Raw genomic sequence first — 130,705 nt, 5'->3', positions numbered from 1 at the left:
TTAAAATAATGAAGATGTTTTATTTTTACCAAACACCTTAAACTGGTTAACTTTAAAGTAAAGTATATTTTTGAACAAAAAAGCATTATCAAATGGGGCCTAAATTTTGGGGGGGAAAAGAGTAGTCATTGCCGTACAATAATGACGATGTGGATGTTGAGCTATGAAGCCTAATTAATAGATCTACTTCATCCTCTGTAAAGTCCCCTGAATATTTCGCTTCAAGTAGTTCAAACACCTTAGTCTACAGCTCTTCCGGCACCTTTTTAATCCTGCACACATGCATAATGCAAAATTGTATAACATCTTTCTACAACATGCACATCCACATAATTAAATATCATGCAGGGGCTTCACTACTTAATTAAGCTGTAGCTATACACATATATTATATATACAGTTTTTCTCCTATGTGGACGTCCGTAAGTTATTACAGTGCGGACGCCATTGTAAACATGCAAAAAATCAAAGAGAAGTAGTAGAAAATACATGGCGTTCACACAATATTAATGTTCGGCCATCCGCATAGAAGTGCGTTTTGACAAGAGTTTATAGTCATTGGTGCGTGTTATATATAGAACAATTCTATTGCGCATTGCAACTGCAAAATGAAAAACTTCACAATGTTCTGCTTAATTTGGGTATATCAATGACAAATGTGTTTAAAACAAAAATGACATGTACGTTTAGTTGTTCACAACTCCTGGAAGCCCAAAAAAAAAAAAATTATATAAATTAATTTAATTGGAATTAATGGGAAGGAATTCTAACGAGATTCATACTTAGTGTAACAAGTGGACTACAATTTCATACTCAAAAAAATCTTGTTTATCAAGATTGATTGCCTATGATATTTTGTTTGGTTTTTGTTTATATTTTTTTGAATATAAACGATAGTATAAATTATAAGAGGGAAGAGGTTTCACATATTCACATTATCAAAGTGTTATGGGAGTTCGAACATGAGACCACTGATTACCTAATGTTGTTATGCATAATAAATCGCAAAAGTATAGTTTGGAGACCTCAACATACATGTGACTTTTATTCAGCTCATCACTATGCTCTATTTCTCATAGCATCTATCTCATGTGACAGATAAAAGAATATTAAATTAACATCAACAAAAGGAAAACAGTAATACAAAAGCTAGATGTTTTCAAGAACAAAAAAAAGTACACAAGCTATATGATATATACAATGCAAAGTCGCCATCAAACATTTTTTTTTTTTTAAAAAAAAAGGAAAAGGAAAAAGCTATGCCCAACATTACAAAGACTTAGGCCCGTTTGAGATTTCTTTTTTTGGTCAAAAATCTGCTTAACTTTAAAGTAAGTAGTTTAAGGTGTTTGGTAAAAATAAAATATTCTGCTTATTTTAAAAGCAATGATCTTTTGACAACAGCTTTAAAAAGCAACCTCCTCTGAGTTGCTTTTTAAAGCTACTTTCAATTGAAGCAGCGCGTTCCCTTTAATGATTCTAAAAATCCACGTTAAAAGAGAAATCACCTCTACCTAGCTTCTTCTGAAACATTCGTACACTGTCTTTTCGATTGTGGCATATCATCAACCCAAAAACTTGTGAACTCTTCTTCCTCTGACGCTAGAGCATAGCATGTAGCTCTTTCAAAGCATCGTCATCTAAAAAGGTTTCCCACCAATCATTTCCATTCTTTGTTGATGGTGATGTTCGTGACGGCGTACTAAAATTCTCGACTTTTTGAATATTGTCCAAAATTGGTTCTTTACTGCTCAAACAATTTGAACTCTTGATGAAGCTTCGGGGTTGAGGTCTTATTACGATGGTCTTTATTGTTTCTTGGGGTTTATCTTTCACCTTTTTCAGGCAAGAATCCGTCCGCAGTCGAGTGTTCCAATAATTTTTCACATCATTCGCTGTCCTTCCTGGAAGCCTTCCAGCAATCAATGACCACCTTCGACAGATAGCATGAGAAAATAAATCAATATATTTGTGCTATGATACACACACAAAAAAAGTAGAAAATAAATCAACCTTGCCGTCAACTTCCGTCAAATTTTCTGTTAAAAAGATAATATGACATATATGTGGGCCACACATCCAATAATATATAGCGACGTGGTTTTAAATAAAATGTTAATATATTCAAAAAAGATAAGATTAAAACTAAAAAAAAAAAAACACTCTCACCCTCTTTCTTCAAACCTGTCGCCCCACCGTGGCAACCCACCTCCCTTCACCCTCTCTCTCTCTCTCTCTCTCTCTCTCTCTCTCATCATATTTGAGGGTGATGGTCAAGCAAGCAAAGAACCGGGTCGGGATTTAAATATTTTACTAAAGCTATGTGGCACTATATTATTACATGTGTGGCCCCACCCCGCATATATGCCAATCACTTTGTTTTACGATTCACAGAGACTAAGATACATCATGCATGGCTACATGGCCCTTCTAGTGCTTTTTGTGGTTGTGCATGCGTACTGAGATAAACAACAGAAGATATAATATAGAAAACAAAGCACGGGATGCATGTCGGCGATTGTGGATTTTAGTTTTTTTTTAATGGTATGTGATGAAAGAACCATGTGGGATAAGGAATGAGACATTTATTGGTACCTGTTTCCTAAAAGCTTGTGAAGCCTAACTATTAGATCTACTTCATCCTCTGCAAACTCTCCTCTCTTGATATTTGGCTTCAAATAGTTCAACCACCTTAGTCTACAGCTCTTCCTGCACCTGTTCAACCCTGCATCCATGCATAATCCAAAAAATTCCCGATGTGGTATAAGTCTCTTAGCACCCCTCGCCTCACGAGTGATATCGTTTGAGCTAAACACGTAGACAACATAAATAGTGAGTAATATGGGAGCACTAGTGACTATTAGGCCTAGCCGGTGAAAGACAAAATTAAAAGCAACTAATTGGCAATAAGTGGAGAAGTTTAAGGCCTTGTAAACACACTAATTTAAGGCTTCACTGCCTATTAATTAAGCTCTAGCTATTTATTAACCATCTATATCATATATCTCTCTGAGTTATATTTACGTTAATACCTGCTTTGTAAGGAACTTGGTGCCACTTTCCTTCTCCATGATTCTCAATGCACTGCTTCAAAAGTTCATCTTCCTCTCTAGTCCAAGCTCCTTTTTTCACATCCAAGTTATAGCCCTCCATCTTCTTGTTGTCCAGCTTTGTATGCTAGCAGCTAGTTTATCTTGTGCCTGCTAGTTACTTCAAAGCCTCCAGAAGCCACCTAGCATTATAAATAAAAGGTCTCTGACGGTATGAAGATGATCAGATTATGGCTACAAGGCCAGTGACGTGCAATGTCTCGTGTCCACAGAAGTAAAAAAGTTTAAGAGGTTGCTACGTACGGTTCTCCATCAGAAATTAGCTATACCAGTCACTATTGAAATATGTTTTCGTGTAGGACCTGATAACAGTAACAGTTAGCTAAGAGTTTGTTAGTGTTGGCACGTGCGGTTCACATGTCACAGCTGTAATTAGTTAGTTTGTTAGGGGATTCTCCGTTACGGAGTACGAATATACGGATTAGTTACAAAGTTTTGGTTTTCACAGTTTAATTGTTTCTATGGTCCAGATTTAAAACAAATTTTAATTACAACTCTTGCTCATCGTTTCTCTCTTACCGACTCTCTCTCTCGACCCAAAACCCCTTCTCTGAACTACATCCTCTCACACTCCCTCCCTCAGCCACACCCCCAGAGCCCTCCTCCACAAACACCATATTTAAATTTGTTCAATATCTATAGCTGTTATGTTACAAAGAGGTCCATAATCAACATCCAAAATACCAAATGTTAATCCAACAATGATGGTAAAAAACCACCTTCACCTGGCTTTTTTTTTTTTTTTTTTTTTTTTTTTCTTTTCAAGAATCTGACTGTAAAAAACAAACATGATTTCAAACTCAGCGAATCTCCGATTTTTGTCTGGGTTCGAAGCTCCTCACTATCCTCACCGCCATCTCTCTGTTCCTCTCTGTCCTCACCAGCACCTCTTTGGGTTTGAAACCTTCTCTATGGGAGGATAAGAGCATCTACAATAGGCTCCTTAAATCACCTTTTTAGCTAAAATTTAGGGAGGAATTGAAAAATTCCACCTCCAATCACCGCCATCTCTCTGTGTCCTTATTTATGCTCGTCGTCTCTGACCAGTTTTTTAGTAGCGTATAGCTGCAATTTCTAGGGCATAAAATTCTCTAATTGTCGAAGCACATATTCTACGAATATGAATGCAGCATCGTGTAACCTTTTACTACACTTATCTCTTGAATCCTGCTTTAGAGTGTTCGACTGGCTCCTCCCAACACGCTTCCCTCAATGTCAGTTTGTAATTAGAAAAAAACTCAAAATTGGGGCGACAAAAAATTAGTCAGAAGTACACCTAGCATTATTTGCTCAATTATTGGCCTGCGTACGTAGTTGACCTATCTCAACAGTAAAGAACGAGACAAAAATTGATTGATAACAATATTTATGGTGGTGATGAGAGAAAGAACAAAGATAATCAGAGCCAAGAAAATGAGAGAAACCATCAATTAATTGTCTCTCATCAAAGCTTAACACTTAACCAGATGCTTAGTTAAAAGCCTTACTACTTAAATAAACTAACTAAAGACACGTGGCTTTCTTCAGATATCACAGATAGGCACACGAGCCTAACATATCTCTCCTAAATTCCTTCAAGGTAAACTTACTTCTACATAGTACCAAGCCAAGCTTTCTTTACGGAACAATAACTAAAAAAGCTTCCACCAACTAAATGCTTATTTTGTAAGGGAGTTGTAGTTTAATTGGTTCTAGGTTCGATCCCCCTCTACTCCAATATCGCTTGTATAAATTGTTTTTTTTTCTTCTTTCAATTAATGTGTATTTTTAAAATAATCATGTCAGCTAATATGTAATATGTAATATGATTAGACTGTCAATTCTTATCATATATTCAAATAAAGGTCAATTTGATCAATGGTACACATAGGGCACATTTTAGTAATTAACATGGAAATCTAAAAGGAGGAATTTTTGTTTACTACTGAGTGAAAGAAAAGGGAGGAAGGAAAAGATAAGAGAAATGAAGAGAGAAAAGATAGGAAAAATATGTAGAAAATCAAAGCAATAAGACAAGGGGAATGCTAGTAACTTTTTTTCTCTCGCCTCTTCCTTCTAACTTGTCGCCCCACCATGGCACCCCACCTCCCTGCACCCTCTCTCTCTCTCTCTCTCTCTCTCTCTCTCTCTCTCATCAGATACGGGGGTGATGGTCAAGCAAGCAAAGAACCGGGTTGGTATTTGATGCAAGAACGTAATCAGTTTCAATGGTTGGGGAAGGCATAGGGGTCCAAATCTGGAATGGTAGTTATGACTCTTTGTTATGAACTTGAAATGGTTTGTAGTTGCTGTGATGGTAGAAGTTGAATTGGTGTTTACCTATAGCTGCACATGAGTTGGGCATGTGATTCATTAACCTAGGTGCAGGTACTCAACATGAACTGTAGATACTAACTATGAAATCTTGTATGTTGGGCTCAACTATGCAGCCGCAGTAATAAGAAATGGTAACAAAGGTACAATTAATTTCTTCACGGCATTTAAGATAGGGTCGCCGGTGCTGTTGTAGAAGGAGAGATAGAATAGAGGGAGAGGGAGAGGGGAAGAGAGAACAGAGGGAAAAGACGGCAGAGAAGAAGACAGAAGGGGAGGGCTGGCGACATGTTTTTTTATATTTAAATTTAAATTCAAGTTTTAGTTTTCTTTTTCTTTTTCTAGAAAAAATTAATTTAATTTTTAATATATTAAATCTTTTATTAAAGCTAAGTGGCACTATATTATTAGATGTGTGGCCCCATATATATGCCACATCAACATTTTAACAGAAAAGTTGACGAAAACTGACGACAGAGACCATTTTGATGTGTGAAGGATAACCTTAGGGACCATTAGTATCACAAAAAAAAAAAAAACTTTAAGGATGAAAGACGATAATTTCACAAACCTTAAGACCATTTGTGATTAAAAAAAAAATAATTGTTCTAACATATATGATCACTATGTTTTACGATTCACTGAGACTAAGATACATAGCCCCTCCTTTGAAAACACTTGTAGCGTCGCTTTGGGGGAGGAGGCCTTTGTTCCTCCTCCCCTCTTCTCTCCTCCTTCCCACTTCTTCCTTCTCCTATTTTCTCTCTCTCTCTCTCTCTCTCTCTCTCTCTCTCTCTCTCTGTGAGAGTCTTCTCTCTCATCTGTGAGAGTTTATGTTACTTTTCTGTTTGCTTGTTTTTGCTCCTTATCTCTCTGAATCTCTTATCCAACTCATTCTCATCCCTCTGATCTCCCTCATCTCTGACTCTTTGTGTCTCCAAACACCCCATCTATCTATTACATCTCCCCCAAGTTCTCATCTTCCCATTTCCCTATGTTTGCCTTTCTCTACTTTTTTCTCTTCACCCTCACCTTAAATTTCCCTAAATTATGCCCAAATTTGGAAAACCCATATATGCACTTTCACTCTCCTCTTTCTTCCCCACCCGTAAATGTTGTTCTTCAATCTACACTTCTCACCTCTACATCCCTTGCTCCTTCTCTGTTATGGTCTCCTCCACACATTCCCTCCGGCTGTGTCCCGACCCGAGATCTCAACCCCCAGCCACTGTTCCTCGGCTCCATGGATGAGGATGCTTCAAAAGTTCTATTTGCACTAGCTTCTAGGATTATGGTAGCGCTCTTTGCGTGGGTGGTTTGTCCACCACCATTCTCCATTCTAAGCAATGGTTTGTCTTATTATTGGTTACCCATCTCTGGGGTTATGGATATGCAACAGCGGCGCGGCAAGGGAAAGTAACTTCCCATATTTAGGGTTCTTCCTTTGTGTTTGTATTGGGCTAGATGTTTGTTTTAGAGTTTTCTTTTATATGGTGTTGAGGCCCAAAATATCCAGGGTTGGGCCCAAATAAATTTTCGGCCCAACGCAATGCCTTATTAAGAAAAGATCCGATTTAGAGCACACGAAAGTTCGTCATTCACTCTTGCACGAGTCATGATCCACGTGCCATGCCAAATATATATATGCAATCTATCATGCTAAGAGTTGAAATAACCACGTGGCTTTACGAGCCCAAGCTAATTATCTCGTCAAGCGTCATATTCCTCTTCAAAGCGACAAAATTGAAGTACGCCAAGCAACATGCAATGCCAAGCGAAAAATCATTATTATTACACCTAGCCACGCTACAAGCTTAAGTGGGCCCAAGCCACGCAAAATGCCTGGGGCTTGCTGAGTGGGTTGTGGTATGGATGGTAACAAGCTTTCTTGAGGCCCATTGATGAGCTGAGAAATGGAAGTTTTGGGCTGCTTGGGAGCCCCAAAACTCAAGCCCATTTCTTGAGCCCAAATATGTGGGTAAACATAAAGGTGAGAAATAGCCCAATACTTTAGGAAAAATTAGCCCATCATCTCAATAAAATAGCCTATCACTTTAGGAAATTAGCCCATTCCCTTAATGGGAACCCATCACTTTAGGAAGGCCCAAGCAACCAATGTTTATCTGCCATCTCCATCACTTAGCTGGAAACATGAACCACAATGAAAAGCCAAAATGTTTATGTCTGTAAGCTGCTAAGAAGCTCCAGCACATGGACATAGAAAACTTCCAAGAAGAACATTCAAAGATCCAAAGTATAATAGCGCGCATAGGTTGCTAGGAGGAGGGGCACCCTTCAAACCAACGTACATACCCATTTCTTTCCGCCCACAAGATCTAGCCATGGAAGAGGGAAGGAAAGAAGGAAAGGAGATAATCGAAAATGGGAGTCCCCCAAAACAGTGGGGAAAAGCCTAGAGCTCCCAAAAACCCTGTCTTCGTGTGATTGGGCAGAGAGGATTTCACCAAAAAGGATGAGTCAAAGGAAGAGAAGAGAAAGGAAAAGAAACACTTGGCCAAATTGGATAGAAACCATTAGGGTTTCTTGGAAAGGAGGAGCTTCCAGCGGCTATAAATGAGGCACCTCTTACCCAACATCAGACAACCACATTTAGAGAGCAAGCTTCATCTCTCACCCCTGAAACCTCTGCAATTTCAAGCCCCATTCCTCTATACCCTACCATTTTCTCTTCTGGTAAATCGTTCCACACTTGACAAAATTTTCGTCTAAACTACTCAACACACCCATTATACCCCCATCTCCCTCTCTCTTCAACAAACCTTCTTAGAATCCCTTCCCCTCTTTCCTTAGAACCCTTGGTTCTCATAGGAACTCACAACTCTCTCTCTCTTTAATGTTAAACTCATGATTGTTTTACTTCCATGCCACAAGCTTCTCATGCCAAGCTAAGAAATTATCTGTAAGCGACTGTTAGTTTTACTGGTGAAGGTAACTAAGGTGCTTCCTAAGGCTCGGCTACCTTTTCAAGCATTCTTGGCGCCTAATTCTTGAACTCAGACCCAGGGGCAATTTTCACACATTTGACTCTTTACAGGGCCCACAGCGAAAAAGCCCATCTGGCTTTTTAATTTATGTTGGGCTGAAGCTTTGTACCTATCAGTGTTGGGCTGGTTTTTTATTTTTGCATTTTCTAATTGTGTAATCCCTTTCATCTTTATCGAATGAATTACCTTGAAAAAAAAAAAAAAACAAACAGAGATTAAGATACATCATGCATGGCTACATGGCCCTTCTAGTGCTTTTTGTGGTTGTGCATGCGTACTGAGATAAACAACAGAATATATAATATAGAAAACAAAGCACGGGATGCATGTCGGCGATTGTGGATTTTAGGTTTTTTTTAATGGTATGTGATGAAAGAACCATGTGGGATAAGGAAAGAGACATTTATTGGTACCTATTTCCTAAAAGCTTGTGAAGCCTAATTATTAGATCTACTTCATCCTCTGCAAACTCTCCTCTCTTGATATTTGGCTTCAAATAGTTCAACCACCTTAGTCTACAGCTCTTCCTGCACCTGTTCAACCCTGCATCCATGCATAATGCAAAAAATTCCCAATGTGGGATAAGTCTCTTAGCACCCCTCGCCTCACGAGTGATATCATTTGAGCTAAACACGTAGACAATATAAATAGTATGTAATATGGGAGCACTAGTGACTATTGGGCCTAGCCGGTGAAAGACAAAATTAAAAGCATCCAATTGGCAATAAGTGGAGAAAGTATGTAATATGGGAGCACTAGTGACTATTGGGCCTAGCCGGTGAAAGACAAAATTAAAAGCATCCAATTGGCAATAAGTGGAGAAGTTTAAGGCCTTATAGGCATCACTAATTTAAGGCTTCACTGCCTATTAATTAAGCTCTAGCTATTTATTAACCATCTATATCATATATCTCTCTGAGTTATATTTACATTAATACCTGCTTTGTAAGGAACTTGGTGCCACTTTCCTTCTCCATGATTCTCAATGCACTGCCTCAAAAGATCATCTTCCTCTCTAGTCCAAGCTCCTTTTTCTCACACCCAAGTCATAACCCTCCATGTTGTCTTTTAGCCAGCGTTGTATGCTTGCAACCAGCTTATTTTGTGACTGCTAGTTACTTCAAGCGTCCAGAAGCCATAAATAAGGGGTCTCCCACGGCATTTAGACCATCAAATTAAACCTTACCAGGCCAGTGACATGCATGCCTCATATCCACAGAAGCAAAAAGTGACGAAGTTTAAAAGATCAACAGTTAATAATTCTCAATCATAAGTTAGCTACCAGTCAAACTATTAAATATATTTCTATTTACACTAACACCCCCTGAGCTTTCTTGTGTTTTCACAAAACTCACCTCAGGTCTCAAACATTACACAAACACCCCCTGAGATTTAAGTTTGTTTTCACAAATCCCTTTTTCGTTGATTGTTTGTCCAAAAATTGATATTTCATTGAAAAAAAACTTATGCAAATGAGAAAATTAACCTCAATGAAGTATCTGCAATCCAATCTCAAAGGTCAACTTTGTCATTTGGAGAATTTTTTTGTATAAAATCCATCAATCTTTGGTTGAAAAATTAATGAAAATGAATTTTGTGAAAACAATTTAAAACCTCATGGGGTGCTCGTGTAATTTCTTAAATCTCAAGGAATTTTGTGAAAATGCCAAAAACTTTAGGGAATGTTAGTGTAAATAACTCACACACACACACACACACACACACACACACACACACACACACACACTATATATATATATAGAGAGCTTTCATTGAGGGACACCTCTTGTAGGGTACACTTCGTTTTCACTAATCCACACTGTCTACTTTGTAGATATTCATTCAAAGATCATCTCTACAAAAAAATCACTTGAATCCGATATGATTTGACCACTCAATTGAATTATTGAAATTTTAGTACTTTCTTGAAGCACCGTGTTCATTGATTTTGTATGACACAATTGGACATCGAAACGGTTTCTGATTTGTCTAATTTTTTGCAAGGATGATCTATGAATATAGACTTAAAAAATAGATGGTTTCGATCGTTGAAAAAATATTTTTTGAGGACCCTAAAAGGCAGTGGCAGACCTACAAAGTCTAGGTTTTCATAGCAATAACACATAATCTATTTCAAGAATTTTTTAATAAATGATTTTGGGCCAAAATCTAAAGCTATAATAAGGGAGATACATATATGTATTACGAACAAAAATAAAAGTTATATGTAGAAAGCTGCAATTTCCACATGAGCAGAAAAGTCAGTTTTCCACGGCATAAATTGTCTACTAGTCAAAACACATTGTAAGAATATGAATGCAGCATCGTGTAACTTGTTACTACACACACATCTTTACCCACCTGGAATCCTGCTTTTGATTTTTTGTCTGCATGCTCCCAACAGGCTGCCTTACTTTTGAAGTGTTAGTTTGTAATTCTCTGTGTCTGGTTTATGAAAATGAAAACAAAGATTCGCGTGACAATTGAAGTACCAAACCACTAAACTCAAACACCTAACATTGTTTCCTCAAATTATTGTAATACTTACTTGAGCTAAAGTTGGTGGAGTGTTAACCAGAGTCATAAATATTGGGAGAGGGGGATTCGAAGTAAGGACTTGTGTATGAGTAAATATTCTTAACCACTTAGCAAACATAATATTGGACGATATATGATTAAGTTGAAAGAGGAAAATAATAATTTGCAGGAAGTGAAAAGATAATATTCAAAAAGCTCAAACAAGATATGTCCTTATTCAAAAAGCTCAAACACGACCGATTGATTTGTAGTTTAGATGGGACATTGGTGGAAACTACACTAGCAAACATAGAATTTAAGCCCATGAAGAACAAGAGGAAGCTACATAATTTAATTGGAGGGATAGAGGGATAGCGTTTGGATCGATGTGCAATTAGGTGGAAATCTGATTATTAATGTTAATTTCTTTTGTTTTGCATGGTAATTATATTGTTTAAACTTGAGGTTAAAGGTTCAGAAAAGCTACTCTTTCGTTTGTTTGTTTGTTTTTTTTTTTTTTTGGATCAAATAGAAAAATTTCATTCATCACTAGCACTAAACAAATGATAAAAGTTTACAGACAAACGGAGGGCGTTAATGTGGCCTCATAAATTGCCTTTTCGATGTTGATAAAACACTCCAGCCACCTCTCGTTCAACCATTAACACACGAACATTCTCCACCACATTTCCAATATTACTCCACCAATCTAAACCATCTTTGAGAATAGAAACAACTTCTTGAGAATAAAGACCAATGGTAAACAGAGTAAAACCCATGTACCCATCATCAATAAACCTTCTCGGACAACCGCCAACTCAGTGCCCAAAACATCTAGACCAGGTGGACTGCCAAAAGCAAACCCATAGATAAAGTTTCCGTCATGATCATGACAGCAGCCCCCCAGACCCCAACCACTTTTCTCACGGCCCATAGCCCCATCACAGTTAAGAATAAAAGTATTTACCTGTGGTTTCAACCAATGGACCCGTTGAGGTACGAAGGGGAGCTTGGACCGCTCGTCACAAGATTTGAACACCGCCAACATCTCCATCGTGTTTTCCACCATATTATCCAACCGTGTAATCTGTTTCCCATGCAAAGAGTCGTTATGTAGTTTCCACACATTCCACACACAACAGGCAAAGCGCTCTATGTCAGCTTTCAACAACATTGAAGCCACAGCCTCAAAAATATCAGCAAAAGTGCCAATTGATTCCAAAATTTTAGAATCCTAAGTGCTTCTTTTAAAGATTCATTTCTGTTGTAACGAAACAAACACAAGTTTGTATGTCACAGATCCTTTTCTTTGATGTCAAATAGATATTTGTTTTATTTGAGGTTTTGGGTCGCAAAACCTCTGGAGGATTCAAAATTTACACTCACACTCTCTAAAGGTTTCAAATTGATTTCACCAAACTCCATATGTTAATTTTTTATCTAACAATTGGTGTTGTCATAAAAACAAAATTCTTCAAATGACAAAGTTAATTAAGAGAATAGATTGTACATATTCATGAGGTCTAATTGTTTAGAAGTATTCTTTATGAAATGATAAAATTTTCAACATAAAATTAAAGGAAAGGGTTAGTGAAAAGAATTTGTAACCTGGCTAGTGATGTCATTGTAAATAACTCTAGCAAAAAAAAAAAAAAAGTTATTTACACTAACACCCCCTTAGGTTTTTGGGGTCTTCACAAATCTACCCTATGTCTCAAAAATTACACAAACACCCCTTGAGGTTTCAGTGTGTTTTCACAAAACCCCTTTTCGTTGATTGTTCGTCCAAAACTTGATAATTTCAATGAAAAAAAACTTGTACAAATAAAAAATTAACCTCAATTAATGTATATGCAATCTTATCTCAAAGACCAACTTTGTCATTTGAAGAATTTTTTTTGTATAAAATCATCAATCTTAATTGGATGAAAAATCAATGAAAATGAGTTATGTGAAAACAAACTGGGGTGTTCGTGTAATTTGAAAAATTTCAGGGAATTTTGTGAGAAACCCAAAAATCTCAGGAGATGTTAGTGTAAATAACTATTTTTTAAAAAAAATTTAAAAAAAGAAGCTTTTTACAACAGCCAACCCTCCCACATCCATTACAAAGCGCTATCAATGAGTGAGACAGATGCCTTACTGGAAGAAACCAAACAACTTGACGTTACAGTGTATCTTATATGAGAAAATGTATCTTATATGAGAAAACGAATCAAGCACAAATCGATCTTGTAACTGTCTAGGTGATGTACAAATATCATTGTCTGGAAAAGTGGAATTCAGCAGTAATACTAATAATTATCTTTATTCAATCGTTTTCAAAATCGATCCTGTATACCAAAAAAGCAAGGGGCCAAGATTTCATATTCAAAAAGAATGGGACCACTATTTGAGTTCATTTAAGTCCTAGAATTAAGTTTTGAGTACTATTTGCAAATTTTGGGACCACGATTTGCTGGATTAGTACGGTTATCATCAAATGAAGATATGAAATTGAGGGATTGGATTTCCATGATCCGAATAGGGTAATTTTTTATTTATTTATAGGTATTCTTTTAATGATCATTCGTACAAAATATCACTTTTAAATCTGAAATTATTTGATCACTTAATTAAACAATTGTCATTTTATGTTTTCTTCAAATACCGTATGCATCTATTTTATTGGTGACAACTAGATGTCTTCATGGTTTTCAATTTGTCTAATTATTTTGCAGGAATAATCTATAAATGAAAACTTGATATCACGATCCAAGTAGGGTAATTTCCACGATCCGAATATTAAATTAGTATCTGTCTCATGTGACTTTTCATTTGATGATAACCGTATGCATCTACTTGGATTTCCACGATCCGAGTAGGGTATTTTCTTAGGTATTTCTTTAATGATTATTCATACAAAATATCACTTTTAAATTCGAAATTATTTGACCATTCAATTAAACAATTGTCATTTTATGGTTTTTTTCAAGCACCGTATGCATTTATTTTACTGTGCTGCTAAACGAACCCTAAAGTTAACTGAGTACACCCTATTACCAAACTATTTATTGAATTACTAATTTATCCTAATATAAAATGACCAAAAATGATATTTTGAATTGTGAAACACCGTCGTCATCTCCTCCACCGGACATAGCAACGTCTCATTCATAAAATTATCTCCTCCATCGTCACACTAACACCGTCATCATACCATCCGCTTCTCCACTGTTACAGCAACCTCGTCGTTGTACTATTATACTAGTGTCGTGGTCGTCTAGTATTGGTAAATCTCATTTTGATTTTGTTATCAAATGCGTTATACTATCTTGTTTTGTTCTTCATGGGCCAAAATGTTTTGTAACCTTCCTCTGGAAATTGGTTTTAATTTGTGTTTCAAAGGGAGCAGTTTCTGGGTTGTTTAACATTGATGATTTTAAGAGATCCATGACCATGTGGGTATGCTACAGACTTGCCACAAACATCTGAAATGCCTTCATAGCTTTTCGGGTTTAGATCCAAATAATATGTTGAGGCCCATGAAAATTCCTTCATATAACTTATGAAACCAAACACTAAGTTCAATGTTTGTGTTTGTAGTTCAATTTAATAAAAGATGGCATGAATTCATGTAAAAGAAGAGCCTAGTTTGGATTGGTATTAGGGTGTATCAAGGGTATTTTTGGTAGTAAAATAGGGTGTATTTAGTTAGCTTTATATTTTAATTAAAATATTAAGGTGTACTTAGATTATAAGGTCTATTCAGTTAATTTTAGGGTTCGTTTAGCAACACTCTTATTTTATTGGTGACAACTAGATGTCTTAATGGTTTTCAATTTGTCTAATTATTTTGCAGGAATATTCTATGAATGAAGACTTGAAAAATAGACGACTCGGATTATTGAAATAATATTCGTGACAGACCCCAATGGTGCCCTCAAATAAAATTATTTAAACACGATGGTGGTGGAAATAAAATTTGTGCTGGTCTGTTTTATCGATACTATTAGCAAACTCTCTTTCAATGTGGAGGATCATGCAATCAACAAGGACTTCATCAGCTATGGTGCTTCAATTCTTAATAATTCTCATTTATGAAAAAGGTAGTTTTGTACCAAAGTTGTTTCCTCTAGTCAACACCAACTCTATCAACCTGTCAAACAAAAGGTAGAGTCAACACCAACTCTATCAACCTGTCAAACAAATAGTAGTTTTGTACCAAAGTTGTTTCCTCTAGTTGTTGACATAACTGAGAAAAAGTGGTGATTTCCTTAAAGCATGGAAAGCGATGTATATCATTTTGAAAATACCTCAACTTGATCTATAGAGCTTTCAACTTACTTGGAAGGAAATGAGTAGGATAGAATTTCTCCGCAAGTTTACATAGATACTCAATATTGAAACTTGAAGAAATCACGAGGATCCAATGCTGAGCTAAGAATAAGAAGTTCAACTGTTTGCTGTGGAAATCTACCATTTAACTCCCTCAATGGGAGACTCGGGAAGATTTTTCTCATCACAAATGGTAGACATTGTACTAGATGATGACTCATCATTCTTTTTAAAGTGCTATTAGCATAAAAAGTAGCATCAAAACCGTTTGGTAAATTTTAATATAAAACTGTTGAAACTGTGGATAATGACTAAAATGGACATGATGTTGAATGTATTATGTGCTAACTATGTGGTGGTGGTGAAGGTGGTGGTGATGATAGCGGTGGTGGTAGAGGTGATGGTGGTAGTAGTGGAGGCAAAGGTGGTGGTGGTAGTAGTGGAGGTGAAGGTTGTGGTGGTGGTGGGTGGTGGGTGTTGGTGGAGGTGGTGGTGATGAAGGTGGAGGTGATAGCAAAACAAAAAACAAAAACAAAAAAACAAAAAAAAAACATTAAAGGCTCTTATCTGCTTCTTATGAAAGCACCTAAAGGCTGCTGTTAGGAGGTTATTGCTTTTAAAATAATGAGGATATTTTATTTTTACCAAACACCTTAAACTGGTTAACTTTATTGAAGCTTATTTTTGACAAAAAAAGCATTACTAAATGGGGTCTAAATTTTGGGGTAAAAAGCATTACTAAATGGGGCCTGTAGTCATTGGTGTACAATAATGACGATGTGGATGTTGAGCTATGAAGCCTAATTAATTGATACTTCATCCTCTGTAAAGTCTCCTCTCTGAATATTTGGCTTCAAGTAGTTCAAACATCTTTAGTCTACAGCTCTTCTTGCATCTTTTTAATCCTGCACATGCATACTGCAAAATTGTATAACATCTTTCTACAGCATGCACATCCACATAAGAGCCTTTCCAGCGGTAAAGCCTAGCCCGAGGCTTGGGAAAAGGTGTTCCAGCAGCCCGGGAGGTGTGGACCCACTAAACCGGGCCGGCGTAAGGCAACTTCGCCGAGGTCCAAAACGAGGGGTTCAGCTACAAGATTCATCGCTACGATCTCTCGATTTGATTTTTTTCCTGTTGCCGTGGCGTCGTCTCTCCGATCGATTTTTCCTCCAATCCAACGGTAGCCAATTTTTTTGCAATAAAATACTGGAAAAAATTCGGAAATTTTTTTAAAAAATACCCAAAATTAATGAATTTTTTTCTATAAATACCAGCCTTTTTTAAAAAAAAATTTATCTAAAATTTGAAATTAAAAATTTTATCCGATTATGAGATATGAATAGTATTGACACGTAGAAACCCGAAAATCTTATCCAAATTAATTATTGAGGTAAAAAAAGTTGTGAATAAAACAAAAAAATGAATAGTAACTGCCCTTAGCAAGGGCAACGGGTGGAAACACAAAATTTGGATTTTGCAAGGGCAACTACTATTCACATGAATAGTGGCTGCCCTAGCTCCCCCCTTGCCATGGCTAAGGGCAAATGGGTGGAGTTGCTATAATTAAACCTAATGCAGGGTCTTCACCAGGGGCTTCACTATTTAATTAAACTGTAGCTACATATATACACATATATTATATATACACTTTTTCTCCTATGTGGACGTCCGTAAGTTATTACCGTGTAGACACCATTGTAAACATGCGAAAAATTAAAGAGAAGTAGTAGAAAATACATGGCGTTCACACAACAATAACATTCGGGCATCCGCAGAGGAGAATGTGTTTTGATAAGAGTTTATAGTTATTGTTGCGTGTTATATATAGAATAATTCTATTGCATTGCAACTGTAAAATGAAAAACGTCACAATGTTCTGTTTAATTTGGGTATATCAATGACATATGTGTTTAAAACAAAAAATGACATGTACGTTTAGTTGTTCATAACTCCTGGAAGCCGAAAAAAATTAATTTATATAAATTAATTTAACTGGAATTAATGGGAAGGAGTTCTAATGAGATTCATACTTAGTGTAACAAGTGGACAAATTTCATACTCAAGAAAATCCCGTTTATCAAGATTGATTGCCTATGATATTTTGCTTGGTTTTTATTTATGTTTTTTTTTAATATAAACAATAGTCTAAACTATAAGAGGGAGGGGGTTTCACATATTCACATTATCAAAGTGTCATGAGAGTTCGAACCTGAGACTACTGATTGCCTAATGTTGTTATGCATAATAAATCGCAAAAGTTAGTTTGGAGACCTAAACATACATGTGACTTTTATTCAGCTCATCACTATGCTTTATTTCTCATAGTATCTGTCTCATGTGACTTTTCTACGCATGCCCACAGTAATGTTGATATCCTCACTATATAGTCATATAAAAGAATATTAAATTAACATCAACAAAAGGAAAACAGTAGTACACAAGCTAGATGTTTTCAACAACAAAAAAAAGTACACAAGCTAGATGATATATACAATGCAAAATCGCCATCAAACATGTAAAAAAAAAAAATAGGAAAAAGGAAAAAGCTATGCCCAACATTACAAAGACTTAGGCTCTGTTTGGGATTTCTTATTTTCGCCAAAAACCTGCTTAACTTTAAAGCTAGGCAGTTTAAGGTATTTGGTAAAAATAAAATATCATACTTATTTTAAAAGCAATGGTCTTTTGACAGCAGCTTTTAAAAACAACCTCGAGGTTCCTTTTTAAAGTGTTTTCAATTGAAGCAGCGCGCTCCCTTTAATGATTCCAAAGGTCCATTAAAAGAGAAATTACCTCTACCTAGTCCTTCTTCTGAAATATTGGTACATTGTCTTTTCGATTGTGGCATATCATGAACCCAAAAACTTGTGAACCATTCTTCCTCTAACGCGAGATCATAACATGTAGCTCTTTCAAAAGCATCCTCGTCATCTAAAAAGGTTTCCCACCAATCATTTCCATTCTTTGTTGATGGTGATGTTTGTGACGGCGTACTAAAATTCTCGACCGTTTGAATATGGTCCAAAATTGGTTCTTTACTGCTCAAACAATTTGAACTCTTGATGAAGCTTCGGGGTTGAGGTCTTATTACGATGGTCTTTATTGTTTCTTGGGGTTTATCTTTCACCTTTTTCAGGCAAGAATCCGTCCGCAGTCGAGTGTTCCAATAATTTTTCACGTCATTCGCTGTCCTTCCTGGAAGCCTTCCAGCAATCAATGACCACCTTTGACAGATAGCTTGAGAAAATAAATCAATACATTTGTGCTATGATACACACACACAAAAAGTAGAAAATAAATCAAACCTTGCCATCAACTTCCATCAAATTTTCTGTTAAAATCTCTCACATCAGATTTGAGGGTGATGGTCAGGCAAGCAAAGAACCAGGTCGGGATTTAAATTTTTTATTAAAGCTACGTGGCACTATATTATTAGATGTGTGGCCCCACATATATGCCACATCAGCATTTTAACAGAAAATTTGACGAAAATTGACGACAGAGACCATTTTGATGTGTGGAGGATAACCTCAAGGATCATTAGTATCACAAAAAAAACATTAAAGACGAAATACTATAATTTCGCAAACCTCATGACTATTTGTGATAAAAAGCCTTCTGTAAATGTTCTCACATATATGATCACTATGTTTTACGATTCACAGAGACTAAGATACATCATGCATGGCTACATGGCCCTTCTAGTGCCTTTTGTGGTTGTGCATGCTTACTGAGATAAACAACAGAAGATATAATATAGAAAACAACACGGTATGCATGTCAGCGATTGTGGATTTTAGTTTTTTTTTAATGGTATGTGATGAAAGAACCATGTGGGATAAAGAAAGAGACATTTATTCGTACCTGTTTCCTAAAAGCTTGTGAAGCCTAATTATTAGATCTACTTCATCCTCTGCAAACTCTCCTCTCTTGATATTTGGCTTCAAATAGTTCAACCACCGTAGTCTACAGCTCTTCCTGCACCTGTACAACCCTGCATCCATGCATAATGCAAAAAATTCCCGATGTGGAATAAGTCTTTTAGCACCCCTCGACTCATGAGTGAGATCATTTGAACTAAACACGTAGACAACATAAATAGTGAGTAATATGGGAGCACCAGAAAGACAAAATTAAAAGGAACCAATTGGCAATAAGTGGAGAAGTTTAAGGCCTTGCAAACATCACTAATTTAAGGCTTCACTGTCTATTAATTAAGCTCTAGCTATTTATTAACCATCTATATCATATATCTCTTTGAGTTATATTTACGTTAATACCTGCTTTGTAAGGAACTTGGTGCCACTTTCCTTCTCCATGATTCTCAATGCACTGCTTCAAAAGTTCATCTTCCTCTCTAGTCCAAGCTCCTTTTCTCACATCCAAGTTATAGCGCTCCATCTTCTTGTTGTCCAGCTTTGTATGCTCGCAGCTAGTTTATCTTGTGCCTGCTAGTTACTTCAAAGCCTCCAGAAGCCACCTAGCATTATAAATAAAAGATCTCTGACGGTATGAAGACGATCAGATTAAGGCTACAAGGCCAGTGACGTGCAACGTCTCGTGTCCACAGAAGTTAAAAAGTTTAAGAGGTTGCTAGTGCGGTTCTCCATCAGAAAATAGCTACCAGTCACTATTAAAATATGTTTTCATGTAGGGCTTGATAACAGTAATAGTTAGCTAAGAGTTTGTTAGTGTCGGCACGTGTGGTTCACATGTCACAACTGTAATTAGTCAGTTTGTTAAGCATTAGTTATAGGCTAAACATCTGATATAAAACACTATCTCTCTGTAATTGTTCTTCCTTCAGCCTCAATTCTTCTTCCTTGTACTGTTAACAGGGCTTACTAAAAGAAAATGTTATATATATAGGGGGATTCTCCATTACAGAGTACAAATATACGGGTTAGTTACGAAGTTCTGGTTTTCACCACTTAATTGTTTCTATGGTCCAGATTTAAAACAAATTTTAATTACAATTCTTGCACATCGTCTCTCTCTCTCTTACCGACCCACTGGACCATCCTCCTCTCTCTCTCTCTCTCTCTCTCTCTATATATATATATATATATGGGCGACCCAGAAACCCCTTCTCTGAACTACATCCTCTCACACTCCCTCCCTTACCCACACCCCTAGAGCCCTCCTCCACAAACACCATATTTAAAGTTGTTCAATATCTATAGCTGTTATGTTACAAAGAAGTCCATAATCAACATCCAAAATACCAAATGTGAATCCAACAATGACGGTAAAAAACCACCTTCACCTGGCTTCTTTTTTTCTTTTTTTTAATACAAGAATCTGACTGTTAAAAACAAACATGATTTCAAACTCAGCGAATCTCCGATTTTTGTCTGGGTTCGAAGCTCCTCACTATCCTCACCACCATCTCTCTGTTCCTCTCTGTCCTCACCAGCACCTCTTTGTGTTTGAAATCTTCTCTGTGGGAGGATAAGAGCATTCATAATGGGCTCCCTAAACCACTTTTTTAGCTAAAATTTAGGGAGGAATTGAAAAAACCCACCTCCAATCATACTCCCTACCCCACTTCTAAAATATGGAGACATCTAGGAGCTCCTAAATCTGAGGAGAAAGAAAGGGCTCCTAGTGACTCCCTATAATTAAATGATACTATATTTTAAACATTTATTTAATTATGTCTTTAATTTTATCATTTTTTCCTGCATTTTATATTTTAATCACCTTTCCACGTTGCAAAACACAAGCATATATTTTTAACAATTTTATCATTTCTGTTCGCTGTAGTATTTTGCAACACACTTTTTATCTTTTTGCTTTAGGTGTTTTGCAACACACAAGCAAAAAAAAAAAAAAAAAAAAATCAATTCTTTTCACTGTAGACATTTTGTAGCACGGAAACACCCCTTTTTATATATATATATATATATATATATATATATAGTTCTTTTCCCTATAGGTATTTTGCAAAACACCAACACTTTTAAAAACCATAGAATATCAAAATTGAATTGCACAACCAAAGACCAACAACTCTTGAATTGAATACATTTTATCGTTGGCATTATTTGCTACAAAAGCAAAATGAAAATTGAATTGGAGTTCATAAAAAAATAGAATTTTAATTGAAAGCTTTGGCACAACGAAAGACCAACAACTCTTGGAATTCTTTTTACTGTTAGAATTTAGCTATTTATATTGGATGTTCATTCGCTTGCTAGAGTGTTTTTTGTTGGGTCTCTTTTCTACGGTTAGATGAATTCTCAAAGTGGTGATGTCTTCAATCTTTTGGGTGGAGATTTGAATCGTAACAATCAGTATTCGAATGATGGCAATGATAATCAACATTCACTGGCTGGCATGACCAATCAATCTATAAAAGAAAAGTTGCAAACTCAATCCGCCAACAAAAAAAGAATTAAATTTTTAAAAAATAAAGTATTTATGACAAAAAGAAGTAAAGCATTTATGGCTCTCCAAATTAGGGAGAATGGTTAGAGTTGAAATTTTTTAAAGAGCTCCTAAAATAGTTTTTTTGTGTTTTTATCTAAATTTTAGCTAAGAAATAAAGAGAATGATTGTGGATGCTCTTAAGGTTAATAAAGCAAGATGACAAAAAAAAAATTTGAAATTCAACCTCTGGGTCTATACTTTGGCGTGGGGCACTTTTTTTTTATTGGTCAAGAAGATAATTCATTGGAAAGCAAGCAGGAAGCAAATACAAACAATTGGGAACAACACCTCATCTTGTTGGAGAATTAAACCAAATATGCGTCATTATTACATTCAAGAAATTTCAATATGCTATTATGTTGAGTCTTTTCTTATTCTCTAATTTAATAAGTTCATGTATTAATGAATTGAATAAACTGTTAGCTTCATGAATTAGTGGGTTAATGAAGAGTCTAAGATATGCGAGTGGGTTAATCGGTTATGATAAGAGAAGTCTTTAAATAGGTCTTTTATCATTGTTATTTTGTAGTGCTGAATTGTAATGAAAGAGCCTATTCTTCTAAAAAACTAAAGTCCATTTGTTTTATTTTATTTCTCTTCCTCCTGCACATCTACGCAAAGAAACATGGCTATCACAGCCAAGAGAACAATAACTAACATAAGCTAAAAACTAAAAAGCAAATTACAATCAGAGGCCAAAGCTAAGACGCCACCAAGGGAAGATGGGGGGGCTTGTCCAACCAGACTGCCTCGCACATCCTCTGCTTAGCATCCGCCACAATAGCATCGATTACACCATTATTTTTCCGAGTGATTCATCGCCAGTTACAAGCAATTGAAGAAGAGCAGCGGTTTCTAAGAGCAATTCCAGCGATGCGCCCAAGGGGGCCCAAGCCCCAAAACGCGCTTCGAGGGCGATTTTGCTCGGGCAGCCTGTGGGTCCCATGAAATCTGGCTGGCCCGAAGCGAACGAGTCCGTGCTCCACCTGAAGGTAGAACGACTCCGTGCTCTAGCCCAAGGGCGAGTTGATGTCATGGCGACGCCACCGACGTCAGATTTAAATTTTACCATTAACGCGTGCATTTCACACTCCAACGATAAAAAAATAATTTAAATTCCATGCGTTGAAGCCAAGCCCTTCGCTTAACGGCTAGAAGCCACTTGCCGCTTCGGGAGCTCCGATCAGTTTTTCTCCTCCAATCTAATGGTTGCCCTTTTTTTTTCTTTTTTTCTTTTTTTGCAATAAAATTATGAAAAAAATTATAAAAAAAAAATTTAAAACATACCCAAATATTCATGAATTTTTTTCTATAAATACCTACCAATACTCTTCGCTTTCAACACCAAATCCTCATACATTTTCTTCTCCTTATACTATTATTCACTTTCTACTCAACATTTTATTCACTTTCAAATTTCATTTTTATTCATCATCTTATGGCATCTTCCATCGAAACCCGAGGGGCTTGGAGCACTATGGAAGATGTTCTATTGTGTAAGTATTGGGTCTAGATTAGTCATTGTCCGATCACGGGCAGTGAGATGAAATTCTCTCATATGTGGAGAAAGTTTCATGGCGAATTTTGTGAAAGATCGGGTTAGGCTCGTATGGAAATGACCTTGTCTAGTAGGTGGAAAATTTTGAATAAAGAGTTGGGGAAATGGAGAGATGCATTGGCAAAAGCGAGAAACAACCATAGAAGCGGGGAAAATCTTAGCAATGAGGTAAATTATTTGTAATTTCTGTTTGCGTTGGCAAAAGTGAGAAACAACCATAGAAGCGGGGAAAATCTTAGCAATGAGGTAAATTATTTGTAATTTCTGTTTTATCAATTCGAATGTCCTAATTTTTTATTTATTGTTTCTTGTATTTTCAATATTTTGTTAATGTTTCTTGCATTTCCATTTTTTTAAATGTTTCTTGCATTTCCAATATTTTGTTAATGTTTCTTACATTTCCAATATTTTTTTAAATGTTTCTTGCGTTTTCATATATATATATATATATTTTGTAATAGATTATGGAAGCACAAATGTGGTTCGATGCCATTGGGCAAGGCAAAAAATCTTTCAACCATGATCAATGTTGGGAGGTGGTGAAGAATTGTTCGAGATTCAAAACTATTCCAATGGGTCCGACCATTGTGTTGAACGAGACGTCACTCTATGATTCAACGGCATCGGATTCGCCTTTGAATTCCCCGATGAGTCAAGACTCACCAATCCAAACGGAGCCGAAGCCTATTGGGAGAAAGGTGGCGAAGGCCAAGAGATGGAGTACATCCAGCAATGATACTGCAAAATATTTGGAGCAAATTGCAAGGAACGGCACCATGAGAATTGAATTAGACATGAAAAAATATGCGGACGAGAAGGCAATGAATGAAGAATATGCAAGAGAATTTTTATTGTTATTTTGGTGGAAAATTTGAAGTTTGAAATTTGAAATTTGGCCGAAATTTGGCATTTATAATAAATATTAAAACGTGGTAACCGAAAATCTTATCCGAAAAATTCATTCGAATTATGAGATATGAATTTTATAATAAATATTGACATGTAGGAACCCAAAATCTTATCCGAAAATATTTCTCCAAATTAATTGTTTAGGTTAAAAAAAAAAGTGAATAGTATTTACCCTTTGTCATTGCAATGGGTTGAAACACACCCCACTTTTTGCAAAGGAAGATACTATTCACGTAAATAGTATATGCCCTTGCCTCCCCTTGCCCTTTGTTATGACAAATGGGTGAAAGTGCTTTAATGGTAGAGAGAATTGGGTAGATAGACCAATTACACCTGCCAATATGCCTTTTAACTGATTGGACCAATTCCTGAGAGTCAGATTTAACAATGACTCTAGTAGCATCCAAGTCTGCAATTAACTCAATCCCTTTGAGTGCCGCGTGGGCCTCAGCTTCGGATGCCAAGAAATGAAGGTGTGGTTTTGGGTCGAGGGAGAGAGAGAGAGAGAGAGAGAGGAGGAGGAGGAGGAGGGTGTAGTGGGTGAGAGAGAGAGAGAGGCGATGTGCGAGAGTTGTAATTAAAGTTTTTTTTTTAAATCCAGACCATAGAAACAATCGAACGGTGAAAAACAAAACTTCTTAACTAATTCGCATATTCGTACTCCGTAATGGAGAATCCCCTTATATATATATATAGTTACAATCAAGCACTAACTAGTTAGTAAATTAATATGACACCACATTTTGACATACTCTATAATCCATCTCGTGATCTAAATTGTTTACTTTTTCAAATCTTCATCAATTGAAAGATCATCCTTGCAAAAGTTCACTCAAACAGAAAAACGTCTAATATCTAACAAGGAAATGTTCAAAATAACAATTAAGAGCCACCAATTAAAATAAGAGCCTAAAAATTGAAAGGTCCTGATTTCACACATTGTGGAGTAAACAAAATCCATGTGGCACTATATTAACTTGCTAACTTTCCGTGCTCGACAATTGTATATCATCTATCTATATATATAAAGCAAAAGGTAGAGAATGGTGAAACATTTAAAATACCAAAAAATGCTCTTGGTTAATTCAAACATTAAGAATTAAAAAATAAAAATGCTCTTGGATAAAATATATAGAAGCAAAAGAATAAAAAATCATCAAAATCGAATTCAATATGAAAAAATAAATAAATTCTAGTTTAGATGAACAAAAGAAAAACAAAAGAGTGGTCTCCATCCATATTATACAAACGGCTATAATATGTTGCTCTACTCTATTTTTATTATTTTTTAATAGTCATGAAGATAAACATTTATAACAACCCAAGGCAAAAGGCTTAGATGAGAGCCAAAACCTGTAAAAACAAGAAGCAAAGACCAAAAAAATAACTGACATTAAAATTTAAAAATAAAATAAAATTATTAAGATGGTAACAAAGTTGTCAAAAAAATAATTTAGATCAATTGAGTAGGTTAAACTTGGAAAGCAAAAGTTAGCTTGTATAATGCATTAATGACATTGTCTTAAGTGTAATAAGAATGACACATATCATGAGGAAAAAGGAGAAGGTCCAAAGAAAAAAGTTAGAGATAAGGTTATTACCATTCCCAAAAAATAATTGTTCATTAAGCACAAATTTACTTTTTCGTGTACTTTGTTCAATACTTTTGAGCACGAAGTTGCTGTTCTGGCACATCGACTCCTGCATCCAATTTCACTTTTATACATGTGCACTAATTATTCATTCGTACTAAAAGTATTTATTTATGAAAAAAAAATTGATTGCAAAAACATCTAAACATCTAAACATCTAAATTTTTATAAATTGTTGGTCATAAGATGGTTTTTTATTTGGTATATCACATCGAATTCTGAACCTTTGCATTTAGCATCAGTGTATTTATACACATTTTAAGGAATCTTAACCATTTAATTAATTTTATGATTAAAATTCTACCATGTCAGCGTAATTATATTAAAACCTTATGCATTGGATCAATTGCCGGCATATGTATCCTCAATTGTGTCTTCATCACCTGGAAAACTCAAATTTCCGCTGCCCCACCCTAGCCCACCCTATCCTCACCTCCCTCGTCACCTAGTTCCCCTCATCATCTTCCATTATTTCCAGGGCATAAAATTCTCTAATTGTCAAAGCACATATTCTACGAATATGAATGCAGCATCGTGTAACCTTTTACTACACTCATCCCTTGAATCCAGCTTTAGAGTGTTCGACTGGCTCCTCCCAACACGCTTCCCTCAATGTTAGTTGTAATTAGAAAAAAAACCCAAAATTCGGGCAACAAAAAATTAGTCAGAAGTACACCCAGCATTATTTGCTCAATTATTGGCCTGCGTACGTACTTGACCTATCTCAACAGTAAAGAACGAGACTAAAGTGGATTGATAACAATACTTGTGGTGGTGATCAGACAAAGAACAAAGATAATCAAAGCCAAGAAAATGAGAGAAACCATCAATTAATTGAGACTTTACACTTACATATGGATTTTAGCTGAGCTCGGCATTGAGGTATTTTACCTCAGCAACATAATGAAAAATACCTTACATATAGTTGAATAAACGTTGTAATAATAAATATCCTGAAAAAGAAAAAGTGTTATCAAAAGTAAAGTTGTTAACAATTTAATGCTGAAAGAGAATGAGTGAGTGATGGATGTTCCAAAGAAACAAATAGTGGTCCAGCCTTAGGGTAAAAGTGTTGGTATAGGTAGCTCGATACAAGCTATAATGTGTAAGTCCCACATCGGAGAATAAACAATAATCTACAGTTTAAATATAGTTGGTCCACTCTTAATTGCACTGAGGCCTTTTGTGATAAAATCCCCACCCCTAGAGGTCCATTGGGCATTTTCTCTTCTAGTTGGTTAGGATGGGGACAATATCAATGCATGGTTTGTACAAATAGTGGACTCCTATTAGGCCCTTTGGTAAAACAATTGGTATCAGAACTTGGTTCGGCTAAGACACACTTGGTTCAAGGTGGAGCCAGGTGTTGTGGGGGCTCACTCTCGAAAAGTGCTGGTGTTGTGAATGGCGGGTTACCTTAGCTTGGATCTCGTCAAGGTGGAGATTGTTGGTGTAGGTGGCTCGATACAAGCCATGATGTGCAAGTCCCACATCGGAGAATACAACAATAATCTACAGTTTAAATATAGGTGGTCCACTCCTAATTGCATGGAGGCCTTTTGTGATAAAACCCTACACTTAGAGGTCTATTGGGCCTTCTCTCTTCTTAGGTAGTTAAGATGGGGACAATATCAATAAATGGTTTGACATCTGGTGTCCACTCGAAGGTGTTGTTTATAAGTGTAACGTCGTTCCCGTAGGGAGTGTGTGAAAAAGATGGAAAACTAATCCAACCTAAGTTAATTCAATTGCTAACCTAGTTGATTCAAAATTGATTTGTTGGTTGAAAAGAAAATTAAATAAAGCATAAATATTGAAAATGCAAATAAAGTAGAGTAAGATGAATTAGAAAAATAATTGTTGAGGCCCAAAAAAGTCCACGGTTGGGCCCAAATAAGTTTTCGGTCCAATACGCTACTGTATTAAGAGAAGTCACATATCTTGAGTACACAAAGGCTCATCATATACGAGTCATGCCACACGCGCCATGCCAAATAAAAAATTCTTCATGTTAGGAATCGAGATTAAGATTATAAAATGCATTATCTTTGCAAATCCATGTTAATTATCCCGTCAAGCATAATAATTGAAAGCATGCCAAGCGACATGCCATGCCAAGTAGGAAATCATTATTACACACCTAACCATGCTACAAGCCTAAGTGGGCCCAAACCACTCGAATGCACGGGGCTTGCTTGAGTGGGTTGTGGTATAGATGGTAATAAATCAACATGAGGCCCATTGATGGGATGAGAAATGGAAAGTTTCGGGTTGCTTGGGAGCCTCGAGACTCAAGCCCATTTCTTAGGCCCAAACATGTGGGTGAGCACAAGAGAGAAAAGTAGCCCAATAGCCCAAGCAAAATAACCTAACCAAAAATAACCCAACCAAAAATAAGCCCAAATCAAAATAGCCTATTGACTCAACTAAAAGGCCCAAACGTTTTAAATAGCCCACTTGCTTGATAAACCATCTTGGCCCATACAACTACCATAATAAGCTACAAAGGCACCAGCACCTAGTTGGAGGAACAAAAGCCACGAAGGGGAGGTCTGGAGGTTCATTAAACAATGCTTGCTGGAGGTTCCAGCATATGGAAGGAGTAGGTTCCAAGTAAGAAACATTCAAAGTACCAAAGAATATTAGCCTACGAGTTGCCAGAAGCACCCTTTGAACCAGCATGTATATTCAATTCCTTCCCTCATCAAACCTAGCCTTGGAAGAGGAGAGAAAAGAAGGAAGAAAGATGGCTGAAAATAGGAGTCTGAAACAGCCGCGGGAAAGAGGACCTTGAGCTCCCAAAAATCCCTGATTTTGTGCAAATGGGCAGAGAAGATTTCACCAAAAAAGGATGATTGAAGGGATGAAGGGAGAAAGGAAGGGAAAGACTTGACAAAATGGGATGGAAGCCATTAGGGTTTCTTGGGAAGTGATGGTTTCCAGTTGCTATAAATTGAGGCCTCTTCAACCCAACAAAATCAACCCACATCTAGAGAGCAAGCTTCATCTCTCACTATGGAATCTCTGCAATTTCGTGCCCTATTCCTCCATCTCCTCCCACTTCCCATTCCACCATGCCATTCCAGAGTCTGACATAGCTTTTGTCAGGCTGCTGGAAACTTACCCAAACCACCAAATACTTCACAATTAGCCACAACTCAGACCCAGAGAGCAAGCTTTCTCTCTAACTTACAAAAACCCAACAATCTCGTGCACTGTTCATCTTCTTCTCCGTTTTGCTATTCTGGCAGCTGCCGGAAGAACTTTGCTCTTCATTTTCCCTTTCCTACCCAAATCTTTAACAAAACTTCTCATTCCTTACCCTAACACTTCTTTTCCCTCAAAGCAAGCCTAAATTTTCTCTTAGTGCTAAACTCATGTTGATTTTGCTATCATGCCACATGCCACTCACTCTGAGCTTGAGAGTTTATCTATAAGCATGAAGAAATTACCTGTAAGCTCGATCTAGTTAACATTCTGCCTCAAGGCGACCGGTCGCTAGGAATGATGCGCGTGTGATCGACTTTTCGACGTGTTTTGACTAGGTTTCCTATTATTTTAGGGTTTTCTACCCTAATTTAATAGAATTTTAGTTTCCTATTCCTAGTTAACTTGTAGCTAAAGTCCTATGAATTATAAATAATAGGACTTTTAGGGCTAGGTTAATTTTAAGAGAGACACACAAGAGAATACAAGGGCATCATGGGTTTGAGCAAGGGTGAGAGAAAATAGAGTTAGGGTTCTTGTGAGAGCTAAGGGGATTCAAAATTGTAACAAAAGTTGTTAGTGAATTTCTCGAGTGAATCACCAAAAGGATGTACGGACGAGGCCTATAAATCTTTGTGTTCTGTGTGTTTGCTTTACAAGTGGTATCAAAGCGGCGGTTGTGGCGGGTATTAGTTTATGCCCAAGTGCTCTTATGATTTTAAGAGTGATGGTGTGTTGACGATGCTGGGCGACAAGAAGGCGGTGCGAGAAAGCTCCCAAACAAAGAAACCCCAAGCGGCTAGCATGAAGCTCGAGGTGAAGATATTCACAAGAAAGGAGAACTTCAAGCTATTGCAAAGGAGCATGAATCATGCTATAGCCCAGCAAGGTCTAACCATTATCTTGGTAGGCGAGGCAAAAAGGCCAGAAATCATGACAATGGAGGGGGACATGCCCGAGGAGTTGGCTATGGGGTCCATCAAGGTGATGGATGACACCGTAAAGCAAACATTGGAAAAGCTCAAACGGATGCTTGTGGTGAGATCGCTATCTAACAAATGCTTCATGAAGGAAGAGCTCCTAAATCTTCGGATGGAGGAGGGTGGAAATCTTATAGAGAATCTTAGCATTTTTAATAGGTGTATTGTGGACTTGCAGAAAGTGGATGTGGTTTATAGCACAAAGGATGCGGCTGATGTTGTTGGCATCTTTACCTTCATCCTATTAACACTTTCGGACGATTCTGATGATCGACACGAGTACTCTAAATTTGGAGGAGGTGGTACAAGACTTAACGCATTATAGATTGGCTCAAAGTTCTAAGGATAGCTCTCAAGGTGAGGGTGTAGTAACAAGGAACGGAGAGCGGGGTCGTTCAAGCAAGCATAAAGGCAAGAAAGGCAATAGAAGGAATCCTAAATTCAATGGTATTCGTACAAGGCCAAAAAGAGAAACTCTTAGTCACAGAAGGTTCGGTTGTGGTTATGAGGGGAAGATTCAACCTAACAAAGTTTATCAACTTTTGGGGGTTACAATTCTAAGTGAGCAGAAAATTCTACTAAGAGGTGCTCTGTACCAAGGAAAAGCAGGCAAGCAATCTCATTGTTAAGGCCGGCGCAAGATAATGAAGCTACAAATTTGCTTAAGTCTAGTTGGGCAATAGAGGTTAGTCATGTTGTATGATTCACAATTTATCATCAAGAGTGCTTGATTTCAAAGGTGTAGAAGTGGTGGTGTCGGAGGACAAGATCTGCAAGAGTGAAGTCAGGACAAGGGATGATGGGGAGAGTGTTATTGAGTCAGTGGCAACAAAAGAGATACTTCTTACCAAGATGGTTGTAGAATGGACTCCAAGATGGGTGGAGCTTGACACAAGGGTTGAAGAATATGAGGATCAAGAACAAACTCATAAAGGGGTTCTACTTGATCTAAAGCCTTCATCACAAGCAAGGTTCGGGCCTAAGGAATCCATCTAACCATCCCAAGGGTTTGGATGGAAGGAGTTCGGCATGGGGGATCTCTTTTCTATACAACAGGTTCGGGTTGCCTAAGTTTAGCTTGGGGAAAGCACCTTCTCACTTGAGGTGCATTGAGGCAAGGTTTCTTGCCATGGTGGAGCTTTTGGGAATTACTAGAATGGTTTCCAAGAGGTTCTAGGGGTCAAAAATTGTTCACGGGTGATTGATAGTTTGCTAAGGTGAAGATTGTTGAAGTTAGCTCACCATTAGACACAAAATGAGGAAGAGGAAAGTAGGCATTGCAAGAAAAGAGCAGTGAGAGGAGAAGACAAAGTCGCGATGAAGCTACAGTAGTCGACGACTAGTCAGTTTTAGCTGAGAGCACGAGTTGACCTTTTGCATGCAGGCGACCAGTCGGTTCCTAAACAATGTTGCAAGTGTGATCGACGTTACGGCGCGTTTTGACGAGGTTTCCTATTTTTAAACCTAATGTAATAGGGTTTTAGTTTCCTATTCCTAGTTAACTTGTAGCTAAAGGCTTATGCATTATAAATAGGACTTTTAAGGTTAGGTTAATTTTAAGAGAGAGACATAAGAGAATTCAAGATGAAATTCTAGAGTATTTACAAGAGCATAAAGGGTTTGAGCAAGGGTGAGAGAAAATAGAACTAGAGTTCTTAGGAGAGCTAAGGGGTTCAAGATTGTTACCAAAGTTGTTCTTACATACTAGTGAATTTCTCGAGTGAATCACAAAAAGACGTAGGCACGAGTCCGAACCTCTATAAATCTTCGTGTTCTTGTATGTTTGCTTTATTCTCTTCGTGTGTGTGCGTTTTATTCTCAAAGGTGTTTGTGTATGTGTCGTCACGTGGTCTATAAATGACAAGGTCTTGAAGTGTTTGCACACAACAAAAAGAAAGGACTAAGTTTTTTATCTATGAAAAGATATTCCATTTAAAACCATGAAACATTACAAAGGGACATCAAACATGTTAATAGCGGCCTCGTTAAAACCTTGTTGGAGGAAACCACGCAAGACAAAACTAAGGGAAGGAAATATTACCAACCATACTTTCGACTAACAAAAGAGTCAAACTTACACAAACAAATCCATCACACCATCAATAACAAATTTAAAATAACCATCCTATAGCAGGTACCATTGCCAACGCCATTCATGAACTGACAAAGATGGCTTCCTATGATGAAGCAAATGGGAGTGTTGAAATTCAACATTATATAGTTCTTTGCACATATATGACTTCTCTTGGCAAGGCATTGGTTCAAAACCGAAAAGTACTTCATTCCTCGCATTCCATCATAGCCACAAACTAACATTGAGCACACACAACCGCAACCCGTCAACAACCACCAATGGAGCTTATAGATTATGCATGGCATTAGATCTGTCAAAACACCAGTCATTTTCAGCAAACTCCAAGGAGAGACGAACCACATAGATCCAAAGTAGATCTAAAAACTCCTATATGCAAATCAAAAACACAAAACCAAACCAACAAAGCAAAGAGGGAGGGGAGGGGAGGGGAGGGGCAAGTAGAAGAAGAGGAGGAGGAAGGGGAAAAGGATGGGAGGGAGAAGAAGGATACATAACAGGTTTTTTTTTCTTCTCTTTTTGCTCTCTTTTCAAGAGGACCCCTAATTTAAAAAAAAGGAATAAGTTGGAAGATGAAAACAATACATTTACAAAAATAAAAAGATAATATCCAAAAATCTAAAACAAGATATCTGTCAATTGAGGGGGCATTGATGGAAAGTTTACTAGTAATGGTCTCAGATTTGAACATTTATGGCACCTTGGCAGTATGTGTGAGAGTTTCTATGTTATTGAAGCTTTCTTTTATGCCAAACAGCAACTCGATACATATTGTTACCAAAAAAAAAAAACCAAACAAAACTTATTACAAGTGCAAACGCTCCCGCATCCATTTCAAATATCCTCAATTTCATGTATCATGTTTGTCCACTAGGAGGTGTTGTTTAAATTTATAAAACTCCCAAGCACATGAATGAACTATAGAATAGGCGTGTGTAAGTGAGAGGTCATTCCCATAGGGAGTGTGTGTGAAAAAGAAGGAAAACTCATCAACCCAAGTTAATTTAATTGCTAACCTAATAGATTCAAAGTTGATTTGATTGTTGAAAAAGAAAATGAAATAAAGCATAAAATTGAAATTGCAAATAAACTAAAATAGGGAAAATAACTAAGGTTTTAGATTGCACTCCACTATTCCATAAAACTCTAATTAATTATCTAACAATTCTCATGGAGTAGCAATCTAGAAATCAATCTACTGCTTTCTCAAGATATATCAATTAAGCGTGCATTTTAATGAATCTTATGTAAATCCCCTTCCCTTCCTAAGTACAAATTCTAAGCATGCTATGTGAAAAAGATTATTTAACTATAAGAGGGATCAAAGGAATTTTTATATTAGTAATACAAAACAAAGGATGCATTAATAACTTAACTTAAATTCTTAACAACCACAAATACATGATAGAAGCGGTGAAAAGAAAATTAACCTATTAATCATGTGAAACCGAAATTATAAACATTGAAGAATCACTACTACAAAAAGTCAAAAAGACGACTAGAAAAAAATGACGGTTTAACGAAAAACCATCGTTGTGTTTGAAAAGACTACGGTTTTATAAAACCGCCGTGTAAGAATAACTTAAACACCTAAAAATGGGAAATTCAATGGTTGTTTTTAAAACACGACACACCTATTTTAAAAAGCGACGTCTTATTGAAAAATGTTTTCCCCAGAGTAAACTTGGAGCCCATAAACAACGGTAGAAGGTATGAATCAATAGATGTAGAAAGTAAAGACGACAGTTTAAATAAACAGCCGCCGTTTTTTCTCTGCAATAACCACGACCAAGTTTTCGTATCCGGCGTAGCATAATTTCAAAAGAATCCACAGCGGTATATTACAAAATACCGCCGTCTTAAATAGATGTACAACGACGTAAAATATAAATTTATCGACTTATTTCATGTTCCATACTACGACGGTATCTTTAACTCTAACCACGTTGGTTTGTTCAATTAACGACGTGTAATAAAATTTACCACGTCGTGAAGTTAAAAGTACCGTCGTATTTATTTACTTTATACGTCTACTCTTATACCTAAACGGTCGTCTTAATTACATTATTTTTTACTATTTATTTCTTGGATTTTGGTATCCTACGATGGTAGACCAACTTAATGATAAGAATTGAGAATAACCACGATGGTTTATATAGAAAACCGCATACATAATAGATTTTTTTGAGATCCAAGATATACGTCGTGAAGTTAAAATTACCATCATATTTATTCACTTTATAAGTCCGACCTTATATTTAAACCATTGTCTTAATTGTAATTTTTTTTGAAATTTTTATTTCTTCAATTTTGTTATCCTACGTCTGTAGATCAACTTAATGCCAAGAATTGAGAATAACCACGACAGTTTATATAGAAAATAGCCGACATAATCAGATTTGAGATCCCAAGAGTTACGAAATCTTACCAGATGGAACTCTGTTCCTCATCATAATCGGATCACAGAAAGACACATATTTGCCTCTAAAATTTGACGACGGCAGCCACAGATTTGCATTTAGAAAGGCAATTTTTTGGAAGTTGATGATGTGTGTGTGTTTGTGTCTTTCAGATACACAAACGCACACACACATCAACATCTAAGCAATTGCCTCTAAAATTTGACGATGGCAGCCACAAATTTGCATTCAGAGAGACAATATTTTAGAGATTGATGATGTATGTGTATTTGTGTCTCATTGAGACACAAATACACATACACATCAACATCCAAAACAATTGCCTCCTAAGAGGTGAGACAGAGGGCAAGAAGAAGTTAGAACCCTAATAGAAAACTGAAACTGAAAGAAATCATGGAAAAGAACTCAATTTATAATAAAAAATTCATATCCACGTCGGTTACATTAACACTAACGCCGTTTAATAAAGGACTCAACGTCGATTCTTGAAAAAAGAAGGACGTATTAAACACTAAAACAACGTCGGTTATTAAATTCAAGCTAACGAGGTTTTTGAAAACCACATCGGTTTATATATAAAAAACGACGTGGTAACTTCTAATATTACTTATTTAAAAGTGAACTTTTGACATGTAGCGCCCAACTAACCACATCGTTTTCCGAATACAAAAAGTCAAAAGACTTTTTACTAACTACGTCGGTTAATATTATTTTAATATCGTCGTAACTACATACTAGGGTGGTTTCTATGACCACCGTTGTTGTCTTTATCTTGGGACACTATATAAACTTTTTGGTCACCTGACCTAAACTTTTACGTTCTCTCTAAAATTTGCAGTTTTCTCTTAGTTTCCCCCTCATTTCTGAAAAGATGCATTTCTGATTCTTAGTTTCCCTCTCAACTTCTACGTTCTTCCTCGTCTTCGTCTCCAAAATTTGATTCCGAAGGAAACTTTCTTAGCAAGCCAAAGGTTTGAAAACTTTCTCACTCCGTTTTTTTCTTCATTTCAAGTTTTTATTTATTTAAAGAACTAGTCTCACTGATGTTTGAAACAAGATTCAGGTTTGAAAATGCCAAATCTTTCAATGTTCGCACTCACAGGTCATGTGAGGACGAAGGGTTTTATTTAAACCGTTGTCTGGTTTGTGGGAAGAACGTGGAAGAGAGAAAACTGGGTGGGTTTTTTATAATTTAAAATACAACGACGGTCTTATTTAATGACCGTTGTGTTAAGTTAATGTCTCGTCGTATACGTTTACATTGATTTGCACGACGGTTCTGTTTTTCATCCGAACTTTCATTTTACGTCTGTATTTTACCTAACCGTCGTTGTTTTTCTTGCAGTTTGTATTTCTCTGTAAGCATGGTTTCGAAATTTCGAAGTAAGGATTCTCAGGCATCCAAAGGTCAAGGCAAACACATTGCAGTTTCAAAGGCACAATCTCTTCCAAACAATCCCCCAAAGAAGATGAGATTTACTTCATCTTCCGAGAAAGACCCAAGCTTTGCGACATTTGATGAAGTGATGAAAACTACTCGCAGTATCAACACAATAAGCCGTGTTGTGAAGAGGAAAATCCAGAAGATTTAGCATGTGGTTGAGTACAATAAAAGTGGCAGACCATATGGCAAGGCTGCTATTGAGATGTAGAGTTACATTGGCGTTTTGGCACGAGAGTCCCTCTTGTGGATAAGAAATGGACTCAATTGCCCAAGGACCTGAAGGAGCAGATTTGAGAAGCTGTTCAAATGGCTTATGTTGTTGGGGAAGGGGGCAAGAAGATGGTGTTGTTGTTTGCCGCCAAAAAATGGAAGGATTTTAAGTCTACCTTAACTAGGCAATTTATCCTTCCATTCGCAAATGAGAATGAGAGGTTAAAAGAGCCCCCTCAGCTTTATAACTTCATAGAGAAATCTGAATAGGATGCCTTTATAGCTTCAAGGTTATCCCTAGTTTTGCATTCTGAGTAGTCACAAAGAAGGGAAAAATGCGAGTACAACCATAGGTTGTCTCGAAAAAGAGGATACGTTGGTTTGGAGGATCAATTGGAAGAAACCATGCCCGGTGAAGAAATCGATCGATCTCTGCTTTGATATCATGGTTCATCTAGTAGTACATCTTGTCAGAAAAGTTCATTTATGTGGCCCAGTATATTTTAGATGGATATATCCGCTTGAAAGGTAAATATGAAAGTGTTAAAAGGGTATGTTCAAAACCGTACTCGTCCGAAAGGTTGCATTGTTGAGCGGTATATAGTTGAAGAAGTTGTAGAGTTTTGCACCGAGCATTTATCTGAAGTTAATACAGTTGGAGTGCCTTCAAGCTAGAAGATGGAAGTTTCTAAGCCATTATCAGGTTGCAGAGTAAGCTTAGTTGATCGGGACTTGTTAAACCAGGCACATTTATATGTCTTGGAGAATACGGAGGAAGTCCTACCTTATATCGAGTACATATGACTTTTATTTTTCATATGGAGTCATTTTAAACATTATTATTCCTTATGTTTATCTTATATACAAGGAATCATAATGCTTGATTTTTTGTGTCAATGTAGGGAACATATGATCCACATCAAGACCACTTATCCAAAATTTAGAAAGAGAACAAAGTGGCTGCAAGATAAGCACAATAGCACTTTCATTCAATAGCTCCACTTTAAGGTATATATATGTTATTGAATGACATGCATATTCAACTTTTAATTTTCTTCCATTCTATATGTTAGATTGAATTAAGGTATATATGATTAATTTGCAGGTTCAAAGTAAACTCAATGGGGAAAACATAATGGCGTATCATAAAATTTAAGGTGGCTAGCAGCTGGTACCAAGCATGGCAGTGCCATCATACAGGAGTTATCTTATTAATGGTGTTAAATTTAACACCAAGCCACAAGATGATGTGCGAACTGTCCAAAATAGTGGAGTTTATTTACTTGCACATACTATGCAAGTTGCTAGTGCCAAGGATAAAAACCCTATTGTCTCCAATATGGGTTTTTATAGTGTTATTCAAGAAATTTGGGACCTTGACTACCAAAAGTTTAGAATCTCAGTCTTGAGGTGTGATTGGATAGATAACACTTTGGGCTTTGTAGTCGACAAACTTGGATTTACCCTTGTAGATCTAAGTAAAATTGGACATAGGAATGACCAATTTGTTATGGCTTCTCAAGTCAAACAAGTATTTTATGTTGACGACCAAATACATCGTGGTTGGTCGGTAGTGTTATCAATGCCTAATAGATAATATAATGAAGTTATTGGTGATGATGTGCTAAGTGATACTAGAATTGAGTGTGAGCCATTTACTAGAGGGATACCAAATGTTGACACATTTGATGACCTAGTGGGTGAGTTTGGGAATGAAAATATTAGAGATGGGTGTGAAGATATATGGATTGATTGATTGTTGTAATGTATGACCTTAGTTATTCAGTTAATTGTATGACATTAATTAATAATTATGTACAACATTTTAATTCTTATCACATTTTCATTATGCAGGCTTTGAGTAAGCAAAAATCAAAAATTAAAAAAGCTGGGTTAAAGCTGTAAAGTACTACGGTCATGGGTAAAAATTAGAAACACATACGTCTAAGATAAAAACAACGTCGGGTTTCAAAAGGCAACAGACCGTAAAACAAAAAAACAGACATTAAAAAAAAAAAAGACGGTTTGCTTAAAATAAATCGTCGTCTAAACCTCAAAATAAAGGTCCTTTCAGTTTCCATTAACTGTCATGACAGATGTTCTACACATTTGCTAGTCTATAACAACTGACGTCTCCACACATACATACGTCACGGCAAGTCAACCAAGCGACTTTTAAAAGGACAACCACGTCATTATGTAATAAGAACAGACGTGGTAAGTCATTCCAACATCAAGCAGGTAGATCTCTAGACGTAGTGAAGTAATTAACCACGTCCTTTGTTTTAAATCAACAGACGTTGAATCTATAATCCACGTCGGTTATGTTTCTATCCACGCCTTAAATACTATTTATAACGTCAGCCCTTGACATAAACCGACGTGGGGGAGAGTTTTGTACGTCGATATTTAGTAATATTCTATCATGTTAAATATTTTAGACGTCGGTTATTTAGGAAAAGTGACGTCTACTTCTGTTAAAGGACTTTTTTATTCTATTTAAATGACGATTCTCGAAAAAACAACGTGTCAACGAGTTAACACGACGGTTTGTATTATAGTTCGCGACGTGGATAAAGACAAAAGCGTCGGTGATGCCTGGTGCAGGACGTAGTTATTTTATTTTATGGCGATTATTGTAAGACAAATGACATGTAATACTCTTTAAACGTCTGTTGATTTGTGTGTATGTCGTTGTTTATGGTTCACACGTCAGGTTTTTTTTTTAAAGTAGTAAATATTAACCACAACGGTTTCTAGCTTATTTGAGTCTTTCTCCCTTCATTTAGAGACATGGATAATTATCTGTACGTCGGTTCTTCTTTGGATCATGACATGTAACAGTCTTTAAACATCTGGTTTTTCATAAAACCGTCGTCTAATGTTGTCGGAGATTTCATTTTAGGCTAATTATATAGAAATTACACGTCGGTTAATAATAAATATTGGACGTTGAATTCCTTAATAAAGCCGGTTATTAACTGTCGTTGTTGATAGTACAAAAGATGGCGGTCGATTTCACGACGGTTAGAAAACCTTCTACACGACGGTGGTTTCCTGTCGGTCTATTTCGATTTTTGTAGTAGTGACAAAAAAAAAGGAAGCACGTATTTATGTATAGGTTGACATGTTGTCTTGTCATTGGAAGTGAAAATAATAAGAAACGGGTAACAATAAACTAGCCTTTTAAAAAAAAAAAATTATAAAGAACAATTAGTTATTAATGATAAAAATGTTTACTAATAATAATATAACTAGCCTCCTTGTACGCGCTTCCATACAAAGCGTATAAATATTTTTTCGCAATTATATTTATATAAATATTTGTTTCAACAGTTTCAAAAGATATTAGAGCACGTGTGGCCTTGGAACTCAACTTCCTTCAAGTATGTTTTTGAATAAAACTTAGCAGAACTTATTTACAAAAGAGATGAAAGACTTTCAAAAGAGGAGAGGTAGACTCTCATAGTGGAGAGAGAAGTTGTAGTTGAATTTTGTGTCAACATTTTAATTGGTAATGATTTTACTTATGTACAGTTCATATTTATCTTTAATTTCTTTTTTGGACGAATTTATAATTATTTTTTATAATCAAACAGTAATATTAAATTAACACCCATAAAATAGTCAATGAGATATAGCTCAGTTGGTTTAGCTCTTCCACCACTAATTATGTCATGTGGACAGAGGTTTGAAATCTCTAAATACCCAATGAATATTTCTGTAAACCCCCCTTCTCAATCGTTTGTACTAAAAAAAACACCAACAAATAAAAACTAGTAGTACACAAGCTAGATGTTACAATGCAAAGTAGTCATCAAACAAGAAGACAAGAGGAAAAGGGACGATGGAGCGACATTACAAAGAGTTGAACAGTAATAGACAAGTCAAAAACAGTTGCTAATAATTGCTACTAGGAAGACTTACTTAAGAACTACTTTATTCTTCTTTTGAATGATTCCAAAGGTCCAAGTTAAAAGCGAAATTACTTATACTCAGTTCTTCTTCAGAAAAATTGATGCATGTTCTTGCCGATTGTGGCATATCATCATCGACCCAAAAATTTGCGAGCAGTTCTTCATCGAACCCGAGACCAGAACCTGTAGCTCTTTCAGTAGCATCATCCTTGTCATCTAAAAAGGTCTCCCACCAATCACTTCCAATCCTTGTTGATGTTGATGTTGATGTTGATGTTGATGTTTGTGATGGCGTACTAAAATTCTTTTCTAGTTGAGTATGGTCCAAAATTGGTTCTTTAAAACTCAAACAATTTGAACTTTGGTGAAACTTCGTGGTTGAGGCCTTATTACGATGGGCTTTATTGTTTCTTGGAATTTTTCTTTCGTAGTCCTTTTCACGAGAGAATTCGTCCGTAGTCGGGTGTTCCAATAATTTTTCACACCGTTCGATGTCCTTCCTGGAAGTCTTCCAGCAATCAATGACCACCTTCAACACATAATTAACATGAGAAAATGAATGCATTCGTATGATAAAATTTCTGCTTCTAAATTATTTTCTTTTTTTTTGTCAAAAGCTAAGTTATTTTCATAAATGGTCCATCAAGTTCACCAAGTTTTCCTACAGTCCATGATTGAGAGACGTGAATAAGTACTTTATTACTTTCAGTAAAGAAGAAGAATGTCATGCTTGGTTTTCAAGAATCAAGGAATCATTGACAGAGGTTAAAAAAATAACTAGAAAAAAGGTCATAATTTTACTTTATTTGAGCCATAACTTATTTTGTGCATTGATATATCATTATTAATAAAAGGTGGTGTGTGAAAAGAGCTTGTAGATCAAGTGATTAAGAACATTTATCTCTGCATCCGAGATCTTAGGTTCGATTTTCATCCCTTATAAATTAAAGTACTTTAGAATATTCCTTTTTGAAGAGAGGAATCATTCAATTTCGAGGTTATCCTTCAGCGGTTTGTATGGCAAAAATAAGCTAAATTGGATATTGTAGTCACTGATTATCAACACATTTTCAATTTCATTTTATCTAATTAACTGTGTTTTTTACACATTTTAGATGACTCAACAGATTTCGATCTGAATAACTTTGTGCATGGATGACCTTTGAAGGATAACCAAAACCAAACGGCTCCAGTCATTGAACTACATTGCGAGATAGATCTAGGGAGGATGTGCATTTTTCTTGAAATAAGCACATAATAGGAAAAATGATTGAAATTAAATGTTAACTTAATTACACTAACATCCCCTACAATTTTTAAAAAAGCTCCCAAGTTTTTTGAAATTACACAAACACTTGTTGAGATTTCAATTGTTGATGTCATTAAACTTCTTCAAAAGACAAAATGAACTTTAAAAATTAGACCTCAAGGGTGTATGTACAATCTAATCTTACATTAGCCATTTTTGGACCGAAAATTAAAGGAAGGGGTTTGTGAGAAAACAAATATATGTAAACTGCTTGGTGCCTTCAGTGTAATCTCCAAAACCAAGGTTTTGATTCAAAATGAAAAACTTTAGATGTTTCAGTTAGGGTTGGGCACTGGTTGTGTTGGGTAAATTTTGAGCTCTACTAGAGCACTGAGCCGAAGCTATCATGAGCTTGCCGAAAATAGGAATTGAGCACCGAACCATGAGGTGGGGAAACGACCAATAACCGACGGGTCGGTTCGCCGGGTAATCCCACTTTCCACATGAAAAAAAAAAGTTTGGTCTGAGAAGATGTTGGCATTGAGAAGAAGATGAAGATCGTGGGGTTGAGTAGAAGATGCTGGAGTTGAGAAGAAATGGTTGGCATTGAGAAGAAGAGGAAATTTTTTTGGTTGAAGATGAAGAGTTGGCGGCTGAGAGTGAGACATACTGATAGAGATCGAAAGGTGTTATTTTTATTTATTTTAAATTTAGGTTGAATGTAAAATTATTAAATATTTATGTCATTGAGTTAGAGCACACCAAGCACTGTTATTCAGTGGTTTAGTGTTGGAAATACAGGTTACAGGTTAAGTCATGGGTCGAGTCGGTTTTCATGGGCTACTAAATATTTCACCCACGGCTTGCTCCGATTAGGGGTGGGTTTGGTTTGGGTTGATTAGGTTTTGGATTCAACCTGAACACTGAACCGTAGGCCTCGGTTTGGTTATTTTGGAAATCGAAACCAAACTATAATTGATGAAAACTAACCACTTCAATTAACCAGACTTGTTGGGTTAGTTTGGTTCGTTTTTTTTTTGGCTTTCTTAGAGAGAGAGAGAGAGAGAATAAAAGTGATGATGGAGAGAGAGAGAGAGAAAAAGTGAGATGAGAGAGAGAGGAGAGAAAAAATAAAAGTGGATGATGGAGAGAGGGAGAGATGGACGAGGAAAGAGAGAAAAAAAAATAGAGAGAGAGGAACTGATAGAGACAATACAAACGGAGAGATGGAGAGAGAAGATTGAAACTATGTATGATATATTGCTTATACTAATATTATATATAATATTTTTAATACCATTGGTTTGGTTTGGTTAAACTGTGGTTTTGAATATTGCACCGTACATCATATATTTTAGTTTGGTTTGAGTTCAAACCGATGACCAAAAAAAGATTGAAAAGAAACCAAACCAATCCAAACCATCGATTGATTTAGGCAGTTTGACCAGGTTATCGATTTGAATGCCCAACCCTAACTTCGACCTAATTGTGAAGGAGTTGGAGGCTAGCGTTAGTGTTGGCCATGACAAGGTGATAGTAGTGGAGTAGTAGTGACTATAGTGGTAGGGTAGGTTGTGGCAACAATTGTGGCATACATATAAAACAAAGCACGGGATGTATATGTTGGCATTTGTGTGTATTTTCGTTTTTTTTTAACATGAGTATGAGTTTGTTTAGCCAACTACAAAAGCATAATATATATATATATATATATATGTTATGTGATGAACGGAATAATAAAGCATGTAGTAACAAAATAATAATAATAAGAAACCATATCTTGAGCTCAATTAATGAAGGACAAGAACAGGTACATAATGACGATGCGCATGTGGAGCTTGATGGTTATAGGAAAGAGACTTATTTATTGGTACCTGTTTCCTAAAAGCTTGTGAAGCCTAATTAGTAGATCTACTTCATCCTCTGTAAACTCTCCTCTCTTGATATTTGGCTTCAAATAGTTCAACCACCTTAGCCTACAGCTTTTCCTGCATCTGTTTAAGCCTGCATATATACATAATGCAAAAAGAGATATGCAGTCATATACCTATTCTTAGCATTATAACTATAAATAAACCCTACATCATTTAATCTCTATAAACAAACCTAAAAAAATTCAAAAAATGACAGCTGGTCTTATTGAATTTAATTTTAATTATTAAATTACTTTGATGTCTCATTGAGTGTTTTGAGCTTTTTTTATGAGGTTTTTGGGTTGGGTTTGTTTTAAGAAATCAATAACAGTTTTGTAATTTAAAAGAAGTTAAAAGCTTTTTTGTTATGTTATAAATGGGCTTTGGATGTGTTTCTAAAGTCTCGGCTTTTTTATTAGTGTTGGACCTTTTGAGTGTTGCTGGGGGCTCTCGTGTGATATCATTTGAGCCAAATATGTAGATAGAGAAAAAATATATTCGGTGATATAGGAATATAGGAGCACGAGTGCTTGGCTAAAATATATATATATATATATATATATATATATATATAGGAGCACGAGTGACTGTTGAGCCTAGCATGTGAATGCAGAAGTTCAAGACTTTCTAAACAACGCAAATGCAAGGCTTCACTGCTTAATTAAGCTATATATACCATCTATATATATATATATATATATATATATATATATATCCCTCTTTTGGAGAGTTATATATATTTTACATGAATGAATACCTGCTTTGTAAGGAACCTCGTGCCACTTTCCTTCTCCATGATTCTCCATGCACTTGCTCAGAAGACCATCTTCCTCTTTAGTCCAAGCTCCTTTTCTCACATCCAAGTTATTTCCCTCCATCTGGTTTCTTGGCCAGCGTTATGCTAACAGCTAGCATATCTTGTGCCTGCTAGTTCCTATATAAAGTTCCGGAGAGCACCAAAATTGACTCCACCTTTCAAGGGCAGTGACGTGCATGTCTCATATCCACAGAAGCAAAAAGTAACAAGTTTGAATGATCTCAGAGTCAGTTATTCTCGATCCTAACTCAGCAACCAACCTATACACGGACTGTCAAAAACAAAACAAAAATTTATATATTACATATAAACAGTTGCAAATTGCAATTTTATTTTTTGATGGAGAGGAGGGCTGAAGTCCAACACAAACGCACATACTAACGACAAACTTGGGTGTAGAAACCGTACACAAATTTCAAAATTAAATTTGAATGGAATAAAATTCTCTGTAATATTCAAAGCAAAATCTAAGAATATGAATGCAGCATCGTGTAACTAGTTAGTACACACAAATCCCTACCGACCTTCAGTCCTGCTTTGGAATCTAGAAACAACACCTACCAACCATCTCTCTTGCATGGATTTCCTATGCATGCCCAGGTTATGGGAGCGTTAGCCTCTCTAGCTTTTAGTTCTTGTTGGCTTTTGTGCTTTTGTCTTTTGATTTCTCTGTCTTGTAGCTTGTTTTTCCGCATGATGTTTAAAAAATCTCTCTTCCTCTTTTGTTTAACTTCGGGATTTATGAACATTTTTTGTATTTTTTTTATAGTCTGAATGGTGTAGATGATGAGATTAATCTTCAACCATTTTTAAATTTGAAATTCATAATAATTATATGATTGTAATGAATGGATATATTATTAATCAATACGAAATGATAGTATGAAGTGGGTCAAAATGGGTAGTTAATGTTGTATTAACTAATTAACAACGCTTGAGCCATTGAATAAAATTTTGTGAAAGGGCTCCTCTAATGTGAAATCCTTATTGCACCACTAACCTAAACATTCAATGGAAGTAAAATCTATATAATATACGGGATGTTTTCAAAGATAACAAAACAAACTATACAAATTTTGGCTTAGAAAGAGGATTATTCAGGGTTGATTACCATACGCATTCTTAAATTTTCAAAATGCAAATGGGTTTGTTGTTCTCATTTTTCCAAAAACATTATACTGAAATGATTTTTGAAAACGTTACCAAACGAACCTTAATATTTGCAAGCTTGCCGACACATTCCTAACCCCATCGATTGTAGTGGAAGATACTTACCAATCGGTTCGTTCCACCTTGCCTTTTATTTTGATTGATGTTTTTTCCATTGGCTTTAGTGATGCCACGACATTATGCAGCCCGTAGTTACTGTTGCATGGTCCTGCCCGTTCGAAATTACGCGCGTGCCCTCGTCAGATAAATGTCCTTAAACCCCCGACAAAGTGTACTTTCGTCCTTTCAGAAAGTTATAAATTAAGAAAATAAAAAAAATTAATTTCAAATCCATCGTGTGGTCTTAAAACGCGCCCTCAGTCAACTACCTGCTGAGCATCAGCAGAAAGAAAAATCCAACGACCAAAACCGCTAATTGCCAAAATCAATTTACTCAGATTGCTTCAGTTCAGTCCTCTGTACTGACAATGGCGGAGCCGTACGGAACCAACGGCGCAGTCGACGTCGACATCGCTGACGACGGCGAGATCAACACCAAAGCGACCCACCGGGAGGAGACTCTCATCGGCGTTTTCCACCGTCTGATTGATGCTATTTTCTTCCCCGGCTCCACCAGTGCCGGCGCTGCTGCTCCGCTGTTCCGCCGGATCAAAAACTCTCTTGCCGAGAACTGTCCGCTGCTTCGCGAAGCTTCTAGAAACTCTGGGCGGAACGTTCTCCTCTGGACTCGCAGGGGTAGTCCTCTTCGGGCGCTCCTCGTCATCTCTGTGAGTTGATTTTTCTGCACCTTGCTTTTGAACTAGTTGTACCCTGTGCTTTCACTACGTGGACATTGCAATTTAGCAGTAAAAAAAAAAGCAACAATCTTTTTACCTCTGGAAGTTACATTTGTTTGTTTTATCGGCTTATGATCGGAGTGTGTTTGGTATGGTTTATGGATCTTGATGTTCGCTTTGGTGATTTAATTAAATTTGTTTTATTAGTAAATTTTGATCTTGATGATCGATTTCATGATTAAATTAAATTTGTTTTCCTAGTTTTTTTGTTATGGTTTTGATGATTAAATTGAGTCTGTTAGAAGCACTAGCATTTTAGAATTTTTGTATACATTGATTCAATAATTCTTCTTTTATAAATCCGGCTTTAAGAAAATTACAAAATTTACGAGGATCAGATACTTAGCCACAACGAATGTGCTACTGTTTCGTACCTATAAATGTTTTCATCCTCCAATGCATATTTTGACTATGAATTCGCCAAAATAGAGTAAAGGGGGTGCCTCCACAGCACAGTGGTTACCCCTGATTTGCTCAATTGTATTAGCTGAGTTAATTTTAGTTACAGTTGTATTCTGTTAGCTACACTGGCAGTTAGCTGCCTTAGTACCTCAGCTGTACTTAGTAGCTGCAGAGCAGCTGTGTTTCTGAATGAGAAATCTCTTGCATTCCTGAGCATTTTCTGTCTAATATTGCTTTCCATGGTATCTGAGCTTTGTGCCCTCCATATCAGAAGCAGACTTTTTCTCGCACTTTCTTAAAAGTTGGAGGTTTCTCTCTGATTGTCTTATTGATTTGTAAGATATAGTTCCTTAGGTAGTTGTGTTGGGATGGCATTCTTTTTGGTGGCAGTGTGGATGGAAGGGATAGAAGGGTATTTGAAGGAGCAGGGGATGAGGAGCTGGATCTTGTGTGTGATAGAGTTTGTTTTTGGGCTCCCCTTTGGGTGTCGATATCCTCAGAGTTTAAGGATAGTTAGTTCTAGGATATATTTTATGATGGGAGTGCTGCTGTATTTATTTAGTTCATGCTTTGTCTGTTGTCATGTAATATTATGATGTTTAACTCTGGTTTGTGTTTGTAGTTGAGTAGTATAGTTAGGTGAACAACTTTTCCTGTGTATTTCGTTGTTCTTTTTCATTAGTGAAAGTATGTTTATTATCTAAAGAAAATATCAGGGCAAATGGCAACCTCCTTACTTGGCTGCAATGACTACTTATTCTAGTCAATGTCCTGCTGCAATTACTGGTTGACTGGCACAAATCATCTATAATCTTATCCATCTAATCTGTAGCATTAAATATGATGGTGATGACACAGTTGCAATTGTCAATGGACAGCACCTTCCGTTACTCATATTGGTCAATATCTTTGACAACTTCATGCATGCTCCAGATAAAATGCTTAAAGTTCCTTCCATTGCTTCAAAGCTTTTATCTGTTCGTCATTTTTGCCATGATAGCAATAGCTGCTTTTAATTTTATGCTTATATATTTTATTTTCAAGACAGAATATCAAGGAAAGTCTTATACACAAGCCAGAGTAGGAATGAATTGTATCCAATTCTGGCTTCCCAGCATTCCACTTATAGATCACCTCTCCTACTACTGCTTTTCTTGAGCAAAGAATAGATCGTCAAGTCTGGCATTATAGGCTTGGACATTCTTCGATTCCAGTCTGTATAGCATGTTGTTTGATTGTAGTATTCTCTCTTGTAATAAGGTTTCTAGTCACTGTAGTTCTGGCTGTAAATACTGTTTGTTAGGTAACATGTCTGTTTTCCAGACTTCCTTTTTCAGCTTCAAAGCCCATGTCCGTTATACCGTTCTTTTTGGTGCATAGTGTGATGTATGGCCTCCAGCCCTGATTCATTCTGTTGAAAGCCAATTCCAAGCCTCTTCTCGATATCCTGGTTACAAGGCTAGCCTTGCAGCAAGGAACACTCCCATCTGCATCATACTTAACTCTGTAAACCCTTTTACAAACCGCCACATATCTATTGGGTGGAAGAGGAACCAACCACCAATTCCCTTTTCTGAAGGGATTTAAATTCCTCAGCTGTAGCAGCTAATTTAGGGGAATGGAACATCCGCAGGATAAGTAGGTTCAGTAATTAGCAATCATTGTATAGTTGAAGTTGGTGCTTTAGAAGCTACAAATTTTTTTTATATTTTATTTTATTTTATTTGAGATACTAGATTTCAATCTTACAAAAACCTTTTTCTTGGAGATACTAGATTTCAATCTTGTCTGTACATGATTTTTATTGAAAGGTGCAAATCAATGCAAATCACAGGGACTGAAGTTGCAAAATCAGATCCTAAGGATGAAACGCTGGCTAATCTGCCATAGGAACTGCAGGTAGCATTAGTATGAGCTGAGGAATTAGAAGAATCAGAATAAGCATCAGGTCGAGTAGAGGAAGAATAAAAGCAATTGGAAGAATGTGTTGTAGAAAAAGAAATTGGAACTAAAACAGGTGTCAATACTTAGGGGAAAAGTTACCTGCAAGGATCTCCCGTGTTCAGTATGTGTCCAGTCAAGATCAACTTACTGAGATATTTCCCAAAGCTTTGGCTTCTGTTAGAGTTCCTCTTATGGGAAACGGATGGTAGCTTCCTTGCCATCAATTTGAAGGGCCATGATGGACAAAAGAGTTCACAGTGCAGTTGTAACACTCGATCATGCCTCATTTGTATTAGCTGTGTTAGTTTTAGTTACAGTTGTAAAGAGTGTTTTCTCTATTAGCTGTGCTAGCAGTTAGCTTCCCTCGTACCTCTGTTGTACTGGGAGCCTGCAGAGCAGTTATTTTCATGAATGATAAATCTATTTCTGTCATCAGAAAGCTCTCTGTCTTCTGTTATCTTTTTATCGTTTGGAATATGTTGAGAAACATGTTTGTTTACATGAAGATGTCGACCTTTGGGTGCAATTTTCTGTATTATGGATCTAAGGCATTTCATGTCACGCATATTATCCATCAATTTCGTATTGATGTTGTTATACAGTTTTAATATGCTTCAATGAATAATAATTAATCACAAAAGACCATGCACTGTTCCTCAACTGCTTTGTCCTATTGTTCTTGGATTTTTTCAGTTAGTTTGATTTGAAACCAATCTAGTTTTTCAACCAGACTATTGATATCCTTTGATATTAACACAGATAATTTCATTTAGACACTTGAGTTAATAACAGAGTCTTTTTCTGCAGGTTGGCACCATTACTCTTATTTCCTTGACAGGCCTCCTGGTCTTCATGCTTTTCTTCCTGGCAGCGACTATCAATGCAATAATCATCTCTCTTCTATTGTCTTTGGCAGCTGCTGGAGGATTCTTGGCCCTTTTCTTTGCCTGTGTAACAGCTATATATATTGGAGCATTATCAGTAGCTGTTTTTGTCATTTCCGCCACCACAATTTCTGCGATTGCAGCTGTTCTGATAACTACAGGTAGAACATCGTGACCATATGACCATTACTTGTCCCATTTCTATTGATTTATTTTTCCCAGTTCTTACCACTATAATGATGGTCGGATGCTAAACTTTAAGCCCATTAAAATTAAAATACCTGCTAATTTAAATAAGAAAGCAAGTAATTAGTTTATAAAAACAACCTCCATTAAAAAATTAATGCCGCTTCAACCAAGGTTAATGTGTAAGGCTTCAAGGGTTCAATCAGTCTTCTTTACTTGTGTGGCCGATGGTCGCATGTATGACCTTGCCAATAAGGTATCCTTTCTCTCTCATTATATATATATATATATATATATATATATATATATATATATATACAAAATTGCATCCGCATCTGCATCTGCAGACAAACAATTAGTTTACCTACTCGAGAAAGACTAAGCTACTGACCTTAGTTCCACTTTGGCCACTTGATTCTGTGTATTCTACATTATTTGCATATAGCTGCACTTGGTGCCCGATTTCCCAGGCTTTGCGATCAAATTCATGAGTTGTATAATACCAGCTCATTGATGGGTGTTGCGGGATCTATATTTTTGAGTGGAATCTTATTCGAATTCTTATCAAACCAAGGATCTTATTATATTTCTTTTTTCCTAACTAGGCTGGATTGGATTCTTTTGGATCGTGTGGCTGGCAGCAAAGAAAAGTCTGGGCCTTGCTAAGCAATCATTTAGCGTGACTGGTTCAGCAATTTCAGCTTACACTTATGGTAGGCATGCTCACAAGCAGTCGTCAGATTGAAGGGTAAAGTGGGAGAACAAGCCGTGTACCTATGAGATCTATGAGAAAGTTTTTTTCTAGATGGCGTTTCTTGTCTCTACTTTGATGCATATTTGTTGGGTGCTATTACGCAGGATAGGCCAGGCAGGACTTCCTACGCTTATTGTATAGGTACTCTTTAAGTTTGCCCATTTTCTTGTCCATATAAGATTACTAAATAATACCATATATCGCCCTCCCTTGTATTATATTTGTGTTGCAGATATTAAATAATACATAGAACATAGACATATGTCCTATATATTAAACTCAGTCTAAATGCTGCATCCTTTCTTCTTTTTCTTCTCGTTTTTTCTTTTCGGGTTTATCGGTCTTGGTCAGGAGCATAGGGTTTCAGTTCCAAATGTTATCCATTCTCACTGCTTTTAAATGATGGTTTTTATCCAATTACACCACAGAGGAATGTGCATTGTCAATGCCATGGATTAAGAAAATCTTGGAAAGACAAGAATTTGGGCAACAACAAAAAACGAAGGTCAAACTTTGAGGAAATACATACTCTGTTCATTTTTTTTATGACAACCCCATTGCCAACTTTTACAAGTATGATGTTGTAAACTCTCATTTATCAAACACAAAAATCATGATCTTCCTCTCCAACTTACAATAACATGCTTACACGCAACCGAAGCCGGGTTCACCAGGTTCTCACCCAGAAAATTCCCACTAGTCTTGAGTATGATGTGGATGGTCTGGGATATATGCAATTGAGGAGGTGAACTAACCCACCATTGTTATGTGAATTTTCTTCCCCTCTATACATCTTTCTTTTCTTTCTCTTCTCTTCCCGCTTCTCCCAGTTAAAAGGACTAATGAAACTGCAGCTATATATATATATATATAGCCAACCACTCACAACCCTAAAAAGAATTTCTATCCACTCAAATAAACCAAATACTCTTCTGTTTCCAAGAGAGAAAATAAACAATGAAGAGGTAGAGATTGAATCAGTCATGTGGTTTGCCATTCCAGTCCGGTCTGCCTAACGTGAACTCCAAGCTTGGGTTTCTGGTCTCAAAATTAGATCCCAAATAGCTCTTCAGTTGAGTTGTTGAATCACATTCCTGTAACAAATTAGGTTCGATTTACCAAATTAATGAATGCCATAATTACATTGCAAATTATACCCAAACAAATGCATTAAATTCATTCCACATCACAAATTACTTCTTCTGTTTTCTCATTAAAATTCAATATTTATGATCTCTTCATCAAATGAGTATGAATAAATAATTGAAAAAACATTGAATTTGTACCTGAATTTGATGACCAGATATTTTCTGCAATTGGGAAGATACTGGTGTTAACCCGTCCATGTCATGAGAACTAGTATGCGGAAACGCCTCTCTACTACTGAGATTAATTTCATGGAGAGAACAACTTTAGCACCAAATCCTAATAACTTTTTGAGTTGCAGAAACACAAACGATAAACGTATAGAACAAATTTTCCCAATATATAATAGGGTCTGAAGATTATGCCAACTCTAAAAGTAAACCATCATATGAAGAGGAAAAAAACAATTTGCATTATCTAATACTCTATAGGCCATGATAAACCAATAATAAGCTCCAGAGAGCATATATACATATGGTAGTTCGTTTCGTATAAACCAGATAGAAGAATTTATCAATTCAAAGATATACACTGCAAAGATTTGATGAACCGATTATATATACAAGAAACCTCCACGCATGCTATGCTATGCAATGTAGTGATGGAGGGAAGTTGATTTGCATGAGAGAAGTTAAGAGATAAAAAGTAGAGCGTGGGGGAGAAAAAGTATATGTTAGAAGGAAATAGGAACCAAACGCGGGACTGAAAATCACATCGCAAAGGAAAAAGGGAACTCGAAAGTATAGACGCTTGACCACTCGTCGACATGCATGAACATGTAACAGAACTCTCTTTGCATGTTCGAGCATACTCTTGACATGCGTAGGCTTGACAACATCACTCCATCATCCTCTTTTTCTTCACATTTTCATACGCAAAATCTATAGGAACCTTCTCCGAATAATTCCAAACAACTCCCAAGTTGTTTTCCACTTAGGTTTGAGCTGCAAAGATTCTGGAGCTTCTGTTGATGTTCTATCTATAAGAACATCAATTAAAAACATTATTGGGAGGTTCTGACTTTACGACTATCTATGAAAAGCCTCTAGCAACCTAATAGGGACCAATTGTTGAATTCTTAATAATGTGACCCAAAACCACTCCCTCGGATTTTAGTTTGGATAACTTTTATAGCAGTGAAAATGTGGTCCGTGATTAATTGAGAAAAAGGTTCAAGTCGTGGTTCTGGATATCATCCTTTATTATATGGGATTCAATAAGGTCTAGCTACACATGGACTAACAAGAGGGAGAATAGGAGGATTTGATGACAGAACAGACATGGTTGTTTGAACAAGAGGTGGATTTTGGCTTTCCCAGATGCTTTCTTAGGCACCATGTTAGAACAAAGTCATTGCGCAAGACAAGGCTTTTTGGATGCAAAAACCTAGAATTTTTTGGTTAAAAGGTGCGGATATGAACAAAATGTTCTTCCATTTCTCGATTGTGATTAGGAGGAGATGAATAGAACTGCAGGCCTCAAAAATGATGGCTGGAGACAAGGCTTTTGTAGCATTATCATCAATTACTTTGAGTGCCTATTATTTGCTAGTTCAAGAAATGTAGTTAATGTCCAAATTGCTTATAGCTTAAGCAGTTAATATGTAGTATTCATCTCTAGGTTTTGTGTTCGATTCCCCATCCCGTTGGTATACAATAAATGTAGGTAAGGTTAGGTAAGTCCTGTTCTACTACAAAATTCCCTACCTTGAAGATGACACTGACAAACGATGGCAAACAAAAACAAGACACTGAACTCGCAAGCTCAACCAGATAAACATAAGCTTTACGTGGTTCATCTCAGGTTGAGCTACTCCGATGTGCAATGATGTATCCACTAACCAAAGAAGAAGATTACAAGTTAAATCATTAAACCATTAACTAACCTATTTAGGGTTGACCTAACACAGGGTTATGGCAAGAAACATCACATAAACCTATTGAGAAAACTTCCAAAAGTTAGGTTTCAAACCACAAGAGACACAAGGCTACGACTACAATCTGCATGGAAATCATCCAAATCCTCTACATACGGCTTTTGAACAAGGGGAGTTAGTATGCCAAAACTTGTGCAGGAGAGGCGCGTTAGGGGGTGATTTTTATCCATACTTACCAACGAAAGAGGGTGAATTGACATTTGTGTCCTTTGATAGTAAAGTAATTTAATCTTCCTCCTCCCTCTTAGACCTAATTATTCTCTCTCTACTCTCTTATAGTACGAAATTACCTCACATGCATATATTATAGAGTGTTGGTTTAGTCTAAGCTTAATTCTTAATCAAAAGAGAAAAGCTAAATGACATGACATGAGTGGTGTATATAAACAAGGGTCGTGTACGATAAATTAACATATAGTTATTCGAGCTTTGCAAAAAGGGGAGCAAGAAGAATGACCTTTTTGGTCACATATGTAATGTCCTCGTGGAGAGAATAAGAACTAGAGTTTAATATTAATCCCAAAAACAGTTCAAATTCCAAGTTATAATACTTGTCAATAAAAAGAAAAAGTGTAAGTATACATGGTTGCTTTCTCTTATCCCGGTTAACGATTCTGATTGTGTTTGCTACTTTATTTTTCTTTAAAACGCATCAACTCTCCACAGATGACAGATCTCATCATGTGAGCAGGAATATAAATAAATAAATAAAAACGAAAATTAGTTCCATTATTATTTGTTTTCAGACTCTGAGAAGTGACTTTTCTTAACCAGTAAAGAAAATCTTGAAGAAGAGAAAAGAGGAAAACCAAGCAGAGAAAAGAAAGTAAAAGCTGCTTGGCCTGGGAACCATTTTATTCTTTAAAAAAAGGGTGGACGTGGTTTTGCAGTTCTAAGCTATGAGGTACCATGCAAAAGCAGAAAAAAGGAAGCATTATAATACTTCTATACTCATATAACTTAAGTTCACGGCATCATACTGACTCTAGAGAGAGAGAGAGAGAGAGAGAGAGAGAGAGAGATGACTACTCTACCTTGAAGAGTTACTCCAAAGAGTGGTGCTGGAAGTGTAGTCGAGGTCTGGCTGCACCGAGGACCGATCGGACGGTCCACGTTGCTCTGGAAATTGATGAGGACTGCGCAGGCCATGAAGATCAGTGGCACTGCCAATTGGAGAGAGAATGTCGTCCTCACCAGATCCGTCTGACAAAAAATTCAAAATAAAAAATTCATGCATGTAATAATGAACTACATCACTATGTATATCATCATGACATGACATGACATAACATGATGTATGTATAATGTATGAATGCATGTATAAGGCCTTTATGGTCAAATGTTGACTGCAGCAGATGTACATTATATCTATGATATATCCATATGATAGGGTTTATTTACAATTGAAAACAAACAACCACAGGTAAAGTAAAAGATTTTCCAAATGTATGCGTGCGGTAAAACATTAATGCGAAGGGTAAGTAAGAAAAAGTTAAGGCTGCTAAAAAGAAAAATAAAAAGTTAGCAATACGAATTACCTGAAGAAGCTGCAGGCTTGTCAGTGGTCTTAACAGTTCGATACATCTGCAAACTCATTGGCCATAATTAAAATAATGAAAGCTAAAGGAGAATAAAATATTAATTCAAAGCCTAAAACACACACACACAAATTATATAAATATCTATTCTCATTGTATTAGTTCAGATCTCTCTCTCCCTCTCTCTCTCTCTCTCTCTCTCCTTGGGCTTCTGTGATTTTCTTGGTTTTCATCATTAAATAATAACGATGGATGACGAAACAATAATCACGAGGTTGATGTTGGATAAGGAAGTAATTAAGAAGAAGCTTTATTATTGGGAAATGATGACTACTTTTGTCTGTTATTATGTATTTTAGTTTCAGACTTGGATCTTTTAAATTTGCTTCTTTTGTTTAAAATTTTATCTTTCTCTGAAAGCAGAGAGAAGTCAGTCTAATCCAGAAGTTTCAGACAGACTCAATATTATAGCTCACTACTCTTTAATTCGTTCATTCACACTCCCATTGGTAACTGTGCCCCGTGTAATAGAGCAACACCGCCCCACATGAACATATGTGAGAGAGAGAGAGAGAGAGAGAGAGAGAGAGAGAGAGTACCTACCTGTAAATGGCTTTTGACATGAGCTAGTGTGAGATCCTTGACATCCATGAGCTCAAGAACTGACTTTGGAGTAGCTCCTAAATCAAAAGAATCAAAAAATTAAGAAGCGGAAATGAAATTAAGAACAAAAAAAAGAGGAGAAAGGAGAATTTTGCACAAAATGAAAAAAAAAAAAATTGCAGAATAAAAAGGGTTTTATTAATTTATTACTTTCATGGCCACCAAGAAGCTCAACAGCATGAACAAATCTAGCATGGAGGGTGCTTGTCCACCGCATTCTCGGAGCTCTCATGCTTCGTTTTGTCGGTAGCTTCGGCAAAAACCTCGATCTCATGATACCATGATGGGAAGCCTCAGAAATTGGTCCAACTCCTCCAATTCCATACTGATTGTGATGAAGATGATGAAGATGATGGTGGTGGTGCAACTGGTTGTTGGATTTGAAGGGATCCATTGATGAGAACCCATTAAACCTTGACATAGGATCCAAGCCTCCTCCAAAATAAGGCGTAGACGGCGTATTTGAGGAGCATGAGGCAGAAGGCAAAGAAGGAAGATTATAGGAAGGCGGAGGCCTTTGGTAGAAGCACACCTTGGAATCCTTGGGATGATCTCTTGGAATCATATTTTCCGTCGGCAAAAAAGGGAATGGACGATTTTGATAGACCGGAATCCCTTTAATCGGCCTCAAACCCTCCGATGATGACACATCGAGTAGCGAAACGCCATTGTTTATGTGACTTAGGTGATTGCTAGAACGGTAAAGAGGAAGACTTTGTTGTTGATGATGATGATAAGGCTTTTGTGGTGGTTCTTCATGAGCTCCACCGGTGAAGCGTCTCCCTAGAGAGAGCTCAGTGTGTGCTTGGGAATTAGTGGTGGAGATTTGGGGTTCGCCAGAAGTGGTATTGAAAATTGATAAAGAGGAGGAGGAAGTGTTTGGAGGACTAATGTGAAGGGAAAGATCGGGAAGTGGAGAAGTAGTTGTTGAAGAGGGTTCAATGAAAATCCCTTCCAAGGGCATTTTCTAATTCACTACTTTACCAAAACAAATAGTGGCTCTCTTTTCTTTTCTGCTTTTTGTTTCCCTGCTCAATCCAACTTGTTAATGAAGAAAGTTGAAGAAAACAATTAAAAAGAAAAAAAGTTGGAGGTGATATTGGCAAGTGGGTTTCTTCTTTCTTTCGAGTTTCAAGATATTTGAGGGAGATTTGCTTCTTTTTTTCCAAAGAATATGTAGAAAGCTTTGTTCTGTGTGTATGCTTTGAAGAAGAGCAAATTAAGTGCAGGTAGAACTTAAAAGGGATATTGAGCTAAAGCAAAGAAAGACAGCAATCTTCTGGAACAGACATGCTCACGAGAGAGAGAGAGAGAGAGAGAGAGAGAGAGAGAGAGAGAAAAAGTCATGGAGAGAAAAAGAGGGAGAGAGAAAGAGAGAAAGTCATGAGTTGTAGGATTTGGGTTTGGTTATCCTCGAGAGTATATCTTGGAAAATGACACTAAGAAGAAGAAGAAAAGAAGAGCACAAGGTCTCTCTCTCTCCCCCTGGTCAAAACCCATCAAATGCACCAAAAAATATGGTCACTTTGGATTTCCCTTCTCCGGAGACGACGGGATAAAAAATATTAGAGAGAGAAAGACACCCTCTTCTCTGATTCCTTTTCCCCCACCCTCTTCGCTCCTCTCGCTTTTCTCTCTCTAAATTATTTTTTTATTATATATAAATATGTTTTTTCAGTACAGTCAATAGAATATATAAATAATACCTTAAATTGTCTACGTATTGGACGTACATATAAATTATACTATAGAATTCTGTCCCTGGGTTTTCCAAATTCTCGTGAGATTCTGAAATTGTGTGTGTGATATATACATTTGAAAAGATAGACCCATTGACCTTATGAGTGAGTGAGAGACCCACAAAGGGTTTTTTGTTTGCTTCCATATGTACACATCGCAAACCCTAATCCCATGTTAATTATTTACCTTCTAATTCCCCTTACATCCTCCCAAATATTCCCTTCTAATCTCTCACCAATCTTGTCTGGCACCCATATGGGTTTTATTATGTCTCTCTCTCTCTCTCTCTCTCTCTCTCTCTCTCTCTCGCCCACCACCATCCTCATCATCATTGACTATCTTCACTCTTATGCTAGCTAGGGTTTTCAAAACCCAATGGGATCCTTGAGTATAATATTACTTGGAAACTAATTAATTACCTCTTTCCTTGTCATGTTAAACTATTTATTTAAAATATAATTGATGTAGGGTTTTCAATTTACTGTGCCACCCTCTCCACCCTCTTCTTAGCAATGAAACACTCATCCATAGGTGGTGTTTTGGATGGTGCATTAAATGCTGAATTGAGTAAATGTCGTGGTTTCGCTTTCTAGGAACACGGTTTCTACCACCAAAATAAAATTCCAAAAATTTTCAGTTGTGTGTTGCTACTGGTTCCTTGTTGCAAGGGATGGTTATTTTTCCATCAAGTACACAAAAGAAATAATGTATTCTATTAAATTTTGTTTGGACAAATGCAGGAAATCGTATGCATACTTCATTGTCTCCAGACCTTGGGGTTCGTATCAAACAACCACCCAACATGATGCAATAGCTGGAATGAGTAATTAGAAACGAAAAGAATACACAATACCTAAAATAAAAGTGATATCTAAAACATTTGCGTCTGAGGTGACAATTTTTGACACGAATAATTTTGAGTTATCATGATATGATTATATTTTTCTTTAATTAGAATTACAACCTTTTTTGGTTTTTGGATCACTTGGTTGATACAACTGTCAATTTGGTTGGTATCCATTGAATAGCTTCGGAAAAATCCCTTTGTGCACATCCCATCTAAAAAAATCCATATAGTTTCCTCTAACCTTGATATATAATCCTGCTCGGAACTAATCCATGTAGGCAGACATCTCCTTTTTGAAGTTTGCGATTTCACGATTAACATTGGTGAAACTTATGATAGTAACTCTCCTCTGTTCATTTCCATGAAAAATGTGTTGTGCGAAAATACTCTACAACCTTGTCGTTGATGGATCATGTGACGACACACACACAAACCCCTTAAGAATAAAACACACACACCACGAAGAGAGTAGGCAAACACACAAGAACACAAAGATTTATAAAGGTTTGGCTTCATGCCTACATCCTTTTGGTGATCCATGATAGGAGTATATTTATGCGACTTTGCTATCTTATTTCTTTGCATTTACGTAGTTAATTCCCATTTATTAGAGTGATTTAGCTTATTTTCGTACTATTGTAGGTCTAGATGGCAAGATTGGCAAGAAATGGCATTTTGGAGCATTTTAGAGCAATTTTGGACATGGAATGGATAGCATATGCATGGGCCAAGATGGATGGACGTTTTTGAAGTTCAAAAAGGCTAGGAATGTGCTAAAAAGATGGGGAAATTAATTCAAGAATCAGCTTCTGGAAGTAAAAAACCCTAACTAATTTTATTTTATTTTACCTTATCCTAATCCTATTCTACCTAAATTCCAGCAGGAAAAGGGGGAGATTAATTTCAGATTAGGAAACCTAAAAACCTGGTTCTAGAAGAAAGCATTGGGGCGGCACATCTTTCCTAAAAAGATGGCACGAAATCTGCCAAAAAAAACCCTAATTTCGTGGGTTTCTGATAGGCCTTTTTACCCTAGATCTACCACGTATGTAAAGGAGGGGTTGTCGCAGGAGAAGAGAGTTTTTTTTTTGTGCCGTAGCAAGAAGGAGAAAGAGAGAAGAAGAACTTGGAGCCAGAACCTTCTGCATCTATTGGGGTTTTCAAAGTTCTTCCCTTGATTAGTTTAAATGTTTATTCTAGATTGCTTTTCAATTATTATGAACATGTGTGACTGAATTTCTTCTTAGTTAGAGGTGAATTCGAAGTCATGGACATATGTTTTATATGAATTGATTACTTTCAGTTATGGTTTCATAAAGTATGAATGTGATTTACTTTTCTGTTTTATTGAGGACTTATTCTTGCATGTTTATTAAGGATGCATACTCAGTTTGTATGCAGGGATTTGATGCTAGAATATAAGGGATTTCACCTAATCGTTATGAACTTATATTCACAAGTAGTAAAAGTCATTAGTCATGATTACGTTAAGTAAATTCTTGGCAGGAGTATCATGCTTTTCATAGTTACAATGCCTTGTCAAGGCTTATGATTTTCATAGAACTTAATAATCTTTGATATGTATCTCTATCATGCTATTCATGAAAGGAACTTGATGATAAGGATAATTTGATTGCGTCGCTGAGTTCAATTCAATGATCTTAGGAAAATCTGAGAGTTAATTAGTGCATTCATAATTAATTTAGGGCATTGTCATTCATACTTTATAGAAAGAGTAACTGGAGATCGATTTGTGTGCATATGTTCCATGTGTGGAGAGGAATCCTCTAGCTATCCCTTCATCCATATTTCATTCACAACTTAGTTGCTTGCTGCTGTTAATATTACTTTAGTCTAAATTGTCCAAATTCCCCCCAATCATTGTTCCCTTAACTTAGTTTTCAGTTTAGTAAGTTTATTTGTGTTGATTAGCATCCCTCCTAATCCCCGGAATAGAACGATCCCTACTTACGTGTACTACGATTTAAATTGTGGGTTAGTTATTTCTCATGCCAATCCATCGGAGAAATTCACTATTATGTAGGAACAACTTTGGTTACAATCAAGAACCCTCTTCGCTCTCACAAGAACCCTAGCTCTCTTTTCTCACTCTTTGATTTTCTCCTATTTACACAATAAAACACAATCTAGAACTCACCATAGATATGAGAAAACTCTCAAATTTTATTAGACATATTATCCTAAATATGTAGCGGTGAAAAAAAATAAGTAATTTGTGGGTCCCACCAATAAAATTAATATAATTAAAAGGGGACTACCAACCTATTACTATAAATTAGAAGATAGTTTCTAAAAATCATTCTAGATATCTAGAAATTGAAATTAATGACAATGAAGTTACTGTTGGAAATATGAGTGCTAAATTACTATAAAATAAACAAAATAAATACTGCACATAAAATAGATTTTTACAAAAGGAGAATTGAATTAGAAGAACCTTAATTGAGTCGAGGCAAGTGTTGGACACTCTGACCTTAAGACGAATTACGCCCCACACTGGTGCTTATGGTTCACTAGCGTTCGCCTTCCAGGATATGACTCCTCTCCTTGTGAAAGAAGCACTGCAATTCACAAGGAACTTTGAATCAAATTATGCATGAACCTCTCTTTATGAAAACTCTAATGCTCTATATATCTAAAAGTTTGTATGTAGAAAATTAAACTGAATGAATAAAACTACAAGAGGATTGCTCTATTTATAGATGATGAAATACCCTTTCTAAAAAAGGTATCTTAATCTGAAAAGGCAAACAATGCATCCCTTGATCTGAAGAGTTGTCATCCCAAACAATGCATCCCTTGGTTTGAAAAGTTGTCACCCCCCATGCGAAGATGTCTTTAACCTAAGGGTCATGTCTTTAACCCAATGGATTTTATTAATTTCCATTCAAATAGGAAAATCAATATTAGTTAATATTAAATTTTCCAACAGTTGCTATTAGTTCTTTAGAGCACCACCCATGACTACATTCACAAATATGGAATCATCATGTTAATCAACATAATGAAATTGGATGAGCTTACATTAAGGGAGGTCCATAACAATTTATACTATCCAAGTATATTCGAAATTAGGACCAGTAACTCATCATCGTGGCTTTTAAAGTTCATGGTTCAAACTATTTTCTTTGTGGTTAGAATGTTCTCCTAAGAAAACATGCAAATTTTTGTCTAATGTGTTATCTTGTTAACAAACCATCTAGGCGTTCTGTACAACTTGCTTTCTCTGTTAAGGGATTTCAAAGTTGGCAAAAAAGTTAGAGATGGAAACAATTGTGCTTTTCTAAATTCCGAAAGGAAAGATCCTAACCCACTTCATAAAATTTTGAGATATCATGCTTGAATTTGATGAATCCATGTCATCATATACAAAAAGTTGTTGATAATTATTCTTCCTAATATATTGCAAACTGTTGATACCAAATATTCATTAAACTAACCAAAAAGGGCCTAGATGACTGAAAATCAACATAAGACGCCTGACCTACACCTGAGGAGGCCTGGAATGGTAAGGAAGGCCGATCAAGCCCAACAAAGGTCCCTACGACCAAACCTAGCACGCCCAGCGCCCAGATACCTCTCCTCAAATGCCCACATGTGGGGAGTTGAAATGCCATTCCAGGCTCATAGAATCTTCTATTTACACATGTTTTCCACAAAAGGAAGGGACACAAGTCAGGCTACCACTGACCGCTCACTCAAAAGATACCACGTCATCAGCGATTCCTTAGTCCTACATTGAAACAAAACAAGAGTGAGGTCCAACTTTCCTTGTATAAAAGGAGAGTACTTTTCACCTAAAAAGGGTAATTTGAACTTTCTTCATACTTGAGTACAATATTTTTGGCAACTTCCTTTGACAAATAAAGACTGACTTAGGCATTGCAGGGTAGGTTGACCCACCACCATCTTTTTTGTGATCGTCTCTTGCCTATTTTCAAGAACAATGACCAATAGTAGCTTTACTTAGAAGGCATATAGAAGATAGAACCCAACCATGTCCGTTCTTGAGAAATGGTTCACTTGGTTTGACTCATTCTAATTGGTTGTGCGAATTTCACACATCAACACAAACAATCGACAATGAATTAAGGCCTCAATTGAAGCAAGCAGATGGCTAGCATTCCTAGGATGTGCTTTTAGAGGCCATGATGAAAATTAGAATTCAATCAATCATGAAAATTTCCTTCAAGTGTTGGAAATACTAGCTTCATATAATGAAAAATTTGTGGGAGTTGTCTTAGATAAAGCTCCAAAATATGCATCTTGCAAATCACCACAAATTTAGAAAAACAAATTTACATGTTTTTTCAACTAAAGTGAAGGATGTGATTTGTGAAGAAATTGGGAAATCAAAATTTTATGTAGTTGTTGATGAAGCGTGTTATGAATCTAACAAAGAGCAAATGGTTGTACAGTGTCGCGGTTTGCTGACAAAGAAGTTCTTCTTCATGAAATTTTGTTTTGGGTTTGTTCATGTATCAGATACTGAGGCATTAACTCTAAAAGAAAGTATATACTCTATATTATCTCATCGTACACTAAATATTCAAAATATTAGAGGACAAGGATATAATGGTGCAAGTAATAAGTGAGATGAGTGGAATGAGATACAATCTTTGATTTTGAATAATTGCCCATATGCTTACTATGTTCATTATCACATCGATTACAATTGGCTTTAGTTGCATCGTCAAGAGAAGTTATACATGTTCACCACTTTTTCACTAAATTGACTTCTGTAGTCAACATTGTTGGTGCATTATGCTTGCATAAACATGAATTGAAAAATGCACAAGTTTCTAAAATTGCACACATGATTCCTTTGATGAGCTTAAGATTGGAAATGAATTGACCAAATTGGCACCTTACAATGGGTTGGTGATACTCATTGTGGTTCTTATTTGAAATCAATTTCTAGCTTAGTAACGATCTTTCGTGCAACATCTGTGTAGTTCTAATTAACATAATTGATCACCTAATAACTACTACTTCTCAATTAGGAGAAGTTGACGTAGCTTATAAGGTAATGACTTTACATGAATTTGCCTTTTATCTTACATTTCATGAAAGAAATTATGAAGATCATTAATAATCTTTGTCAAGCTTTGCAATGTTGATCTCAAGATATCATAAATTCCATGAATCTTGTTTCTTCCACTAAATCACTCATAAAAAAATTTAAAGATGTTGGATGAGATTCATTAGTCACCAACATGAATTATTTTTGTGAAACATGCAACATAGATATCCCTCATATGAATGCTCGTTATTTTGTAAGACGAGGCTAAGCTCGCTGTCAACAAGATGATTTTACCATTAAGCATTATTACATGGCACATATTGCTTACGCTATAATAGATTTTCAATTGCAAGAATTCAATAGTTGATTCATGAAGTGAATAAGTGCTTTAGAATGATGATATTTATCAATTGGTAGATGATTACTTGTACCCGCAACACTTTGAAGAACATGAGAAAATGCTTTTGAGAAGACAACTTCAAGATTCTAAGAGCACCTCCACCCCAAAAGGCAAGGGCAAGGCAAAGGAAATGCAAGGTTTGTCACTATTTATGTGAATAGTGGCAGCCTTGCCTTTTTTGTTCCACCCCAAAAGGCAAGGGCAAGGGCAATTACTATTTACTTTAATTTATTTTCTATTTTTTATACTTAAACCATTAATTTTAATAAGCTTTTCGGATAAGATTTTCGATTGCCACGTGTCAATATTTATTATAAAGTTCTCACGTAAAAATTCAGATAACATTTTCGGATAAAATTTTCGAATAAGATTTTCGGTTGCCAAGTGTCCATATTTATTATAAAATTCACATCTCACTCATCATACAATTGAAATACATATTCATTCATCATACAATTGAAATACTCCTGGTCATCATAGTCCGACACAATCGAGTACAAGAACGACTCAATCATTGGCGGAGGCGGTTCAACCAGATCACGACATGGGGGAGTATTTTCATTCGAATGACATAATAGTGTCATTTCGACTGCGGACATTGTTCACTTGAGGAGCCATGTGTAATGGTTTTCCTCTTTTTTGTTTTACCTTGAATAATCTATTAAAAAAATGAAATGCAAGAAATATATATATATATATATAATGACATTAAATTGAATAAAACTGTTTTTTTTTCCCATTGTCGCTAAGATTTTGACCTCTTCGAACATTTGTCCAAGACCCTCCAACTTTGATGGAAGATGCCATTTGTATTTTTGCACAAATGGAATTTTGTAGTAGAAAATTTGGTGTGGAAAGTGAAAAATATTGGAAGGAGATGAATTTGTATGAAGATTTGTTGTGGAAAGTGAATAATATTGGTAAAAAATTTCCATAAGTTTTCTATATATTTTTTAAAATTTTTTGATATTTTTTTTTAGCCAAAAATTAGACAGCCATTGGATTAGGCAAGATTTTTTGATCATATGCTTCAAGAGAAGCCACATGGCTTGTAGCCGTTGGGCTATGTGGGCTGGTTAGTCGACATCAGCAATTGATTTTCATTTTTTTACTATTGGGCGTGGATTTGAAAATCAAGTGCGCGAAGGCTAAGCATAAAGTTCAATCGAATTTGTCAGCGAATTGTAGAAAAGTTTAATATTGACTCAAACATGAATAATTTTCGAGATTTAAAAGAAAGAGAATGGCTATTTTGATACCTAATTAATTAAATATAGAATTGTTATGGTTGAAAAATTGGAAATATATATTCTATTTCTGTTGGGGGATACCCTACAAAAAATAAAATAAAAAATTGAATGATCCAAACCTTCTATTTTTCACATCTTTATTTAGAGATCATCTTTGCAAAAAATCATACAAATTGAAAATCATTTTAGGCATTTAATTGAGAACAACAAAATCAATGAACACGGTACTTCAATAAAGTACTTAAATTTCAATAATTTAATTGAGTAGTCAAATGATATCGGATTCAAGTGATTTTTGTGTGGAGATAATCTTTGAATGAATATCTATAAAATAGACGGTTTGGATTAGTGAAATATAATGCGGAGTGAGCTCTACAAGAGTGTCCCTCAAATAAACTTATTTGAGGTGCATATATCTCTTATCACACTAACTTTGTTTTCATTGAAAGAAAAATCACAAAATCAAGTGTGAAAATTTGATGGACATTTAGGCTGTCCTTAGGAATGATTGTACTCTAAAACCTTTTGAATGTCTCAAAGTAGACAACATAACACTTCAAAGAAATTCCCCATCCATCATCATAAGGTTATCATTATATCTGAGCAGCAAAAATTTCCCACATGTATTTCATTTATTGGCGGCCAGTTTGACAAGCATGTATGGTGGAGAATATGGAATAGCCTGTGCCATTATTATAGTTGTTGTTTGGTACAGCTCTATACCATACAAATGATGCTCATTCCCCATTCAATCAGAACCATTTGATCAGCTGGCCCCACAATCAAACTTTGTTGAATTTTTTTTAAAAAAAAAGAAAAAAAAAAAAGATGAAGGGCATCCAAGATTGAGTCATCCAAGTCATGGAGCACAATTTTATTTTATTTATTTTATATTTCTGCTCTCCCTCCCGACAACCAAAAGAAATCAGCAGCAGCAGCATTTTAACGAAAAAAAGTAAAGCTATTAAATGAGAATGAATCATGTGATAAGGCTGGATTTGGTTGTAATATTCAATTCAAATGGGGTCCACGGATTTGACTGTTAAACTAAAAAACAAGTGCACAATATTTTTCTTGTATAATTCCAAAGTTCTTGAAAGATCTTGACCTGCGCATACAAAGAAACAGTAGTAGAAGTAGTGGCGGCCTTAGAGAGTTTTTGTTTTTGTTTTTGTTATAATTTTGTTATCTGAGAAGAAACAAGTAATTTGCCCCTAAAATTGTGAATTTTTACCTTAATGTATGAAGAGCATTACTAAAATTAGATACGTAAGACTTTACTTTTTCTATTGTTGTTGCTGCTGTTGCTAGAAACACATTAAAGAGTTAGAGATGCTATTGCACAACACTTACACCAAATTAATCTACTTTTAACCCATAAACTAAGGGAAAAGGAAAGTTAGATGCCAAATTTAAACATCACTATAAGCTTAGCTTTATGAAACAAATGATTAAGACATATATGAAATCTCAAATAAGATCCTGTGAGAGCGGAAGATACATGGATTTTATCCAAGATATGAGGTCTCTGGGCATGTCTCGTGACCAAATCAATGTTTGGACTCTTTGAGTTTGAGTATGAGCGTGAGGCAGAGTTAGGGCATGTTTGGCAGTGTTTCTGGAAGAACTAAAAGTGTTTTATGGCAATATTTCTAGATCATATATAAGCACTTTTTGGAGAAGCACTCCCAAGTGTTTTTCCATGAAGCACTTCGATTTGTTATGAAAACTTGTACGTTTTTATGAGCACAAGTGGTTCCTAAAGACAATCTCAAATGAGAAGTTAATGAGAGAGAGATAGTTAAAATTTGCTTTCCAAAACAACTTCTCTACATCTAAAGAGGAGTTTTTTAAAACTTGGCTCTTTAAAAATAAAAAAGTAGCTTCTCCGAAGTAAAAAAAACCTAGGCCTAGCCTCTCTCTCTCCCTCCCCCCAAACCTACCTACTTATTTCTACCCTTTCTCATCTATTGCATTTGGGGTTTTAATAGTGGGGAGGTTATTTGTGGTCTATTTTCAATCTTGGTTTTTTCAACCAAATATCCTTGGATTTGTGGTTTTGTTGTAGGGTGATTGGCCCCAATATCGGTGGTGCTCTCTATCTCCAAGGCGGCGATGATGGTTGTGGTGGTAGATGCAACAACGGTTGTGGTAGTGGCTCTATTGGTTTTTTGTTATTGTTCGTTTGCATTTTCTTATTTTGTAATAATTGCATATGTTTGATTGTTTTATAGTCCGTATTTTTATTTTGTACTTGTGAGAGTTTAAAAGTTGCAGTTGTATTGGTAGATTTAGGCAATGTGATTCATGTCTGGTTTGTTCAGCATGTGGCTTTTATGCTAAATTTCTCTAGCCTTTTGTAGCATGAATCTCAATTCACCCTCTGTGGTGACTATGCTTCCATATTAGTATTACCCGTTAGTGGAGATTTGTATTTGCCCATATGGCTAATGGTCTTTGTGTCTCATTTATGAATACATTTATCACTTTTCTCTATTAAAAAAAGAAAAAGAAAAAAAGAGCGCCTCCAAGCAAATGGGATTTGTTTTGAGGATCCTTAGTTTTAAGGTCCAAGTCTTTTCCTTTTATTTTTATCAAAGATGGATTCAGATTTTCAAACCTGTCCATCTCACCTTTATCCTCACGTCGCATATCAAATAATCCATGAAGCCAAATTTTTAGTTTATTATTCACCTCAAAAAAAAAAAAACCACTAAAAAAAAATGGTTGACTCTACCATTGTATTAAGAGTGCTGCTATTTGTATTGATCACATTGCATATCATCTCTCTATACAGGTGAGTCCACCTTTATTAAAGAGGTGGTCAACAAAGTGATCAACAAATGTGGTACACATAGTATTATTAGACCCGTATCATTCTTATTTGTAAAAATAAAATAGTATTTTCTTTATTTGTAAGACAGAAATGCCAATTATATATTTATATTCTCAAATTTTTTTGTTTCTAGTACTTATATAGCTAAATGAACGTGCTTATACCTCTATGAGAGGTACGTCTAGGGTTTCTAGGGGCATATATATATATACAACTATATTGAACCTTAATTAGAGAAGAAGCAGACCTGCAGATATATTTGAAATAGTGACGGTAGTTGTATAATTGATTAAGCATTGAGAGAGAGAGAGAGAGAGAGAGAGAGATGTCAAAGTCCACTTTTATTATGTGATGTGAGCATTCGAAGAAAGAAACTGAAGGAGCGGGGGTCTATTATGCCTTCCCCTTTAAACGAGCGAATGTATTGAAGGTGAAAGACCACCACTAAATTAAAAGAATGTACTGTAAACTTTCCCATAACCCGACATACAAACCCTACCAACCTTCAATTTCAATTTCATTCACTTCCACTTGCACCCTTTTGTACCTCTTCCACAAAGTGACCCAGATTGTTTGCTGCTAAATACAAATTTGCTATGAAAACATATATTAAATTAACAAGAATCACAATATTATTAGGCCTAACAATAATAGTAATTTTGACAAACGATATGATATTTACAAGATAATTTTGACAAACGATATGATATTTACAAGATAATTTTGACAAACGATATGATATTTACAAGATACTTTTATAACTGACCAATATACGCACACAACAAACCAATACATCCACAACAAAGTTACATAATAATTAGGTATTGAACTCATCATAAATATATAACGTCTTCACTATTCATATGAATCGAACTTGAGCCATCCTTTAATCGACTGAAAACAAATACCACTAGACCAAAATCTAGTTGGTCTATACCATATAGATTAAGAAACCCCTCTTTGTCAACTATAAGATATGCAATGTCAATTTTTACTCTAAAGGGTAATAAGGTGGCAATATCTCTACCATGAACCGTGGTGGCAGACTCCACTTTTTTTTTTCTTTGTTGTTATTTGTTTTGGTAGTTTTAAAGAAATAAAATGCATATTTTTTTTATAAAGAATTCTATTTGTCAACTAAAATAGGATAAAATGTCAATTTCAATGCGTACCCACTTGCTCTCCACACTCTAGGTTTTGTCTCTTAATTCCTCTGCTGCATTTGCTTGCCTCACCACATGCATGTATGTGGAGGTTTCTATAGCTGCATATCGAATTTACCCTACCTGAATTTCGAATTTTTTGACTGAAAAGCCTATGCAGGTTGGTGGGTCTGCATCTTAAATTTGAAACAGATCAAGAGCCCAAATCTAATGAGACTATAAGAAGAACTTGAAAATATTAACTGGGCTTTGCTTGTTTTTTTCTTTCATTTATGTTGTCTAAATTTGTTTAATGTTTGCATACGTACTGCACCATGAAATGATCTTGACCGTTAAAATTACTTTGGCTACATGCGAGTAAATTCTTCTGGGGATATACCGGGAGGCAGGAAGTATCAGGAGAAGACTACACTGAAGAAGGTGGGTCTTCCCTTTCAGTTATGGCTTTACTGCAACGGATAAAGTTGAAAAGGAAAAGCCTCTTCCATTGCTAGGCAATTTTTAAGTTGTCAAATCCCCTTTGAAGTAGCTTTGTTTTCCGGAAAACTTTCCACTGTAACCTTGGGTTTACAAAATAATATATGCAAAGTTTTTGTTAAATGAGTGGAGGTCATTTTCTTTAGTTGTAATAATTGTGATGCTAAATAAGCAGTGCTTTTTCTTAGAAAAATGACTGAAAAGTTGTTCCACACTTGGATTTTTTTTCCTTAATTAGAGAGAAAGTTGTGATAGTTATCAAGAGTGAAAGTAAAAAGAAATATTTATCGTTATAAAACATTGAAAATCTTAATTTCCCAACATGTGAAGTTCATGTTTAAAAAAAAAAAACAATACCAGTTAACGGGGTCTAATTCAGTTAAAGAGAATCTTCACCTGTAGATCAGTCGTATCAGATCTACTACTGTAGTAGTAGAAAATGAAGATGTTAATTTGAATCGTGAATTGCATTTCCTGCTTGATCAAATTGATTCAGAGTTAGAATTATATGAATATTATGATATGATATGGAAGGATGGAACAACATTCTACGCTTTGAAGTTGACCAGTGAATGAATAAATAAGGCAGAGAAAAGGGATGGTGGAAGAGTGTGGTTAACAATAGAAGGCCCATTCCTCGAAAAGAGAGTAATAAATGAGAAGCGGCAGAAGGACACAGGACTTTTTGGGCAGAACAGAAAAGATGGTCCAATGTGAAAGTGAGAGGTGATGAAATGATTTTGTAATCGATTGCTTTATGATTGATGAACCTTTGACATAAATAAAAGTTCAAATTCAAAAACCCAGAAATAAATAAATTTTTATTATAAAAAAAGTACATGTTTCAGAGAGAGAGAGAGGGAGAGGGAGAGAGAGAGAAGGTGGACAAAAGAACGATGAATTTTCAAAGCTCTTTCTGCTTTTGCTTTTTCTCCTTCTGACAAGAAAAAGTGGAAGAAAAAGGAAAGTCCATTATATATTATGAGGCTATGATGACCATATGATATGATAATGCATGCCTTCCTTCTTCATATATGCATGTGTCAGTGTCTTCGTTGGATTTACAGACTGTGATTTCCTTTCAGTTTCGTTTTTACATTTTCTTTTAATTGTTTGGAAATTGTAAAACATTTCAGTTTTTTACTGTGGTTACTTGGACTTGGACCTAGTTAGTAGGTGGCAGTGAAAATGAGGCAAAACTAGAGCCATAGGCTGTACAATCGTGTAGGAGGGAGCTTTCACATCACAACTTGTTAAAAGAGAAAGAGAGAGAGAGAGAGAGAGAGAGAGAGAGGCTGACATTCGAGGAAAGTACATGACCCCATTGTCTTACCAGCATTTAAGGAGTGTATACCATAATAGTGATAATCTGTTCTAGCATTGTTTTCTGTTTATTTCCACCAGTTTGGGCCCCTTGTGATGGCTCATTGGGCTTGTTCTATTTTCGTCAGTACAACCTTTTACATGTTGCACCTAAACTTTACTAGGTCATCCGATTTCCAAGTTGCCATAATAAATTTTCTTTAACAATGGCAGGGTTGGGTGGGGGAAGGGTAGGGTTTGTTTTGTTTTGTTTTTTTTCAATTATAAAAGGTTTTAAAGAGTACACTACTGAGATACTCTTAACAAATTAGGTATGTGTACGAAACCTAATCATTTCCAACAATTTTTTGACGGATTTAGCATCATGCGACACTTATGACTGTAAATCGAGATGACAAATTGAGAATTGAGTTTACAGTTGACGTGTGAAATATTTTCACTATTTTGTTTACCCAAGCCCTTTTGGTTAAGTGGAAACGCGTTGCAGAAAACCAAAATAAACACTTTTTAAATAAAATATTTACATAAGCATCAACCTACAAGGTTACAATAGTTCAAGAGTAGCAATACATAAATTCACAAAACAAGGAAGTATACAAAACTCAACCCGACTGAACTACATACAACATGTCAATAAAAGAGAATCAAAAGTTCAGAAGTGAACATGGTTCACAATAAATACAATAGGAGAACTTGCTTGACTTGCCGAGTAAATGCGCAACAAAATTCTAACTTCGCAAGTTGCAAGGTCGCACAACCCAAACAAGTTTTATTCAAACCTCTTGGCATGCTCACACATTTTCACAAACATGTTTGGGTACCTAGTAACGTCGACCAACTTAAGCCTACTCCTGAGCGGCTCGTCAGGTCAACACTATCGTTTAGTCCTTCCTTGGGTTAAAGCCTAAAGGCAAGACTAAAACTAATTAAACTAAATTAATTAAACAAAACAAAAAAATTATAATAAATAAGAGAGCGATAGGAACATTTGCATTGATTTGGAGTCAACCGAAAAGAAAAAATGGGAGGAGGTTGAGATATTTAAAGAAAAGCTTAAATGGATGGCCATGATTGTTTTCACAAAAAGATTTATATTGGAATAATTTGGACTATCTAGATTGAAGGCTTTGGACTGCAGACAGATAATGGATGGCCAATATTAAATACGAGATTTGATCAAACATACGAGACTGATTCAATGTAATGAAAAATGATACCTGGTATGGCCAAAAAGGACATGTCGTTTGAATTAACGGTTTAGATTAATTCATGAAGAGATAAATAAATAACGAAGATTAAACCATGTTGTCGATCCGTTTAGAACATATGTGGATCAGATTTAGGGGTCTAGGGACCCTAAATTCACAACAGGAGATCGCTTCACAAAAAAAATTATGCATATGACTCAAGACTTTAGGCTCAAGGTTTCGGACTTCAGGCCCTTACTTAATTATTATATATGAGTGGAACTTCGGTCCCTCATTGTACATGAATTATAAACTCTGATTTTTTTTTCTTCATAAAATTAGTATGTTATTGTGGAGTAAAGTAATAAATTAAATGATCTACGAATGAAATAACATATTTCATATTTATCACATGACATTGGTTTTTTTAGTACAAGAGCGATAGTCTAAACTATAGATGAATATGTACTCCAACAAGCACAACAAGCATTAACAACCAATAATTAGATACTAATACTTAATTTAATAACACAACTTGCATTGAGAAAAAGAACACTTCTTTCCCTATATAGTGACACCCATAAATCTCTAGATAGTAATACTCATAATAAATCCCTAGATGGTAACATCAATTGATAAAGAACCTAATTTATAAATCCCTAGATCAAAGTTTTGAAACAATCTTGCAAATTAATAATTACAAGAAAAAGAAGAGTATAAGAAAAAGGAAAAGCAAAGAAAGAAAAAGTTAAAATGGAGAAAAGAAGGAGCTTTGATGTTGAAGGATGGAGATGTGCATGTACACCTAACCTATAGGTAGGACCACAAAGCTTCAACTTTCGTGATGTGGGGGGCATCCGCATTTATATTTCAACGAACGAACGATAGTGTTTTTCTTTTCCTAAAACGGTGGCTGCAACCACCAAATTACAGTCCTCTAAATCCAGCTCAAAGGCCCACAAACGATAAGGAAAACCAAAACCAAAATGGCTGAAAACCAAACAGTCCGTTTCGGCATTATAGGATGTGCCCGCATAGCTAGAAAAGTGGCTCGAGCCATAAAGCTCGCACCGAATTCCACCCTCTACGCCATTGCCAGCCGTTCGATCGAGAAAGCCCAGAAATTCGCAGGCAACAATGGATTATCCGGGACCGTCAAGACCTACGGGAGCTATGATCAGCTGCTGGATGACCCATGTGTCGATGCAGTGTACATGCCCCTTCCCGCTAGTCTTCATCTGCACTGGGCAGTGTTAGCTGCCCAAAAGAAGAAGCACTTGCTGCTGGAAAAACCAACGGCTCTTGATGTGGGTGAGCTTGATCAGATATTGGAAGCATGTGAATCCAACGGTGTACAGTTCATGGATGGGAGCATGTGGCTGCATCACCCTAGGACGGCCAAATTGAAGGAGTTCATCTCTGAATCCAACCATTTTGGTCAAATTAACATTGTAAGCATTTTGGTCAAATGAATTATTTTCAGGTGATTATCGTTACGAGTCTTTTATTTTTTGTTGTGTATGAATTTTAGATCCGTAGCACATCGACAAAGCCAGTTACCCAGGATTTTCGGGAGAGCAACATAAGAGTGAAACCGGACTTGGATGCTCTCGGTGCGCTTGGGGACCTAGGCTGGTACTGCATTGGGGCCATCTTGTGGGCAAAGGACTACAAATTACCGACTCTAGTGAATGCTCTGCCTGATGTCACCAAAAACTCTGCAGGGATCATCTTGTCTTGCACTGCATCATTTCATTGGGAACCATTAGACGAAACGGTTGCAACGATTCACTGCTCTTTTCTTTCCCACACATCCATGGACTTGGCTATATCGGGCTGCAATGGTTCGCTGCACTGCTACGACTACATTATTCCGTACCAAGAGAAATCTGCATTCGTTTGACTTCACATCCGGTGCAACGTTCTTGGAACTCCATATTGGGCGGAATGTAAGGCCTGAAGAAGTTAGAGTGATTTCTGAGCTGCCGCAAGAGGCCTTGATGGTTGAAGAGTTTGCAAGGCTTGTTAAGGGCATTATGAAATTTGGACACCGTCCAGACAGTAAATGGCCCGAGATTAGTCGAAATACGCAGGTAATATTGGATGCAGTGAAGAAATCCATTGATCTTGGTTGTAAACCTGTTAAGTTGTAATTTCTTTTGTTGGATTTTAGCTCATATGCTTATGCTTTCCTAGTCGGCATCTACATTTAGCATGAAACTGTCTGTGCACACTGTATGTTGTGTGACAAATACTTTGTATCTTAAGATACTGCCCAATGAGACACTCCTTCAATATTTGATACCATAACTAATATATAAATATTAGCTATACAAGACTTGCGAGAGCGATTCTGAATTTTGAATCTAATATTTGTTGAGAGTTTCCTCTATATCCACGTACAAGTTATACAAGACTTGCGAGAGCAAGGAAATTAAAATCCGAACAAAGGGGAGAAAATGATTGCCGCGATTTCTCTCTCAACGAACATACCCGCCGGTTCAACTAACATAACTGTAACTTCAGGCCCCAACGGTACTCAAAAACACAGCAAACCTCTAACTTCAACCCTCAAATGGCTTGCCAAATCCGGCAAATTAGACGAGGCCCTTCGCCTGATCGAATCCTCACCGTCCAGATTAACATTCACCGAGCTCGATGTAGAAGCCTACTCTCTCCTCCTCCACACCTGTATCTCCAGAAAATCATTGGAGCATGGCCGAAGGCTTTATCTTCAACTTCTTCTCTCCAAGGACAGAGGCAACAACCACAGCCTTCTCCACAACCCAACTTTGAAAAGCAAGCTCATCACGCTTTACTCTGTTTGCGGCCGAGTGGATGAGGCTCGCTCTGTTTTCGAGGATGGGTTGGAAGATGAACAGGTTCCCGAGTCAGTGTGGGTGGCAATGGCTATTGGGTACTTGAGAAATGGGTACTTGGTTGAAGCTTTGCTTGTGTATTGTGAAATGCTGATCCAGTTTGTCCAGCCGGGTAATTTCGCGTTTTCGATGGCGTTGAAGGCATGTGCAGAATTGCCTGAGTTGAGAGTTGGTAGAGCAGTCCATGCCCAGATTGTGAAATCAATTGAAGAGCCTGATCAAGTGGTGAACAATGCTCTTTTGAGGTTGTATGCGGAGAACGGGTGTTCTATTGAGGTCTTCAGGGTGTTCGATACAATGCCTGAGAGAAATGTTGTTTCCTGGAACTCTTTGATTGCGAGTTTTGCTCGACGAGACCAAGTGTTTGAGTCATTGGATTCTTTTAGAAGGATGCAAGGAGAGGGGATGGGATTCAGTTGGGTTACCCTTACGACGATTTTACCAGTCTGCGGTAGACTGACTGCACTTCATTGTGGGAAAGAGATACATGCCCAGATTGTAAAGTCCACCAAGAGACCTGATGTCCCTGTATTAAACTCACTTATCGACATGTATGCAAAATCTGGAGAAATTGATTACTGTAAGAGAGTGTTTGAGAGAATGCAAAGTAAAGACTTGACATCATGGAATACTCTGCTGACAGGGTATGCAAACAATGGATTCATAGAAGAAGGAATGAAATTGTTTGATCAGATGGAAGAGTCTGGTGTCCGACCAGATGGAGTAACATATATAGCTTTGTTGTCTGGCTGTAGCCATGCGGGGCTTACTGATGAAGGACGAAGATTGTTTAATAAAATGAAGTTAGTTTATGGTGTTTCACCAACAGTTGAGCATTATGCTTGCTTGGTGGATCTCTTGGGCAGAGCTGGTAGAATTAAGGAAGCCTTAGATGTAGTGGAAAGAATGCCTATGAAGCCGACTGGCAGCATATGGGGATCATTACTCAACTCATGCCGGCTCCAAGGCAATGTTTCTCTTGCAGAGTTTGCTGCAAAGGAGTTGATTGAACTTGAACCGACCAATCCTGGGAACTATGTAATGCTCTCCAACGTTTATGCAAATGCAGGAATGTGGAATGATGTGAATAGGGTTAGAGAACTGATGAAGCATAGGGGAATTAAAAAAGATGCTGGATGCAGTTGGGTACAGATAAGGAATAGAATTCACACATTTCTAGCAGGCGGGGGTTTTGAATTTCGTAATTCAGCTGAGTTCAAGAAGGTCTGGAATGAATTGACGGATGCTATGAAAGAAGTTGGATATATCCTTGACACTAGTGTTGTGCTACATGATGTAAATGAAGAAACTAAAGCAATGTGGGTTTGTGGGCATAGTGAAAGAGTCGCAGTTACGTTTGCACTTGTCCACACTGCTGCTGGAATGCCAATTAGGATTACAAAGAACATACGCATTTGTGCAGATTGCCACTCCTGGGTGAAAATAGTTTCAGTGATTACAGGGAGATTGATTGTTTTAAGGGACACAAATCGCTTCCACCATTTCAAAGGAGGAGCATGCTCTTGTAAGGACCACTGGTGATAACACCATTCTTTCTTACTTTTCTGCTAAGGTTCTACCATTCTTTCTTATTTTTTTCATGATTCTTCTTTACATTTTTGTCAAATTTGATTCCTCCTCGTTTGAGGACCCATTAAAATAAGATTATGTTATATTCTAGCCATATTGTGCAAACAGATGGTTGATTAGTGCAGATAAGTCTTAAAACACCGTATAGATCTCACTGATTGTGACAATTAATCTTGATGTGAATTTCTATTAAAATACTACTTGATGAAAAGGGAACCCTGAGAAAGAACATAAAAATTATGAGTTCAAATGTACAAGACTAAGAAAGTTTTCAACGAAGAAGACGCTGGCGGAGATCATATTCTTTTATAGTTGAAGCTGTGATAAAATTTTCCCCAACTTCTTCAGGAACTAAGTAGTCAGGGTCTTCAGAACTGTCTACGTCTTCTTGTAAGTTGGTGTCAATCCAAGAGGACCAGTTAAATTCACTGTCTTCCTCCCATGACAACTTCTGGTATCTTTGCATGCCATTAACCTTCTCAATCAATGTATGTAACAACTGATTGTTCAACACTTCATAGTCCCTGCATAGTTTGAATGGCACCCTTTTAGATATTGAATGCGCCTTTCGGCTCAAGTTTCAAAATTTTCAGCATATATAATACCTGTATGTGAAAATTGCATGTATTAGCTTAACTAAAGCAATTACAGCAAAGGTTGATCGGAAAAGGTTTATTTTCCATGTTTGCTGTTGAATGTCGATTGAGGTGAACCGAATTGTCACTACTTCTATTAAGAATGTGGCACACAGCCCTGTCAATGAAATTAGATATACAGCAGTAAATATAAGTTAATGAACCAATGTAAGTTTCTGAATTTTTTTCCTTTTCATAATAAGATAAAGTACTTACCAATATATAGCCAAGGTCTAACTGTGTATGTTTGCTTTGTGCTTGTGAACATGTAGATAACAAACATCGATATAAAGTAAATAAAGAAAGCTTTGATTAAGCGCGATTCAAGCAACATAGCATTGTGCAAAGTGAATAGCTTGTCTAATGCAATGAACATGCTGGCTTGCTTTGATTCAAAAGATTCCTGTGAGCAGAAAAAAACTGAGAATAAATTAAAAAAACTGTGAAAACCAGTCGAAGAAACCTCGTTAAATAAGAAATCTAAAGCTGAAAAACACCTGAGCTGCCAAGATTGACTTTGAATTTTTCATCAAGTGATCATGAACTTGTTGAAGCTGTTGTTGCTTTTGAAGAAGCTCTTCTTGTTGTCTATGGCCATATTCAGCTAACCGGTGAAGTGTACTCCTGCGATTTTAAAAATGAGTTAGAGAAACTCTACAAATTTTCAGACTTCATATTGTTTTTATTTTCTGTTTTTACCTGCTCTCTTCTAATGCTTCAGATTGAAATTTTGTTAAAAACTGAAGATCCTTGAGAGCAGTCGTCTGTCCATCGAGAAGCTGATGTTGCTTATCCAAAGAGACCCCAGCCATATTCCCAATATCATCTGCTTTGCTTTGCAGATTCTCCATCCTAGATGACATTTGGTCTCCAATTTTAGTTATCTCCTTTTCAATTTCAACTGCCTCATTTCTTAAGTTATCAATTTCTTGGCCCAAATGGCTGTATGAATCTTGCAGCATTGCCATCCCGTCTTTCAAGTTTCTCTTCATTTCTACTTGTCCTTCTTGCAGCTCTGATTGAGAAGCTTGGATTTTCCTGGATTGCTCATAAACTGCTGCCGAATGCTTCAACACGACGTCTACATGATCTTCCACATTTTTTGCAGTTTGAGCAACTTGCTGTGTTTGAACATCAATCGAATTCAAAGACTCATATATTTGATTTGAGCCCTGCAGTAGATACTCTGCCTTCTCTTCAATTTTTTCCAACTTGCCTTCTGCATATTGGGCTGAATTTTTAAGTTCATTCACCAGTCTCTCTGTTTCATGCTTAAATACTCGAGCCCTGAAAACGACCAAAAAACAAAGTTCTTGTTAGTTTCCCAGGAAAAACTTCTTTCAACTTACATGGAAGATATTAGTATACTCAACTGTAACTGATGGCAGATTGAATTGGTCTCAAGGTAGAATTCCAGATAGACCTTATGCTCATAGTCATTCAAACTTTTCAGACATTTATACATGACAGATTTTGGGTCACATGAAGGAAAAGGAGGCCTGCCAGAGTCCTTCTGAAAACAATCACTAAGATGCCAAGCAAATCTCGACCGCTTCTCTTCGACAGCGAAAATCTCTGAGCACCCAGAAAAGAGATGCCGATAAGCATTTTGCCAACAAGAGTCTGAACCAACCAATTTCGCCTTAGCATTTTCAACTAGCCTGACCCCCTTCTGGTCATTAACACCTTCCATGGAGAATTTACCAACCGAACGAGAAGGGTTCTCATTAGAGGAGGTCTCTTCTGAAGAGAACCAACCCCATGAGTGACAGTTGGATGAAGCCGATGTTATAATTAGCAGAGCCAGAAGAAAACGAAGATGATCCATTTCAGATTTCTTATCTGAAACTTTGTACAAACCTGCACTGCAAAATTCAAAAGTTTATGACTTTATGCTTGGAGGGCCTTGCATATACATGTACACAGATATATAATTATAATATCTAAAAGACTTGGAGTTCAAGAAACGGAAATGGAAAAGGTTGAAATGTGACTTTAGCCGTTTGTGATGCAAAAGTTAGAGAGAAGAAGGGATAATAAAAACATCAGAAAAGGGACAAGGAGAAGATGAAGGTGAAAGGGACATGTAATTAATCTGCAAAATCATGTAATCAAGCAAGGTAATAAGGATTTGAAGATAAAAGATTATTTCAAAACAGCCATGAAAAAATAGTTTTAAAAAAAGAATAGAAGCAAAAGACAGGAGGGATGACCTGGGTTGTTGTTTTCAGTCGTGTCTCTCACAAGAAGTCACAATCTAATGTGGTTTTTTTTGGTTTTTTTGGAAACGAAGAGAGAATTAAAATAATATATAGAAATCAAAGAGACGTAACTTTTCATAAGAAAGGAAGGAAACAAGAACATTGCTTTTTGTCTAAATAAGGCGCGTAATGGTTCGTATTCAGGTGTGTTCGCGCGGATTAGGCATCTGAGTCTCATATTTACCATTATGCCCTCACCACGTGCTGATGACATGTATAAGAAAGGGTTACTCCGGGTATTAATGTTTGGGCCTCTTTGGCAACGTTCACTACGGCTTGCCAAGTTCCTTAGCGGGCCCAGCAGGCCGCTCCCGACTCGAAATATAATTATTGGCCCGAAGAAGAAAATTTATCAATAATATTAAACATTGAAACATTAGTATTAGTTAAAATTAAAAAAAATCAGGGAGAAATAGTGAAGTTAAAAGCAAATCAAAAATAATTGTTTTAAACCTGGTCTAGTGAAAATTATTTGTCTTTACTTTTTAACAATAAGATTGGGGTTGAGGAAGCCAAACTAGCACTTAGTTAAAATTAAAAAGGGTATGAAGTAAGCAAGTTTTTGGTCAGTGTTATTTGTCTTTACTTGACTCATAAATGGCGAGGACAATATATAGTCACTACATTGGATAACTAGTCTAATCCAATTGTGATGCGAAATTCAAATGCAAGTGTTTTTTTTTTTTTTTTTTTGGTCAACACATGCAAGTGTTTATATCTAATTTTTTCCCCTTTGGCTCCACGAAGGAAAGGTGATGTGGTGAGGGGCCGTTGGGAAACTTTAGGCCTGAGATGAAAATATCTAGGCCCAAAGTAAAAACGAGGGGTCAAACCTAACAAGCCCACGATCATGGCACAACACGGCCCAAATATCAGAATAGGCCTAACAATATGGCCCAAAATGCGAAGTAATTGATTAAGGAGTACAAAGCCCAAAGATCATGGTTTGAAATCTCAACAAAAGCACAAGGGGACGACCAAATTCTTATGCCCAACCCAAACTATAACATCTCACATCGACCAACGGAGAGAAAGTGATGTGCCTTATATGTACATGCTCACCTCCATCTAGCACGAGGCCTTTTGGGAGTCACGGCCGAGTCGGGAAACTCGAAGTTAAGCGAGTTAGGACTAGAACAATCCAGGATGGGTGACCCACTGGGAAGTTGATTGTGAGTTCCGAAACAAAACTGTGATGGTAGAAAGGGAGGCCAAAACGGACAATATCGTGCTACGGTGGAATCGATCTCGGAATGTGGCACAAACCACTAAGCATGGAAAAAAACTTGACCAAAATCAAAAGTCGCATTCGTTCCTCAGCCCAAGGGGTGTTGCTCAAGTAAAAATCAAGAGCATTGACTAAGACAAGGATTTCATGTGCACCATCTTGGAACTTAAGCTAGTAATAGAATAGAAACATTGGAACTTGAAAAGAAGGCATAAATAGAGGGCAACTCGAAACTCGTGATGGAGGGGATTTTCCACAGTAGGTTGACAACTCACTCAAGATTTGGGCGGTGGATTGTAGGATCTTAGCATCAAGGGAGGAAATTTTACACAAATATTCATTGGGTGAGGGAGTTTCAAATATCTACCCACATGAATGGAGGTAGAAGAACTCAACCAACTGAGCTACACCCACTCGCTGCAATAAATTATGTTTGTTAAATGACTTTGGTACTTGTCTGATTGCGTCTTTGAAGATCTATGAACTATAAATAAAGTACACCTCCACATTCTGCAAAACTAGAATTGAATCAAATAAGACCGAATAGAACATTTACCAAATTGCTACCATAAGGCCATCTCCAATAGGAGTGAGCTAAACCCAAAATTTGGGTTTTTTGCCTGAAAAGCTTCTCCAACCTTGTATACGAACAGGCTAAAAAAGTAGTCCAGGCAAAAGCCCAAGCATTATTCCACCCGTTTTATTGACTGTTTCGAAATTTTGTGGAGCCTAGCAGCAACATGTGGAGCACATGCCCAACAATTATGTCAACCCATGTGCATATGGAGCCCATGCCCATGTGACAAAACCTTTCAACTTTACCATGTTTGTGTGGCTGTAATTGCAGATTTTGATGAAGGTCATCATCAAAATCACCATCAAAGAAATTTTGTATAGTCTTCCCATGTGAATTCATTGTAAGAAGAAGAATGAGATTGAAGGAGATTGTGTGTTTGGTTGGGTAGAATAATTCCCTTTTAAATAAAGGAAGATGAGGTTTGAAAGAAAGAAGATAAGGTTTGAAAGAAAGATGAGGTTTGAAAGGAAGATGAGGAGTTTTTAGGTGAAATTAATGGATACATACACATCTAAAGCTAAGGTTGCTTTGATTCACTTTGTTATTTATAAATAAAAAAAATTAAAATACATTTTTCGTACATATAAATTGCTTATGGTTGATCAAGCAGGTTTTTGGCTGATTTTTGTGGATATAAAGATCTTGTTTGGAAGATTGCAATTGTCGGGATGCTGTTTTCGAACATAGGAAAAAAAAAACTCATTGCAGTGAAAAGATTAGATGACAGGACCCGCACTGAATTTCCTTGGAACCCGGAACGAATCCTGTGGAAATTCCGACATCACCCCGATGTCGGCCCACAAGATAAAGATGAGACTTTCTGCCAAAATTTCGGCAGTCTCCCCTGTAAATTTAACTTTTCCCAATTTCAACATGTTAAAAACACAGTTAAGTTCATTAACCAGTCTATCTGTTTGAAAGGAGGATTGGGTTCGAAATGAAGGTGAGGTTTGAAAGGAAGATGAGGAGTTTTAAGGTGAAATTAATGGATACATACACATCTAAAGCTAAGGTTGCTTTGATTCACTTTGTTATTTATAAAAAATAAAAATACATTTTTCTTACATATAAATTGCTTATGGTTGATAAAAACTCCGAACAAAACTAGAATTGAATAAAATAAGACTAAAGATAACCTCCACCAAATTGGTCAACCACCATCTATTTGGAAGATGCTAATGGTGCTGCTCTATAATTTTACCCTCTTCGCCCTGCCCTTCACTCTCATGAGCGATTTCCCTTCATCCATTCAAAGACTGCAAGAGCAGCGCAGTAGAAAAAAGTCAAAATGATGGATGCCTCGAATTCGACTAATCAAACTAAGAGCACTATTCAGTTAGCACAGGCAGGGCAAGCAGATGAGACCAACCAGGAAGCATGTTTAAGAAGTGGCATGGATCTTGATGTATATAAGGCTGCAAAAGAAGGCAATATTGATGTCCTTCAACGACAACAAGAACATCTTCACCAAATACTTACTTCAACCAAGAACACAGTCCTCCATATTTATATCGCATGCGCTGGCAGCCCATCGTTGATTGAGCCTGAAAAAGTAGCACACAAGCCAAGCAACATTGTGGAGAAGATACTGGAAATGTGCCCAAAACTACTATGGCAATCCAATGGAAGTGGTGAGACTGCTTTGCATATTGCTGCAAGACACGGTTGCTCTGATATAGTTGCAGTTCTTGTCAAGGCTGCAAAAGCTCGTCATGGAGACCTTGGCCAAGGGGTCAAAGAAGCCTGGCGGTGTCTGATCAGGAAAACCAATGAGGGCAAGGACACAGCCTTGCACGAGGCAGCACGCTTTAATCACCTAAATGTGGTGGAGTTATTGACCAAAGAAGATACTGAATTTTCCTACTCTGCTAATGATAGTGGCGACACGCCACTTTACTTGGCTGCTGAGAGGGGATACCGTGATTTGGTTTTCAAAATGCTGGAGACTTGCAAATATCCAACTTATGGAGGCCGCCAATGGTAGAACAGCTTTGCACGCTGCAGTGGTCTGCAATGATGACCGTATGTACATAATTAGTTACTTATTAGTTATATATTAATTAGCCCCTTACTCATTTTTATTCTTTTTTGCTTTAGAAATAACGAGAAAGATACTAAAGCACACTAAAATGGCTCTCACGAAAGTAGTAGACGGACGAGGATGGACGCCTCTTCACTTTGCTGCACTCTTCGGTCACACTTCAATTGTGAAACAACTAATAGAATCTGATAAGTCAGCTGCTTACATTGGTGACAACGTGTACAAGAAGACACCCCTTCATGTTGCAGCCCTTCAAGGACACGAACAAGTAATGAGAGAGATCATTTCTCATTGCCCTGATTGCTGCGAATTGGTTGATCACAAAGGTTGTAATGCCCTTCACTATGCCATTGAGTGGCCTAGAGGTCTAATAGAGGATCTTGTTTTGAAAGATCCATGGCTTAGCCATGTCCTTTTGAATGGAAAGGATGTTGACGGGAACACACCCCTCCATCTGCTTTCTGTGGCTGATAATTTCATTGGTGATACTAGAATTGATCAGATGACATTCAACAAGAAAAACTTAGACGATCTAGACAACATTCTAGCTGATGAGACTCTCTTACCAACACTAAAGGTACGGTTATTGACCTTTAAAGTATTTTTGATAAGGTTTTTTTGTAATCTAAAGACAAATGTAATACTTACCACTCACCTCTCATCATAACACTTGTTTGCGTTGCAGAACATTGTTAACCGCATTTTGGAATGGAATGGAGTCAGACCAGGAGGCCCATATCCAATTGTAAGCCATGAAGATAGTATCGGTAGAAACTCCAAACTATACAGAGACACTATCGAGGAAGTTAAGGAAGACAAAGGTGGCATTTTGGAAATGAAAGATGCCATTGGATATCATTCAATTGATATGAGTGGGGAAAATAAAGGTGCCAATGACAATGATGCAGCAGAGGAAAGAAGACAAACCTATGATGCAAGGACAAACCTCGCAGCAAAGGAAGGAAGACAAACCTATCTAGTAGTGGCTACATTGATAGCAACTGTAACCTTCACAGCAGGTTTCACCATGCCTGGTGGTTACCAAAGTGAAAAAGGACCTGACCAGGGTTTTGCTGTTCTAACAAGAAATGCAGCTTTCATAGCATTTGTTATAACAAATACACTAGCTATGTGTATGTCCAGTGGTTCTGTGTTTATTCACGTTCTTTTACAACTTCCTCACAAAATACAAAAAGATGCCTGCCGATATTGCGTGGGGCTTATATTCTATGGCGGAGCGCCTTGGTTTTAATGGTAATTGCATTCATCACCGGCACATATGCAGTATTAGGGCATTCTTCAGCACTTGCCAACGCTGCTTGTGTGCTTGGTTGCCTCTACTTTTTCGCAGGTTATCTGCCAGTTCTTCTACTTTCCAAAGATGAACGTATGAAAGTGTACAAATTCTTAAAGAGTGTTTATCCTTGTCTCCCGATTCCAGAGGGATATTGCAAGCTTTGTTTCATCCCAAAAGAGCGAAAAGCATAGTAGAGAGTCTGGATAATAAGCATGTTGATGAATGGGCTTGGTCGTCAGATTCTCCTCTGAGCCAACCTTCTTCAAAGTAGTAACTCTTGCTTGTTGGTTGAGGAAATTGGCACTGAAATTCATGTATTTATTTTGCTAAAAGTAATGCATTGTCTATATTTTAAATTTAGAAAATAAAATTATTAGTTGTATATTTTTTTTCTACAGGTTTCTTATGAAGAATTGTATCTCGACTTTTTAGATATAAAAAGTTGTATCTGTATCTATTGGAATTAATTCAAGAGTTGTGTTTTATTATGTAAACTTGTAAATGTTATTATAAATAGTCAATGTCATAGGCTGCTGTTGTATTGAAGAAGTTAATAAAAATCATTTTGTCTAATTCTCTGTTTTACAAACACTCATCTTCTTTATATTTCTATCATATTCTTCAGTTTCGTGATTATTTCCCCGACATATTTTAGAGCAAGAAGATGTTGGCGGTTCAATTCTAGCCATCAAAGACCGACATCATCAGCACAGTGCCTTGTTAGAACTCAACGGCCGAAACGTTCCTAACTCGGCACTCGGTTCAAACATTTCGTCATCTCTGTTTTCACACCAAGGACTCGGTTCAAACATTTACACCAAGTGTTCCCAAATCCGCTTGCCCCGTTGGTTATTTTATTCGAAATAATCCACGTAGTTGGCCAAAAAGATTTAGCGGTCAACAGCAAGCTTGCAACTTTTTTACATTTTCCGCGGGGTTGGATCTTGTACATTCGAAATATCTTTCCCAATGCGAAGCATATTTCAACCATGTAAACAAAAATTTGGCCTTCCTACAAACAATTTGACTTCCGGCCCTTCAACATGGCATAGACTTGAACAAATAAATACCAGACATTGCAAAAGACCAGAGCTATCACATTTTCTTTTGGCAAGTGAACTCTCATATTAAACACTGGCCTTTTCATTGCAGAAGTTGGGGACTAAGACAAACCAGCATTGGACATTATTATATGCGCACCATGGAGTGGGTTGCAATGAGTTTGCAACCAATAATCAAGTAAGAAGTTGTCTACAAGTGATTGTAATTCTAAAGAAATTGGAGGGTGCTCCACCGTTGTGTAAGGGGGCAAGAAAGGAGAGAGAAAATGGACCAAACTAGGAAAATTTATATCACAAAAGCAAAGGAGCTCACAAATGATCCTCATAGAGCTCTTATACACTGAAAAGGTAAAACACCAAAGCGCTGCAAACAAGAAGAAATTGAAAGAATAAAAACTTGCAGCCATGTTGCTCATGTGTATCTCTCTGTACAAATTTAGAGAACAATAAACATAAATCCCAGAGTTGTGCTATGTGTCCTGCAAAACCAAACCTTTCAAAGTTTCAGTGTGAGATCTGGTGTAGACATGGTCTCTACGTCCACGGGCGGTGTGACCTCTACAAAATTTGAATTTGAACTTTCATGAGTCAGTACAAAACTTGGATGAGTGTTACTTGTCTCAGCAGCCCGACGGAAACTACCAGGCCATAACAGCTCAGCCCCATCATCCACCAAGAAAATGGGTACCCCCAAATACCCCTGTTCAAATCTTGCACTGCTTCCAATCTCAGCAGGCCTCACTGGTGGTGCAAACCCTTGATGCACTGATGAGTGTGCTTCTATTCCTAGAGACCTGAATGAAGATCCATGCAGAGGCAACGACGCTATGCTTGTGTATCTCTCAGAGAAAATACTCATTCGCATAGCGCGCTTTGCCAGTGTTCTTTCTTTCTTATGCGCATTCTGGTGACCACCAAGAGCCTGTGAGCTCAAGAACTTGCATTGACAGTAATTGCAAGAGAAAAGTCTTGGAGTGGCTGCTGTTGTGTTTTGAGATGCAGGTTCATTGCTGCTCTCACTTGTGCTTGACAATGAGAGTCCTACAGAATCCCTTCCCACCAAGTCCTCATTACTGAAGCTAAGAGTTAAGTCAAGGGAAACAGGCTCCAACGCTTGTTGTGCTGCAATGGGATTTGTGGAGTTGGCGGCACTGTCATTGGAGGTATTAGCAGATGTTTCTTGGATGGAGATGTTAGAAGCAACTTGGCTGCTAACATCAGAGTCATTTGCTGAGGAGGCTTCCACTTCAAGGTCAAAGTATGTGTTCATGATTTAGCTGACACTTTCTAGGTTCGGGGGATAGTTTACATATCAGGCTTGAAATAACCGGATTGAGCCAGTTCAGCAAAGACTAGTTGATCTTATCCTGCACTTTCAGAAACAAAGAATTGTTAAATGTTAGAGGTAATGTTCACTCTCTTTCACTAGAATGGAAAGAAAGATAGAACATGACAATTGCAGTATAAATTTCTTGATCCATCACCACTACTATTTTATTTTATTTCATGATTGCAATTAAAACTTTGAAAGTAGAAGTATGTGTACAATTTTAAGGAAACATTAGTACGAAAGGTAAGCAACTAATCTCCGGAGCAGAGAGAGAGGAAACATATAAAATCTGGAGAGAAAATGTTCTCCTCTGCAAAGTAGTGGTGTGGTGTGGTAATGTGCCATATTTTGTTCTGTATCTGTACAGCATTTGCTGCTAATATACAAGCATATATAAGTGAGACCAGATGGGGACACTTTCGCTTTCTAAGAACTCATTTAAATTATGAGTCTCATCTCTTAAAGAAAACATTCCCCCAGATGAGGATCAGAGAAAGACACAGAATTACAAACAAAGAGGCCAGCAATCTGGTTTTTTATTCCGAAAATACAATAGAAAAGGCCAGCATCTTCAAATGTCAGAGGGTTCAATAGATTCTTAAAAGCAGGCTAGAGTTAGAAAGAAGGTAATATATCCAACAGAGACAAGACATAGGCCAACCAAAATTTTAAGCTCTCACAGATAAAAACATATGGTAACGTTATGATTTCCCTTTTGAAATTTATAATTTATGAATTTCAAATATATAATTTAATCACCCTAAAAAACATGTGCAACTTTCAGTCAAACATAAACAAATTCCAGTTAAGAGATAAGAGAAAGATGCAATTCTAAGAAAAGGACCTTGGTTGTATGATCAAACCTAAATTAATTACAACGCGTACGCAAATCGTTAAGAAAACATCCAAGCATGGACTCAAATTAGCCAAAATATTGTTATAGGTGACTGTTTTACATGACAACTTTCAACAACTTTACAAAAGGGAAATAGGTTTTGAAGTTTAATCTATGAGCACTACATCTGCAATGAATTGTATCTGACTAGAGAAAAGAGATTGCAGAAGACAGTGAGATTAGAGAGACCTTTATCAAAGACCTGTAGAAATTCCTGCAATTCTCTGCAAAATTGTTCTTTAGACTAACCAAAATTCTGATACTATCTGAAAACTTGGTGGATAAAGGGATGTAGGACAATTTATCAGAACACAAAAAGTGGCCAATATAGATGAAACCCTGAATCCAATAAGATGTAAAAAACCAAAACCAGATAAAACCACAAAGCCAAAGAAAATGAGATACACATAAAACAAGAAGATGCAAAAAAAGAAAGATGGGCAGAGCAAAAGTACCAGGAACATGGAGATCAAGAACAATTGGGTAGCTCTTTGGTGTCCATTTCACAATGTTTGAAATTAGCAGACATCTGCTAACTCAATGTTGCTTGTCATATTGAGCATCTGAAGACAGAAGAGGTATGTGGGTTGCTAACTTTTTGACAAAACAAATGGTGGGTGAGATCATGAGGCTCAGAACAAACAAACAGTTTACTAAAAAGAATTGAAGATAGAAAAAGGAAAAGTAGGGTTGATGTTTAATTATGGGAAAGCAAAGATTAGAGGAGAGTGGTGGGGTTGGGGAGACAGTGGTGGGAGGTCAGAGAGTATGAGGAAAAAGGCAGTGTTGGGATAAATTTAAGAAAGAAAAAGAAAGGATGTGACATAATACTACTACTCTCAAGTCTCAGCCATTTCTACAACTGCTTTGTTGATTTTTGGGCCACAAAACACTAGGACTGCTTCCACACACAACTAACTACAACTCAGGATAGTACAATTACATACAGAAGAGAGAGAGAGAGAGAGAGAGAGAAGCAAAGCCAAAGCAAGAGCCAATGGGAAGAATTGATGTTGGTATAGCTTAGCTATGAGTCCCACCAGAGATTCTCTATCTTTCACTCCCACTTTTGAAGTTCTTGATTTGAGATAAGTCCACAATGCATGGGGTCGGCCTTTCAATTTCTTTCATCAGATTGATACTGTGCACGTCCACCATAAATTACCATAAAACTAATACTCTTTCTTTGCTCACACACACTCACAGCTTCCATATTATATGCCAATTAGGAGATGGGCATGCATATAATCATCATATAAAGCCATATATACCAAAACGTATTTATAATATTTCCAACAACTCCATCAATCCTCTAAAATTTCAATTATTATATATTTTTTTTCTTAATGAATTATCTATTGAAGAATATAAAGTCCCACATCGGAAACTTGACAAAATAAAATATAAGTGGTTAAATTGGGAACAATATTGATGTTGCTAGTAATAGCCGCTAGTCCGTCTCTATTAAATTTAACATTTTCCATATTAATCTATATTGCATTAGATAACTCCTTTGTTATTCTTTAATTCATAATATGAACATCTCCTCCTTTTGTTGACCTTGTATCGCACTCGAATGCAGCACTTAGCAATATGTTTGACCAAAATCTCAATCAAATTCCAGGCAAACCAGAAAGCTACATCCCTTAAACAATTCTCAACCCAAAAAAGGAAGAAAATAACGTTGGCAAATTGTGGTAAGATAAGAAAGGTGCTCTTTTGATGTAACTTCACTCAAGCTACAAGCCCCTTGCAACGCGCCATTTCTTTCCCATCTATTTGACACAATTAACGAATCAGAGTTGCTTGCAAATTTGAAGTAAATTACAAGGCTTTAATTCCTGTAAGGCCTACCATTTGACTTGTGAGAAAACAACAATAATTTTCAATAAGAAAAGAAGAATAAATAAATATATAAAAAACTTGTGTCGATAATAACAAGGGGCGCTGTGGGAAGTGCAAATTAAAGCTGTTTAATTTCCTAGTAATGAGGTTCGTTTAAGTTAATATATGTTGTTGTGCTCAACTAGCCTGGCCAGTAGAGACATGCCTATAACTAGGTACTACAAGCCTACGGGCACTAAACACATGTTTAAAGAGGATTCGTTTTTTCTTTCCATATATATTCAAATATTTTATCTTCAAAGAAGATGAATCAGATCGCATACTCACGTGACCTTGAGTTTGTGCAGTGTTAATGGAGCTTTGTTGTTTGCATAATAATAGAGATTAGACAATGAATTGAATATTACTAGTACCTTTTCCCAAGGAAAGGAACATTGGAAAGAGCCAATTCCCCCCCTTCATTTCCATTTCCCCACTTCCAAGTTCCAAGTCTTCAACACAACTTTAAACCAACATTAAGATTGATTCAATATATGTTTATAGCACTAATATAGTGTGGTGAATAAACTTTTGTTTTGGAAATTTGATGACCATAACAATATGTTTTAATCTCAGCAGATTTAGTTGCTGAAAGGTGTGTGAGAGCCTCTTGAAGGAAAAGGTCTTTAGAGCGGTCGGATCACGCCATCAGTACGACTGCTTTCATAAACAAGAGACCCCCTGCAATTGGGAGTGAGACAAGTGTGTGGGACAAGGTGGGACCCCAATGGAGAGGGTCTTGCTTGCTTGTGACGGCCACACTGATGATGTGATCCGACCATCTTATTCAAGATTTTCTTCTCATATAAATACCTTGAGATCCTTATGTCTTTACTTATAAGAAGGTGCTCTTCGTTACCTGTTTACCTATAAGGAGGTGTTCTTCGTTATCTACAAACCACAATATCATTCATGTTGCGTATACATGAATAACTCATCAAAAACACACAAATTAATAAAACTTTCTGCACAGATAACAATCTGTGATTTATTTGTAATAAGTATGAATGACTCCTGAAAGAAGCTAAAGTATTTTTCAATCCATCTTGTCCCAAACTCAAAACGCTTGCTTTAAATGGTCCCCCACCACCAAGCATCAACCAGCACTAGAGTTCTGGTGAATATATACACCATATATATACGACTTCTTCTGATGATAATTATATCCTCTAATTCATTACTTAATTGTACATTAATTCTTCCATTAGGTTAGTGACTCTTTTCTTTATTCTCATGCTTCGGTGCTTTAATTTTACTAATACAAACTTGGGATTTGGCATATGTTCAGATAATTTAAGATCCGATATAAAGTGTATATGCCTGAACTAATTAAGCATATTCTCATGATTTATCAATTTCCTAAGTACTTCATAAATAAAAGTCAAAAGAAAAAGAAATCTTTCTTTTTTTTCACTCCCATTTTGTTGACTAAGTATCGGCTGCCTTTCTTTCAAATTTGTAGTCCGCAGCATGGGAATCTGTTAACCAAAAAAGTTCATATGGGAGCCGAAGTTTCCTTTTTCTTCTTTTTTTTCCCCATAGTTTAAGAAGATAAGATTGTCTATGAAGATTAAAATACACTCATACTTTTATAAATAAAAAATTACAATGAAATTATAAATAAATAAGGCCCTTGGTAAAAATATGTGTCACATTTCTCTAACTACCTAATTCTTACTTGGCATGATGAATCTACCTAATTCTTATGTGGAAAGGGTTCAATGGGTGAACAAATCGTCACCTTTGATAACTACAAGGAGGAAAATGTGAGACTTTTGTGTATTCTTTCCCTTCCTCATTTGTTTCGGTTTATGGGTCTGAAAATTTATAGGTTTGCAGCACATGCAGTAAGCCACACAACTCAGTTACGAAAGGAGCAAATGCCTAGGGTGGGCACGCGCCCCTCTGAAATTCTCTTCGAGGCAATTGTCTTCTTAATACCATCATAATTTTAAAAAAATCAAATTTCAAAGTGCCTCTTTCTTTCTTTCTTTATATTTGTCTTCTTTTCCTTCCTCACTATCATTGCAACCCGTTTCAAATCTCCTATTGTCATACTTCGACTCTAGATTTTGTAGTGATAAATTACCATATAAATTTTCTTAGTATGTAGATAATTTGCTAGTATCGATGATGAGTAGATATTTAGTGTAACATATAAATAAATGGAGCATAGCAATTAAAAATATCAATTTTTGTATCAAGTTAAAAATTAGTTTGTTTATCACCCTAAAGAAAAATAGATTACAATACCCACTTTGTGAAAATTTTATGGCTCCATCACTGACATAACTCACAAGTTTGCGGTGCAAGAAACCGCACATTGTCAAGTTTTGCAATCAACTATGGTATATTTATAAGTCGTGAATCCAAAAAATTTCAATCCCAAAAACCGAAATAAATGGTGCAAAAACATTGGGTCTAAACAGAATCCCTACTTAGGTATTTGGGCTATGATGTTGTATGGTTGTTTGATAATTTGGACATTGGGCCTGCTAATGCCAAAAAAAGAAAGACCGAGTTCTCAGTCCATGCACCGACTAGTTGACATTTGACCCAAACACGGGACGCACGCACACAGCCTAAAACAGCTGGTCAATCATCTGCCGACTTGAATTCAAGGGTGTAGAATAACCCTTCCCAATAACAAACGCCTCCCCCGTCCCTGCCTGCGTCTTTCAACTTTTGAAACTTTCAACGGTCAACATTCAAAACCGCTACAACATTTCAAACTTCCTACTTCGGTTTTGACCCCGCGTATCAAAAACCCAAGAGACTATATAAGCTCATTGAGGTTCCTACAATTCTCACAGAACCAAAAAAAACATACATTCTCTCTCAGCTTTTGCTCTGATCAACTTGTCCTCTGTTTCTTTCTACTTTTAAATTAAATTACGCAACGAAAATGATGATTTTGTCTTGGAGAAGAAGAAAGTCTACCCGCCACGCCAACAAGAAGAAGGAGTTTTTTGCTGGCGAGAATTTGGACATGGAGATGGAGGAGATCGCTGTTCCCACGCATTTTCGATGCCCGATATCTCTCGATTTGATGAAGGATCCGGTGACGCTGTCGACGGGGATGACGTACGACCGATCAAGCATTGAGAAGTGGATAGAGACCGGGAACAGGACATGCCCGGCAACTAACCAGGAACTCAAGAGTTTTGACCAAATACCAAACCATGCACTACGTCGAATGATCCAAGATTGGTGCGTCGAAAACCAGTCTTATGGGATCGAACGGATCCCAACGCCTCGAATCCCAGTGACAAAGTACGAGGTTTCGAGGATTTGTGAGAGAATTGCCGCCGCGGCACGACGCGGGGACGGTAGAAAGTGTGGAGAATTGGTGGGGAAGATCAAAGCATGGGCCAAAGAGAGCGAGAGGAACAAGAAGTGTATGGTGGAGAATGGACTTGGCTGCTGCTTGTCAGCTGTGTTCGATTCTTTTGCCAGCATTTCAATGGAGGATCATGTGGAGATATTGTTGGACATTTTGTCGGTGCTGCCATGGATGTTTCCAGTGAGTGAAGAAGGCCAATTAAAGCTTGGATCTGCAGGATCTTTAAGATGTTTCTTGTCGTTTTTGGAGGGCAAAGATCTATCAGCAAGGCAAAACGCAGTTTTGGTACTGAGAAAGTTGCTTTCTTTGGATCAAAAACATGTGGATGACTTTGTTGAGAGTGAAGGAGCAATTGAAGCATTGGTTGGGATAATTAGAGAGCCTATTTCTCCTGCAGCTACTAGGGCTGCTCTGACTTCTGTTTTGTTCATGATTTCATCTCCATCAGCAGCCAGTGATGAAATCAGATCAAGATTTGTGGAGTTGGGATTGGTTTCTTTGCTACTAGAGATTATTGTTGACGCAGAGAGACGCCTGTGTGAGAGGGCTTTGGGAGTTTTGGAGGGTCTTTGTGATTGCAAACAAGGGAAAGACAAGGCCCTTGAGAATCCTCTGACAATGCCCCTTTTGGTTAAGAAGATTTTGAGGATTTCGGAGTTGGTGACTGAGTTTTCGATCGCTATAATTTGGAAGCTCTGCAGAATTGAAACTGAGGAAAGCATTTTGATTGAGGCACTTCAAGTGGGTGCATTTCAGAAGCTCTTGGTTCTCTTGCAGGTTGGTTGTGGTGATGGGATAAAGGAGAAGGTTACTGACTTGTTGAAATTGTTCAATCTTCACACAAGTAAAGTGGACTGTGTTAATTCATCCATGGATTTCAAATACCTAAAGAGGCCATTTTTGGGTTAGGTGAAATTTTTTGTTCTGTAGATTGGGTTGGAAATTCTTTTTTGTACAAAATAGAAAGATATGTAAAGAGAATACCATACAATTAATTCAATTACCAGGTCTGAACCTGGAACAAACATTCATTCATTCAATGTATGCCGAAAGGTTGCCATTTTCCTTTTCCTGTTCTTTTTTTCTTTTGACAATGTCATTCTTGACACCCAAAAGTCACAAAAGTGCATTTGCTCTTCATTAGAGCAGTAAATCCCAAATGACTATAGATTGCTTCTGAAGGCGAGGAGTTGTCCATTTAAACTTGAGAAATTCTGCCATACGAACACAGATGACATACAAACACTGTCTGAACGTTAGATCAGCAGGACAGAGTTCGTATGGCAGACGATCTATTGCAGCTACAGGGGAGGATATCTCCCCAGTGATTTCTACTATATGGAATTCCCAGGTTCAAGGCTCTCTTCAGTGTCAAGTGTACTTCAATCTGGAGTTAACTAAGATGGAATTAAGAATCTCTCCTCATTGGTTAGTGAAGTCACATTATCTGCCTCAGAGATTAAGCATGCGTTGTATGCAGAATCCTTCCTCTTGATTGATCCTTTAGGATGCATAGGAAGGAGCTCCTAAAACATCATACAGATAATACTATGCTGGTGAAGAAAAAGAGTATCTAATAAGACAGAAATCTAGTTTACAATGGCAATAAGGCTATGGATAATGTTTCTTCATACTTCCTCAAATCCATTTACAAGATGAGTAGGTACAAAATTACTTCTATTGGACTGAATGATGATTCTTTGACAGTCAAAGATGAAGAGATCAAAGCTGAAGCTGCAAAGGTCTTCTGGTCCTTTTTGGCTAATTCTAGAGGGAGCAAAAGTCCTAATTTGAATGGCCTGAGACTTTGGAATCTCAAGCTCAAGAAATAAGCGGTGATACCTATATAGACAATGGGTTGTGTCGTGTCGGGTTCAAGTCGTCTTAAACAGGTTATTAAACAAGTTGCCTAGTTAATAACCTGTTTACTCCTTCCTAGTTTCCAATAAATTCGTACACTTGTGAGTATTATAATTGGATGATTAGCACATTAATTTGTGTCGTTAAAATTAAAAGAAAACAAAAGAAAAATTAGAAAATATATATTTATTTCACATTTTAAAAAAAAGGAGGAAACAAGGACTACATTATTATTATTATTTTAAAAAACAACAACAACATCATGGCGCGCTTCCTGATTCCACAATAGGAGACATTAGTTTGGCCATCTGGATCTCCTCTCTTGGGTTTTGATGCACTGCTTCTTAGGGCTCATCACTTGAGCTTCCAAAGATCACTTTATTAACTTTAGCAAAACTTGGATCTCCTCGCGCACGTTTACCTAGTCAATCCAAGGCCACCAGCTGCTCTTGCATGTCCTTAGAGTAAAAATCTACCATATTTGATAGCTTTTCAATATATTCTTGCAATATTTCAAGCTGGTGTCGTGTCTCCTCCAACGTCTTTGCCCTCTAACTCATGGGAATTGACAATCTTCATCACGCACCACATGGTTATCATCCCTTGTTCCCAGCACATGCACATCCTTGGGAGTCACCAAACTCCTTGCAACTCCAATAGCAACATTGTTATCAAAGAGTAATGAGTCGTTTACTGTAACTGGTCCTCGTGAGGAAGCAAAGTAGGGTATCCATACTTGTGCAGCCCTTTGGCCTCCATGTATGTGTTGGCAGAGCTAAGTTTATATTGAGAGAAAACGGGAATGAAGATGCCATTTTATTTATGAGTTTGAGGATGTTAAGATCAAGAGAAATGAGAAGGAAGAAAATTGGCATAGCTAGTTTTTTTTTTATTTTTCTGAGTTGTGATTTTGTGGGGGCCGCTTGGGGTTTGTGGGAGCCATTTAGCAGTCATTCGTAATTTTTGCCGCATTTGAGGGTCACGGTTTTTCCCTGCGGATTTCGAGTCGTATAAAGGGTTGTATCGAAAATTGACACCCCTTTGTAAAGAAATAAACTTTTATTTTATTATTATTTTTATTAAGCTTAGCCTATCATTGGCTCTGAAGTATATATATATAAATTTTAAATTTTTGCTACATTGCCACCATAATTAGGGTGCTGCTGTCTCAGATGATCAGATCATTAGCATTAACCAGGTTTTTTATTTTTGGTCTTAGTTACTCAGTTTACTTAATGAAAGCATATGACATGGTTGAATATGAGAGTTTCTATTAAAATGAAATATTATTTCTTCAGAGTCGAGAACCACTTCCCATTTCATTCAAAACCTCTAAAACAAGTCATAACATTCCAGAACATCAGAGTGGGGGTAAGGCTAAAACGTGAAAGTTTGAACAAATTGTACACAGAAACAGCAAGTTAAGACGCAACAAGAATAAACATACCAAACCACGATTACAATAATTTACATCTAAGTCTTATCTCCCATCCGCAGATGTGAAAGACTCGGCGAATCCATACGGTCGTGTAGGGATGCTAGTCTGAGTATTATCCAAGCTGGGAAGAAGCGATGAAGAAGAGGATTCCATATTGCTTCTGCCTTCATAAGCCTGCCACTTCTTAAGTGCTTGTGGCAATGACATTTCGAGGTCTATACCATATATGTCTTCAGAACTCTGATCACTTGGTTTCCAAAGCTCCACTAGAGAAGATAGAACATTGACAGTATGGCCCATGTCAGGCCTTTGATACGGTTCTCTTGCACAGCAGTGGCCTGCTAACTCAGCAACAGTGCTGACACTGGCAAGTGTTTCCTCACTGAGATCAATTGTTGGATCAATGGCCTTGCGGAACGTGTCCTTGTTGATGAACATTCTCCGGAACCATGTTACAAGGTGCATGCTCTCCTCTGGCTGGCTCTCGTCAAGTGCTTTTCGCCCGGTGATTAGCTCCATCAAAATCACCCCAAAACTGAACACATCTACTTTAGTTGTCACACGGCCCGTAACTGCATGTGTTACAAATGTTTCGTTAAAGATTAAAATCAATATTAGTTAGCAAGCATTAACCAAAAGATAAATAGAATTTAACTTTTTCTGAAAAATAAAATGAATTATACAACATTATAAATTGCAGGACCACAAGAAAAAGTGCAAGCAAAAGACAATAATTAGCTTTGTTGTCAATCTACTGAAGTGGGGCTCAGCTGACTCAAAAAAGAGAAAAACAGAAGAACAAAAAGGCTAAAGGGGGTTAAGAGAATCTATTGTTCATGAGGCCAAAACCAACTGGCAACAACTACTACAAGGGAAGCTTTCAATGAAAACAATCCAATAGAAGCCAAATATCCTACCGTTGTGTTATTATAATGAGTAAACAAAAATAGCTTAATCTTCAGGTTTTCAAGTGAGCTCAGAAAACCTAGCTCGCACTGATGCCCCCAAAAAGGCCAAAACCACAGCTGGCAGAGAATAGAATGACGCACTTTAGATTATTACTGAACATGCAATTTGGTGAAGCGTGGATTATACTAATCTATCATATGGTCACTTTCTTGTCCCTGTACCTAACCCACAAACCCCTTAAGGAAATCATTACTTCACGTTTCTAGTTTGCTTTCTTATCCCAATGATGGCTCCATATATCATAACATGGCGGGAAACAGACTCATTGCCATCTTACATCCATGAGTGTGATGGGTTACACAAGTTGATAAAAAGCTGATTTTTTTTTTTTTTTTTTTTTGCCCCTTAAACTGGTTTGCTTGAGTATTAACACAATCTTAGGAAATGGACGCAAAGACCTAAGGTTAAATTCTGGTGGTGCCATGTTATGCAAATATTTTCCACGAACTTTTAAGTATCAGGTACTCAAACTGATCTGATATCGCTCTCGCGTTTTATCTTCTATCAGTTTCTTTAAGTACATAAAATTAAAAAATTAATTAAAAAGTAAACAGAAACAAAACTTACCTGCATATTCTGGTGCCAAGTATCCAAAAGTCCCTGCAATTCTTGTTTCAATTGAAAATTTACCCTCTGGAGCAAGCCGTACGAGACCAAAATCTGCAACCTTTGCCCTCATATCATCTCCGAGAAGAATATTTGAAGGCTTTAAGTCCCTATGTATAAAGCTCTGATGTGCCAAACCATGGAGATACTCAACTCCCCTTGCTACATCTAAGGCAATGGTCAGCCTTTTTGTCCATTCAAGTGGCTTCAGTCCTTCTTCCGGCCAGTTGAAGAGGTACCTACTGAGCGTCCCTTGAGGCATATATTCATATACAAGAAGCCTTTCATTGCCATCCAAACAATATCCCAGAAGAGCAACTAGATGCCTGTGACGAACCTTTGTCAAAACCGAAATTTCAGACTTAAATTCGGTAAGCCCCTTACCAGCTATTACCCCAGACTCCATTCTCTTAACTGCAATCTTTGTTCCATCATGCAGTTCCCCTTTATACACTGTCCCAAAACCTCCTTGTCCCAATATATTTTCTTGACTGAAATTGTTGGTCACATTCCGGAGCACTTGAATAGAAATCACCATGTTTCCTGCTTCAACCATTTGGATTTCACTGGGCTCACTACTAGGAAGAGTATGAGTTTCACTTATTGCACCAACACTAACACTGGAGCCAGCAACTGTGATCTTCATGCTTTCATTATCAGACCCGGAATGGCGGGGATGAATTACCATTGCATTCGGGCTCTGAACTCTGCTTAACTGCTTTTGTTTTGTTCTATATATACAGATAAGCAACAGTGCAATTAAGAAAATCACAAAAACACCCCCGATCACGGAGAACACAATAACTCCTATTAGAGTTGAAGATTTCTTTCTGTGAGATCCAGAACTGCCATTATTTCCAGAACCTATACTTGGAGAAGGGTTAGTTGAATTTTGAGAAGGTGCAGCTCCCGATGAAGTACTCTTGTCCTTCCCTATATCAGGGTTACCATTCTTGTTTACAAGCACATTAACCTTAAAGTCTGGAACTTTCCCATAGAGCTTATTATTTGACACATCTAAAATAGTAAGTGCAGGCAGCGTGGCAAGCTCCTCAGGAATAGTTCCAGTTAAATTGTTATCAGCAAGAATTACCCTTTGCAGGGACTTCAGTGATGCAATTTCAGGCGAAATCATTCCAGTAAGACCCATTTTCTGAAAATTGAGGACGGTAATGTTCCCATTACTACAGGTGACCCCAATCCAATCTGCACAAGGATCATTCCCCTTCCAATTCTCTGCAAACCTTTGTGGGTAACCCAGTGAACTCACAATCAAAAGCAAAGTATTCACTCGAGGATCACATTGACCAGGAATTGGCAAGCAAAAGTTATTAGAACCATTAACCATATCTACTGCAACCCCCACCCCAAAAGCTGGCATTGGCCCTTGGAGCAAATTGTTTGTCAAATTCACCGCCTCTAGTGATTTAAGATTCAACAATGAAACTGGAACAGGACCAGTAAACATATTATCTCTCAAACTCAAGCTCCGTAAATCTTTCAAACCCGAAAAGTCTGGTAATGGACCTGAAAATGCATTAGAATGCAACCAAACTTCTTTCAACAGAGTCATGTTCTGTATAACCCCAATGCTTCCACCCAGCTTACCTACACTCTCTTGCCCATTAAGCCAAAGAGACTGAATTTGCGACCGGGCAAAGCTCTCGGGCAATTCGCCTTGGAGGCCATTGAAAGCCAAGTGCAAGTTAACCAGACTTGAAAACGAATCGACGTCGAAAAAATCCGGTACATTTCCGGTAATGTTGGCCGAATTGGCCGAGAAATTTTGAAGTGATGCTGCATTTCGGAGAGTTGCGGGGATTTCCCAACCCATAAAAGGGTTGTTATCAATCTCAACAGATTGAAGTGAAGTCATGTCAGTGAAGAAATCACTGGGAATTGAACTAAATTGGTTGTTACTAAGCAATAGCACTTGTAATAAGCTTAAGCCACTTAAGCTCGGAAGAGGACCTGAGATTTTGTTCCACTGAAGCTCTAAACGCTCTAGTTTAGTGAGGTTTTGGAGGCTTGGAGGAAGCGTACCTTCAAGATTGAGGTGACCCAGTTGGATCCGAGTCACCCTTTGGTCATCGGACCAGCCAACATGGCTCCACTTGCGGGGGTCAGGGTCGGACCATCCGAGAGATTCAGATGGGTTGAGGCTCTTCTTGAGATCCAGCATTACTGAAGCATCATTGCTCGAACTTGGTTGAGAGTTGGCACACAGCAAAAATGAAGAAAACCCAGCAAGGAAAATAGTCAAACACTTGAACCCAAAATGTGTTTTCTTCTTCATCTTGAAACAATCACAGAGAGAGAGAGAGAGAGAGAGAGAGAGAGAGTGGGTTTTGTACAAAGTATTGCAGAAAGGTGTAAACTTTCAAGAAGTTGGTTCCATATTATTCCAACTGATCAGGAGATTGATAGAGAGAAAGAGGGGGCTCATTACATTGTTGAAGGAAAGTTAGAATCTTTGGGTTGAATGGTGATGGAGAGCAGAGAGAAAGAAAGGGTGCAGTGAACAGAGAAGCTTTTTTTAGCAAGAGAGGAAGACTGTCTAGCTTGCACGTGGGGAGTGAGGACCACATGGGAGTCTCTGATTTGGGAAAGGGTTGGGGGGCTTAAAAAAGGCTGTCAATGACAGAGTAAAAAGGCTGGAAATGAGTCATCAATGGAGTGGGTTTTTGATACCTGGTCCATCATCAGTCCATTGGGGGTCAAGTTGGCATAAATAAATAATAAAAAAAGTGTACTTATTACTTTTTTTTTTTAATGGACATATTACTAACAAAATTTATTAAGAAAATTGTGTCAATATTAATTATTTATTTATTTATATATGCGCGATATTTTGAGTGGAAAAATATAAGTTTTGTTTGTTTGTTATGATACGAAGATAAATGCACTTAACAACTTGAACAATTAATTGCAGGGCCTTTTGACGATTACCTTACTAATTATTATTTTTGTATGTTTAGACTTGGAGTACATCTTCTTCTACGTCTCTCCCATCCCATGCACATGTTGAGTGCCAGAATGAAACCATCCAGATAGAGTTGAAATGAGTAAAGGAGGAGAACATGCACATGGCCTGTTTTTTTAATTTTGTGTATGGAAAGCATCAAATCATTTTTATATGAAAAAATATGTCACATCCACAAACTTTCTTAATTTTATTATTGAATTAATTGCTTTATTTATGAGCCTTTCATGTGTATGTTCATTTTAACATGAAATATTATACAAGTATCATATAGAGTCTATTTAGAGAAAAAAAAAATTTCAAAACTGGTCATTTGTCATTTTCAAATTGGTTCTTAGAAAATTTTAACGTACTAAAAACTAATTAAAAAAAGATAAGTGGCTAGTTTTGAATTTTTTTTCTTTTCAAATGGGCTTTATATGAGTATTTGTATAATATGTTATGTAAAAATGTTTTTTTTATACTAAAAACCTATTTATTTATTGGCCAATACCTAACTTGGTAAACCACCTGATGAGAGTTGATTCGAATTTTGAGGAACTTTTAGTTAGTTGATTTAATTATTATACATTGTGGGCTGGTGTAATGACTTTCGTTGGGCCCTTATTGGTTACTTCTTGGGCTGGTTCGGCCTGCTGTTCTATATTTTTGGTTTGGGCTCTTGAGCTAAGGCATAAACACTACCTTCAACAATTCGTAAGAATGCTTTATCTAAGCAGTATTTCTTAACCATTGAATCAAATTAGTTAGAGTGGTTCTACCAAGCAACTCAAGCCAGGCGGCTGGGCCAAAACCACATTCCAGCAGGCCTGTCTTGCTCTGGCAGGAAATGGGGCCCACGAACAGTGGCCCTCGGGTAAGATTTGCCTTAGTTCTAACTCCTAATTTGCTGTCAGCAACAAAAAAATTTTAAAAAAATCTTAAAAATCTTTAAAAATACCAAAAATTCATATTGAAAAAATAATAAATACCTAGTCATATTTTTCACTTTCCACACAAAAACTCTATACAAATTTCTCTCATCATATGTCATGTGAATAGTTGTTGCCATGGCAATGGATGAAAACACCACAACCTTTTGAGGGGAGCTACTATTCACGTGAATAGTAGCTGCACTAGTCCCCCCCTTGCCATGGCAAAGGGCAAATGGATGGAGTTGCTCTTAGCGGTTGAAAAAAATTAGTTAGTTTGATCCAGCGATCGAATTAAGAAAATCTGCAATTTTTTTGTTTTTAATGTGGAAATTATGAATGTATACAAAAGAGTCTCTGTAATAATCTCTAACCCCAAGCCCCCAATAATTCAAGCATGTTTCATGGTGGGACGAAGCAGAAGAGCTTTAGGTGGAAGAAGAACCCTAAAGATCCTTAAGCTTGTACACCCTTAAGAAACAAGCTGGCTTATGTTTCTTTTAAGAACGACATTTGTGAAAAGCACTCTTGCACATATTTGCAAATACATTAAATGGCCAAATTTCTGAGTCTATGCATTCTGCAAGGAATTAATTCCACAAACTTCATGCCCAGAAAATTATAAAAACAACATCACTGGTTTTCACTCTACATATATGATGGAGAACCCAGCACAAACAACTAACTATTCGCTAATTTAGAAACAAGATCACTGGTTTTCATCATGATCGCTTGGTCAACATTTGGAGTTTGTGTGTGGTCGCCGTCCTCCTTTTATTATACAAGCAATAAATTTCTTCACTTACAAAAACAAGAAGGCCAACATAGTGGATCGCACTCCTCCGAAAGCAAGTGATGGGGAGCATCCAGTTCTACGGGCTCTAGCTCTCTGGATTCCATGACGACGTGGTGTTTTTGACCTTCGGCTCTCATAGGCAAACCTGCAACTCACCATACATACTCTTTAAGGAAACATCAAAATGACAACATAAAAATTTAGAAAGAGGTTTACGATTTTGTTAGCATAATAATGTCATAAATTCTCAGTACAAGGCATCGGTCCTTTGTTAATGGATGAATTTTGTATAACGTATCTGTAATACCATATTGAGAGTTCGTTCTTCAGAGATAAAAAAGGGAGACAGAGACAGAGAAAAAGATTATTACTCGCTACTGCAATAAACAGGAGGACAACGAAGCAAACCAATTTGAGTGAAGCTTTAGTCATTTTGCTGGAAGCTGTAGTTGGGGCTCTGTATATGGGGCCACATTTATAGGTTTTAATTTGTCTGCTGACGTTAATGCATCTTAAATCGGTGATCAGCTTCAGTTGTCACCCGCACATCTCTTCTGTATTTGCTCTCTAAACTAATTGCAACTAGATACAAGAGATATCTTTAACTATTTGTAACAAGACTTTGACTAACTTTTTTTTTGTTTTTTTTTTTTGAGACTGAAGACGAGACCTCAACTAACAAAATTTGACTTTCTCACAAATTGCTGACTGTTGGCTTTGCAAGGTGTTTGCAAGCAATGTTTGGGACTGCTTATTTAGAAAGCATTTCTGCTTATAAATGCTTTTAATAAAAGCGCTTTTATTATAAAGTTGTTGAAAATTTCATGAAAAATCGAAGTGCTTTATGAAGAAGCACATGACAGGTGCTTCTCCAGAAAGCGTTTTTATGGCTTATAAACACTTCTAAACTTTTTCTCAAACCCCGTCAAAAACACTTTTAGCCTTTCAAGAAACAGTCACAAACAAGTCATTTGTCCCACATTGGAAAACTAGAGTTCCCTTGAGCTCTTTATAATTGCACCTCCACCCCAAAAGGCAAGGACAATGCAAGGTTTGACACTATTCACGTGAATAGTGGTAGCCTATCTTTTTGTTCCACTCCAAAGAGCAAGGGCAAACACTATTCACTTTACTTTATTTTCTATTTTTTTATACTTAAACCTTTAAATTTTCGTATAAGATGTTCGATTGCCACGTGTCCATATTTATTATAAAATTCACATCTCGTCATCATACAATTGAAATCCTACTCACTCATTATACAATTAAAATCTCACAGTCATAAGTCAAACAGAAAGGGCGACTCAGCAGCTTGGGGACCACAGCCCAGTCCATTTTTGCCTGTGGGCTTGCCCGGACTGGTGGGTAACATGCCTTGCCTGGGCTACATTTTGCGCGCTGAAGGTCCAAATCTCGCTTTGGAGGGGGGAGTGGGAGCTTGTTGCCATGGCAGCTGGGCTGCACTGGAGGTGCTCTAAGACCCAGTCATAAATGTAGATTAGTTTGGGTTGGGCCATTCAAATGGCCCAAATAAATGGCTCGTGGGTTTGACATTGCATCGTGCCTAATTAATATATATTTAATTTATCAAAAAATTACCCTTGGTTCTGTGATATAAATTAAATCTGATTAATTAATTAATTATTTATATTATTTTAAAATCAAATATCATATAATATTTTTGTCTACAAGCATTGAGTAGTGTGACAAACTTGTTCCCCCAACACTCACTAGGCACACGTGTCCAAGTCTCACCATTGGCCTCGACGGACGACTCCTCAAATATATTTTCCTCTTCCTTTCTTTGCCTCACCATATCTCATCAACTTATTCTTTTATTCCTCTCTCAGCCATCACCACCACCGCAGACCCTGCCACCCGGAGGACTGCCCTTATGCCTCATGATGCCGCCGCCAAAGACTTATGCAACCTCCCTCATGAGTTCTTTGCCTTTCACTACAAAAAATTGTCCAAATGGGGACTAACGGGTATACAGTCTCATTCTTTTTGAAATGGAAACTGTTTTTCAGATTAATATAATTCCTACTGTCATCTGTGTGCTTTTAAAAAAAAAAGTTCTATGAGCTTTATTTATTTACTACGTACATTAACTGCATCAAGAAGGAATTATATTCTGATTTCGGATAGGCCTTTGTTTTGTGCTTTATTTTCAGACAAGAATCACAACTCTTCAGAACAATTATGTCTGTTAATTCAAAATTTAAAAATGGAATTCGAATTAAAAATTGTCGCCTGCATGTTGTTGGTGAATCCCAACCGCCTCTGTAATTCATCAATAGTTTGGAGTCATTCATGTGCTTGTGGATGACTATATTCCTAACATTTTTCTATATTGAAAAGAGGACACTAACATTTTTCTATATTGAAAAGAGGACACAAATTAGAAGAGCTCCCCCTAACCAATTTGAAAAACAAAACCCACACACCATAAATCCTAACAATTTCAAGTGGTAACAACTAGTACTTATCGAAAAATATGAGTTGAGTTGACACAAAATTTCAGGATTTCCACCTGAAGATCCTTAAGCTTGCACACCCTTAAGAAACAAGCTGGCTTATGTTTCTTTTAAGAACGAAATTTGCGAAAAGCACTCTTGCACATATTGCAAATAAATGGCCAAATTTCTGAGTCTATGCATTCTGCAAGGAATTAATTCCACAAACTTCATGCCCAGAAAATTATAAAAACAACATCACTGGTTTTCACTCTGTACATATATGATGAAGAACCCAGCACAAACAACTAGCTATTCGCTAATTTAAAAACAAAGATCACTGGTTTTCATCATGAGCGCGCTTGGTCAACATTTGGAGTTTGTGTGTGGTCGCCGTCCTCCTTTTATTATACAAGCAATAAATTTCTTCACTTACAATTACAATCAGGCCAACATGTTGGATCGCACTCCTCCGAAAGCAAGTGATGGGGAGCATCCAGCTCTACAGGCTCTAGCTCTCTGGATTCCATGACAACTTGGTCTAGTTTTTGACCTTCGGCTCTCATAGGCAAACTTGCAACTCACCATACATACTCTTTAAGGAAACAACAAAATGACATCATAAAAATTTAGAAAGAGGTTTCCGATTTTGTTAGCATAATAATAATGTCATAAATTCTCAGTACAAGGCATCGGTCCTTTGTTAATGGATGAATTTTGTGTAACGTATCGATAATAGTAATACCATATTGAGAGTTCGTTCTTCAGAGATAAAAAAGGGAGACAGAGACAGAGACAAAGATTATTACTCGCTACTGCAATAACCAGGAGGACAACCAAGCAAACCAATTTGAGTGAAGCTTTAGTCATCTTGCTGGAAGCTGTAGTTGGGGCTCTGTATATGGGGCCACATTTATAGGTTTTAATTTGTCTGCTGACGTTAATGGCATCTTAAAACGGTGATCAGCTTCAGTTGTCACCAGCACATCTCTTTTGTATTTGCTCTCTAAACTAATTGCAACTAGTTACAAGAGATATCTTTAACTATTTGTAACAAGACTTGATTAACTTTTTTATTTGGACTGAAGACGAGACCTCAACTAACACAATTTGACTTTCTCACAAACTGCTGACTGTTGGCTTTGCAAGGTGTTTGCAAGCAATGTTTGGGACTGCTTCACTTCTGCTCATAAATACTTTTAATAAAAGAGCTTTTATTATAAAGTTGTTGAAAATTTCATAAAAAAATCGAAGTGCTTTATGAAGAAGCACATGACAGGTTCTTCTCAGCGTTTTATGGCATAAACACAAACTTTTTGTCAAAAAAGTCTTTTAGCATTTCGAGAAGCACTTCCAAACAGGCCATTGGTCCCACATGGAAAACTAAAGTTCCCTTGAGCTCTTTATAAGACCTAGTCATAAGGCCTTCTCCAACCCATGAGGGGCTAAACCCAAATTTTCCCCCTCCAAAAAGTAACTATTTGGGTTTTACTCGGACTCAAATAGTTTTTCTCCCAACCCTCCGGACTCAAATTTTAAGTCCGCAACTTTATTAAATTGTTTAATAATGGTTTAAGTCTAATTTTTTTTTTTGAAAACTTTTCTTCATTAATCTTTTTAAATAACATCATAATTTAATTTTTTGAACAATTTGACCTAAAAAAAATTGAAATTCCATACATTTAATTTTATTCCAAAAGTATGAGAATGAAGAAGATGATGTGCTTAAAATGGTATCAAAAGTATGAGAATGGAAGAAATTGATGAAAGGGAGACTTTGGAAAAACACAAAGGAGAGAGAAAATTTGTAAAAGAAGCCAAAATGGACAAAATTGCCCTTATTTATTTTTGGATTTCCTAAGAAATCTTTACATTTTCATGTCTTTGATTTGAAAGTTGAGAGGTTTTTTTGTCTTTTTTGAAAAAGCTTTGGCTTTTTCCAAAAGTGAAATTTTTTTTTTGGTTAAAACCTAAATTTACTTTGATGAAATTGTTTGGGTCTAATTTGGCACAAATATAAGGAAATAAAAAGCCTATCTTGGTTTTTGGTAGCCACATTCCTTTGAAATTGGGCCAAGAATACACACTCAGCCCAAAGCATTGGAGGCTCAGTCAGGATCTATCCAAAAGTTGAAAACTTGGGCTTCAAAAAGAAATCAGCCTATAGCCTCAAAATGGGCCCGCATGAATAAACCAGAAATCAGAAGACAAACCCGTGACTAATCTGAACCAAAACTTGAATTGTCAACAATTTCAACTGGGTTGATAGGAGTTAATAAAAATAGCAGGCAAAGCAGGAAAAGACTACTCTGAAAAAATCTGCCACGAAGATCAAATCCTTCTTATAAAAATAAATTGTTTCTACTCCAAAGAGGCTGATTCTCCCAAGATAAAAGCAGGTCATGTTTTCAAAATAAGATAAATAGGAGGACAGGAAGTTGTTCAAACTGGAAAATCAAACTAACCATCACGGTTTTGAGCTCTCACAAGGAGCAGTTGGGATTAGAAAGGGTTAGATTCTCTTCCAAAAGACAGAGAGTGATTGCCTCAGGAGCTGACTATTGAGAGTTTATCTGCCAGAATTGATAGAAACCCCATTTCCTTACATTTAAAAAATGAAAGATCTTTTGAGGAAATTGCCGGACCAAAGCATTTTCTTATAAATATAAAAGGGAGTGAACAAGCGACACAATAAATTCATCAATCAAACAAACAAACAAACAAAAAATCAACCAAAAGCTCATTTGAACCACAAGAGAAACCACTTTAGATCGAATTCCCAAAGTTGGACTTAGAAAAGAAGTCATTCAAAGCGAGATTCCTCTCGTTACAAATTTAGTTGACAAAAGCCAAGAATAAGCGAGCTTGAGTTTTCACAAATATGAAAACCTCAACAAATTTCTGATCTTCCAACTCATTGAGTCCTCAAGACCAGCCATTTCTCCCTTGGTGAAGCGACGGTTCAAAAGCCTCCCAAAGCTTGAAGTAGATTAAAGCTCTGCCAAAATTGAATTTTGGCATCGATTCTGGGTGAGCGATTGAAGTTGTTAACCGATCCGACGTATTCAATCAACGGATCGAAGCTTCTATCCAGCGAAATGGAATTCCAACTTTCTTTTTATCTTTCTAGAGTTGATTTTTTCCTTCCAAGTCTTGTAAAAGCGATTACGCTAAAAGCGATCCTCTTTATCATCATTTATTCGGCGGAACTACCAATCTTATCTTGTGATAAATTGTGAAGTCCTCTCTGAGGCAAGAAAAGAACTTACTTTGGAGATATTCCTCACCCAAATTCACAATCACTTGTTTAGAAATCAGAACTTGGCGCAAGTTATCCATTTTAAAGAAATCGCTAGGATTTTCAAGGCTAATGCTCACACACAAAAGAAAGCTACTTGTTGACTAGTCAATAGTTTTCAAGCGGTGAGAATTTTACCCTTCCATCACAAGAGCAAAAACAAAACGGGTGAACAGAAATTGACAAAGGAAAAATAAATTGAGAAATAGAAAAAATGTTTTTGGTAGATTAATTGAGAAATTGATGAGTATTTATAGAGTTTGGAGTGAGATTTGGGATTGGATCGGATTTGGATTAAGTTATATGTACATACAAAAACAAAAAAACAAAAACAAAAAACAAAAAAAAAAAAAAAACAAAAAACAAAAACAAACAAACAAACAGCAACATTTGAAACCATTGGATTCCAATGGCAACTCCATGGGATAGCGACAAGTGGCACAAAGAGAAGACAAAAAGCCAGCTGCAAATTTGGAGGTGGGCCCCACGTCGAGAATCTTTGCACATGGGGCTGTTTGAGATGTGCAATGGGCTCATTGAATAGTGTTGAGTCCAATACTTGGACATATTTGGATCCAAATTTGGGTTTTTCCAAATTTTGGTCCTTTATTTTCTTGGGTTAGGAGAGATTTTGGGCAATATTTTGAGTTTAGGTCATTGGGTTAGAGATGGCTAAGGCCTTCTCCAACCCATGAGGCTAAACCCAAATTTCCCCCCTCCAAAAAGTGACTATTTGGGTTTTGGCGGACTCAAATTGTTTTTTCTCCCAACCCTACGGACTCAAATTTTAGGTCCGCAACTTTATTAAATTGTTTAAGAATGGTTTAAGTCTAATTTTTTTCGGATAACTTTTCTTCATTTAATCTTTTTAAATAACATCATAATTTAATTTTTTGAACAATTTGACCTAAAAAAAATTGAAATTCCATAATTTTTTTTTTATGTGCTTGAAATGATATCAAAAGTATGAGAATGAAAGGAGATTGATGAGATTGATAAAGGAAAAATAAATTGAGAAATAGATAAAATGTTTTTGGTAGATTATTTGAGAAATGGATGGGTATTTATAGAGTTTGGAGTGAGTTTTGGGGTTGAATCTGACCTAGATTAATTTAAAATATTATTTTGACCGTTGGATTTAAATTTTAGCCATTGGATCTTTTTTTTTTACCGTTAGAATAACTTAGATTTAATCTAAATCGTTAATTTAAAGTTATTATTAGAATTTTTTATTTAAAAAAAAAAACAGATTGTTTAAAGCCCCAGCAATACTATTTGATTTATAAAAATAAAAATAAAAAAAGGAAACAGCAAAGCCCATTTATAGAGCTTGTAGTCTTGACACGTGGCTTTAGCCACCAAAGCCCATCGAAAATGTCAATAGCGGGTCCCACAATTTTAATCACATGGCCTCACCACCTCGGGGTCCAACGATTTGGGTCGGCAATCACTGGACCCGTATTTGGGTCCAAATTTGGGTCCTTCATTTTGTTGGGTTGAGAAATTTTGGGGGATAATTTGGGTTTGAGTCATCGCATTGGAGATGGCCTAAATGTAGATTAATTTGGATTGGGCCAATAAGTGGCTTGTGGTTTGATATTGGGTTGTGCCTAATTAATATATATTTAATTAATAAAAAAATAAGCCTTGATTCTGTTATATAAATTAAACTTGATTAGTTAATTAATTATTTATATTATTTTAAAATCAAACATCATATAATATTTTTGTCTACAAGCATTGAGTAGTGGTGAGTTTATAGTACTATTGTCACTGGTGGACCTAGTGAAGGTGCAATTTTGAAATGCTAAAAACTCTTTGTGGATTGAACATCTAAGGCTTTTTACCTAGATTGACCTTAGGTCCCTTCATGCGTTCATATCATACATGAAAAATTATTTTATGTAAAAAATATTGACTAAGTATGAAAATGGTTTTTCAAAATAATCATTTTCTCAAGATAATTTTTCTTGGCTTTTATTCCTTACACATCAAATAAGAAAACTTGATTTTATGGGATTTTAGTATGAAGTATATATTGACTTAATGAGCCATCATTTTTAGCATAAATCATATTTTTCACTAAAACCGATTTTTCATATTTTGATTTGGTGAGAATTCGATTTTCTATTATTTTTATTTGAATCCAAATGGGGGGTGCTTCCTTATTTACATTGTAAACTTAAGTAAATTGAGTAATATAAAAATAAATTAAAGTAAAATGACAAAGACATTTATTTGAATACTGAAAATAGAAATAAGGTAATTTGAGCACCACCAGCTGAGCAAATGGGCAATTTGAAGCACTTATAATAGTTTTTCGGCGAGGGGAAGTGCAGCCACACCCCACCTTGCACCTTAATAGTTCCACCACTAACTATTGTTGTTCCGCCAACACTGACTAGGCCCATGTGTCCAAGTCTCACCGTTGGCCTCGGACTACTCCAATATATTTTCTTCTTCTTTCTTCCTCTCAACATATCTCATCAACTTATTCTTTTCTTCCTCTCTCAGCCATCACCACCGAGACCCTGCCACCCGGAGGACTGCCCTAATGCCTCATGATGCCACCACCAAAGACTTATGCAACCTCCCCCATGAATTCCTTGCCTTTCACTACAAAAATAGTCCTAATGGAGACTCTCTTTTTAAAACGAATATATAACACTCTCATTCTTTTTTGAAATGGAAACTGTTTTTGAGATAAGTATGAGTAAATATTGTTTGCCCGTTCTTGGTTTACTCCTATGATGGAAGGGCAAAGTTCCCCACTGTCTTGAGAACCATAAACTCGTCAACAATTCAACTTTCTTTGGTGTGCGAGCGTGCCACTGCTAGCAAAATTTCTAGCAGACTTGGTTTGGAATGGATAACTTGCGTCCCAAGTTACTGATTTCTGCAAACAAACGATTGTGAATTTGGGTGAGGAATATCTCCAAAGTAAGTTCTTTTCCTGCCTCAGACTGGTGAGGACTTTAACAATTTATATCATATAAGGAGGTTGCCTTGGCCAGAATGGTTTTATGGGATTTAAATTGTTCTTTAGGCGGAATGCCTTTTACAAAAAATATATATATAACAGTGAATGCTTATATTAGAGGAAGATGAAGGGACAGTAGGGCTTTATTTAATCGAGATAGAAGGTTCAGTGCAATTGATTTGAGAGATACCCGGCCGTGAATTTGGGGCGCTTGGATGGGTGGACCGTTGACAACCTTGGTGCTAGGCTTCAACTTGTAAATCGATACCAAAGGCTGATTCAGCTGAGCTTTGATGTACCTCATGCTTTTGTGAAGCTTTGAGTGAGCAGAATGCAATCTTCTTAATCTGCAGGCGGGGTGACGGTTTTGAGGGTTTGATGGGCTAGAGACTGCCGTTGAATTTTGTTGAGGTTTTCCATACTTGGAGGAGACTCAAACCCTGCCTGTCTTGGTTTGCTGAACCAAATTTGTAACGAAAGAAATCTCGTTTTGAATGACTTGTTTCTTAAATCTGGATTTTGTGGATCCTGATCTGGAGCTGGTTTCACTTGAAATTCAAGTGGGCTTGTTGGTTGATTTTGAACTTGTCTGTGACGGTTTTCTTTGTGTAGGATCTTTGTTTGATTGGGTGATGATTTTTTGTTGTTTTTACCCTGTTCCTCCTTCTTGTATTTATAGTAAACTGTTTCTTTTCTGAGTAGGGTGATTGTGTTTATTTATTGGGCGGCAAAGATATCTCCCCCCTTTTTCTTTTTAATGGAAGGAAAGAAAATAGGATTTCTTGTTTTGGCGATAGGCTCTCAAATAGGCAATCACTTCCCTGATTTTCTTGAAAAGGAACCTAATCTCTTTCCCAATTTCAACTGCCCCTTGTGAGATTTTACCCGTGATGGTTAGTTTGACTCCTTTTCTGGACAGCTCCCTGCTTTCCTGCTTATCCCTCTTTGAGATTGTAACTTGCCTATCTCCTTGGGAGAATTACCTTCTCTGAAAAGACAGAAGAAAAATCTCTGAATATACATATATATATATATGTAAGAGGATTTGATCTTCATTTTTTCAGAATCAACTTGATGTCATGAACCCTTCAATCACTTCTTCTATGACAGTTGCCATTGCTGACTTTTCTTTATCCCAGAGATGTCACGTGGGATTGTTCCTATTCTGGGCTCCTCTTCCTATTATATTGGGCCTGTGAGGCCCAAATTAGCCTTGTTTGCTCGATGAGCCTTGAACAGTCTCTTGATTTTTGGGCTTCCATCTTTCTTTGATTTTTGTAGCTTTATTGCGGGCCTAATTTTATTTGAAATGGGTGTGTCAATTTTTGGCCCAAACAATGCCTTAAGTACGAATCGTTTTGGAACGGTTTCAGACTTAAATGACATGGCCATTAAATTGGCGTGGTAAATTCCCCGTTACACTCACGTCGCCACTCTTCCCACTAAGCTAGTGCCCGTGTGAAGCGTTTTGATTACTAGCTCTTTATTAGCTAGTCAATTAGCATAGATGGCAGGCCTGATGAATCCTGCCTTGAGCAGCCTTTCTATTTCTTCTTTGACTTTTAGTTCTGTGTCCATGGACATCCTTCTTCTGGCCTGTTTGACCGGAAGGTATCCCTCTTTGATTGGCAGCTTGTGTTCTACCAATTCCCTGTCTAATCCTCGGCATCTCATGATAATGCCAAGCAAAACAATCTTTGAACTCTTGTAGAAGTGATTGGCTCTTTCAATAGTGCGCTTGATAAAGGTAGGCCTTGGATCCTCCTGCTCCTAAGTTTATTTCGCAGGATCTTCTACCTCTGCAGAGAGTCATCCAGTCGGTGGTGCAAAATCTAGCACTTCCTCCTGTAGTTCCTCTTCCTCCTGGCTTTCCGTGCTTTCATGAGTGAATTACGCCATATTGATGGTCTGATTACTGCACAAAAAACTTTCTTTCCTTCCAAAGTATATCAACAATCTTTTTGTAATGGACCGGATTGTTGCAGCTCGATCCTTTTCTTGTTGATTGGGACTAGACATTAGTGCTATGGAAATTTAGAACAAAAGGTCTTTCCAATCCTCCAAGGAATTGGTTAGACCTTCTTCAATGAGCCTCTGGGCCGTGACACCATGGGGGCGGCCGTTCTGGTTGACTCCAAAGAAGGTGAAAGGACCAAGGTCATCATGATAATACCTTGCCTCACAACACATGGCAGAAGGTAGAAATGGCCGTGGATCGGCCTCTATTATCTCCATGTAGCCTTCTTCATTCCATAAAGCTAACTGTTGATGAAGAGTGGAAGGAACACATAGACTCTGGTGAATCCAGTCTCTGCCAAGCAATGCATTGTAAGTGGTAGAGGTAGTATCTACCACAAAGAATGCAACCTTCAGCTTCTTGCTTCCTACTAAAACATCCACATCTAGGATCCCAAGGGTTTTGGTGATGCCTCCTGCGAAATTGGTGACGGTCAGGCGGGTTGGAATTAAATCCTTTTATGTTCTGCCCATTTTGCTCAGCATTCTGTGAGGCAGAAGGTTGATGGCTGCACCTCCATCTACCATAGTTTTGGGAATAGGAACACCCCCAAAGTTTGCTGTTATAAACAAGGGTCTGAGGTGGTTTGCCATTTCTTTGGTTGGTTTGGAGAAGCAAAGATGATCTGTAGCCAACTTGTGGGTTGTTCCTCACAGGGGACTATCTGCTTTGTTGTTCTGGCATTTCTTCCGCTTCGCCAACTTTGCATTCAAAACTTTCTTGGGAAAATACGTCCTCGCCAGTGCAGTGCTCTTCTGTCCTTCTACCGCCGTAACTTTTCTCGGCGGAATGAACACCATATTGATGCCTAGGTCGAACGTAACAAGTCCTCCACCCGTCGCACCAAGGCCTCGGTTCCGATCCAATTCTCCGTCATAATCCATCTTTCTCCATCATACTCCTCCGTCTATTCTCCTAGTTCTTCTGTCCGAGGAGCGCATTCTGTCATCTGTAGATGGTTCATAATCCAATTGCTCCTCTTCATATTCCTCAACCCAGTCTCCTTGCCCTTCTCCTGGAATAGGATCGGTTTTTTCCTCCTGCAGTCGGGGAGTTTTAAGTAGATTTTAGGCGGAGGTAGAATGGATAGAAGGTTTCTTTAAGGATTCTCGCTTTTTCAACTCGTGGTTGAGAGATTGCTTGTTCATGCGGGAAATATTTCAGCTCTTTCCTTTTTGGCGGATTGGCCTGCAGGAAGCACTGCGTTTTCTCGTTATTGAGGAATGTGCAATCGTCTCAACCTCCTCCTTTGAGTTCTTGTCACCCATTGTTGGTCTGCCACTTTTCCCGACGTAATACCACCTACCTTCAATGATGGCGCCAAAGGTTTATCACTTCTGGCACTCTTATTGATTTTTCTTCCTTGGGCTGCTTAGTCATTCTTCTCGCTGGATTGACAGGCCTAGTGTAGTTTCTCTGTCTGGCCTTATCCTGGGGCGTGGTTCCAATCCGGTCAAAAACACTTGGAGTGGGCAGATCCTATTTTTCCAGAGATTACCTCCAGCCACCACACTTGCACCTTTGCAGAGCACTATTCCAAATGAAATGGTTACTTTTGGTCTTTCCATAGTCTCCTTTGAAACTATTCTGCTTCTCTGAGTCACCTCTATAGTTTACATCTCTTCTTTAGTTCGCCAATTTAGGTTGACCATATTAACTCGTATGGGGGAAAAGGATCTGTGGTGACGGATGAAGGTTTTTCGCTAGCTTGACCTTCCTGCATGTTATCCTTCCTGTATAACATCTCTGAAAACAACACAACTATTGGTAGAATGATTCCAAGAATTGTGCCATCTGCAATACTGTCTGCCCTTGAGTTCTTCTGGTTTGGGCATTCTGTGAGGCGTCCTCTATTGCTTCAGTAGCAACATTTCATCAAACAAAGCAATCTACTTTGGTCAGATCGAAAGAATATACTTTGTTCTGCATGGGTTTGTTTGGAACGAACCCTCCTGTGAATGGTGGCGGCTTTTGATCCCTTTGGAGGCTTTGTAAGGGTTTTACAACTGATGGGATGCTTTAATTTTGCCATTTCCGCAACTGCAACCTCTCTCTCCTCCGATTCCTCTGCATCTTCTTCTGACTCCACTTCAATCATATGTATTGAGGAAGAAGGGGATTTGTAATACGTGCCTTTGGAAGAGTTTCTCTTCTGCTGTTCCTCTCGAGCAATTCCTCGTACTTGGCGCTTTATCTGCCAGATTCTGCGATCTCCAAACAACATCCCATCAAATCTTTTCCTCAGAGAAATTTTGAGGGCAGCCTGAGCCATTTGGATGAAGTGTCTTTCTTCGATGGGGATTCGGCACTTCATTTTGAGCTTCCTGAACCTGTTTATAAAGTCTTGGGCAGGTTCATCTTCACTGCTGTTTGAGAGCGGCAAGGTCACTGATGGTGACTTCTGGCTGAATCCTGTAATAGTAGTCATGGAAGACGCTCTCCATTTGCTCCCAAGTCCGAATAGAATTTGCTGGCAGGTTAGTGTACCAAGTGAAAGCTTGTCCAGAGAGAGAGTTCCCAAAAAGTCTTAGCTTTAACAGTGGGTTATTCTCTATGGCTATGCATTGGGTGGAAAATCTGCCTACGTGCTCAACTGATGAAGCATGAGGATCCTCTCCGTTGAATAAAGTGAAGTTTGGTACTTTAAAACCTGGGGACAAGGGTATCGATCGATGTAAGGTGGATATGGCTTCCTATAGGTGGGCCTTTCCCCCCTCCTGGCTTCAGCTCCATCATTTCCACTGATCATCCTCTGCAATGCCCCACGTCATTTAGAGCATTAACGGGGAGGGGTTTTGTCCACTCGCTCGCCGTGAGCAAATCGTGGTTCGCCTATATGGTCTAGGCGAACTTCTTCCCCGTGCTCCTCCGGCTCTTCCAGTCCTGGGTGGTTCCTCCGGTTTGCCCCTCGCTGTTTACTGTTATTAGCATAAGGATAGTTTCTCCTCTGCCTCTCCTTCCTCTTGCGAGGTGGAGGGAATGGATTGGGTCCATCCTTCAGGGCTGTAGGGTAATATTCCGTGCAGGAAATTTCCATGGGGAGATCTTGTGGGGCCCTTGTCTGCGAACAAGGAGGCTCAGCCGACTCGGGACTTATCTCCGGCGCAGAGCTTCGGCCGTCTGGGCCAGACGCTCTGGACAGAAAACCATTTCCGTGTCCACCGATTTCTCCCTGCTCGTATCCCGGCCACTGCGCATCGAGATGATTCTCTTGATATGGCCATGCCAATCACGGTGGGGACCATAGGGAAGGTCTAGTTGCCGACCACCTCATCGGGATTGGGAATTCCGCCATGCGACCTTCCGATCCTTCCCGAATTACTGCTGCTGACCCGCCATTGCATCATGGTCATATTATTTAGGTATCTTGGCTCCTTTGTGTTGTGACCTCTTGTCGTAATACATTCTATGTCAGTTCATCCTTCCGAGCCGGTCCTAGACCTCCTGCTCTCTGGCTGCCATGTCGAATGCCGCATCACTTTCTTCGATTCGATCCTTCCCCGAGGGCCACTTGGTTTATTTCCATGTCGTGGTGTGGGTTCCGCTAGAGCTTCCAGTATTCATGGATGGTAAAGAACTCAATGAGAAAATGTATACTCGAGAAGTCCCACTGGGCGTGCCAAATTGTTTGCCCGCTCTTGGTTTACTCCTATGATGGAAGGGCAAAGTTCCCCACTGCCTTGAGAACCATAAACTGGTCAACAAGTCGCTTTCTTTGGTGTGCGAAGGCGTGCCACGCTAGCAAAATTTCTAGCAGACTTGGTTTGGAATGGATAACTTGCGTCCCAAGTTACTGATTTCTGCAAACAAACGACATGAATTTGGGTGAGGAATATCTCCCAAGTAAGTTCTTTTCTGCCTCATCGTGAGGACTTTAACAATTTATCTCAAGTATAAGAAGGTTGCCTTGGCGAATGGTTTGATGGGATTTAAATTGTTCTTTAGGCGAACTGCCTTTTACAAAAAAAAATATATATAACAAGTGAATGCTTATATTAGAGGAAGATGAAGGACAGGGGGCTTTATTTCATCGAGATAGAAGGTTCAGTCCGACCGGACCGAGATACCCGGCCGATTGGGATGCTTAATGGGTGGACCGTTGACAACCTTGGTGCTAGGCTTCAACTTGTAAATCGATACCAAAGGCTGATTCGGCAGAGCTTTGATGTACCTCATGCTTTTGTGAAGCTTTTGAGTGGCGTAATCGCAATCTTCTTAATCTGCAGGCGGAGTAGACGGTTTTTGAGGGCTTCAGATGGGCTAGAGACGCCTGTGAATTTTGTTGAGGTTTTCCATACTTGGAGGAGACTCAAACCTCGCTGTCTTGGTTTGCTGAACCAAATTTGTAACGAAAGAAATCTCGTTTTGAATGACTTGTTTCTTAAATCTGGATTTTGTGGATCCTGATCTGGAGCTAGTTTCACTTGAAATTCAAGTGGGCTTGTTGGTTGATTTTGAACTTGTCTGTTGACGGTTTTCTTTGTGTAGGATCTTTGTTTGATTGGGTGATGATTTTTTGTTGTTTTTACCCTTTCACTCCTTCTTGTATTTATAGTAAAACTGTTTCTTTTCTGGAGTAGGGTGATTGTGTTTATTTATTAGGCGGCAAAGATATCTCCCCTTTTTCTTTTTAATGGAAGGAAAGAAAATAAGATTTCTTGTTTTGAGATAGGCTTTTTAATGGAAGGAAAGAAAATAAGATTTCTTCAGATTTTGGCAGATAGGCTCTCAAATAGACAATCACTTCCCTGATTTTCTTGAAAAGGAACCTAATCTCTTTCCCAATTTCAACTGTCCCTTGTGAGATTTTACCCGTGATGGTTAGTTTGACTCCTTTCCGATGACTTCCCTCTGCTTATCCTCTTTGAGATTGTAACTTGCCTATCTCCTTGGGAGAATTACCTTCTCTGAAAAGACAGAAGAAAAATCTCTGAATATACATATATATATATATATATGTAAGAGGGATTTGATCTTCAGTTTTTTCAGAATCAACTTGATGTCATGAACCCTTCAATCACTTCTTCTATGACAGTTGCCATTGCTGACTTTTCTTTATCCCAGATGTCACGTGGGATTGTTCCTATTTCTGGGCTCCCTCTTCCTATTATATTGGGCCTGTGAGGCCCAAATTAGCCTTGTTTGCTCTGATGAGCCTTGGGCTGGTCTCTTCAGGTCTTTTGGCTATCTTTCTTTGATTTTGCGACTTTATTCGGCTAATTTTTTGGGTGTGTCAATTTTGGCCCAAACAAATATAATTCCTACTGTCATCCGTGTGCTTTGTTAAAAAAAAGTTATATGAGCTTTATTTATTTACTACATTAACTGCAGCAAGAAGGAATTATATTCTGATTCCAGATTGGGCTTTAAATAGCTATGTTTGTCCTTTTTCAGACAAGAATCACAACTCTTCAAAACAATTATGTCTGTTAATTCAAAATTTAAAAATTAAATTCGAATTAACACTTATATAATAGAAATTATTAATTTATTGTTAAACACAATTCAAGACAAAGTTGATAAGAAAGAAAGATAAATTGTTATAAAGTGTTGAGTAATTTTGTATTTTTCAATATGGGACTCTATTTTTCTACTCAAACTACCAACAATTATCGCCTGCATATTGGTGGTGAATCCCAACCTCTGTAATTCATCAATAGTTTGGAGTCACTCATGCGCTTGTGGATGACTATATTCCTAACATTTTTCTATGTTGAAAGGAGGACACAAATTAGAAAGAGCTCCCCCTAACCAAATTGAAAAACAAAACCCACACACCATAATCCTAACAATTTCAAGTGGTAACGGCTAGTACTTATCTAAAAATATGAGTTGAGTTGACACAAAATTCCGGGATTTCCACATGGTTATTTCCAGTCCCATGTGCATAAGCATTGTTTTAAATCGATCTTCCTTTTGTTAGTTATAATATGATTTAGGTGATTAAAGTTGTTTTATATCTGTTGACTTTTGTATATAATTAGGTTTTCTAGTTATAGGCGTAAAAGCTGTATTTAGTTATTCCTCCTTTAACCGGGATTGGTTTCCTTGTAGGGATTGTACTCTTTGTATAAATATCCTCTAAAGAGAAGAATAATATAGTTTTTCAGTTCTCTCTATTTCAACTTGGCATCAGAGCCACATTAAACCAGGAAGAAAAAAAAACCCTAAGCCGCATAGCCTCCTTGTGCTATCGGCCTCGCCGAACTCGATCACAAACCAAGTAGCGCAGCTTGCCTTGATATCCGCACCCGCTCTCGACTACTGCCATACAACGTTGTTGTGCAGCATCTTGATATCCCTCATTGTTTTTTTCTCTTTCCACCATGGGCGACCAAACGAAGGAAGATAAACCTACACCAGTTGTTGTTCAATCCGACAACTTTAATTTTAATATTGGAGTGTTGTGGATGAGACAAATATGATTTATGGGCACCTCTGATCGAGATGCATATTGCAGGACGTCGAAATATGGGATATCTTCGGGTTCGACTAAGGCACCTTCTGAAGATGATCCCAAATATGACGATTTGGAAGCGATGACCAGAGGGTCAAAAGTCGCTTTTGTCCTCTATGAAGCCGCACTGATGAGATGATATATCCGCTGACGATCGCAGTAGCAATCCGAAGACTCTAAAACGGCTTTCCTTGATGAGCAGAATGAAGTTCGTGTGTATACTTTGAGCCATAAGGCATCTCGCCTCCGTCAAAATGGGAGGCCAGTATCCATCTACTTTAGTGAACTCTTTGAAATTTTTCAGGAGTTGGATCACTACAGTAAGGTGGCTATGCATTGTGATAAAGATATCAAAGTCTATCAAGAGTCGCTTGAACGACAACACGTTTATCTTTTCTTGGGAGGCCTTGATGATGAGTTTGAGCAAGTTAAAGGAGAAATTTTGCGCAAAGAACCACCACGCGGGCTCCAGGGATCATATGTTTATGTTCGTAGGGAATTTGATCGGAAGGAGGCTATGAAGCAAGAAGGCGAGAAGGCAGAGGCCATGGTGGTCCGCAACAGGTCCTCCCACAACGGTCTAGTCCATCAGGTTCAACTAGCCGGCCTTCCACTGTGAACTCCTCCTCGCATCGGCCTAATGCCGGATCCATTCATGCTCGGCCTGAAGATTGATCACTCCAAATTGGTGTGTACTCACTGTGGACTTGGGGGTCATTCGAAAGCTAGGTGTTTTGAATTGATTGGGTATCCTGAAGGATCGAATAAGACTCGTGATCCCCGTTACAACAAACAGCGAGCTACCACAATGACACAAAAGATGAACTAATCGGCATCTGCATTAGTTACTACTACCGTAATGAGGGTAAGGTTTTGCAAATTTCTGATTCTGTTAAGAATACTACTTGGATAATTGACTTTGGTGCTACGACACATATGACATTTGATTCTAAATTGGTCCACACTGTTAACCCCTCCACTTAGTCATGTGTCACCATCTGTGGATGGCAGTGCCACTCCAATTATTGGGAGGGCCTGCGCTCTCACCGATACTTTGGACCTTGATATGCATTGTTGTTCCATCCTTGATTACAACTGTTGGTCCGTCGCAAATCTCACGGCTGGTGCTCGGGCCGAGGAGATGCGCGTCAACACGTGACGCGTCATTCTTTTGGATCGTGGGTTGTGCGTATGCCAAAGACGGTCTACCGTGCGTTGAGATGATGATGAGGTTCGGGTAGAAGATGGTTTAAGTGTTGCGCTTGTTTTACCTCAACTCCTAATCAAACGATTGTGGCCGAGTGAGGAACGAATCTCGGCCGTTAAGTTCACGGCCTGAGCTACAAGGCCGTTTAGTGGTGGTGTTGGTGGCGAGTTTTAGGTGGTGCTCCGGCACGTTGCTCAGAGAGCGACGGTCGTATGATATATGGGGTGAGTGAGGTGATAACAGAGATGGTGCTCCGGCACCTTGAAAATCAAGGGTCGTATGATATATTGATGGATGGATTTTCTTTACAATCTACCACTTACTCCTAAGAAAGCAAATAAATGGTATTGAAAGTGCATTACAAGAAAATATAATTTGCTCCGTGGTAGGCTTTTGGTTTTGGTGTTTGAACCCTTGAACGTAGTCCTAAGCTTAGTATTTATAAGAGTCCTGGAGGGACATTCGAGGCTGATAAGACCTGCGCGGTGGAGCTGACCGGGGCAAGTGGGTAGTCAAATCGGCATTTGGGATCGTGAAGTATGGTGGTCTGGGGTTGAGAAGCATGGTGGTGTGACCCCCATAGATCTCGGCAAATCTCGGCCACCGCCTTGATCGTGGGTTCTGCCTCCTTGGCCGTGGGAACGCATTTAATGCCCTGGACTGGTGGTTGATGATCTGACCCTAAGTCGTAAGATTACTTGTGAGAATGTCTGCGCCTAACCACCCTGATTCCAATCACCAAATCCGACTTCACCACTCCTCGTGCATTGAATGCTTCTTATGACTAGTGGGTTTTGCTGCGAAGTCAGAGGCATTACTTCATTAGAATGAAGCGTGGGGCCCTGAGGCCACGTGGCGATTCAACCACAGCTTTTTCGGTCCGTGTCTTTTGCGGCCTTCGGCCTTGGTCTTCAAAACTGCGGTCGCGAGGCCGAGGATTCTCCCTTTGCAGCTTTTCTTTTGCTCTTAGGAGGGCGAAATGCTTAACGAAACGCTAGGCGCCAGGGCCGAAGGGAAGTCCCTTCAATTAGTTCATGACCGTGTTTTATTAGGTACAAACACAACCTACTTTCTGTCACTCAACTATCCATTGCTTTGAATTATGTTGTTGTTTTTTGGCCTCACTATTGTGTGTTTAAGGACATCCAGACTCGGCGGACGACTGGTTATGACATTAGGAAGGGGAAGTTATACTACATGGATTTGACATTGGACAGTACTTCTTGCATGACTAAAGCTCTGTCGGTGGACACCTCACATGGGGAGCCAAAAGCTAGAGCTGATATTTGGTTGTGGCATTGTCGCTTAGGACATGCTTCATTTGGTTATTTATAGAAACTTTTTCCGAGTTTGTTTGTTAAGTGTGATGTTTCGAGTTTCAAATGTGATGTTTGTGAACTGGCTCATAGCCATCGTGTCTCTTTTCCACCTAGTTTACATAAAAGTTCAATGCCTTTTATGATTGTTCATTCTGATGTTTGGGGTCCATCTAAAATTGCAACTTTGGGTGGTGCCCGGTGGTTTGTTACTTTTATTGATGACTGTACTCGAATGACATGGGTAGTTTTGTTGAAAAATAAAAGTGATGTATGTTCTGCCTTTCAGAAGTTTCATAGAATGGTTCTCACACAGTATAACAAACAGATACAAGTACTTCGGAGTGATAATGACAAAGAATATGCGAATGTTGATTTCCAAACTTTTTTAACTGCCCATGGTATTAATCATCAGAAAACGTATCCATATACTCCACAACAGAATGGTGTTGCCAAAAGGAAGAACCGGCATCTCCTGAATGTGGTTTGTGCTTCGTTACTTGAAGCACATACCCCTCTCTCTTGTTGGGGTGAAGCTCTTGTGTCCGTGCTTATTTGATCAATAGAGTGTCTTCTCGTACTGTGGAGTTCTAGACACCGCACCACCTCCTGACCTCATCGATTCCTACCCCACCTTCTCCATATCTCCTACCCCATGTTTTCGGCTGTGTGGCTTATGCACCTCTTCATAAGCAACAACGGAGTAAGTTGGCACCTCGAGCTATGTAGTGTGTCTTTGTTGGATATGCGTCACAACATAAAGGCTATTGGTGTTGTCATTCCCCGACACAGAAGATGATTGTCACTATGGATGTGACATTTCATGAGTTGACCATGTATTATTACTCACCTGAGTCTTCACTTCAGGGGGAGAGAAGACGAGAAGTGCAGACTCTGGATTATATGGTCATACCAAATCATGTTGTTGTGGATAATTTGGATGAAAGTGGTGACAATTCCTTGGATGAAAGTGGTGAAAATCCACCAATGACCGAACCAGACACAGCATCAGTGCCGATGTTGCAGCATGCACCAACTGAACAAATGACACTTAAACTAGATGTACAACACCAGTCTGATCCGATAACTGAACCGAATGAACCTATGATGCCCGAGCCTAATGCCGCCAGTGTAACTAATCTCCACCAATGATGGATGTCCATCCAACACATCTTCCACCAAGAAGAAATCGAGGTATTCCAAAACGCACCTATGAACCTAATCCTACAAGTAAAGTAAAATATCCCATGAGTAATTATGTGACCACTAATCATCTATCAAAATCAAATAAGTCATTTGTGTGTCAATTATCTTCTATATGTATTCCTAACAGTATGCAGGAAGCCTTATCATATCAAAATTGGCAAGCCGCAATGGAGGAGGAGTTGAGGTCATTAAAGAAGAATGACACATGGAAAATAGTTGATTTACCAGTTGGGAAGAAACCTGTGGGGTGCAGATGGATTTTTACAGTGAAGTATCTGGTAGACGGAACAATTGATCGCTACAAGGCTAGATTAGTTGCAAAAGGGTACTCACAAAAATATGGGATTGATTATACAGAGACATTCGCACCAGTAGCAAAGATAAATGCAGTTTGTGTCTTATTATCCCTGGCGCGAACTTAGATTGGCTTTTGCATCAATTTGACGTAAAGAATGCATTTCTACATGGAGAACTAACAGAAGAAGTTTATATGGTCTCAAACAGTCACCCAGAGCTTGGTTTGGGAGATTTACACAGGCTATGAGATGATTTGGTTATAAGCAGAATAATTCAGATCATACTTTGTTTATAAAGCAAAAAGATGGTAAAATTACAGCACTTATAGTTTATGTTGATGATATGGTGGTTACAGGAGATGATGAAAAGGAGCGCTTAGTAAAATTACACAGGCTAGTTGCACGGTCTAGTGTAGAAGCAGAATATCGTGGCATGGCATTGGGAATATGTGAGATACTTTGGATTCGGAGTCTATTGAAGGACTTAGGCCACCTAAGTCCTTCACCTATGAAGTTGTTTTGTGATAACCAAGCCGCACGTGATATTGCACATAATCCAGTACAACACGACAGAACCAAACATGTTGAGGTGGATCGATTCTTTATTAAAGAAAAAATAGAAGGGAAGATTATTGAGGTACCACCAATCCGGACAGAAGATCAGCTAGCAGATATATTGACAAAGGTTATTATAAGTCACGTGTTTTCTAGGTTCCTATCCAAGTTGGGCATGTGTGACATCTATGCACCAACTTAAGGGGGAGTGTTGACTTTTGTATATAATTAGGTTTCCTAGTTATAGGCGTAAAAGCTGTATTTAGTTATTCCTCCTTTAACTAGGATTGGTTTCCTTGTAGGGATTGTACTCTTTGTATAAATATCCTCTAAAGAGAAGAATAATATAGTTTTCAAGTTCTCTCTATTTCAACTATATCCATTGGTTGGTTTTGACTTTGGGGCCTCTATTGCTCCTTCAGTGCGCTATTGGGCAGTGTTGACCATGTTATGCGGATCTAGGCATGCACGTTGTTGCAATTTGCAAAGGTCAAAAGTGTATCTATGCTTTGTAGCCTTCAATGTTTGTACTCTCTCTCTCTCTCTCTCTCTCTCTCTCTCTCCATGGACATGGATCGAGTTGGAATCCATTGAGCTTATTGACCATGTTCAAGTTCCCTGATACTAACTTCAACAGTACACAATTCCTTACAGTTATATGATGATAACCTCACAATGATCACAAATTGTATACCCCTTGAATCCATAGATAGCGATATTCCGAATTCATTTAGAAATAGCGATATTCTAAAATCGAACTAAGAATAACTTAGTGATCTACTTGTAATGGACATTTGTCTCAATATTCAAAAAATAAGTGTAACTCTTGGCATTCGTTCACTATTTAATGAAAAAGAAAACAATAATGATATAAGATTGATTGTTAAATTAATTAATTTTTTAGTATCTTGTGCTAGCATGTATTAATTACTAATGGGCTGCCACTACTTACAACCATTTATGTAAGTTGACTTTTTCCCTCTCTTTTTTATTTTCTTTCTCTAGGCAAAGTCAATTGCTTCTCATTTATGTAAGTTGACTTTCTCCCCCTCCTTTATATTTTCTTTCTCTAGGCAAAGTCAATTGATTCTCATTTATGTAAGTTGACTTTCTCCCTCTCTTTTTTTGCATGTCAATGACCTAATCGCTTCTTCCTCACTATATTATTTTGAAAACTACTGATTTTAATTACAATATCTCATCATAAATTGTTCTTTATTTTTATTTATTTTTTGTGAAAAATGGAAGCAATTAATATCTGATATGCTCTAGAAAAGCGATATAGCATTTTATTCGAAGAGAAGAATGAAACAAGTACAAAAACTGGCTATGTCTTAGAGGCTATACTAACTAGTTGTAGTTTAGTTGTATAAATCCCAATGCATATAGTTAGGTACCCTCATACCATTTCTTTGTTCTCACTCCATCTCTTTGCTTCATCTCTAAGGCCACCTCCAGCGCAGGCCCCTTTCAGGGTTTGGACCTCCAGCGCGCGATGCAGGCAAGCCCAGGTTCCACTAGCTCGGGCAAGCCCGAAGGTGATCTGCTGAGCTTCAGCCCGAAGGCGCTGACATCATAGAGCAAAAAAATAACAAAAAATTATGGATGTTTTCCCTATAAATACATAACAATTTTATTCACTTTCCACATCTAATCCTCAAACAAACTTTTCTCCTTCCAATATTTGTAAATTGTAATAATTTTTTTTTCTTGCATTTGTAAATTGTTTATATTTTCTCCATATTTATTTTTTTCTTGCATAATCATTTTATTTCTTGCATTTCTAAATTGTTTATATTTTGTTGCATATTCTTTCTTTTTTTTCTTGCCCTTACCCTAGCCTTTTGGAGTGGAACCAAAAAAGGCAAGACTGCCACTATTCACGTGAAAAGTAGCAGTATTGCCTTGCCTTTGCCTTTGCCTTAGCCTTTTGGGGTGGACATGCTCTAAGTTGAAGAGAACAGCACTAATGATGCATCCAATCATGCTAATATTACATCCAATCACCACGACATCAGAGCCTTGAATTCCTCATCCTCATATCACTCTACTGATCATACGTGATTTCAGGAATTATATCAATCTCTTGTAATCTTTGTTATCTTGTTTCCTTCTAGGACTAATATTACCATATGTGTTGTATCAATAGTCAAACTGTAATTGTATAAAGCAAGCATGAATAGAAATCAATGATCATCGAGCTATTCCCCAAATATCTGCTATGTTCTAATTCTTCTTCACTGTTATTATTTCTCTATATAAGTGACCTGAACAAACAAAGACAGCACAAACACCAATGGCCTCGGGTTCCCCACTTCAATCCAAGTCTCCCTACACCTCAAATATCTTCTTCTTTTGTCTTCTCCTCCTCTCAACAAATCTCCTCACTTTGTTCTTTTCCTCATCCTTTTCCATCTGCTCTCTCAAATCTCTCTCCACCGCAGCAACCACCGCTGACCTTGCAAAACCAACCACGGGATTAAACCTCCCGGAGGCCCCTACCAAAGACACATCCGATCTCCCACCCGAATTCCTTGCCTTTGCATCCGGACAACTCCTCCCATTTGGCTACAACATCAACTTTGACTCCAACACCATTTACCCTGCAGTTGGCCAAGCATGCACGCTCTTCCCCGATCTCCTCAGCCGCTTCATGTCCTACAAAGTCAACGGGTCGTGTCCGGATGACGAGTTTTTAGCCCAAAGGCTCCTCCTCAAAGGCTGCGAGCCTTTACCCCGCCGCCGCTGCCACCCTGCCGCAAACGCTAACTATGTGGAACCCTATCCTCTTCCCAAAAGCTTGTGGTCCACACCATCCGACTCCTCAGTCGTATGGACAGCTTACAAATGCAAAGACTACAACTGCCTCGTCAACAGAAAGAAAAACCATAATGGTTTTGACGACTGCTTAGACTGCTTTGACCTTCAAGGAAATGAGAAAACTCGGTGGGGAGGCAAAGGAGGAGGGCTAGACTTCGGTGTGGATGAAGTCTTGGGGTTCAAGAAACCCGGGACGATACGAATCGGGCTGGACATTGGCGGCGGAGTGGCCACATTCGCTGTGAGAATGAGGGAAAGGAACGTCACAATTGTGACAACTTCAATGAACTTGAACGGTCCTTTTAACAGCTTCATAGCTTCAAGAGGGGTTGTGCCTTTGTACATAAGCATTTCACAGAGACTGCCTTTTTTCGATAACACTTTGGATATTGTGCATTCAATGCACGTTTTGAGTAATTGGATACCAACGACGTTGCTTCATTTTGCGGTGTTTGATATCTACAGAATCCTTAGGCCTGGGGGGTTGTTTTGGCTTGACCATTTTTTCTGTGTAGGTGAGCAGTTGGAAGAGGTCTATGGACCGCTCATTGAGAGCGTTGGGTTCAAGAAGTTGAAGTGGGTTGTTGGGAGGAAGCTTGATCGTGGGCCGAAGCTACGGGAGATGTACCTTTCGGCTTTGCTGGAGAAACCATTGAAGAATTCTTGGTGATTAATTTGTTAAGAAAGAGAAGGAAAAAAAAGAAGAAGCCTTATGTCCTTTTCTCTTTCAATTTAAACAAGAAATTATAGAATAATACGATAGTACGGTCACGTGATATATCATGCACTTAATTAGACTTTGTAAATTGGTGTGTTTTGTAGGACATGAAACCAAATGGATAGATTTGATAATTAAAAAAATAGATAAATAAATAAATCTTCGTGCGGCCTTCCTAAAAAGTGACCAGCCCGCCATGTCATCGGCATGGACTAGCACACATAGGCTGCATTTCGATTAAAGTAAATTTGATAGAAAAATTTTGGAATTTTTTTTTTCAAGATTAAATTTTTTAAAAGAACTAGAAAGTCTTAGATTGAATGTATTTTGATAACTAGATAGAGTACATTTAAAATGGATATGAAATAACTAAAACGCAATGAATATTTTAAATTTTATTTTATTTTTATTCAAATCATGAAATTATGTAAATTCCTAATATTGGGTTTAAAATCCCAGATTCCTAGCCAGGAAAGCATCTTGAGGATGCATGAACTATCAGACAAGTTTCCAAACTGTCACATTTATGTCCAAATTTCGTGAATTACGATTTTGTCCTCTTCCAAGGCAATTTCCAGGTGGACCTGAGGTTGGATAAATATAAATATACATATTCTTATAGAAAATTAATAAAATCAATGCGTTGTAATTGTGAAAATATTAAAAAAGAATGCATGCATATTAACACTTTGGCCTACAACCTGGAAAAAAGAAGAAGAAAAAGTAACTTTTTCTTGGCCATATTCAACCCCTCGATTTCATCGACCAGTCAACAAAAAAAGAAAACTAGAAGCTGTTACATTCTAAACATGAACTCTTCCCTAATAATATTATGTAGACAAGTTTTCCTAATTGTTTTCTTCTTCTTCTTCTTCTTCTTCTTCTTCTTCTTCTTCTTCTTCTCTTCCCATTCTTCCTAATTGTTTGATCCCTTTTTTCATGATTTGAAGTGAAGGATGAGTTCATCTGCGTTTGGTTTAATGCAAGAGGTACGGGACCACAAATTAATATTGCATTTCCTTTGTGTCTTTGTTCCTTGCCTTGATTATGTTTCTTTATGCATTTGAACTCAAAGTTAATCTTGTAGTTTATGCTATACTTAGTCAGCAGATGAGCTAATTAATTATGTTATATTCCCATCTACCTGCTTCGTACCACGGGATTGGGCTAGTTGTGGAACTAGCTTCTCCAACATATATATGGTTGTGTATATTTTACTCTTGTATGTATTAGAATGGGACAATCTAACCTAGAATCAATTAACAATGGGTTGAGAGCTTCAAATCTTTTAAACTATTAGGCAAGGCTTCCCTTTCTCAGTGTTAGATCAACACACAACACACTCGAGTGTTGAGTTAGTCACTCAAGTCAAATAAGTGGATAATATATATTATTGGGTGAAGTGAAAGCACGTGTGGCCGTTATGGTCAACATGTGGATAACATGCTTTGATACCATATTAGAATGTAAGCATTGAGCTCAACCCAATTGACAATGAATGAGAGGGTGCACAATCTTTTAAACTATTGAGAAAGACTTCCCTTTTCCATTGTGGGACATATACTCAACATCTTGATCACACCCCACACAAACTCTCTTGTATTGATGAGCTATTAGCAGCCTCTTGCAAACATTACTTTGTAAATTTAAACTGTTGAAGATTGTAAGAGTATCACACTAAAAACTTTAAAAAAATGAAATTTACAATATCTAAGTTTGCACTCCAACTAGTAATAATAATGAGGCTTTTTGTAATAAAAAAAACATCATATATACATGTTGGGCCACACATGTGGTTAAGTTAGAAATAGTATCGATGTTAGTAGTAATGGACCACTCATTCGTGTATGAAATCTCAACCTCAATGAGTAATAAGAGGCAGAAAAAAACAATTAATTACTTTCGAATGCAATCATGTTCCACTACATGCATTGAATCTCTAGATTAGATCAATGGGTAGGATCAAGCTTGTACAAAAAGGAATTCATGAATGTAAATAGCTAAATCCTCCAAATAACCAGTACCCTTTTATTGAGGGATTTATTTGAGGGACATTTTGTAAGAAACACAATAAATTTTATTTTAACGACCCGAACTGTCTATTTTTCATGTCTTCATTCATAAATCATTCTTGCAATAAATGAGGCAAATAAAATCATTAAGACATCTAGTTGTGAACAAAAAAATAAAAGAACACGGTGCTTCAAAAAAAATACTAAAATGAGAAAAATTAATTGAAAGGTCAAATGGCTTTAGATTCAAACGAATTTTTGCCAGAGATGCAAAGTGGGCTCACAAGGGTCCCTCAAATATTATTTGATGGATCCCTCAGTTAAAGCTTTTATTTTAATATTATTATTTAAAAGATAGAATTTTCATATTGGAATTCCCCCATATTATAAGAAACCACAATAAGTTATAATCAAAATAAAACTTAAAAAACATAGAAATTAAATTGTAACTGCCCAAATGTGAAGAAATGAAAAAGAAAAATTGGGCGTTACGAAGAAGAAATGATAAGGGAAGCTATTGCTAGAGGAGTAGAGAGATAAAGAGAGTGATGGTATAGCTATTATATGAAGAATAATGCTACTCTTACCACATTTGTATACCACATTCTCATACCACCTTATGTGATAGATGAGGTGGACAACGACATCAATTAAAATTAATTTAACACTTTCTTTTCTTTTATGATTTATTGACACTTTTTAATTGATGTGGTTGTCCATCTCATGTGCCACATAAGGTGGTATGAGAACATAGTATACAAATGAGGTAAGAGTAGCATTTTTTTTACTCTTATAGGAAATAGAGAGTAATGATAAAATTGGGGACATATTAGGTATTTTCTTACAAAAGGGTGACCAAGCCACTTCTTTTAAATAGTAATATAGATGTGAACGATATCTAGTCTAGTGAAAAATGACATTAACTTACAAATCAGTGGTCTCAAGTTTAAAGCACCTTTGTAGTGTGTATATAAGAAACTCCCCTCTCTCTT

General features: G+C 37.4%; 10 protein-coding genes, 1 long non-coding RNA gene and 3 pseudogenes across 19 annotated transcripts; 6 read left to right on the top strand and 8 right to left on the bottom strand.

Moving 5' to 3' along the window:
- Window positions 1-1,092: 1,092 nt before the first annotated feature.
- Window positions 1,093-3,656, bottom strand: LOC103342475 (transcription factor MYB114-like). Its single transcript, XM_089050283.1, is given in 4 exon segments — window positions 1,093-1,883; window positions 1,885-1,933; window positions 2,596-2,725; window positions 3,033-3,656. Coding segments are annotated over 4 exon segments (342 nt in total). The 5' UTR covers window positions 3,154-3,656; the 3' UTR covers window positions 1,093-1,841.
- A 14,001-nt stretch (window positions 3,657-17,657) lies between these two features.
- LOC103342476 (transcription factor MYB1-like) lies at window positions 17,658-19,791 on the bottom strand (annotated as a pseudogene). The gene is made up of 3 exons (XR_016126366.1): window positions 19,546-19,791; window positions 19,130-19,259; window positions 17,658-18,489 (listed from the first exon to the last, which is right to left on the bottom strand). The product of XR_016126366.1 is annotated as a transcription factor MYB1-like (transcript).
- A 20,195-nt stretch (window positions 19,792-39,986) lies between these two features.
- LOC103342473 (transcription factor MYB1-like) lies at window positions 39,987-44,507 on the bottom strand (annotated as a pseudogene). The gene is made up of 3 exons (XR_016125977.1): window positions 44,006-44,507; window positions 43,210-43,339; window positions 39,987-40,615 (listed from the first exon to the last, which is right to left on the bottom strand). The product of XR_016125977.1 is annotated as a transcription factor MYB1-like (transcript).
- A 1,092-nt stretch (window positions 44,508-45,599) lies between these two features.
- Window positions 45,600-50,523, top strand: LOC103342472 (voltage-dependent L-type calcium channel subunit). Its single transcript, XM_089049991.1, has 4 exons — window positions 45,600-46,002; window positions 49,225-49,462; window positions 50,093-50,235; window positions 50,346-50,523. Exons 1-3 carry the CDS (start codon window positions 45,703-45,705, stop codon window positions 50,230-50,232), a joined length of 678 nt encoding a protein of 225 aa, XP_088906117.1. The 5' UTR covers window positions 45,600-45,702; the 3' UTR covers window positions 50,233-50,235; window positions 50,346-50,523.
- A 219-nt stretch (window positions 50,524-50,742) lies between these two features.
- On the bottom strand, window positions 50,743-57,152 carry KAN (Homeodomain-like superfamily protein). Of its 2 annotated transcripts, none has more exons than XM_008246099.2 (6): window positions 55,675-57,152; window positions 55,465-55,541; window positions 54,862-54,907; window positions 54,358-54,526; window positions 51,528-51,621; window positions 50,743-51,335 (listed from the first exon to the last, which is right to left on the bottom strand). In XM_008246099.2, exons 1-6 carry the CDS (start codon window positions 56,486-56,488, stop codon window positions 51,219-51,221), a joined length of 1,317 nt encoding a protein of 438 aa, XP_008244321.2. In that variant the 5' UTR covers window positions 56,489-57,152; the 3' UTR covers window positions 50,743-51,218. The 2 variants fall into 2 exon arrangements, with proteins under 2 accessions (XP_008244321.2, XP_008244320.2); XM_008246098.2 differs by having other exon boundaries at window positions 51,528-51,624; window positions 55,675-57,149.
- A 15,513-nt stretch (window positions 57,153-72,665) lies between these two features.
- On the top strand, window positions 72,666-74,183 carry LOC103342470 (putative oxidoreductase At4g09670; annotated as a pseudogene). The gene is made up of 2 exons (XR_016126361.1): window positions 72,666-73,242; window positions 73,323-74,183. The product of XR_016126361.1 is annotated as a putative oxidoreductase At4g09670 (transcript).
- Window positions 74,184-74,250: 67 nt separating this feature from the next.
- LOC103342533 (Tetratricopeptide repeat (TPR)-like superfamily protein) lies at window positions 74,251-78,487 on the top strand. Of its 2 annotated transcripts, XM_089051106.1 has the most exons (2): window positions 74,251-76,195; window positions 78,349-78,487. In XM_089051106.1, the coding sequence occupies exons 1-2, from the start codon at window positions 74,251-74,253 to the stop codon at window positions 78,360-78,362; spliced, it is 1,959 nt and encodes a 652-aa protein (XP_088907232.1). In that variant the 3' UTR covers window positions 78,363-78,487. The 2 variants fall into 2 exon arrangements, with proteins under 2 accessions (XP_088907232.1, XP_008244392.3); XM_008246170.3 differs by lacking the exon at window positions 78,349-78,487 and having other exon boundaries at window positions 74,251-76,354.
- Window positions 76,419-78,803, bottom strand: GEX1 (gamete expressed protein 1). Its single transcript, XM_008246169.2, has 6 exons — window positions 78,269-78,803; window positions 77,595-78,182; window positions 77,393-77,519; window positions 77,112-77,298; window positions 76,866-77,013; window positions 76,419-76,784 (listed from the first exon to the last, which is right to left on the bottom strand). The coding sequence occupies exons 1-6, from the start codon at window positions 78,721-78,723 to the stop codon at window positions 76,532-76,534; spliced, it is 1,758 nt and encodes a 585-aa protein (XP_008244391.2). The 5' UTR covers window positions 78,724-78,803; the 3' UTR covers window positions 76,419-76,531.
- Window positions 78,804-82,107: 3,304 nt separating this feature from the next.
- On the top strand, window positions 82,108-84,550 carry LOC103342469 (uncharacterized). Its single transcript, XM_008246096.2, is given in 4 exon segments — window positions 82,108-82,927; window positions 82,929-82,983; window positions 83,059-83,579; window positions 83,688-84,550. Coding segments are annotated over 4 exon segments (1,821 nt in total). The 5' UTR covers window positions 82,108-82,249; the 3' UTR covers window positions 84,255-84,550.
- A 1,077-nt stretch (window positions 84,551-85,627) lies between these two features.
- Window positions 85,628-88,555, bottom strand: LOC103342468 (zinc finger protein 4-like). Of its 4 annotated transcripts, none has more exons than XM_008246094.3 (3): window positions 88,041-88,468; window positions 87,775-87,858; window positions 85,628-86,727 (listed from the first exon to the last, which is right to left on the bottom strand). In XM_008246094.3, exon 3 carries the CDS (start codon window positions 86,628-86,630, stop codon window positions 85,857-85,859), a length of 774 nt encoding a protein of 257 aa, XP_008244316.2. In that variant the 5' UTR covers window positions 86,631-86,727; window positions 87,775-87,858; window positions 88,041-88,468; the 3' UTR covers window positions 85,628-85,856. The 4 variants fall into 4 exon arrangements, with proteins under 4 accessions (XP_008244316.2, XP_008244317.2, XP_008244314.2 ...); XM_008246095.3 differs by having other exon boundaries at window positions 87,775-87,851; XM_008246092.3 differs by lacking the exon at window positions 87,775-87,858 and having other exon boundaries at window positions 88,041-88,555.
- Window positions 88,556-92,272: 3,717 nt separating this feature from the next.
- LOC103342467 (ARM repeat superfamily protein) lies at window positions 92,273-93,852 on the top strand. The gene has a single exon (XM_008246091.2). The coding sequence runs from the start codon at window positions 92,375-92,377 to the stop codon at window positions 93,719-93,721; it is 1,347 nt and encodes a 448-aa protein (XP_008244313.2). The 5' UTR covers window positions 92,273-92,374; the 3' UTR covers window positions 93,722-93,852.
- Window positions 93,853-95,939: 2,087 nt separating this feature from the next.
- Window positions 95,940-100,386, bottom strand: TMK1 (transmembrane kinase 1). Its single transcript, XM_008246168.2, has 2 exons — window positions 97,647-100,386; window positions 95,940-96,682 (listed from the first exon to the last, which is right to left on the bottom strand). Exons 1-2 carry the CDS (start codon window positions 99,979-99,981, stop codon window positions 96,153-96,155), a joined length of 2,865 nt encoding a protein of 954 aa, XP_008244390.2. The 5' UTR covers window positions 99,982-100,386; the 3' UTR covers window positions 95,940-96,152.
- Window positions 100,387-102,091: 1,705 nt separating this feature from the next.
- Window positions 102,092-102,934, bottom strand: LOC148918289 (uncharacterized). Its single transcript, XR_016126291.1, has 2 exons — window positions 102,683-102,934; window positions 102,092-102,520 (listed from the first exon to the last, which is right to left on the bottom strand). It is a non-coding gene; the product is annotated as an uncharacterized LOC148918289 (long non-coding RNA).
- Window positions 102,935-126,378: 23,444 nt separating this feature from the next.
- Window positions 126,379-127,864, top strand: LOC103342529 (putative methyltransferase At1g29790). The gene has a single exon (XM_016796795.2). The coding sequence runs from the start codon at window positions 126,460-126,462 to the stop codon at window positions 127,651-127,653; it is 1,194 nt and encodes a 397-aa protein (XP_016652281.2). The 5' UTR covers window positions 126,379-126,459; the 3' UTR covers window positions 127,654-127,864.
- Window positions 127,865-130,705: the final 2,841 nt, after the last annotated feature.

This window comes from Prunus mume, linkage group LG4, assembly GCF_029339155.1.
Source record: "Prunus mume cultivar Tortuosa linkage group LG4, ASM2933915v1, whole genome shotgun sequence".
NCBI lineage: Eukaryota > Viridiplantae > Streptophyta > Magnoliopsida > Rosales > Rosaceae > Prunus > Prunus mume.
Note: the sequence above shows the minus strand (reverse complement) of the source record. Positions and strands in the feature narration are given on the sequence as shown.

Excerpts from the sequence above, each read along its gene's own strand:
- TMK1 (XM_008246168.2), bottom strand. The coding sequence starts at position 99,981 with ATGAAGAAGAAAACACATTTTGGGTTCAAGTGTTTGACTATTTTCCTT. Across the intron at positions 96,683-97,646 it reads CTTGGCACCAGAATATGCAG|TTACGGGCCGTGTGACAACT; the intron begins GTAAGTTTTGTT and ends TAACACATGCAG.
- LOC103342472 (XM_089049991.1), top strand. The coding sequence starts at position 45,703 with ATGGCGGAGCCGTACGGAACCAACGGCGCAGTCGACGTCGACATCGCT. Across the intron at positions 46,003-49,224 it reads GGGCGCTCCTCGTCATCTCT|GTTGGCACCATTACTCTTAT; the intron begins GTGAGTTGATTT and ends CTTTTTCTGCAG. Across the intron at positions 49,463-50,092 it reads AGCTGTTCTGATAACTACAG|GCTGGATTGGATTCTTTTGG; the intron begins GTAGAACATCGT and ends TTTCCTAACTAG.
- LOC103342533 (XM_008246170.3), top strand. The coding sequence starts at position 74,251 with ATGATTGCCGCGATTTCTCTCTCAACGAACATACCCGCCGGTTCAACT.
- LOC103342468 (XM_008246092.3), bottom strand. The coding sequence starts at position 86,630 with ATGAACACATACTTTGACCTTGAAGTGGAAGCCTCCTCAGCAAATGAC.
- LOC103342529 (XM_016796795.2), top strand. The coding sequence starts at position 126,460 with ATGGCCTCGGGTTCCCCACTTCAATCCAAGTCTCCCTACACCTCAAAT.
- KAN (XM_008246098.2), bottom strand. The coding sequence starts at position 56,488 with ATGCCCTTGGAAGGGATTTTCATTGAACCCTCTTCAACAACTACTTCT. Across the intron at positions 55,542-55,674 it reads GCTTCTTGGTGGCCATGAAA|GAGCTACTCCAAAGTCAGTT; the intron begins GTAATAAATTAA and ends CTTTTGATTTAG. Across the intron at positions 54,527-54,861 it reads CAAGCCTGCAGCTTCTTCAG|ACGGATCTGGTGAGGACGAC; the intron begins GTAATTCGTATT and ends ATTTTTTGTCAG.
- GEX1 (XM_008246169.2), bottom strand. The coding sequence starts at position 78,723 with ATGGATCATCTTCGTTTTCTTCTGGCTCTGCTAATTATAACATCGGCT. Across the intron at positions 77,520-77,594 it reads GAAGCATTAGAAGAGAGCAG|GAGTACACTTCACCGGTTAG; the intron begins GTAAAAACAGAA and ends TTAAAATCGCAG. Across the intron at positions 76,785-76,865 it reads CATGCAATTTTCACATACAG|GGACTATGAAGTGTTGAACA; the intron begins GTATTATATATG and ends CAAACTATGCAG.
- LOC103342467 (XM_008246091.2), top strand. The coding sequence starts at position 92,375 with ATGATGATTTTGTCTTGGAGAAGAAGAAAGTCTACCCGCCACGCCAAC.